The sequence below is a fragment of the Grampus griseus genome, assembly GCF_964374135.1.
Source record: "Grampus griseus genome assembly, chromosome: 16".
In the NCBI taxonomy this organism is placed as follows: Eukaryota; Metazoa; Chordata; class Mammalia; order Artiodactyla; family Delphinidae; genus Grampus; species Grampus griseus.
The window spans coordinates 86,397,481-86,541,659 of record NC_139010.1 but is presented as its reverse complement, the minus strand read 5'-3'; positions in this window follow the sequence as shown (position 1 = coordinate 86,541,659).

Sequence of the window (144,179 nt, the reverse complement as noted above, 5' to 3'; positions counted from 1 at the left end):
TACGCTGACACTAACCCACGCCCTCACACGTACGCTCCCCCTAAAGCGTTGTCGAACCCTCACCTGGGCCCTAAACCGTCCCCGTCCCCTAACCCTAACCCTAGCCCGAACCCTAACCCTAACCCTTCCCCGAAGCCTGACCCTCACCCGACCCCTAATCCTAACCCGTACGCTGACACTAACCCGCGCCCTCACCCGTACGCTCCCCCTAAAGAGTTGTCGTACCCTCACCTGGACCCTCAACCGTCCCCGTCCCCTAACCCTAACCCTAGCCCGAACCCTAACCCTAACCCTTCCCCGAAGCCTGACCCTCACCCGTCCCCTAATCCTAACCCGTACGCTGACACTAACCCGCGCCCTCACACGTACGCTCCCCCTAAAGCGTTGTCGTACCCTCACCTGGACCCTAAACCGTCCCCGTCCCCTAACCCTAACCCTAGCCCGAACCCTAACCCTAACCCTTCCCCGAAGCCTGACCCTCACCCGTCCCCTAATCCTAACCCGTACGCTGACACTAACCCGCGCCCTCACACGTAAGCTCCCCCTAAAGCGTTGTCGTACCCTCACCTGGACCCTAAACCGTCCCCGTCCCCTAACCCGAACCCTAGCCCGAACCCTAACCCTAACCCTTCCCCGAAGCCTGACCCGCACCCGTCCCCTAATCCTAACCAGTACGCTGACACTAACCCGCGCCCTCACACGTACGCTCCCCCTAAAGCGTTGTCGTACACTCACCTGGACCCTAAACCGTCCCTGTCCCCTAACCCTAACCCTAGCCCGAACCCTAACCCTAACACTTCGCCGAAGCCTGACCCTCACCCGTCCCCTACTCCTAACCCGTAGGCTGACACTAACCCGCGCCCTCAAACCTACGCTCCCCCTAAAGCGTTGTCGTACCCTCACCTGGACCCTAAACCGTCCCCGTCCCCTAACCCTAACCCTAGCCCGAACCCTAACCCTAACCCTTCCCCGAAGCCTGACCCTCACCCGTCCCCTAATCCTAACCCGTACGCTGACATTAACCCGCGCCCTCACAGGTACGCTCCCCCTAAAGCGTTGTCGTACCCTCACCTGGACCCTAAACCGTCCCCATCCCCTAACACTAACCCTAGCAGGAACCCTAACCCTAACCCTTCCCCGAAGCCTGACCCTCACCCGTCCCCTAATCCTAACCCGTACGCTGACACTAACCCACGCCCTCACACGTACGCATCCCCTAAAGCGTTGTCGTACCCTCACCTGGACCCTAAACCGTCCCCTTCCCCTAACCCTAACCCTAGCCCGAAATCTAACCCTAACCCTTCCCCGAAGCCTGACCCTCACCCGTCCCCTAATCCTAACCCGTACGCTGACACTAACCCGCGCCCTCACACGTACGCTCCCCCTAAAGCGTTGTCGTACCCTCACCTGGACCCTAAACCGTCCCCGTCCCCTAACCCTAACCCTAGCCCGAACCCTAACCCTAACCCTTCCCCGAAGCCTGACCCTCACCCGTCCCCTAATCCTAACCCATACGCTGACACTAACCCGCGCCCTCACACGTACACTCCCCCTAAAGCGTTGTCGTACCCTCACCTGGACCTTAAACCGTCCCCGTCCCCTAACCCTAACCCTAGCCCGAACCCTAACCCTAACCCTTCCCCGAAGTCTGACCCTCAACCGTCCCCTAATCCTAACCCGTACGCTGACACTAACCCACGCCCTCACACGTACGCTCCCCCTAAAGCGTTGTCGAACCCTCACCTGGGCCCTAAACCGTCCCCGTCCCCTAACCCTAACCCTAGCCCGAACCCTAACCCTAACCCTTCCCCGAAGCCTCACCCTCACCCGACCCCTAATCCTAACCCGTACGCTGACACTAACCCGCGCCCTCACCCGTACGCTCCCCCTAAAGAGTTGTCGTACCCTCACCTGGACCCTCAACCGTCCCCGTCCCCTAACCCTAACCCTAGCCCGAACCCTAACCCTAACCCTTCCCCGAAGCCTGACCCTCACCCGTCCCCTAATCCTAACCCGTACGCTGACACTAACCCGCGCCCTCACACGTACGCTCCCCCTAAAGCGTTGTCGTACCCTCACCTGGACCCTAAACCGTCCCCGTCCCCTAACCCTAACCCTAGCCCGAACCCTAACCCTAACCCTTCCCCGAAGCCTGACCCTCACCCGTCCCCTAATCCTAACCCGTACGCTGACACTAACCCGCGCCCTCACACGTAAGCTCCCCCTAAAGCGTTGTCGTACCCTCACCTGGACCCTAAACCGTCCCCGTCCCCTAACCCGAACCCTAGCCCGAACCCTAACCCTAACCCTTCCCCGAAGCCTGACCCGCACCCGTCCCCTAATCCTAACCAGTACGCTGACACTAACCCGCGCCCTCACACGTACGCTCCCCCTAAAGCGTTGTCGTACACTCACCTGGACCCTAAACCGTCCCTGTCCCCTAACCCTAACCCTAGCCCGAACCCTAACCCTAACACTTCGCCGAAGCCTGACCCTCACCCGTCCCCTACTCCTAACCCGTAGGCTGACACTAACCCGCGCCCTCAAACCTACGCTCCCCCTAAAGCGTTGTCGTACCCTCACCTGGACCCTAAACCGTCCCCGTCCCCTAACCCTAACCCTAGCCCGAACCCTAACCCTAACCCTTCCCCGAAGCCTGACCCTCACCCGTCCCCTAATCCTAACCCGTAGGCTGACACTAACCCGCGCCCTCACACGTACGCTCCCCCTAAAGCGTTGTCGTACCCTCACCTGGACCCTAAACCGTCCCCGTCTCCTAACCCTAACCCTAGCCCGAACCATAACCCTAACCCTTCCCCGAAGCCTGACCCTCACCCGTCCCCTAATCCTAACCCGTACGCTGACATTAACCCGCGCCCTCACAGGTACGCTCCCCCAAAGCGTTGTAGTACCCTCACCTGGACCCTAAACCGTCCCCGTCCCCTAACACTAACCCTAGCAGCAACCCTAACCCTAACCCTTCCCCGAAGCCTGACCCTCACCCGTCCCCTAATCCGAACCCGTAGGCTGACACTAACCCGCGCCCTCACCCGTACGCTCCCCCTAAAGCGTTGTCGTACCCTCACCTGGACCCTAAACCGTACCCGTCCCCTAACCCTAACCCTAGCCCGAACCCTAACCCTAACCCTTCCCCGAAGCCTGACCCTCACCCGTCCCCTAATCCTAACCCGTAGGCTGTCACTAACCCGCGCCCTCACACGTACGCTCCCCCTAAAGCGTTGTCGTACCCTCACCTGGACCCTAAACCGTCCCCGTCCCCTAACCCTAACCCTAGCCCGAACCCTAACCCTAACCCTTCCCCGAAGCCTGACCCTCACCCGTCCCCTAATCCTAACCCGTACGCTGACATTAACCCACGCCCTCACAGGTACGCTCCCCCTAAAGCGTTGTCGTACCCTCACCTGGACCCTAAACCGTCCCCGTCCCCTAACACTAACCCTAGCAGGAACCCTAACCCTAACCCTTCCCCGAAGCCTGACCCTCACCCGTCCCCTAATCCTAACCCGTACGCTGACACTAACCCACGCCCTCACACGTACGCATCCCCTAAAGCGTTGTCGTACCCTCACCTGGACCCTAAACCGTCCCCGTCCCCTAACCCTAACCCTAGCCCGAAATCTAACCCTAACCCTTCCCCGAAGCCTGACCCTCACCCGTCCCCTAATCCTAACCCGTACGCTGACACTAACCCGCACCCTCACACGTACGCTCCCCCTAAAGCGTTGTCGTACCCTCACCTGGACCCTAAACCGTCTCGTCCCCTAACCCTAGCCCAAACCCTAACCCTAACCCTTCCCCGAAGCCTGACCCTCACCCGTCCCCTAATCCTAACCCGTACGCTGACACTAACCCGCGCCCTCACACGTACGCTCCCCCTAAAGCGTTGTCGTACCCTCACCTGGACCCTAAACCGTCCCCGTCCCCTAACCCTAACCCTAGCCCGAACCCTAACCCTAACCCTTCCCCAAAGCCTGACCCTCACCCGTCCCCTAATCCTAACCCGTACGCTGACACTAACCCGCGCCCTCACACGTACGCTCCCCCTAAAGCGTTGTCGTACCCTCACCTGGACCCTAAACCGTCCCCGTCCCCTAACCCTAACCCTAGCCCGAACCCTAACCCTAGCCCTTCCCCGAAGCCTGACCCTCACCCGTCCCCTAATCCTAACCCGTACGCTGACACTAACCCGCGCCCTCACACGTACGCTCCCCCTAAAGCGTTGTCGTACCCTCACCTGGACCCTAAACCGTCCCCGTACCCTAACCCTAACCCTAGCCCGAACCCTAACCCTAACCCTTCCCCGAAGCCTGACCCTCACCCGTCCCCTAATCCTAACCCGTACGCTGACACTAACCCGCGCCCTCACACGTACACTCCCCCTAAAGCGTTGTCGTAGCCTCACCTGGACCTTAAACCGTCCCCGTCCCCTAACCCTAACCCTAGCCCGAACCCTAACCCTAACCCTTCCCCGAAGTCTGACCCTCAACCGTCCCCTAATCCTAACCCGTACGCTGACACTAACCCACGCCCTCACATGTACGCTCCCCCTAAAGCGTTGTCGAACCCTCACCTGGGCCCTAAACCGTCCCCGTCCCCTAACCCTAACCCTAGCCCGAACCCTAACCCTAACCCTTCCCCGAAGCCTGACCCTCACCCGACCCCTAATCCTAACCCGTACGCTGACACTAACCCGCGCCCTCACCCGTACGCTCCCCCTAAAGAGTTGTCGTACCCTCACCTGGACCCTAAACCGTCCCCGTCCCCTAACCCTAACCCTAGCCCGAACCCTAACCCTAACCCTTCCCCGAAGCCTGACCCTCACCCGTCCCCTAATCCTAACCCGTACGCTGACACTAACCCGCGCCCTCACACGTACGCTCCCCCTAAAGCGTTGTCGTACCCTCACCTGGACCCTAAACCGTCCCCGTCCCCTAACCCTAACCCTAGCCCGAACCCTAACCCTAACCCTTCCCCGAAGCCTGACCCTCACCCGTCCCCTAATCCTAACCCGTACGCTGACACTAACCCGCGCCCTCACACGTACGCTCCCCCTAAAGCGTTGTCGTACCCTCACCTGGACCCTAAACCGTCCCCGTCCCCTAACCCGAACCCTAGCCCGAACCCTAACCCTAACCCTTCCCCGAAGCCTGACCCGCACCCGTCCCCTAATCCTAACCAGTACGCTGACACTAACCCGCGCCCTCACACGTACGCTCCCCCTAAAGCGTTGTCGTACCCTCACCTGGACCCTAAACCGTCCCCGTCCCCTAACCCTAACCCTAGCCCGAACCCTAACCCTAACCCTTCCCCGAAGCCTGACCCTCACCCGTCCCCTAATCCTAACCCGTACGCTGACACTAACCCGCGCCCTCACACGTACGCTCCCCCTAAAGCGTTGTCGTACCCTCACCTGGACCCTAAACCGTCCCCGTCCCCTAACCCGAACCCTAGCCCGAACCCTAACCCTAACCCTTCCCCGAAGCCTGACCCGCACCCGTCCCCTAATCCTAACCAGTACGCTGACACTAACCCGCGCCCTCACACGTACGCTCCCCCTAAAGCGTTGTCGTACACTCACCTGGACCCTAAACCGTCCCTGTCCCCTAACCCTAACCCTAGCCCGAACCCTAACCCTAACACTTCGCCGAAGCCTGACCCTCACCCGTCCCCTACTCCTAACCCGTAGGCTGACACTAACCCGCGCCCTCAAACCTACGCTCCCCCTAAAGCGTTGTCGTACCCTCACCTGGACCCTAAACCGTCCCCGTCCCCTAACCCTAACCATAGCCCGAACCCTAACCCTAACCCTTCCCCGAAGCCTGACCCTCACCCGTCCCCTAATCCTAACCCGTTGGCTGACACTAACCCGCGCCCTCACACGTACGCTCCCCCTAAAGCGTTGTCGTACCCTCACCTGGACCCTAAACCGTCCCCGTCTCCTAACCCTAACCCTAGCCCGAACCCTAACCCTAACCCTTCCCCGAAGCCTGACCCTCACCCGTCCCCTAATCCTAACCCGTACGCTGACATTAACCCGCGCCCTCACAGGTACGCTCCCCCAAAGCGTTGTAGTACCCTCACCTGGACCCTAAACCGTCCCCGTCCCCTAACACTAACCCTAGCAGCAACCCTAACCCTAACCCTTCCCCGAAGCCTGACCCTCACCCGTCCCCTAATCCTAACCCGTAGGCTGACACTAACCCGCGCCCTCACCCGTACGCTCCCCCTAAAGCGTTGTCGTACCCTCACCTGGACCCTAAACCGTACCCGTCCCCTAACCCTAACCCTAGCCCGAACCCTAACCCTAACACTTCCCCGAAGCCTGACCCTCACCCGTCCCCTAATCCTAACCCGTAGGCTGTCACTAACCCGCGCCCTCACACGTACGCTCCCCCTAAAGCGTTGTCGTACCCTCACCTGGACCCTAAACCGTCCCCGTCCCCTAACCCTAACCCTAGCCCGAACCCTAACCCTAACCCTTCCCCGAAGCCTGACGCTCACCCGTCCCCTAATCCTAACCCGTACACTGACATTAACCCACGCCCTCACAGGTACGCTCCCCCTAAAGCGTTGTCGTACCCTCACCTGGACCCTAAACCGTCCCCGTCCCCTAAAACTAACCCTAGCAGGAACCCTAACCCTAACCCTTCCCCGAAGCCTGACCCTCACCCGTCCCCTAATCCTAACCCGTACGCTGACACTAACCCACGCCCTCACACGTACGCATCCCCTAAAGCGTTGTCGTACCCTCACCTGGACCCTAAACCGTCCCCGTCCCCTAACCCTAACCCTAGCCCGAAATCTAACCCTAACCCTTCCCCGAAGCCTGACCCTCACCCGTCCCCTAATCCTAACCCGTACGCTGACACTAACCCGCACCCTCACACGTACGCTCCCCCTAAAGCGTTGTCGTACCCTCACCTGGACCCTAAACCGTCTCGTCCCCTAACCCTAGCCCAAACCCTAACCCTAACCCTTCCCCGAAGCCTGACCCTCACCCGTCCCCTAATCCTAACCCGTACGCTGACACTAACCCGCGCCCTCACACGTACGCTCCCCCTAAAGCGTTGTCGTACCCTCACCTGGACCCTAAACCGTCCCCGTCCCCTAACCCTAACCCTAGCCCGAACCCTAACCCTAACCCTTCCCCAAAGCCTGACCCTCACCCGTCCCCTAATCCTAACCCGTACGCTGACACTAACCCGCGCCCTCACACGTACGCTCCCCCTAAAGCGTTGTCGTACCCTCACCTGGACCCTAAACCGTCCCCGTCCCCTAACCCTAACCCTAGCCCGAACCCTAACCCTAGCCCTTCCCCGAAGCCTGACCCTCACCCGTCCCCTAATCCTAACCCGTACGCTGACACTAACCCGCGCCCTCACACGTACGCTCCCCCTAAAGCGTTGTCGTACCCTCACCTGGACCCTAAACCGTCCCCGTACCCTAACCCTAACCCTAGCCCGAACCCTAACCCTAACCCTTCCCCGAAGCCTGACCCTCACCCGTCCCCTAATCCTAACCCGTACGCTGACACTAACCCGCGCCCTCACACGTACACTCCCCCTAAAGCGTTGTCGTAGCCTCACCTGGACCTTAAACCGTCCCCGTCCCCTAACCCTAACCCTAGCCCGAACCCTAACCCTAACCCTTCCCCGAAGTCTGACCCTCAACCGTCCCCTAATCCTAACCCGTACGCTGACACTAACCCACGCCCTCACATGTACGCTCCCCCTAAAGCGTTGTCGAACCCTCACCTGGGCCCTAAACCGTCCCCGTCCCCTAACCCTAACCCTAGCCCGAACCCTAACCCTAACCCTTCCCCGAAGCCTGACCCTCACCCGACCCCTAATCCTAACCCGTACGCTGACACTAACCCGCGCCCTCACCCGTACGCTCCCCCTAAAGAGTTGTCGTACCCTCACCTGGACCCTAAACCGTCCCCGTCCCCTAACCCTAACCCTAGCCCGAACCCTAACCCTAACCCTTCCCCGAAGCCTGACCCTCACCCGTCCCCTAATCCTAACCCGTACGCTGACACTAACCCGCGCCCTCACACGTACGCTCCCCCTAAAGCGTTGTCGTACCCTCACCTGGACCCTAAACCGTCCCCGTCCCCTAACCCTAACCCTAGCCCGAACCCTAACCCTAGCCCTTCCCCGAAGCCTGACCCTCACCCGTCCCCTAATCCTAACCCGTACGCTGACACTAACCCGCGCCCTCACACGTACGCTCCCCCTAAAGCGTTGTCGTACCCTCACCTGGACCCTAAACCGTCCCCGTACCCTAACCCTAACCCTAGCCCGAACCCTAACCCTAACCCTTCCCCGAAGCCTGACCCTCACCCGTCCCCTAATCCTAACCCGTACGCTGACACTAACCCGCGCCCTCACACGTACACTCCCCCTAAAGCGTTGTCGTAGCCTCACCTGGACCTTAAACCGTCCCCGTCCCCTAACCCTAACCCTAGCCCGAACCCTAACCCTAACCCTTCCCCGAAGTCTGACCCTCAACCGTCCCCTAATCCTAACCCGTACGCTGACACTAACCCACGCCCTCACATGTACGCTCCCCCTAAAGCGTTGTCGAACCCTCACCTGGGCCCTAAACCGTCCCCGTCCCCTAACCCTAACCCTAGCCCGAACCCTAACCCTAACCCTTCCCCGAAGCCTGACCCTCACCCGACCCCTAATCCTAACCCGTACGCTGACACTAACCCGCGCCCTCACCCGTACGCTCCCCCTAAAGAGTTGTCGTACCCTCACCTGGACCCTAAACCGTCCCCGTCCCCTAACCCTAACCCTAGCCCGAACCCTAACCCTAACCCTTCCCCGAAGCCTGACCCTCACCCGTCCCCTAATCCTAACCCGTACGCTGACACTAACCCGCGCCCTCACACGTACGCTCCCCCTAAAGCGTTGTCGTACCCTCACCTGGACCCTAAACCGTCCCCGTCCCCTAACCCTAACCCTAGCCCGAACCCTAACCCTAACCCTTCCCCGAAGCCTGACCCTCACCCGTCCCCTAATCCTAACCCGTACGCTGACACTAACCCGCGCCCTCACACGTACGCTCCCCCTAAAGCGTTGTCGTACCCTCACCTGGACCCTAAACCGTCCCCGTCCCCTAACCCGAACCCTAGCCCGAACCCTAACCCTAACCCTTCCCCGAAGCCTGACCCGCACCCGTCCCCTAATCCTAACCAGTACGCTGACACTAACCCGCGCCCTCACACGTACGCTCCCCCTAAAGCGTTGTCGTACCCTCACCTGGACCCTAAACCGTCCCCGTCCCCTAACCCTAACCCTAGCCCGAACCCTAACCCTAACCCTTCCCCGAAGCCTGACCCTCACCCGTCCCCTAATCCTAACCCGTACGCTGACACTAACCCGCGCCCTCACACGTACGCTCCCCCTAAAGCGTTGTCGTACCCTCACCTGGACCCTAAACCGTCCCCGTCCCCTAACCCGAACCCTAGCCCGAACCCTAACCCTAACCCTTCCCCGAAGCCTGACCCGCACCCGTCCCCTAATCCTAACCAGTACGCTGACACTAACCCGCGCCCTCACACGTACGCTCCCCCTAAAGCGTTGTCGTACACTCACCTGGACCCTAAACCGTCCCTGTCCCCTAACCCTAACCCTAGCCCGAACCCTAACCCTAACACTTCGCCGAAGCCTGACCCTCACCCGTCCCCTACTCCTAACCCGTAGGCTGACACTAACCCGCGCCCTCAAACCTACGCTCCCCCTAAAGCGTTGTCGTACCCTCACCTGGACCCTAAACCGTCCCCGTCCCCTAACCCTAACCATAGCCCGAACCCTAACCCTAACCCTTCCCCGAAGCCTGACCCTCACCCGTCCCCTAATCCTAACCCGTAGGCTGACACTAACCCGCGCCCTCACACGTACGCTCCCCCTAAAGCGTTGTCGTACCCTCACCTGGACCCTAAACCGTCCCCGTCTGCTAACCCTAACCCTAGCCCGAACCCTAACCCTAACCCTTCCCCGAAGCCTGACCCTCACCCGTCCCCTAATCCTAACCCGTACGCTGACATTAACCCGCGCCCTCACAGGTACGCTCCCCCAAAGCGTTGTAGTACCCTCACCTGGACCCTAAACCGTCCCCGTCCCCTAACACTAACCCTAGCAGCAACCCTAACCCTAACCCTTCCCCGAAGCCTGACCCTCACCCGTCCCCTAATCCTAACCCGTAGGCTGACACTAACCCGCGCCCTCACCCGTACGCTCCCCCTAAAGCGTTGTCGTACCCTCACCTGGACCCTAAACCGTACCCGTCCCCTAACCCTAACCCTAGCCCGAACCCTAACCCTAACACTTCCCCGAAGCCTGACCCTCACCCGTCCCCTAATCCTAACCCGTACGCTGTCACTAACCCGCGCCCTCACACGTACGCTCCCCCTAAAGCGTTGTCGTACCCTCACCTGGACCCTAAACCGTCCCCGTCCCCTAACCCTAACCCTAGCCCGAACCCTAACCCTAACCCTTCCCCGAAGCCTGACGCTCACCCGTCCCCTAATCCTAACCCGTACGCTGACATTAACCCACGCCCTCACAGGTACGCTCCCCCTAAAGCGTTGTCGTACCCTCACCTGGACCCTAAACCGTCCCCGTCCCCTAAAACTAACCGTAGCAGGAACCCTAACCCTAACCCTTCCCCGAAGCCTGACCCTCACCCGTCCCCTAATCCTAACCCGTACGCTGACACTAACCCACGCCCTCACACGTACGCATCCCCTAAAGCGTTGTCGTACCCTCACCTGGACCCTAAACCGTCCCCGTCCCCTAACCCTAACCCTAGCCCGAAATCTAACCCTAACCCTTCCCCGAAGCCTGAACCTCACCCGTCCCCTAATCCTAACCCGTACGCTGACACTAACCCGCACCCTCACACGTACGCTCCCCTTAAAGCGTTGTCGTACCCTCACCTGGACCCTAAACCGTCTCGTCCCCTAACCCTAGCCCGAACCCTAACCCTAACCCTTCCCCGAAGCCTGACCCTCACCCGTCCCCTAATCCTAACCCGTACGCTGACACTAACCCGCGCCCTCACACGTACGCTCCCCCTAAAGCGTTGTCGTACCCTCACCTGGACCCTAAACCGTCCCCGTCCCCTAACCCTAACCCTAGCCCGAACCCTAACCCTAACCCTTCCCCAAAGCCTGACCCTCACCCGTCCCCTAATCCTAACCCGTACGCTGACACTAACCCGCGCCCTCACAGGTACGCTCCGCCTAAAGCGTTGTCGTACCCTCACCTGGACCCTAAACCGTCCCCGTCCCCTAACCCTAACCCTAGCCCGAACCCTAACCCTAGCCCTTCCCCGAAGCCTGACCCTCACCCGTCCCCTAATCCTAACCCGTACGCTGACACTAACCCGCGCCCTCACACGTACGCTCCCCCTAAAGCGTTGTCGTACCCTCACCTGGACCCTAAACCGTCCCCGTCCCCTAACCCTAACCCTAGCCCGAACCCTAACCCTAACCCTTCCCCGAAGCCTGACCCTCACCCGTCCCCTAATCCTAACCCGTACGCTGACACTAACCCGCGCCCTCACACGTACACTCCCCCTAAAGCGTTGTCGTAGCCTCACCTGGACCTTAAACCGTCCCCGTCCCCTAACCCTAACCCTAGCCCGAACCCTAACCCTAACCCTTCCCCGAAGTCTGACCCTCAACCGTCCCCTAATCCTAACCCGTACGCTGACACTAACCCACGCCCTCACACGTACGCTCCCCCTAAAGCGTTGTCGAACCCTCACCTGGGCCCTAAACCGTCCCCGTCCCCTAACCCTAACCCTAGCCCGAACCCTAACCCTAACCCTTCCCCGAAGCCTGACCCTCACCCGTCCCCTAATCCTAACCCGTAGGCTGACACTAACCCGCGCCCTCACACGTACGCTCCCCCTAAAGCGTTGTCGTACCCTCACCTGGACCCTAAACCGTCCCCGTCCCCTAACCCGAACCCTAGCCCGAACCCTAACCCTAACCCTTCCCCGAAGCCTGACCCGCACCCGTCCCCTAATCCTAACCAGTACGCTGACACTAACCCGCGCCCTCACACGTACGCTCCCCCTAAAGCGTTGTCGTACCCTCACCTGGACCCTAAACCGTCCCCGTCCCCTAACCCTAACCCTAGCCCGAACCCTAACCCTAACCCTTCCCCGAAGCCTGACCCTCACCCGTCCCCTAATCCTAACCCGTACGCTGACACTAACCCGCGCCCTCACACGTACGCTCCCCCTAAAGCGTTGTCGTACCCTCACCTGGACCCTAAACCGTCCCCGTCCCCTAACCCGAACCCTAGCCCGAAACCTAACCCTAACCCTAACCCTTCCCCGAAGCCTGACCCGCACCCGTCCCCTAATCCTAACCAGTACGCTGACACTAACCCGCGCCCTCACACGTACGCTCCCCCTAAAGCGTTGTCGTACACTCACCTGGACCCTAAACCGTCCCTGTCCCCTAACCCTAACCCTAGCCCGAACCCTAACCCTAACACTTCGCCGAAGCCTGACCCTCACCCGTCCCCTACTCCTAACCCGTAGGCTGACACTAACCCGCGCCCTCAAACCTACGCTCCCCCTAAAGCGTTGTCGTACCCTCACCTGGACCCTAAACCGTCCCCGTCCCCTAACCCTAACCATAGCCCGAACCCTAACCCTAACCCTTCCCCGAAGCCTGACCCTCACCCGTCCCCTAATCCTAACCCGTAGGCTGACACTAACCCGCGCCCTCACACGTACGCTCCCCCTAAAGCGTTGTCGTACCCTCACCTGGACCCTAAACCGTCCCCGTCTCCTAACCCTAACCCTAGCCCGAACCCTAACCCTAACCCTTCCCCGAAGCCTGACCCTCACCCGTCCCCTAATCCTAACCCGTACGCTGACATTAACCCGCGCCCTCACAGGTACGCTCCCCCAAAGCGTTGTAGTACCCTCACCTGGACCCTAAACCGTCCCCGTCCCCTAACACTAACCCTAGCAGCAACCCTAACCCTAACCCTTCCCCGAAGCCTGACCCTCACCCGTCCCCTAATCCTAACCCGTAGGCTGACACTAACCCGCGCCCTCACCCGTACGCTCCCCCTAAAGCGTTGTCGTACCCTCACCTGGACCCTAAACCGTACCCGTCCCCTAACCCTAACCCTAGCCCGAACCCTAACCCTAACACTTCCCCGAAGCCTGACCCTCACCCGTCCCCTAATCCTAACCCGTAGGCTGTCACTAACCCGCGCCCTCACACGTACGCTCCCCCTAAAGCGTTGTCGTACCCTCACCTGGACCCTAAACCGTCCCCGTCCCCTAACCCTAACCCTAGCCCGAACCCTAACCCTAACCCTTCCCCGAAGCCTGACCCTCACCCGTCCCCTAATCCTAACCCGTACGCTGACATTAACCCACGCCCTCACAGGTACGCTCCCCCTAAAGCGTTGTCGTACCCTCACCTGGACCCTAAACCGTCCCCGTCCCCTAAAACTAACCCTAGCAGGAACCCTAACCCTAACCCTTCCCCGAAGCCTGACCCTCACCCGTCCCCTAATCCTAACCCGTACGCTGACACTAACCCACGCCCTCACACGTACGCATCCCCTAAAGCGTTGTCGTACCCTCACCTGGACCCTAAACCGTCCCCGTCCCCTAACCCTAACCCTAGCCCGAAATCTAACCCTAACCCTTCCCCGAAGCCTGAACCTCACCCGTCCCCTAATCCTAACCCGTACGCTGACACTAACCCGCACCCTCACACGTACGCTCCCCCTAAAGCGTTGTCGTACCCTCACCTGGACCCTAAACCGTCTCGTCCCCTAACCCTAGCCCGAACCCTAACCCTAACCCTTCCCCGAAGCCTGACCCTCACCCGTCCCCTAATCCTAACCCGTACGCTGACACTAACCCGCGCCCTCACACGTACGCTCCCCCTAAAGCGTTGTCGTACCCTCACCTGGACCCTAAACCGTCCCCGTCCCCTAACCCTAACCCTAGCCCGAACCCTAACCCTAACCCTTCCCCAAAGCCTGACCCTCACCCGTCCCCTAATCCTAACCCGTACGCTGACACTAACCCGCGCCCTCACAGGTACGCTCCCCCTAAAGCGTTGTCGTACCCTCACCTGGACCCTAAACCGTCCCCGTCCCCTAACCCTAACCCTAGCCCGAACCCTAACCCTAGCCCTTCCCCGAAGCCTGACCCTCACCCGTCCCCTAATCCTAACCCGTACGCTGACACTAACCCGCGCCCTCACACGTACGCTCCCCCTAAAGCGTTGTCGTACCCTCACCTGGACCCTAAACCGTCCCCGTCCCCTAACCCTAACCCTAGCCCGAACCCTAACCCTAACCCTTCCCCGAAGCCTGACCCTCACCCGTCCCCTAATCCTAACCCGTACGCTGACACTAACCCGCGCCCTCACACGTACACTCCCCCTAAAGCGTTGTCGTAGCCTCACCTGGACCTTAAACCGTCCCCGTCCCCTAACCCTAACCCTAGCCCGAACCCTAACCCTAACCCTTCCCCGAAGTCTGACCCTCAACCGTCCCCTAATCCTAACCCGTACGCTGACACTAACCCACGCCCTCACACGTACGCTCCCCCTAAAGCGTTGTCGAACCCTCACCTGGGCCCTAAACCGTCCCCGTCCCCTAACCCTAACCCTAGCCCGAACCCTAACCCTAACCCTTCCCCGAAGCCTGACCCTCACCCGTCCCCTAATCCTAACCCGTAGGCTGACACTAACCCGCGCCCTCACACGTACGCTCCCCCTAAAGCGTTGTCGTACCCTCACCTGGACCCTAAACCGTCCCCGTCCCCTAACCCTAACCCTAGCCCGAACCCTAACCCTAACCCTTCCCCGAAGCCTGACCCTCACCCGTCCCCTAATCCTAACCCGTACGCTGACATTAACCCGCGCCCTCACAGGTACGCTCCCCCAAAGCGTTGTCGTACCCTCACCTGGACCCTAAACCGTCCCCGTCCCCTAACACTAACCCTAGCAGGAACCCTAACCCTAACCCTTCCCCGAAGCCTGACCCTCACCCGTCCCCTAATCCTAACCCGTACGCTGACACTAACCCACGCCCTCACACGTACGCATCCCCTAAAGCGTTTTCGTACCCTCACCTGGACCCTAAACCGTCCCCGTCCCCTAACCCTAACCCTAGCCCGAAATCTAACCCTAACCCTTCCCCGAAGCCTGACCCTCACCCGTCCCCTAATACTAACCCGTACGCTGACACTAACCCGCGCCCTCACACGTACGCTCCCCCTAAAGTGTTGTCGTACCCTCACCTGGACCCTAAACCGTCCCCGTCCCCTAACCCTAACCCTAGCCCGAACCCTAACCCTAACCCTTCCCCGAAGCCTGACCCTCACCCGTCCCCTAATCCTAACCCGTACGCTGACACTAACCCGCGCCCTCACACGTACGCTCCCCCTAAAGCGTTGTCGTACCCTCACCTGGACCCTAAACCGTCCCCGTCCCCTAACCCTAACCCTAGCCCGAACCCTAACCCTAACCCTTCCCCGAAGCCTGACCCTCACCCGTCCCCTAATCCTAACCCGTAGGCTGACACTAACCCGCGCCCTCACACGTACGCTCCCCCTAAAGCGTTGTCGTACACTCACCTGGACCCTAAACCGTCCCCGTCCCCTAACCCTAACCCTAGCCCGAACCCTAACCCTAGCCCTTCCCCGAAGCCTGACCCTCACCCGTCCCCTAATCCTAACCCGTACGCTGACACTAACCCGCGCCCTCACACGTACGCTCCCCCTAAAGCGTTGTCGTACCCTCACCTGGACCCTAAACCGTCCCCGTCCCCTAACCCTAACCCTAGCCCAAACCCTAACCCTAACCCTTCCCCGAAGCCTGACCCTCACCCGTCCCCTAATCCTAACCCGTACGCTGACACTAACCCGCGCCCTCACACGTACACTCCGCCTAAAGCGTTGTCGTACCCTCACCTGGACCCTAAACCGTCCCCGTCCCCTAACCCTAACCCTAGCCCGAACCCTAACCCTAACCCTTCCCCAAAGCCTGACCCTCACCCGTCCCCTAATCCTAACCCGTACGCTGACACTAACCCGCGCCCTCACACGTACGCTCCCCCTAAAGCGTTGTCGTACCCTCACCTGGACCCTAAACCGTCCCCGTCCCCTAACCCTAACCCTAGCCCGAACCCTAACCCTAACCCTTCCCCGAAGCCTGACCCTCACCCGTCCCCTAATCCTAACCCGTACGCTGACATTAACCCGCGCCCTCACAGGTACGCTCCCCCTAAAGCGTTGTCGTACCCTCACCTGGACCCTAAACCGTGCCCGTCCCCTAACACTAACCCTAGCAGGAACCCTAACCCTAACCCTTCCCCGAAGCCTGACCCTCACCCGTCCCCTAATCCTAACCCGTACGCTGACACTAACCCGCGCCCTCACACGTACGCACCCCCTAAAGCGTTGTCGTACCCTCACCTGGACCCTAAACCGTCCCCGTCCCCTAACCCTAACCCTAGCCCGAACCCTAACCCTAACCCTTCCCCAAAGCCTGACCCTCACTCGTCCCCTAATCCTAACCCGTACGCTGACACTAACCCGCGCCCTCACACGTACGCTTCCCCTAAAGCGTTGTCGTACACTCACCTGGTCCCTAAACCGTCCCCGTCCCCTAACCCTAACCCTTGCCCGAACCCTAACCCTAACCCTTCCCCGAAGCCTGACCCTCACCCGTCCCCTAATCCTAACCCGTACGCTGACACTAACCCGCGCCCTCACACGTACGCTCCCCCTAAAGCGTTGTCGTACCCTCACCTGGACCCTAAACCGTCCCCGTCCCCTAACCCTAACCCTAGCCCGAACCCTAACCCTAACCCTTCCCCGAAGCCTGACCCTCACCCGTCCCCTAATCCTAACCCGTACGCTGACACTAACCCGCGCCCTCACACGTACGCTCCCCCTAAAGCGTTGTCGTACCCTCACCTGGACCCTAAACCGTCCCCGTCCCCTAACCCTAACCCTAGCCCGAACCCTAACCCTAGCCCTTCCCCGAAGCCTGACCCTCACCCGTCCCCTAATCCTAACCCGTACGCTGACACTAACCCGCGCCCTCACACGTACGCTCCCCCTAAAGCGTTGTCGTACCCTCACTTGGACCCTAAACCGTCCCCGTCCCCTAACCCTAACCCTAGCCCGAACCCTAACCCTAACCCTTCCCCGAAGCCTGACCCTCACCCGTCCCCTAATCCTAACCCGTACGCTGACACTAACCCGCGCTCTCACACGTACGCTCCCCCTAAAGCATTGTCGTACCCTCACCTGGACCCTAAACCGTCCCCGTCCCCTAACCCTAACCCTAGCCCGAACCCTAACCCTAACACTTCCCCGAAGCCTGACCCTCACCCGTCCCCTAATCCTAACCCGTACGCTGACACTAAACCGCGCCCTCACACGTACGCTCCCCCTAAAGCGTTGTCGTACCCTCACCTGGACGCTAAACCGTCCCCGTCCCCTAACCCTAACCCTAGCCCGAACCCTAACCCTAACCCTTCCCCGAAGCCTGACCCTCACCCGTCCCCTAATCCTAACCCATACGCTGACACTAACCCACGCCCTCACACGTACGCTCCCCCTAAAGCGTTGTCGTACCCTCACCTGGACCCTAAACCCTCCCCGTCCCCTAACCCTAACCCTAGCCCGAACCCGAACAGTAACCCTTCCCCGAAGCCTGACCCTCACCCGTCCCATAATCCTAACCCGTACGCTGACACTAACCCGCGCCCTCACACGTACGCTCCCCCTAAAGCGTTGTCGTACCCTCACCTGGACCCTAAACCGTCCCCGTCCCCTAACCCTAACCCTAGCCCGAACCCTAACCCTAACCCTTCCCCGAAGCCTGACCCTCACCCGTCCCCTAATCCTAACCCGTACGCTGACACTAACCCGCGCCCTCACACGTACGCTCCCCCTAAAGCGTTGTCGTACCCTCACCTGGACCCTAAACCGTCCCCGTCCCCTAACCCTAACCCTAGCCCGAACCCTAACCCTAACCCTTCCCCGAAGCCTGACCCTCACCCGTCCCCTAATCCTAACCCGTACGCTGACACTAACCCGTGCCCTCACACGTACGCTCCCCCTAAAGCGTTGTCGTACCCTAACCTGGACCCTAAACCGTCCCCGTCCCCTAACCCTAACCCTAGCCCGAACCCTAACCCTAACCCTTCCCCGAAGCCTGACCCTCACCCGTCCCCTAATCCTAACCTGTACGCTGACACTAACCCGCGCCCTCACACGTACGCTCCCCCTAAAGCGTTGTCATACCCTCACCTGGACCCTAAACCGTCCCCGTCCCCTAACCCTAACCCTAGCCCGAACCCTAACCCTAACCCTTCCCCGAAGCCTGACCCTCACCCGTCCCCTAATCCTAACCCGTACGCTGACACTAACCCGCGCCCTCACACGTACGCTCCCCCTAAAGCGTTGTCGTACCCTCACCTGGACCCTAAACCGTCCCCGTCCCCTAACCCTAACCCTAGCCCGAACCCTAACCCTAACCCTTCCCCGAAGCCTGACCCTCACCCGTCCCCTAATCCTAACCCGTACGCTGACACTAACCCGCGCCCTCACACGTACGCTCCCCCTAAAGCGTTGTCGTACCCTCACCTGGACCCTAAACCGTCCCCGTCCCCTAACCCGAACCCTAGCCCGAACCCTAACCCTAACCCTTCCCCGAAGCCTGACCCGCACCCGTCCCCTAATCCTAACCAGTACGCTGACACTACCCCGCGCCCTCACACGTACGCTCCCCCTAAAGCGTTGTCGTACACTCACCTGGACCCTAAACCGTCCCCGTCCCCTAACCCTAACCCTAGCCCGAACCCTAACCCTAACACTTCGCCGAAGCCTGACCCTCACCCGTCCCCTACTCCTAACCCGTAGGCTGACACTAACCCGCGCCCTCAAACCTACGCTCCCCCTAAAGCGTGGTCGTACCCTCACCTGGACCCTAAACCGTCCCCGTCCCCTAACCCTAATCCTAGCCCGAACCCTAACCCTAACCCTTCCCCGAAGCCTGACCCTCACCCGTCCCCTAATCCTAACCCGTAGGCTGACACTAACCCGCGCCCTCACACGTACGCTCCCCCTAAAGCGTTGTCGTACCCTCACCTGGACCCTAAACCGTCCCCGTCCCCTAACCCTAACCCTAGCCCGAACCCTAACCCTAACCCTTCCCCGAAGCCTGACCCTCACCCGTCCCCTAATCCTAACCCGTACGCTGACATTAACCCGCGCCCTCACAGGTACGCTCCCCCAAAGCGTTGTCGTACCCTCACCTGGACCCTAAACCGTCCCCGTCCCCTAACACTAACCCTAGCAGGAACCCTAACCCTAACCCTTCCCCGAAGCCTGACCCTCACCCGTCCCCTAATCCTAACCCGTACGCTGACACTAACCCGCGCCCTCACACGTACGCTCCCCCTAAAGCGTTGTCGTACCCTCACCTGGACCCTAAACCGTCCCCGTCCCCTAACCCTAACCCTAGCCCGAACCCTAACCCTAACCCTTCCCCGAAGCCTGACCCTCACCCGTCCCCTAATCCTAACCCGTAGGCTGACACTAACCCGCGCCCTCACACGTACGCTCCCCCTAAAGCGTTGTCGTACCCTCACCTGGACCCTAAACCGTCCCCGTCCCCTAACCCTAACCCTAGCCCGAACCCTAACCCTAACCCTTCCCCGAAGCCTGACCCTCACCCGTCCCCTAATCCTAACCCGTACGCTGACACTAACACGCACCCTCAAACGTACGCTCCCCCAAAGCGTTGTCGTACCCTCACCTGGACCCTAAACCGTCCCCGTCCCCTAACCCTAACCCTAGCCCGAACCCTAACCCTTCCCCGAAGGCTGACCCTCACCCGTCCCCTAATCCTAACCCTTACGCTGACACTAACCCGCGCCCTCACACGTACGCTCCCCCTAAAGCGTTGTCGTACCCTCACCTGGACCCTAAACCGTCCCCGTCCCCTAACCCTAACCCTAGCCCGAAACCTAACCCTAACCCTTCCCCGAAGCCTGACCCTCACCCGTCCCCTAATCCTAACCCGTACGCTGACACTAACCCGCGCCCTCACACGTACGCTCCCCCTAAAGCGTTGTCGTACCCTCACCTGGACCCTAAACCGTCCCCGTCCCCTAACCCTAACCCTAGCCCGAACCCTAACCCTAACCCTTCAACCGAAGCCTGACCCTCACCCGTCCCCTAATCCTAACCCGTACGCTGACACTAACCCGCGCCCTCACACGTACGCTTCCACTAAAGCGTTGTCGTACCCTAACCTGGACCCTAAACCGTCCCCGTCCCCTAACCCGAACCCTAGCCCGAACCCTAACCCTAACCCTTCCCCGAAGCCTGACCCTCACCCGTCCCCTAATCCTAACCCGTACGCGGACACTAACCCGCGCCCTCACACATACACTCCCCCTAAAGCGTTGTCGTACACTCACCTGGACCCTAAACCGTCCCCGTCCCCTAACCCTAACCCTAGCCCGAACCCTAACCCTAACCCTTCCCCGAAGCCTGACCCTCACCCGTCCCCTAATCCTAACCCGTACGCTGCCACTAACCCACGCTCTCACACATACACTCCCCCTAAAGCGTTGTCGTACACTCACCTGGACCCTAAACCGTCCCCGTCCCCTAACCCTAACCCTAGCCCGAACCCTAACCCTAACCCTTCCCCGAAGCCTGACCCTCAACCGTCCCCTAATCCTAACCCGTACGCTGACACTAACCCACGCCCTCACACGTACGCTCCCCCTAAAGCGTTGTCGAACCCTCACCTGGGCCCTAAACCGTCCCCGTCCCCTAACCCTAACCCTAGCCCGAACCCTAACCCTAACCCTTCCCCGAAGCCTGACACTCACCCGACCCCTAATCCTAAACCGTACGCTGACACTAACCCGCGCCCACACCCGTACGCTCCCCCTAAAGAGTTGTCGTACCCTCACCTGGACCCTAAACCGTCCCCGTCCCCTAACCCTAACCCTAGCCCGAACCCTAACCCTAACCCTTCCCCGAAGCCTGACACTCACCCGTCCCCTAATCCTAACCCGTACGCTGACACTAACCCGCGCCCTCACACGTACGCTCCCCCTAAAGCGTTGTCGTACCCTCACCTGGACCCTCAACCGTCCCCGTCCCCTAACCCTAACCCTAGCCCGAACTCTAACCCTAAACCTTCCCCGAAGCCTGACCCTCACCCGTCCCCTAATCCTAACCCGTACGCTGACACTAACCCGCGCCCTCACACGTACGCTCCCCCTAAAGCGTTGTCGTACCCTCACCTGGACCCTAAACCGTCCCCGTCCCCTAACCCGAACCCTAGCCCGAACCCTAACCCTAACCCTTCCCCGAAGCCTGACCCTCACCCGTCCCCTAATCCTAACCCGTACGCTGACACTAACCCGCGCCCTCACACGTACGCTCCCCCTAAAGCGTTGTCGTACACTCACCTGGACCCTAAACCGTCCCCGTCCCCTAACCCTAACCCTAGCCCGAACCCTAACCCTAACCCTTCCCCGAAGCCTGACACTCACCCGTCCCCTACTCCTAACCCGTAGGCTGACACTAACCCGCGCCCTCAAACCTACGCTCCCCCTAAAGCGTTGTCGTACCCTCACCTGGACCCTAAACCGTCCCCGTCCCCTAACCCTAACCCTAGCCCGAACCCTAACCCTAACCCTTCCCCGAAGCCTGACCCTCACCCGTCCCCTAATCCTAACCCGTAGGCTGACACTAACCAGCGCCCTCACACGTACGCTCCCCCTAAAGCGTTGTCGTACCCTCACCTGGACCCTAAACCGTCCCCGTCCCCTAACCCTAACCCTAGCCCGAACCCTAACCCTAACACTTCCCCGAAGCCTGACCCTCACCCGTCCCATAATCCTAACTCGTACGCTGACATTAACCCGCGCCCTCACAGGTACGCTCCCCCTAAAGCGTTGTCATACCCTCACCTGGACCCTAAACCGTCCCCGTCCCCTAACAATAACCCTAGAAGGAACCCTAACCCTAACCCTTCCCCGAAGCCTGACCCTCACCCGTCCCCTAATCCTAACCCGTACGCTGACACTAAACCGTGACCTCACACGTACGCTCCCCCTAAAGCGTTGTCGTACCCTCACCTGGACCCTAAACCGTCCCCGTCCCCTAACCCTAACCCTAGCCCGAACCCTAACCCTAAACCTTCCCCGAAGCCTGACCCGCACCCGTCCCCTAATCCTAACCAGTACGCTGAAACTAACCCGCGCCCTCACACGTACGCTCCCCCTAAAGCGCTGTCGTACACTCACCTGGACCCTAAACCGTCCCCGTCCCCTAACCCTAACCCTAGCCCGAACCCTAACCCTAACCCTTCCCCGAAGCCTGACCCTCACCCGTCCCCTACTCCTAACCCGTAGGCTGACACTAACCCGCACCCTCAAACCTACGCTCCCCCTAAAGCGTTGTCGTACCCTCACCTGGACCCTAAACCGTCCCCGTCCCCTAACCCTAACCCTAGCCCGAACCCTAACCCTAACCCTTCCCCGAAGCCTGACCCTCACCCGTCCCCTAATCCTAACCCGTAGGCTGACACTAACCCGCGCCCTCACACGTACGCTCCCCCTAAAGCGTTGTCGTACCCTCACCTGGACCCTAAACCGTCCCCGTCCCCTAACCCTAACCCTAGCCCGAACCCTAACCCTAAGCCTTCAATCGAAGCCTGACCCTCACCCGTCCCCTAATCCTAACCCGTACGCTGACACTAACCCGCGCCCTCACACGTACGCTTCCCCTAAAGCGTTGTCGTACCCTAACCTGGACCCTAAACCGTCCCCGTCCCCTAACCCGAACCCTAGCCCGAACCCTAACCCTAACCCTTCCCCGAAGCCTGACCCTCACCCGTCCCCTAATCCTAACCCGTACGCTGACACTAACCCGCGCCCTCACACGTACGCTCCCTCTAAAGCGTTGTCGTACCCTCACCTGGACCCTAAACCGTCCCCGTCCCCTAACCCTGACCCTAGCCCGAACCCTAACCCTAACCCTTCCCCGAAGCCTGACCCTCACCCGTCCCCTAATCCTAACCCGTACGCTGACACTAACCCGCGCCCTCACACGTACACTCCCCCTAAAGCGTTGTCATACCCTCACCTGGACCCTAAACCGTCCCCTTCCCCTAACCCTAACCCTAGCCCGAACCCTAACCCTAACCCTTCCCCGAAGCCTGACCCTCAACCGTCCCCTAATCCTAACCCGTACGCTGACACTAACCCACGCCCTCACACGTACGCTCCCCCTAAAGCGTTGTCGAACCCTCACCTGGGCCCTAAACCGTCCCCGTCCCCTAACCCTAACCCTAGCCCGAACCCTAACCCTAACCCTTCCCCGAAGCCTGACACTCACCCGACCCCTAATCCTAAACCGTACGCTGACACTAACGCGCACCCTCACCCGTACGCTCCCCCTAAAGAGTTGTCGTACCCTCACCTGGACCCTAAACCGTCCCCGTCCCCTAACCCTAACCCTAGCCCGAACCCTAACCCTAACCCTTCCCCGAAGCCTGACACTCACCCGTCCCCTAATCCTAACCCGTACGCTGACACTAACCCGCGCCCTCACACGTACGCTCCCCCTAAAGCGTTGTCGTACCCTCACCTGGACCCTCAACCGTCCCCGTCCCCTAACCCTAACCCTAGCCCGAACCCTAACCCTAAACCTTCCCCGAAGCCTGACCCTCACCCGTCCCCTAATCCTAACCCGTACGCTGACACTAACCCGCGCCCTCACACGTACGCTCCCCCTAAAGCGTTGTCGTACCCTCACCTGGACCCTAAACCGTCCCCGTCCCCTAACCCGAACCCTAGCCCGAACCCTAACCCTAACCCTTCCCCGAAGCCTGACCCTCACCCGTCCCCTAATCCTAACCCGTACGCTGACACTAACCCGCGCCCTCACACGTACGCTCCCCCTAAAGCGTTGTCGTACACTCACCTGGACCCTAAACCGTCCCCGTCCCCTAACCCTAACCCTAGCCCGAACCCTAACCCTAACCCTTCCCCGAAGCCTGACCCTCACCCGTCCCCTACTCCTAACCCGTAGGCTGACACTAACCCGCGCCCTCAAACCTACGCTCCCCCTAAAGCGTTGTCGTACCCTCACCTGGACCCTAAACCGTCCCCGTCCCCTAACCCTAACCCTAGCCCGAACCCTAACCCTAACCCTTCCCCGAAGCCTGACCCTCACCCGTCCCCTAATCCTAACCCGTAGGCTGACACTAACCCGCGCCCTCACACGTACGCTCCCCCTAAAGCGTTGTCGTACCCGCACCTGGACCCTAAACCGTCCCCGTCCCCTAACCCTAACCCTAGCCCGAACCCTAACCCTAACACTTCCCCGAAGCCTGACCCTCACCCGTCCCATAATCCTAACTCGTACGCTGACATTAACCCGCGCCCTCACAGGTACGCTCCCCCTAAAGCGTTGTCATACCCTCACCTGGACCCTAAACCGTCCCCGTCCCCTAACAATAACCCTAGAAGGAACCCTAACCCTAACCCTTCCCCGAAGCCTGACCCTCATCCGTCCCCTAATCCTAACCCGTACGCTGACACTAAACCGTGACCTCACACGTACGCTCCCCCTAAAGCGTTGTCGTACCCTCACCTGGACCCTAAACCGTCCCCGTCCCCTAACCCTAACCCTAGCCCGAACCCTAACCCTAACCCTTCCCCGAAGCCTGACCCGCACCCGTCCCCTAATCCTAACCAGTACGCTGAAACTAACCCGCGCCCTCACACGTACGCTCCCCCTAAAGCGCTGTCGTACACTCACCTGGACCCTAAACCGTCCCCGTCCCCTAACCCTAACCCTAGCCCGAACCCTAACCCTAACCCTTCCCCGAAGCCTGACCCTCACCCGTCCCCTACTCCTAACCCGTAGGCTGACACTAACCCGCGCCCTCAAACCTACGCTCCCCCTAAAGCGTTGTCGTACCCTCACCTGGACCCTAAACCGTCCCCGTCCCCTAACCCTAACCCTAGCCCGAACCCTAACCCTAACCCTTCCCCGAAGCCTGACCCTCACCCGTCCCCTAATCCTAACCCGTACGCTGACATTAACCCGCGCCCTCACAGGTACGCTCCCCCTAAAGCGTTGTCGTACCCTCACCTGGACCCTAAACCGTTCCCGTCCCCTAACACTAACCCTAGCAGGAACCCTAACCCTAACCCTTCCCCAAAGCCTGACCCTCACCCGTCCCCTAATCTTAACCCGTACGCTGACACCAACCCACGCCCTCACACGTACGCATCCCCTAAAGCGTTGTCGTACCCTGACCTGGACCCTAAACCGTCCCCGTCCCCTAACCCTAACCCTAGCCCGAAATCTAACCCTAACCCTTCCCCGAAGCCTGACCCTCACCCGTCCCCTAATCCTAACCCGTACGCTGACACTAACCCGCGCCCTCACACGTACGCTCCCCCTAAAGCGTTGTCGTACCCTCACCTGGACCCTAAACCGTCCCCGTCACCTAACCCTAACCCTAGCCCGAACCCTAACCCTAACCCTTCCCCGAAGCCTGACCCTCACCCGTCCCCTAATCCTAACACGTACGCTGACACTAACCCGCGCCCTCACACGTACGCTCCCCCTAAAGCGTTGTCGTACCCTCACCTGGACCCTAAACCGTCCCCGTCCCCTAACCCTAACCCTAGCCCGAACCCTAACCCTAGCCCTTCCCCGAAGCCTGACCCTCACCCGTCCCCTAATCCTAACCCGTACGCTGACACTAACCCGCGCCCTCACACGTACGCTCCCCCTAAAGCGTTGTCGTACCCTCACCTGGACCCTAAACCGTCCCCGTCCCCTAACCCTAACCCTAGCCCAAACCCTAACCCTAACCCTTCCCCGAAGCCTGACCCTCACCCGTCCCCTAATCCTAACCCGTACGCTGACACTAACCCGCGCCCTCACACGTACACTCCCCCTAAAGCGTTGTCGTACCCTCACCTGGACCCTAAACCGTCCCCGTCCCCTAACCCTAACCCTAGCCCGAACCCTAACCCTAACCCTTCCCCGAAGCCTGACCCTCACCCGTCCCCTAATCCTAACCCGTACGCTGACACTAACCCGCGCCCTCACACGTACGCTCCCCCTAAAGCGTTGTCGTACCCTCACCTGGACCCTAAACCGTCCCCGTCCCCTAACCCTAAAACTAGCCCGAACCCTAACCCTAACCCTTCCACGAAGCCTGACCCTCACCCGTCCCCTAATCCTAACCCGTACGCTGACACTAACCCGCGCCCTCACACGTACGCTCCCCCTAAAGCGTTGTCGTACCCTCACCTGGACCCTAAACCGTCCCCGTCACCTAACCCTAACCCTAGCCCGAACCCTAACCCTAACCCTTCCCCGAAGCCTGACCCTCACCCGTCCCCTAATCCTAACCCATACGCTGACACTAACCCGCGCCCTCACACGTACACTCCCCCTAAAGCGTTGTCGTACCCTCACCTGGACCTTAAACCGTCCCCGTCCCCTAACCCTAACCCTAGCCCGAACCCTAACCCTAACCCTTCCCCGAAGCCTGACCCTCACCCGTCCCCTAATCCTAACCCGTACGCTGACACTAACCCGCGCCCTCACACGTACGCTCCCCCTAAAGCGTTGTCGTACCCTCACCTGGACCCTAAACCGTCCCCGTCCCCTAACCCTAAAACTAGCCCGAACCCTAACCCTAACCCTTCCACGAAGCCTGACCCTCACCCGTCCCCTAATCCTAACCCGTACGCTGACACTAACCCACGCCCTCACACGTACGCTCCCCCTAAAGCGTTGTCGAACCCTCACCTGGGCCCTAAACCGTCCCCGTCCCCTAACCCTAACCCTAGCCCGAACCCTAACCCTAACCCTTCCCCGAAGCCTGACCCTCACCCGACCCCTAATCCTAACCCGTACGCTGACACTAACACGCGCCCTCACCCGTACGCTCCCCCTAAAGAGTTGTCGTACCCTCACCTGGACCCTAAACCGTCCCCGTCCCCTAACCCTAACCCTAGCCCGAACCCTAACCCTAACCCTTCCCCGAAGCCTGACCCTCACCCGTCCCCTAATCCTAACCCGTAGGCTGACACTAACCCGCGCCCTCACACGTACGCTCCCCCTAAAGCGTTGTCGTACCCTCACCTGGACCCTAAACCGTCCCCGTCCCCTAACCCTAACCCTAGCCCGAACCCTAACCCTAACCCTTCCCCGAAGCCTGACCCTCCCCCGTCCCCTAATCCTAACCCGTACGCTGACACTAACCCGCGCCCTCACACGTACGCTCCCCCTAAAGCGTTGTCGTACCCTCACCTGGACCCTAAACCGTCCCCGTCCCCTAACCCGAACCCTAGCCCGAACCCTAACCCTAACCCTTCCCCGAAGCCTGACCCGCACCCGTCCCCTAATCCTAACCCGTAGGCTGACACTAACCCGCGCCCTCAAACCTACGCTCCCCCTAAAGCGTTGTCGTACCCTCACCTGGACCCTAAACCGTCCCCGTCCCCTAACACTAACCCTAGCCCGAACCCTAACCCTAACCCTTCCCCGAAGCCTGACCCTCACCCGTCCCCTAATCCTAACCCGTACGCTGACACTAACCCGCGCCCTCACACGTACACTCCCCCTAAAGCGTTGTCGTACCCTCACCTGGACCCTAAACCGTCCCCGTCCCCTAACCCTAACCCTAGCCCGAACCCTAACCCTAACCCTTCCCCGAAGCCTGACCCTCACCCGTCCCCTAATCCTAACCCGTACGCTGACACTAACCCGCGCCCTCACACGTACGCTCCCCCTAAAGCGTTGTCGTACCCTCACCTGGACCCTAAACCGTCCCCGTCCCCTAACCCTAAAACTAGCCCGAACCCTAACCCTAACCCTTCCCCGAAGCCTGACCCTCACCCGTCCCCTAATCCTAACCCGTACGCTGACACTAACCCGCGCCCTCACACGTACGCTCCCCCTAAAGCGTTGTCGTACCCTCACCTGGACCCTAAACCGTCCCCGTCCCCTAACCCTAACCCTAGCCCGAACCCTAACCCTAACCATTCCCCGAAGCCTGACCCTCACCCGTCCCCTAATCCTAACCCATACGCTGACACTAACCCGCGCCCTCACACGTACACTCCCCCTAAAGCGTTGTCGTACCCTCACCTGGACCTTAAACCGTCCCCGTCCCCTAACCCTAACCCTAGCCCGAACCCTAACCCTAACCCTTCCCTGAAGTCTGACCCTCAACCGTCCCCTAATCCTAACCCGTACGCTGACACTAACCCACGCCCTCACACGTACGCTCCCCCTAAAGCGTTGTCGAACCCTCACCTGGGCCCTAAACCGTCCCCGTCCCCTAACCCTAACCCTAGCCCGAACCCTAACCCTAACCCTTCCCCGAAGCCTGAACCTCACCCGACCCCTAATCCTAACCCGTACGCTGACACTAACACGCGCCCTCACCCGTACGCTCCCCCTAAAGAGTTGTCGTACCCTCACCTGGACCCTAAACCGTCCCCGTCCCCTAACCCTAACCCTAGCCCGAACCCTAACCCTAACCCTTCCCCGAAGCCTGACCCTCACCCGTCCCCTAATCCTAACCCGTAGGCTGACACTAACCCGCGCCCTCACACGTACGCTCCCCCTAAAGCGTTGTCGTACCCTCATCTGGACCCTAAACCGTCCCCGTCCCCTAACCCTAACCCTAGCCCGAACCCTAACCCTAACCCTTCCCCGAAGCCTGACCCTCCCCCGTCCCCTAATCCTAACCCGTACGCTGACACTAACCCGCGCCCTCACACGTACGCTCCCCCTAAAGCGTTGTCGTACCCTCACCTGGACCCTAAACCGTCCCCGTCCCCTAACCCGAACCCTAGCCCGAACCCTAACCCTAACCCTTCCCCGAAGCCTGACCCGCACCCGTCCCCTAATCCTAACCCGTAGGCTGACACTAACCCGCGCCCTCAAACCTACGCTCCCCCTAAAGCGTTGTCGTACCCTCACCTGGACCCTAAACCGTCCCCGTCCCCTAACACTAACCCTAGGCCGAACCCTAACCCTAACCCTTCCCCGAAGCCTGACCCTCACCCGTCCCCTAATCCTAACCCGTACGCTGACACTAACCCGCGCCCTCACACGTACGCTCCCCCTAAAGCGTTGTCGTACCCTCACCTGGACCCTAAACCGTCCCCGTCCCCTAACCCTAACCCTAGCCCGAACCCTAACCCTAACCCTTGCCCGAAGCCTGACCCTCACCCGTCCCCTAATCCTAACCCGTACGCTGACATTAACCCGCGCCCTCACAGGTACGCTCCCCCTAAAGCGTTGTCGTACCCTCACTTGGACCCTAAACCGTGCCCGTCCCCTAACACTAACCCTAGCCCGAACCCGAACAGTAACCCTTCCCCGAAGCCTGACCCTCACCCGTCCCCTAATCCTAACCCGTACGCTGACACTAACCCGCGCCCTCACACGTACGCACCCCCTAAAGCGTTGTCGTACCCTCACCTGGACCCTAAACCGTCCCCGTCCCCTAACCCTAACCCTAGGCCGAACCCTAACCCTAACCCTTCCCCGAAGCCTGACCCTCACCCGTCCCCTAATCCTAACCCGTACGCTGACACTAACCCGCGCCCTCACACGTACGCTCCCCCTAAAGCGTTGTCGTACCCTCACCTGGACCCTAAACCGTCCCCGTCCCCTAACCCTAACCTTAGCCCGAACCCTAACCCTAACCCTTCCCCGAAGCCTGACCCTCACCCGTCCCCTAATCCTAACCCGTACGCTGACACTAACACGCGCCCTCACACGTACGCTCCCCCAAAGCGTTGTCGTACCCTCACCTGGACCCTAAACCGTCCCCGTCCCCTAACCCTGACCCTAGCCCGAACCCTAACCCTAACCCTTCCCCGAAGCCTGACCCTCACCCGTCCCCTAATCCTAACCCGTACGCTGACACTAACCCGCACCCTCACACGTACACTCCCCCTAAAGCGTTGTCGTACCCTCACCTGGACCCTAAACCGTCCCCGTCCCCTAACCCTAACCCTAGCCCGAACCTTAACCCTAACCCTTCCCCGAAGCCTGACCCTCAACCGTCCCCTAATCCTAACCCGTACGCTGACACTAACCCACGCCCTCACACGTACGCTCCCCCTAAAGCGTTGTCGAACCCTCACCTGGGCCCTAAACCGTCCCCGTCCCCTAACCCTAACCCTAGCCCGAACCCTAACCCTAACCCTTCCCCGAAGCCTGACACTCACCCGACCCCTAATCCTAAACCGTACGCTGACACTAACCCGCGCCCTCACCCGTACGCTCCCCCTAAAGAGTTGTCGTACCCTCACCTGGACCCTAAACCGTCCCCGTCCCCTAACCCTAACCCTAGCCCGAACCCTAACCCTAACCCTTCCCCGAAGCCTGACACTCACCCGTCCCCTAATCCTAACCCGTACGCTGACACTAACCCGCGCCCTCACACGTACGCTCCCCCTAAAGCGTTGTCGTACCCTCACCTGGACCCTAAACCGTCCCCGTCCCCTAACCCTAACCCTAGCCCGAACCCTAACCCTAAACCTTCCCCGAAGCCTGACCCTCACCCGTCCCCTAATCCTAACCCGTACGCTGACACTAACCCGCGCCCTCACACGTACGCTCCCCCTAAAGCGTTGTCGTACCCTCACCTGGACCCTAAACCGTCCCCGTCCCCTAACCCGAACCCTAGCCCGAACCCTAACCCTAACCCTTCCCCGAAGCCTGACCCTCACCCGTCCCCTAATCCTAACCCGTACGCTGACACTAACCCGCGCCCTCACACGTACGCTCCCCCTAAAGCGTTGTCGTACACTCACCTGGACCCTAAACCGTCCCCGTACCCTAACCCTAACCCTAGCCCGAACCCTAACCCTAACCCTTCCCCGAAGCCTGACCCTCACCCGTCCCCTACTCCTAACCCGTAGGCTGACACTAACCCGCGCCCTCAAACCTACGCTCCCCCTAAAGCGTGTCGTACCCTCACCTGGACCCTAAACCGTCCCCGTCCCCTAACCCTAACCCTAGCCCGAACCCTAACCCTAACCCTTCCCCGAAGCCTGACCCTCACCCGTCCCCTAATCCTAACCCATAGGCTGACACTAACCCGCGCCCTCACACGTACGCTCCCCCTAAAGCGTTGTCGTACCCTCACCTGGACCCTAAACCGTCCCCGTCCCCTAACCCTAACCCTAGCCCGAACCCTAACCCTAACACTTCCCCGAAGCCTGACACTCACCCGTCCCATAATCCTAACTCGTACGCTGACATTAACCCGCGCCCTCACAGGTACGCTCCCCCTAAAGCGTTGTCATACCCTCACCTGGACCCTAAACCGTCCCCGTCCCCTAACAGTAACCCTAGAAGGAACCCTAACCCTAACCCTTCCCCGAAGCCTGACCCTCACCCGTCCCCTAATCCTAACCCGTACGCTGACACTAAACCGCGACCTCACACGTACGCTCCCCCTAAAGCGTTGTCGTACCCTCACCTGGACCCTAAACCGTCCCCGTCCCCTAACCCTAAGCCTAGCCCACACCCTAACCCTAACCCTTCCCCGAAGCCTGACCCGCACCCGTCCCCTATTCCTAACCAGTACGCTGAAACTAACCCGCGCCCTCACACGTACACTCCCCCTAAAGCGCTGTCGTACACTCACCTGGACCCTAAACCGTCCCCGTCCCCTAACCCTAACCCTAGCCCGAACCCTAACCCTAACCCTTCCCCGAAGCCTGACCCTCACCCGTCCCCTACTCCTAACCCGTAGGCTGACACTAACCCGCGCCCTCAAACCTACGCTCCCCCTAAAGCGTTGTCGTACCCTCACCTGGACCCTAAACCGTCCCCGTCCCCTAACCCTAACCCTAGCCCGAACCCTAACCCTAACCCTTCCCCGAAGCCTGACCCTCACCCGTCCCCTAATCCTAACCCGTAGGCTGACACTAACCCGCGCCCTCACACGTACGCTCCCCCTAAAGCGTTGTCGTACCCTCACCTGGACCCTAAACCGTCCCCGTCCCCCAACCCTAACCCTAGCCCGAACCCTAACCCTAACCCTTCCCCGAAGCCTGACCCTCACCCGTCCCCTAATCCTAACCCGTACGCTGACATTAACCCGCGCCCTCACAGGTACGCTCCCCCTAAAGCGTTGTCGTACCCTCACCTGGACCCTAAACCGTCCCCTCCCCTAACACTAACCCTAGCAGGAACCCTAACCCTAACCCTTCCCCGAAGCCTGACCCTCACCCGTCCCCTAATCCTAACCCGTACGCTGACACCAACCCACGCCCTCACACGTACGCATCCCCTAAAGCGTTGTCGTACCCTCACCTGGACCCTAAACGGTCCCCGTCCCCTAACCCTAACCCTAGCCCGAAATCTAACCCTAACCCTTCCCCGAAGCCTGACCCTGACCCGTCCCCTAATCCTAACCCGTACGCTGACACTAACCCGCGCCCTCACACGTACGCTCCCCCTAAAGCGTTGTCGTACCCTCACCTGGACCCTAAACCGTCCCCGTCCCCTAACCCTAACCCTAGCCCGAACCCTAACCCTAACCCTTCCCCGAAGCCTGACCCTCACCCGTCCCCTAATCCTAACCCGTACGCTGACACTAACCCGCGCCCTCACACGTACGCTCCCCCTAAAGCGTTGTCGTACCCTCACCTGGACCCTAAACCGTCCCCGTCCCCTAACCCTAAAACTAGCCCGAACCCTAACCCTAACCCCTCCACGAAGCCTGACCCTCACCCGTCCCCTAATCCTAACCCGTACGCTGACACTAACCCGCGCCCTCACACGTACGCTCCCCCTAAAGCGTTGTCGTACCCTCACCTGGACCCTAAACCGTCCCCGTCCCCTAACCCTAACCCTAGCCCGAACCCTAACCCTAACCCTTCCCCGAAGCCTGACCCTCACCCGTCCCCTAATCCTAACCCATACGCTGACACTAACCCGCGCCCTCACACGTACACTCCCCCTAAAGCGTTGTCGTACCCTCACCTGGACCTTAAACCGTCCCCGTCCCCTAACCCTAACCCTAGCCCGAACCCTAACCCTAACCCTTCCCCGAAGTCTGACCCTCAACCGTCCCCTAATCCTAACCCGTACGCTGACACTAACCCACGCCCTCACACGTACGCTCCCCCTAAAGCGTTGTCGAACCCTCACCTGGGCCCTAAACCGTCCCCGTCCCCTAACCCTAACCCTAGCCCGAACCCTAACCCTAACCCTTCCCCGAAGCCTGACCCTCACCCGACCCCTAATCCTAACCCGTACGCTGACACTAACCCGCGCCCTCACCCGTACGCTCCCCCTAAAGAGTTGTCGTACCCTCACCTGGACCCTAAACCGTCCCCGTCCCCTAACCCTAACCCTAGCCCGAACCCTAACCCTAACCCTTCCCCGAAGCCTGACCCTCACCCGTCCCCTAATCCTAACCCGTAGGCTGACACTAACCCGCTCCCTCACACGTACGCTCCCCCTAAAGCGTTGTCGTACCCTCACCTGGACCCTAAACCGTCCCCGTCCCCTAACCCGAACCCTAGCCCGAACCCTAACCCTAACCCTTCCCCGAAGCCTGACCCGCACCCGTCCCCTAATCCTAAACAGTACGCTGACACTAACCCGCGCCCTCACCCGTACGCTCCCCCTAAAGAGTTGTCGTACCCTCACCTGGACCCTAAACCGTCCCCGTCCCCTAACCCTAACCCTAGCCCGAACCATAACCCTAACCCTTCCCCGAAGCCTGACCCTCACCCGTCCCCTAATCCTAACCCGTAGGCTGACACTAACCAGCGCCCTCACACGTACGCTCCCCCTAAAGCGTTGTCGTACCCTCACCTGGACCCTAAACCGTCCCCGTCCCCTAACCCTAACCCTAGCCCGAACCCTAACCCTAACCCTTCCCCGAAGCCTGACCCTCACCCGTCCCCTAATCCTAACCCGTACGCTGACATTAACCCGCGCCCTCACAGGTACGCTCCCCCTAAAGCGTTGTCGTACCCTCACCTGAACCCTAAACCGTCCCCGTCCCCTAACACTAACCCTAGCAGGAACCCTAACCCTAACCCTTCCCCGAAGCCTGACCCTCACCCGTCCCCTAATCCTAACCCGTACACTGACACTAACCCACGCCCTCACACGTACGCATCCCCTAAAGCGTTGTCGTACCCTCACCTGGACCCTAAACCGTCCCCGTCCCCTAACCCTAACCCTAGCCCGAAATCTAACCCTAACCCTTCCCCGAAGCCTGACCCTCACCCGTCCCCTAATCCTAACCCGTACGCTGACACTAACCCGCGCCCTCACACGTACGCTCCCCCTAAAGCGTTGTCGTACCCTCACCTGGACCCTAAACCGTCCCCGTCCCCTAACCCTAACCCTAGCCCGAACCCTAACCCTAACCCTTCCCAGAAGCCTGACCCTCACCCGTCCCCTAATCCTAACCCGTACGCTGACACTAACCCGCGCCCTCACACGTACGCTCCCCCTAAAGCGTTGTCGTACCCTCACCTGGACCCTAAACCGGCCCCGTCCCCTAACCCTAACCCTAGCCCGAACCCTAACCCTAACCCTTCCCCGAAGCCTGACCCTCACCCGTCCCCTAATCCTAACCCGTACGCTGACACTAACCCGCGCCCTCACACGTACGCTCCCCCTAAAGCGTTGTCGTACCCTCACCTGGACCCTAAACCGTCCCCGTCCCCTAACCCTAACCCTAGCCCGAACCCTAACCCTAACCCTTCCCCGAAGCCTGACCCTCACCCGTCCCCTAATCCTAACCCGTACGCTGACACTAACCCGCGCCCTCACACGTACGCTCCCCCTAAAGCGTTGTCGTACCCTCACCTGGACCCTAAACCGTCCCCGTCCCCTAACCCTAACCCTAGCCCGAACCCTAACCCTAACCCTTCCCCGAAGCCTGACCCTCACCCGTCCCCTAATCCTAACCCGTACGCTGACACTAACCCGCGCCCTCACACGTACGCTCCCCCTAAAGCGTTGTCTTACCCTCACCTGGACCCTAAACCGTCCCCGTCCCCTAACCCTAAAACTAGCCCGAACCCTAACCCTAACCCTTCCACGAAGCCTGACCCTCACCCGTCCCCTAATCCTAACCCGTACGCTGACACTAACCCGCGCCCTCACACGTACGCTCCCCCTAAAGCGTTGTCGTACCCTCACCTGGACCGTAAACCGTCCCCGTCCCCTAACCCTAACCCTAGCCCGAACCCTAACCCTAACCCTTCCCCGAAGCCTGACCCTCACCCGTCCCCTAATCCTAACCCGTACGCTGACACTAACCCGCGCCCTCACACGTACGCTCCCCCTAAAGCGTTGTCGTACCCTCACCTGGACCCTAAACCGTCCCCGTCCCCTAACCCTAACCCTAGCCCGAACCCTAACCCTAACCCTTCCCCGAAATCTGACCCTCAACCGTCCCCTAATCCTAACCCGTACGCTGACACTAACCCACGCCCTCACACGTACGCTCCCCCTAAAGCGTTGTCGAACCCTCACCTGGGCCCTAAACCGTCCCCGTCCCCTAACCCTAACCCTAGCCCGAACCCTAACCCTAACCCTTCCCCGAAGCCTGACCCTCACCCGACCCCTAATCCTAACCCGTACGCTGACACTAACCCGCGCCCTCACCCGTACGCTCCCCCTAAAGAGTTGTCGTACCCTCACCTGGACCCTAAACCGTCCCCGTCCCCTAACCCTAACCCTAGCCCGAACCCTAACCCTAACCGTTCCCCGAAGCCTGACCCTCACCCGTCCCCTAATCCTAACCCGTAGGCTGACACTAACCCGCGCCCTCACACGTACGCTCCCCCTAAAGCGTTGTCGTACCCTCACCTGGACCCTAAACCGTCCCCGTCCCCTAACCCTAACCCTAGCCCGAACCCTAACCCTAACCCTTCCCCGAAGCCTGACCCTCACCCGTCCCCTAATCCTAATCCGTACGCTGACACTAACCCGCGCCCTCACACGTACGCTCCCCCTAAAGCGTTGTCGTACCCTCACCTGGACCCTAAACCGTCCCCGTCCCCTAACCCGAACCCTAGCCCGAACCCTAACCCTAACCCTTCCCCGAAGCCTGACCCGCACCCGTCCCCTAATCCTAAACAGTACGCGGACACTAACCCGCGCCCTCACACGTACGCTCCCCCTAAAGCGTTGTCGTACACTCACCTGGACCCTAAACCGTCCCCGTCCCCTAACCCTAACCCTAGCCCGAACCCTAACCCTAACCCTTCCCCGAAGCCTGACCCTCACCCGTCCCCTACTCCTAACCCGTAGGCTGACACTAACCCGCGCCCTCAAACCTACGCTCCCCCTAAAGCGTTGTCGTACCCTCACCTGGACCCTAAACCGTCCCCGTCCCCTAACCCTAACCCTAGCCCGAACCCTAACCCTAACCCTTCCCCGAAGCCTGACCCTCACCCGTCCCCTAATCCTAACCCGTACGCTGACACTAACCCGCGCCCTCACACGTACGCTCCCCCTAAAGCGTTGTCGTACCCTCACCTGGACCCTAAACCGTCCCCGTCCCCTAACCCTAACCCTAGCCCGAACCCTAACCCTAACCCTTCCCCGAAGCCTGACCCTCACCCGTCCCCTAATCATAACCCGTACGCTGACACTAACCCGCGCCCTCACACGTACGCTCCCCCTAAAGCGTTGTCGTACCCTCACCTGGACCCTAAACCGTCCCCGTCCCCTAACCCTAACCCTAGCCCGAACCCTAACCCTAGCCCTTCCCCGAAGCCTGACCCTCACCCGTCCCCTAATCCTAACCCGTACGCTGACACTAACCCGCGCCCTCACACGTACGCTCCCCCTAAAGCGTTGTCGTACCCTCACCTGGACCCTAAACCGTCCCCTTCCCCTAACCCTAACCCTAGCCCGAACCCTAACCCTAACCCTTCCCCGAAGCCTGACCCTCACCCGTCCCCTAATCCTAACCCGTACGCTGACACTAACCCACGCCCTCACACGTACGCTCCCCCTAAAGCGTTGTCGTACCCTCACCTGGACCCTAAACCGTCCCCGTCCCCTTACCCTAACCCTAGCCCGAACCCTAACCCTAACCCTTCCCCGAAGCCTGACCCTCACCCGTCCCCTAATCCTAACCCGTACGCTGACACTAACCCGCGCCCTCACACGTACGCTCCCCCTAAAGCGTTGTCGTACCCTCACCTGGACCCTAAACTGTCCCCGTCCCCTAACCCTAACCCTAGCCCGAACCCTAACCCTAACCCTTCCCCGAAGCCTGACCCTCACCCGTCCCCTTATACTAACCCGTACGCTGACACTAACCCGCGCCCTCACACGTACGCTCCCCCTAAAGCGTTGTCGTACCCTCACCTGGACGCTAAACCGTCCCCGTCCCCTAACCCTAACCCTAGCCCAAACCCTAACCCTAACCCTTCCCCGAAGCCTGACCCTCACCCGTCCCCTAATCCTAACCCGTACACTGACACTAACCCACGCCCTCACACGTACGCATCCCCTAAAGCGTTGTCGTACCCTCACCTGGACCCTAAACCGTCCCCGTCCCCTAACCCTAACCCTAGCCCGAAATCTAACCCTAACCCTTCCCCGAAGCCTGACCCTCACCCGTCCCCTAATCCTAACCCGTACGCTGACACTAACCCGCGCCCTCACACGTACGCTCCCCCTAAAGCGTTGTCGTACCCTCACCTGGACCCTAAACCGTCCCCGTCCCCTAACCCTAACCCTAGCCCGAACCCTAACCCTAACCCTTCCCAGAAGCCTGACCCTCACCCGTCCCCTAATCCTAACCCGTACGCTGACACTAACCCGCGCCCTCACACGTACGCTCCCCCTAAAGCGTTGTCGTACCCTCACCTGGACCCTAAACCGGCCCCGTCCCCTAACCCTAACCCTAGCCCGAACCCTAACCCTAACCCTTCCCCGAAGCCTGACCCTCACCCGTCCCCTAATCCTAACCCGTACGCTGACACTAACCCGCGCCCTCACACGTACGCTCCCCCTAAAGCGTTGTCGTACCCTCACCTGGACCCTAAACCGTCCCCGTCCCCTAACCCTAACCCTAGCCCGAACCCTAACCCTAACCCTTCCCCGAAGCCTGACCCTCACCCGTCCCCTAATCCTAACCCGTACGCTGACACTAACCCGCGCCCTCACACGTACGCTCCCCCTAAAGCGTTGTCTTACCCTCACCTGGACCCTAAACCGTCCCCGTCCCCTAACCCTAAAACTAGCCCGAACCCTAACCCTAACCCTTCCACGAAGCCTGACCCTCACCCGTCCCCTAATCCTAACCCGTACGCTGACACTAACCCGCGCCCTCACACGTACGCTCCCCCTAAAGCGTTGTCGTACCCTCACCTGGACCGTAAACCGTCCCCGTCCCCTAACCCTAACCCTAGCCCGAACCCTAACCCTAACCCTTCCCCGAAGCCTGACCCTCACCCGTCCCCTAATCCTAACCCGTACGCTGACACTAACCCGCGCCCTCACACGTACGCTCCCCCTAAAGCGTTGTCGTACCCTCACCTGGACCCTAAACCGTCCCCGTCCCCTAACCCTAACCCTAGCCCGAACCCTAACCCTAACCCTTCCCCGAAATCTGACCCTCAACCGTCCCCTAATCCTAACCCGTACGCTGACACTAACCCACGCCCTCACACGTACGCTCCCCCTAAAGCGTTGTCGAACCCTCACCTGGGCCCTAAACCGTCCCCGTCCCCTAACCCTAACCCTAGCCCGAACCCTAACCCTAACCCTTCCCCGAAGCCTGACCCTCACCCGACCCCTAATCCTAACCCGTACGCTGACACTAACCCGCGCCCTCACCCGTACGCTCCCCCTAAAGAGTTGTCGTACCCTCACCTGGACCCTAAACCGTCCCCGTCCCCTAACCCTAACCCTAGCCCGAACCCTAACCCTAACCGTTCCCCGAAGCCTGACCCTCACCCGTCCCCTAATCCTAACCCGTAGGCTGACACTAACCCGCGCCCTCACACGTACGCTCCCCCTAAAGCGTTGTCGTACCCTCACCTGGACCCTAAACCGTCCCCGTCCCCTAACCCTAACCCTAGCCCGAACCCTAACCCTAACCCTTCCCCGAAGCCTGACCCTCACCCGTCCCCTAATCCTAATCCGTACGCTGACACTAACCCGCGCCCTCACACGTACGCTCCCCCTAAAGCGTTGTCGTACCCTCACCTGGACCCTAAACCGTCCCCGTCCCCTAACCCGAACCCTAGCCCGAACCCTAACCCTAACCCTTCCCCGAAGCCTGACCCGCACCCGTCCCCTAATCCTAAACAGTACGCGGACACTAACCCGCGCCCTCACACGTACGCTCCCCCTAAAGCGTTGTCGTACACTCACCTGGACCCTAAACCGTCCCCGTCCCCTAACCCTAACCCTAGCCCGAACCCTAACCCTAACCCTTCCCCGAAGCCTGACCCTCACCCGTCCCCTACTCCTAACCCGTAGGCTGACACTAACCCGCGCCCTCAAACCTACGCTCCCCCTAAAGCGTTGTCGTACCCTCACCTGGACCCTAAACCGTCCCCGTCCCCTAACCCTAACCCTAGCCCGAACCCTAACCCTAACCCTTCCCCGAAGCCTGACCCTCACCCGTCCCCTAATCCTAACCCGTACGCTGACACTAACCCGCGCCCTCACACGTACGCTCCCCCTAAAGCGTTGTCGTACCCTCACCTGGACCCTAAACCGTCCCCGTCCCCTAACCCTAACCCTAGCCCGAACCCTAACCCTAACCCTTCCCCGAAGCCTGACCCTCACCCGTCCCCTAATCATAACCCGTACGCTGACACTAACCCGCGCCCTCACACGTACGCTCCCCCTAAAGCGTTGTCGTACCCTCACCTGGACCCTAAACCGTCCCCGTCCCCTAACCCTAACCCTAGCCCGAACCCTAACCCTAGCCCTTCCCCGAAGCCTGACCCTCACCCGTCCCCTAATCCTAACCCGTACGCTGACACTAACCCGCGCCCTCACACGTACGCTCCCCCTAAAGCGTTGTCGTACCCTCACCTGGACCCTAAACCGTCCCCGTCCCCTAACCCTAACCCTAGCCCGAACCCTAACCCTAACCCTTCCCCGAAGCCTGACCCTCACCCGTCCCCTAATCCTAACCCGTACGCTGACACTAACCCACGCCCTCACACGTACGCTCCCCCTAAAGCGTTGTCGTACCCTCACCTGGACCCTAAACCGTCCCCGTCCCCTTACCCTAACCCTAGCCCGAACCCTAACCCTAACCCTTCCCCGAAGCCTGACCCTCACCCGTCCCCTAATCCTAACCCGTACGCTGACACTAACCCGCGCCCTCACACGTACGCTCCCCCTAAAGCGTTGTCGTACCCTCACCTGGACCCTAAACTGTCCCCGTCCCCTAACCCTAACCCTAGCCCGAACCCTAACCCTAACCCTTCCCCGAAGCCTGACCCTCACCCGTCCCCTTATACTAACCCGTACGCTGACACTAACCCGCGCCCTCACACGTACGCTCCCCCTAAAGCGTTGTCGTACCCTCACCTGGACGCTAAACCGTCCCCGTCCCCTAACCCTAACCCTAGCCCAAACCCTAACCCTAACCCTTCCCCGAAGCCTGACCCTCACCCGTCCCCTAATCCTAACCCATACGCTGACACTAACCCACGCCCTCACACTTACGCTCCCCCTAAAGCGTTGTCGTACCCTCACCTGGACCCTAAACCGTCCCCGTCCCCTAACCCTAACCCTAGCCCGAACCCTAACCCTAACCCTTCCCCGAAGCCTGACCCTCACCCGTCCCCTAATCCTAACCCATACGCTGACACTAACCCACGCCCTCACACGTACGCTCCCCCTAAAGCGTTGTCGTACCCTCACCTGGACCCTAAACCGTCCCCGTCCCCTAACCCTAACCCTAGCCCGAACCCTAACCCTAACCCTTCCCCGAAGCCTGACCCTCACCCGTCCCCTAATCCTAACCCGTACGCTGACACTAACCCGCGCCCTCACACGTACGCTCCCCCTAAAGCGTTGTCGTACCCTCACCTGGACCCTAAACCGTCCCCGTCCCCTAACCCTAACCCTAGCCCGAACCCTAACCCTAACCCTTCCCAGAAGCCTGACCCTCACCCGTCCCCTAATCCTAACCCGTACGCTGACACTAACCCGCGCCCTCACACGTACGCTCCCCCTAAAGCGTTGTCGTACCCTCACCTGGACCCTAAACCGTCCCCGTCCCCTAACCCTAACCCTAGCCCGAACCCTAACCCTAACCCTTCCCCGAAGCCTGACCCTCACCCGTCCCCTAATCCTAACCCGTACGCTGACACTAACCCGTGCCCTCACACGTACGCTCCCCCTAAAGCGTTGTCGTACCCTCACCTGGACCCTAAACCGTCCCCGTCCCCTAACCCTAACCCTAGCCCGAACCCTAACCCTAACCCTTCCCCGAAGCCTGACCCTCACCCGTCCCCTAATCCTAACCTGTACGCTGACACTAACCCGCGCCCTCACACGTACGCTCCCCCTAAAGCGTTGTCGTACCCTCACCTGGACCCTAAACCGTCCCCGTCCCCTTACCCTAACCCTATCCCGAACCATAACCCTAACCCTTCCCCGAAGCCTGACCCTCACCCGTCCCCTAATCCTAACCCGTACTCTGACACTAACACGCGCCCTCACACGTACGCTCCCCCAAAGCGGTGTCGTACCCTCACCTGGACCCTAATCCGTCCCCGTCCCCTAACCCTAACTCTAGCCCGAACCCTAACCCTAACACTTCCCCGAAGCCTGACCCTCACCCGTCCCCTAATCCTAACCCGTACGCTGACACTAAACCGCGCCCTCACACGTACGCTCCCCCTAAAGCGTTGTCGTACCCTCACCTGGACGCTAAACCGTCCCCGTCCCCTAACCCTAACCCTAGCCCGAACCCTAACCCTAACCCTTCCCCGAAGCCTGACCCTCACCCGTCCCCTAATCCTAACCCATACGCTGACACTAACCCACGCCCTCACACGTACGCTCCCCCTAAAGCGTTGTCGTACCCTCACCTGGACCCTAAACCGTCCCCGTCCCCTAACCCTAACCCTAGCCCGAACCCTAACCCTAACCCTTCCCCGAAGCCTGACCCTCACCCGTCCCCTAATCCTAACCCGTACGCTGACACTAACCCGCGCCCTGACACGTACGCTCCCCCAAAGCGTTGTCGTACCCTCACCTGGACCCTAAACCGTCCCCGTCCCCTAACCCTAACCCTAGCCCGAACCCTAACCCTAACACTTCCCCGAAGCCTGACCCTCACCCGTCCCCTAATCCTAACCCGTACGCTGACACTAAACCGCGCCCTCACACGTACGCTCCCCCTAAAGCGTTGTCGTACCCTCACCTGGACGCTAAACCGTCCCCGTCTCCTAACCCTAACCCTAGCCCGAACCCTAACCCTAACCCTTCCCCGAAGCCTGACCCTCACCCGTCCCCTAATCCTAAACCATACGCTGACACTAACCCATGCCCTCACACGTACGCTCCCACTAAAGCGTTGTCGTACCCTCATCTGGACCCTAAACCGTCCCCGTCCCCTAACCCTAACCCTAGCCCGAACCCTAACCCTAACCCTTCCCCGAAGCCTGACCCTCACCCGTCCCCTAATCCTAACCCGTACGCTGACACTAACCCGCGCCCTCACACGTACGCTCCCCCTAAAGCGTTGTCGTACCCTCACCTGGACCCTAAACCGTCCCCATCCCCTAACCCTAACCCTAGCCCGAGCCCTAACCCTAACCCTTCCCCGAAGCCTGACCCTCACCCGTCCCCTAATCCTAACCCGTACGCTGACACTAACCCGCGCCCTCACACGTACGCTCCCCCTAAAGCGTTGTCGTACCCTCACCTGGACCCTAAACCGTCCCCGTCCCCTAACCCTAACCCTAGCCCGAACCCTAACCCTAACCCTTCCCCGAAGCCTGACCCTCACCCGTCCCCTAATCCTAACCCGTACGCTGACACTAACCCGCGCCCTCACACGTACGCTCCCCCTAAAGCGTTGTCGTACCCTCATCTGGACCCTAAACCGTCCCCATCCCCTAACCCTAACCCTAGCCCGAACCCTAACCCTAACCCTTCCCCGAAGCCTGACCCTCACCCGTCCCCTAATCCTAACCCGTACGCTGACACTAACCCGCGCCCTCACACGTACGCTCCCCCTAAAGCGTTGTCGTACCCTCACCTGGACCCTAAACCGTCCCCGTCCCCTAACCCTAACCCTAGCCCGAACCCTAACCCTAACCCTTCCCCGAAGCCTGACCCTCACCCGTCCCCTAATCCTAACCCGTACGCTGACACTAACCCGCGCCCTCACACGTACACTCCCCCTAAAGCGTTGTCGTACCCTCACCTGGACCCTAAACCGTCCCCGTCCCCTAACCCTAACCCTAGCCCGAACCCTAACCCTAATCCTTCCCCGAAGCCTGACCCTCACCCGTCCCCTAATCCTAAGCCGTACGCTGACACTAACCCGCGCCCTCACACGTACGCTCCCCCTAAAGCGTTGTCGTACCCTCACCTGGACCCTAAACCGTCCCCATCCCCTAACCCTAACCCTAGCCCGAACCCTAACCCTAACCCTTCCCCGAAGCCTGACCCTCACCCGTCCCCTAATCCTAACCCGTACGCTGACACTAACCCGCGCCCTCACACGTACGCTCCCCCTAAAGCGTTGTCGTACCCTCACCTGGACCCTAAACCGTCCCCGTCCCCTAACCCTAACCCTAGCCCGAACCCTAACCCTAACCCTTCCCCGAAGCCTGACCCTCACCCGTCCCCTAATCCTAACCCGTACGCTGGCACTAACCCGCGCCCTCACACGTACGCTCCCCCTAAAGCGTTGTCGTACCCTCACCTGGACCCTAAACCGTCCCCGTCCCCTAACCCTAACCCTAGCCCGAACCCTAACCCTAACCCTTCCCCGAAGCCTGACCCTCACCCGTCCCCTAATCCTAACCCGTACGCTGACACTAACCCGCGCCCTCACACGTACGCTCCCCCTAAAGCGTTGTCGTACCCTCACCTGGACCCTAAACCGTCCCCGTCCCCTAACCCGAACCCTAGCCTGAACCCTAACCCTAACCCTTCCCCGAAGCCTGACCCGCACCCGTCCCCTAATCCTAACCAGTACGCTGACACTAACCCGCGCCCTCACACGTACGCTCCCCCTAAAGCGTTGTCGTACACTCACCTGGACCCTAAACCGTCCCCGTCCCCTAACCCTAACCCTAGCCCGAACCCTAAACCTAACCCTTCCCCGAAGCCTGACCCTCACCCGTCCCCTACTCCTAACCCGTAGGCTGACACTAACCCGCGCCCTCAAACCTACGCTCCCCCTACAGCGTTGTCGTACCCTCACCTGGACCCTAAACCGTCCCCGTCCCCTAACCCTAACCCTAGCCCGAACCCTAACCCTAACCCTTCCCCGAAGCCTGACCCTCACCCGTCCCCTAATCCTAACCCGTACGCTGACACTAACCCACGCCCTCACACGTACGCATCCCCTAAAGTGTTGTCGTACCCTCACCTGGACCCTAAACCGTCCCCGTCCCCTAACCCTAACCCTAGCCCGAAATCTATCCCTAACCCTTCCCCGAAGCCTGACCCTCACCCGTCCCCTAATCCTAACCCGTACGCTGACACTAACCCGCGCCCTCACACGTACGCTCCCCCTAAAGCGTTGTCGTACCCTCACCTGGACCCTAAACCGTCCCCGTCCCCTAACCCTAACCCTAGCCCGAACCCTAACCCTAACCCTTCCCCGAAGCCTGACCCTCACCCGTCCCCTAATCCTAACCCGTACGCTGACACTAACCCGCGCCCTCACACGTACGCTCCCCCTAAAGCGTTGTCGTACCCTCACCTGGACCCTAAACCGTCCCCGTCCCCTAACCCTAACCCTAGCCCGAACCCTAACCCTAACCCTTCCCCGAAGCCTGACCCTCACCCGTCCCCTAATCCTAACCCATACGCTGACACTAACCCGCGCCCTCACACGTACGCTCCCCCTAAAGCGTTGTCGTACCCTCACCTGGACCCTAAACCGTCCCCGTCCCCTAACCCTAACCCTAGCCCGAACCCTAACCCTAACCCTTCCCCGAAGCCTGACCCTCACCCGTCCCCTAATCCTAACCCGTACGCTGACACTAACCCGCGCCCTCACACGTACACTCCCCCTAAAGCGTTGTCGTACCCTCACCTGGACCCTAAACCGTCCCCGTCCCCTAACCCTAACCCTAGCCCGAAACCTAACCCTAACCCTTCCCCGAAGCCTGACCCTCACCCGTCCCCTAATCCTAACCCGAACGCTGACACTAACCCACGCCCTCACACGTACGCTCCCCCTAAAGCGTTGTCGTACACTCACCTGGACCCTAAACCGTCCCCGTCCCTTAACCCTAACCGTAGCCGGAACCCTAACCCTAACCCTTCCCCGAAGCCTGACCCTCACCCGTCCCCTAATCCTAACCCGTACGCTGACAGTAACCCGCGCCCTCACACGTACGCTCCCCCTAAAGCGTTGTCGTACCCTCACCTGGACCCTAAACCGTCCCCGTACCCTAACCCTAACCCTAGCCCGAACCCTAACCCTAACCCTTCCCCGAAGCCTGACCCTCACCCGTCCCCTAATCCTAACCCGTACGCTGACACTAACCCGCGCCCTCACACGTACGCTCCCCCTAAAGCGTTGTCGTACCCTCACCTGGACCCTAAACCGTCCCCGTCCCCTAACCCTAACCCTAGCCCGAACCCTAACCCTAACCCTTCCCCGAAGCCTGACCCTCACCCGTCTCCTAATCTTAACCCGTACGCTGACACTAACCCGCGCCCTCACACGTACGCTCCCCCTAAAGCGTTGTCGTACCCTCACCTGGACCCTAAACCGTCCCCGTCCCCTATCCCTAACCATAGCCCGAAACCTAACCCTAACCCTTCCCCGAAGCCTGACCCTCACCCGTCCCCTAATCCTAACCCGTACGCTGACACTAACCCGCGCCCTCACACGTATACTCCCCCTAAAGCGTTGTCGTACCCTCACCTGGACCCTAAACCGTCCCCGTCCCCTAACCCTAACCCTAGCCCGAACCCTAACCCTAACCCTTCCCCGAAGCCTGACCCTCAACCGTCCCCTAATCCTAACCCGTACGCTGACACTAACCCACGCCCTCACACGTACGCTCCCCCTAAAGCGTTGTCGAACCCTCACCTGGGCCCTAAACCGTCCCCGTCCCCTAACCCTAACCCTAGCCCGAACCCTAACCCTAACCCTTCCCCGAAGCCTGACACTCACCCGACCCCTAATCCTAAACCGTACGCTGACACTAACCCGCGCCCTCACCCGTACGCTCCCCCTAAAGAGTTGTCGTACCCTCACCTGGACCCTAAACCGTCCCCGTCCCCTAACCCTAACCCTAGCCCGAACCCTAACCCTAACCCTTCCCTGAAGCCTGACCCTCACCCGTCCCCTAATCCTAACCCGTACGCTGACACTAACCCGCGCCCTCACACGTACGCTCCCCCTAAAGCGTTGTCGTACCCTCACCTGGACCCTAAACCGTCCCCGTCCCCTAACCCTAACCCTAGCCCGAACCCTAACCCTAACCCTTCCCCGAAGCCTGACCCTCACCCGTCCCCTAATCCTAACCCGTACGCTGACACTAACCCGCGCCCTCCCACGTACGCTCCCCCTAAAGCGTTGTCGTACCCTCACCTGGACCCTAAACCGTCCCCGTCCCCTAACCCGAACCCTAGCCCGAACCCTAACCCTAACCCTTCCCCGAAGCCTGACCCGCACCCGTCCCCTAATCCTAACCCGTACGCTGACACTAACCCGCGCCCTCACACGTACGCTCCCCCTAAAGCGTTGTCGCACACTCACCTGGACCCTAAACCGTCCCCGTCCCCTAACCCTAACCCTAGCCCGAACCCTAACCCTAACCCTTCCCCGAAGCCTGACCCTCACCCGTCCCCTACTCCTAACCCGTAGGCTGACACTAACCCGCGCCCTCAAACCTACGCTCCCCCTAAAGCGTTGTCGTACCCTCACCTGGACCCTAAACCGTCCCCGTCCCCTAACCCTAACCCTAGCCCGAACCCTAACCCTAACCCTTCCCCGAAGCCTGACCCTCACCCGTCCCCTAATCCTAACCCGTAGGCTGACACTAACACGCGCCCTCACACGTACGCTCCCCCTAAAGCGTTGTCGTACCCTCACCTGGACCCTAAACCGTCCCCGTCCCCTAACCCTAACCCTAGCCCGAACCCTAACCCTAACACTTCCCCGAAGTCTGACCCTCACCCGTCCCATAATACTAACTCGTACGCTGACATTAACCCGCGCCCTCACAGGTACGCTCCCCCTAAAGCGTTGTCATACCCTCACCTGGACCCTAAACCGTCCCCGTCCCCTAACACTAACCCTAGCAGGAACCCTAACCCTAACCCTTCCCCGAAGCCTGACCCTCACCCGTCCCCTAATCCTAACCCGTACGCTGACACTAACCCGCGCCCTCACACGTACGCACCCCCTAAAGAGTTGTCGTACCCTCACCTGGACCCTAAACCGTCCCCGTCCCCTAACCCTAACCCTAGCCCGAACCCTAACCCTAACCCTTCCCCGAAGCCTGACCCTCACCCGTCCCCTAATCCTAACCCGTACGCTGACACTAACCCGCGCCCTCACACGTACGCTCCCCCTAAAGCGTTGTCGTACCCTCACCTGGACCCTAAACCGTCCCCGTCCCCTAACCCTAACCCTAGCCCGAACCCTAACCCTAACACTTCCCCGAAGCCTGACCCTCACCCGTCCCCTAATCCTAACCCGTACGCTGACACTAAACCGCGACCTCACACGTACGCTCCTCCTAAAGCGTTGTCGTACCCTCACCTGGACGCTAAACCGTCCCCGTCCCCTAACCCTAACCCTAGCCCAAACCCTAACCCTAACCCTTCCCCGAAGCCTGACACTCATCCGTCCCCTAATCCTAACCCATACGCTGACACTAACCCACGCCCTCACACGTACGCTCCCCCTAAAGCGTTGTCGTACCCTCACCTGGACCCTAAACCGTCCCCGTCCCCTAACCCTAACCCTAGCCCGAACCCTAACCCTAACACTTCCCCGAAGCCTGACCCTCACCCGTCCCCTAATCCTAACCCGTACGCTGACACTAACCCGCGCCCTCACACGTACGCTCCCCCTAAAGCGTTGTCGTACCCTCACCTGGACCCTAAACCGTCCCCGTCCCCTAACCCTAACCCTAGCCCGAACCCTAACCCTAACCCTTCCCCGAAGCCTGACCCTCACCCGTCCCCTAATCCTAACCCGTACGCTGACACTAATCCGCGCCCTCACACGTACGCTCCCCCTAAAGCGTTGTCGTACCCTCACCTGGACCCTAAACCGTCCCCGTGCCCTAACCCTAACCCTAGCCCGAACCCTAACCCTAACCCTTCCCCGAAGCCTGACCCTCACCCGTCCCCTAATCCTAACCCGTACGCTGACACTAACCCGCGCCCTCACATGTACGCTCCCCCTAAAGCGTTGTCGTACCCTCACCTGGACCCTAAACCGTCCCCATCCCCTAACCCGAACCCTAGCCCGAACCCTAACCCTAACCCTTCCCCGAAGCCTGACCCGCACCCGTCCCCTAATCCTAACCAGTACGCTGACACTAACCCGTGCCCTCACACGTACGCTCCCCCTAAAGCGTTGTCGTACACTCACCTGGACCCTAAACCGTCCCCGTTCCCTAACCCTAACCCTAGCCCGAACCCTAACCCTAACCCTTCCCCGAAGCCTGACCCTCACCCGTCCCCTAATCCTAACCCGTACGCTGACATTAACCCGCGCCCTCACAGGTACGCTCCCCCTAAAGCGTTGTCGTACCCTCACCTGGACCATAAACCGTCCCCGTCCCCTAACACTAACCCTAGCAGGAACCCTAACCCTAACCCTTCCCCGAAGCCTGACCCTCACCCGTCCCCTAATCCTAACCCGTACGCTGACACTAACCCACGCCCTCACACGTACGCATCCCCTAAAGCGTTGTCGTACCCTCACCTGGACCCTAAACCGTCCCCGTCCCCTAACCCTAACCCTAGCCCGAAATCTAACCCTAACCCTTCCCCGAAGCCTGACCCTCACCCGTCCCCTAATCCTAACCCGTACGCTGACACTAACCCGCGCCCTCACACGTACGCTCCCCCTAAAGCGTTGTCGTACCCTCACCTGGACCCTAAACCGTCCCCGTCCCCTAACCCTAACCCTAGCCCGAACCCTAACCCTAACCCTTCCCCGAAGCCTGACCCTCACCCGTCCCCTAATCCTAACCCGTACGCTGACACTAACCCGCGCCCTCACACGTACGCTCCCCCTAAAGCGTTGTCGTACCCTCACCTGGACCCTAAACCGTCCCCGTCCCCTAACCCTAACCCTAGCCCGAACCCTAACCCTAGCCCTTCCCCGAAGCCTGACCCTCACCCGTCCCCTAATCCTAACCCGTACGCTGACACTAACCCGCGCCCTCACACGTACGCTCCCCCTAAAGCGTTGTCGTACCCTCACCTGGACCCTAAACCGTCCCCATCCCCTAACCCTAACCCTAGCCCGAACCCTAACCCTAACCCTTCCCCGAAGCCTGACCCTCACCCGTCCCCTAATCCTAACCCGTACGCTGACACTAACCCGCGCCCTCACACGTACACTCCCCCTAAAGCATTGTCGTACCCTCACCTGGACCCTAAACCGTCCCCGTCCCCTAACCCTAACCCTAGCCCGAACCCTAACCCTAACCCTTCCCCGAAGCCTGACCCTCACCCGTCCCCTAATCCTAACCCGTACGCTGACACTAACCCGCGCCCTCACACGTACGCTCCCCCTAAAGCGTTGTCGTACGCTCACCTGGACCCTAAACCGTCCCCATCCCCTAACCCTAACCCTAGCACGAACCCTAACCCTAGCCCTTCCCCGAAGCCTGACCCTCACCCGTCCCCTAATCCTAACCCGTACGCTGACACTAACCCGCGCCCTCACACGTACGCTCCCCCTAAAGCGTTGTCGTACCCTCACCTGGACCCTAAACCGTCCCCGTCCCCTAACCCTAACCCTAGCCCGAACCCTAACCCTAACCCTTCCCCGAAGCCTGACCCTCATCCGTCCCCTAATCCTAACCCGTACGCTGACACTAACCCGCGCCCTCACACGTACGCTCCCCCTAAAGCGTTGTCGTACCCTCACCTGGACCCTAAACCGTCCCCGTCCCCTAACCCTAACCCTAGCCCGAACCCTAACCCTAACACTTCCCCGAAGCCTGACCCTCACCCGTCCCCTAATCCTAACCCGTACGCTGACACTAAACCGCGACCTCACACGTACGCTCCCCCTAAAGCGTTGTCGTACCCTCACCTGGACCCTAAACCGTCCCCGTCCCCTAACCCTAACCCTAGCCCAAACCCTAACCCTAACCCTTCCCCGAAGCCTGACACTCATCCGTCCCCTAATCCTAACCCATACGCTGACACTAACCCACGCCCTCACACGTACGCTCCCCCTAAAGCGTTGTCGTACCCTCACCTGGACCCTAAACCGTCCCCGTCCCCTAACCCTAACCCTAGCCCGAACCCTAACCCTAACCCTTCCCCGAAGCCTGACCCTCACCCGTCCCCTAATCCTAACCCGTACGCTGACACTAAGCCGCGCCCTCACACGTACGATCCCCCTAAAGCGTTGTCGTACCCTCACCTGGACCCTAAACCGTCCCCGTCCCCTAACCCTAACCCTAGCCCGAACCCTAACCCTAACCCTTCCCCGAAGCCTGACCCTCACCCGTCCCCTAATCCTAACCCGTACGCTGACACTAATCCGCGCCCTCACACGTACGCTCCCCCTAAAGCGTTGTCGTACCCTCACCTGGACCCTAAACCGTCCCCGTCCCCTAACCCTAACCCTAGCCCGAACCCTAACCCTAACCCTTCCCCGAAGCCTGACCCTCACCCGTCCCCTAATCCTAACCCGTACGCTGACACTAACCCGCGCCCTCACACGTACGCTCCCCATAAAGCGTTGTCGTACCCTCACCTGGACCCTAAACCGTCCCCATCCCCTAACCCGAACCCTAGCCCGAACCCTAACCCTAACCCTTCCCCGAAGCCTGACCCGCACCCGTCCCCTAATCCTAACCAGTACGCTGACACTAACCCGCGCCCTCACACGTACGCTCCCTCTAAAGCGTTGTCGTACACTCACCTGGACCCTAAACCGTCCCCGTCCCCTAACCCTAACCCTAGCCCGAACCCTAACCCTAACCCTTCCCCGAAGCCTGACCCTCACCCGTCCCCTACTCCTAACCCGTAGGCTGACACTAACCCGCACCCTCAAACCTACGCTCCCCCTAAAGCGTTGTCGTACCCTCACCTGGACCCTAAACCGTCCCCGTCCCCTAACCCTAACCCTAGCCCGAACCCTAACCCTAACCCTTCCCCGAAGCCTGACCCTCACCCGTCCCCTAATCCTAACCCGTAGGCTGACACTAACCCGCGCCCTCACACGTACGCTCCCCCTAAAGCGTTGTCGTACCCTCACCTGGACCCTAAACCGTCCCCGTCCCCTAACCCTAACCCTAGCCCGAACCCTAACCCTAACCCTTCCCCGAAGCCTGACCCTCACCCGTCCCCTAATCCTAACCCGTACGCTGACATTAACCCGCGCCCTCACAGGTACGCTCCCCCTAAAGCGTTGTCGTACCCTCACCTGGACCCTAAACCGTCCCCGTCCCCTAACACTAACCCTAGCAGGAACCCTAACCCTAACCCTTCCCCGAAGCCTGACCCTCACCCGTCCCCTAATCCTAACCCGTACGCTGACACTAACCCACGCCCTCACACGTACGCATCCCCTAAAGCGTTGTCGTACCCTCACCTGGACCCTAAACCGTCCCCGTCCCCTAACCCTAACCCTAGCCCGAAATCTAACCCTAACCCTTCCCCGAAGCCTGACCCTCACCCGTCCCCTAATCCTAACCCGTACGCTGACACTAACCCGCGCCCTCACACGTACGCTCCGCCTAAAGCGTTGTCGTACCCTCACCTGGACCCTAAACCGTCCCCGTCCCCTAACCCTAACCCTAGCCCGAACCCTAACCCTAACCCTTCCCCGAAGCCTGACCCTCACCCGTCCCCTAATCCTAACCCGTACGCTGACACTAACCCGCGCCCTCACACGTACGCTCCCCCTAAAGCGTTGTCGTACCCTCACCTGGACCCTAAACCGTCCCCGTCCCCTAACCCTAACCCTAGCCCGAACCCTAACCCTAGCCCTTCCCCGAAGCCTGACCCTCACCCGTCCCCTAATCCTAACCCGTACGCTGACACTAACCCGCGCCCTCACACGTACGCTCCCCCTAAAGCGTTGTCGTACCCTCACCTGGACCCTAAACCGTCCCCGTCCCCTAACCCTAACCCTAGCCCGAACCCTAACCCTAACACTTCCCCGAAGCCTGACCCTCACCCGTCCCCTAATCCTAACCCGTACGCTGACACTAACCCGCGCCCTCACACGTACACTCCCCCTAATGCGTTGTCGTACCCTCACCTGGACCCTAAACCGTCCCCGTCCCCTAACCCTAACCCTAGCCCGAACCCTAACCCTAACCCTTCCCCGAAGCCTGACCCTCACCCGTCCCCTAATCCTAACCCGTACGCTGACACTAACCCACGCCCTCACACGTACGCTCCCCCTAAAGCGTTGTCGTACCCTCACCTGGACCCTAAACCGTCCCCGTCCCCTAAACCTAACCCTAGCCCGAACCCTAACCCTAACCCTTCCACGAAGCCTGACCCTCACCCGTCCCCTAATCCTAACCCGTACGCTGACACTAACCAGCGCCCTCACACGTACGCTCCCCCTAAAGCGTTGTCGTACCCTCACCTGGACCCTAAACCGTCCCCGTCCCCTAACCCTAACCCTAGCCCGAACCCTAACCCTAACCCTTCCCCGAAGCCTGACCCTCACCCGTCCCCTAATCCTAACCCGTACGCTGACATTAACCCGCGCCCTCACAGGTACGCTCCCCCTAAAGCGTTGTTGTACCCTCACCTGGACCCTAAACCGTCCCCGTCCCCTGACACTAACCCTAGCAGGAACCCTAACCCTAACCCTTCCCCGAAGCCTGACCCTCACCCGTCCCCTAATCCTAACCCGTACGCTGACACTAACCCGCGCCCTCACACGTACGCACCCCCTAAAGCGTTGTCGTACCCTCACGTGGACCCTAAACCGTCCCCGTCCCCTAACCCTAACCCTAGCCCGAACCCTAACCCTAACCCTTCCCCGAAGCCTGACCCTCACTCGTCCCCTAATCCTAACCCGTACGCTGACACTAACCCGCGCCCTCACACGTACGCTCCCCCTAAAGCGTTGTCGTACACTCACCTGGACCCTAAACCGTCCCCGTCCCCTAACCCTAACCCTAGCCCGAACCCTAACCCTAACCCTTCCCCGAAGCCTGACCCTCACCCGTCCCCTAATCCTAACCCGTACGCTGACACTAACCCGCGCCCTCACACGTACGCTCCCCCTAAAGCGTTGTCGTACCCTCACCTGGACCCTAAACCGTCCCCGTCCCCTAACCCTAACCCTAGCCCGAACCCTAACCCTAACCCTTCCCCGAAGCCTGACCCTCACCCGTCCCCTAATCCTAACCCGTACGCTGACACTAACCCGCGCCCTCACACGTACGCTCCCCCTAAAGCGTTGTCGTACGCTCACCTGGACCCTAAACCGTCCCCATCCCCTAACCCTAACCCTAGCCCGAACCCTAACCCTAGCCCTTCCCCGAAGCCTGACCCTCACCCGTCCCCTAATCCTAACCCGTACGCTGACACTAACCCGCGCCCTCACACGTACGATCCCCCTAAAGCGTTGTCGTACCCTCACCTGGACCCTAAACCGTCCCCGTCCCCTAACCCTAACCCTAGCCCGAACCCTAACCCTAACCCTTCCCCGAAGCCTGACCCTCACCCGTCCCCTAATCCTAACCCGTACACTGACACTAACCCGCGCCCTCACACGTACGCTCCCCCTAAAGCGTTGTCGTACCCTCACCTGGACCCTAAACCGTCCCCGTCCCCTAACCCTAACCCTAGCCCGAACCCTAACCCTAACCCTTCCCCGAAGCCTGACCCGCACCCGTCCCCTAATCCTAACACGTACGCTGACACTAACCCGCGCCCTCACACGTACGCTCCCCCTAAAGCGTTGTCGTACACTCACCTGGACCCTAAACTGTCCCCGTCCCCTAACCCTAGCCCGAACCCTAACCCTAACCCTTCCCCGAAGCCTGACCCTTACCCGTCCCGTACTCCTAACACGTAGGCTGACACTAACCCGCGCCCTCAAACGTACGCTCCCCCTAAAGCGTTGTCGTACCCTCACCTGGACCCTAAACCGTCCCCGTCCCCTAACCCTAACCCTAGCCCGAACCCTAACCCTAACACTTCCCCGAAGCCTTACCCTCACCCGTCCCCTAATCCTAACACGTACGCTGACACTAAGCCGCGCCCTCACATGTACGCTCCCCCTAAAGCGTTGTCATACCCTCACCTGGACCCTAAACCGTCCCCGTCCCCTAACACTAACCCTAGCAGGAACCCAAACCCTAACCCTTCCCCGAAGCCTGACCCTCACCCGTCCCCTAATCCTAACCCGTACGCTGACACTAACCCGCGCCCTCACACGTACGCACCCCCTAAAGCGTTGTCGTACCCTCACCTGGACCCTAAACCGTCCCCGTCCCCTAACCCTAACCCTAGCCCGAAATCTAACCCTAACGCTTCCCCGAAGCCTGACCCTCACCCGTCCCCTAATCCTAACCCGTACTCTGACACTAAGCCGCGCCCTCACACGTACGCTCCCCCTAAAGCGTTGTCGTACCCTCACCTGGACCCTAAACCGTCCCCATCCCCTAACCCTAACCCTAGCCCGAACCCTAACCCTAACCCTTCCCCGAAGCCTGACCCTCACCCGTCCCCTAATCCTAACCCGTACGCTGACACTAAGCCGCACCCTCACACGTACGCTCCCCCTAAAGCGTTGTCGTACCCTTACCTGGACCCTAAACCGTCCCCGTCCCCTAACCCTAACCCTAGCCCGAACCCTAACGCTAACCCTTCCCCGAAGCCTGACCCTCACCCGTCCCCTAATCCTAACGCGTACGTTGACACTAACCCGCGCCCTCACACGAACGCTCCCCCTAAAGCGTTGTCGTACCCTCACCTGGACCCTAAACCGTCCCCGTCCCCTAACCCTAACCCTAGCCCGAACCCTAACCCTAACCCTTCCCCGAAGCTTGACCCTCACCCGTCCCCTAATCCTAACCCGTACGCTGACACTAACCCACGCCCTCACACGTACACTCCCCCTAAAGCGTTGTCGTACCCTCACCTGGACCCTAAACCGTCCCCGTCCCCTAACCCTAACCCTAGCCCGAACCCTAACCCTAACCCTTCCCCGAAGCCTGGCCCTCAACCGTCCCCTAATCCTAACCCGTACGCTGACACTAACCCGCGCCCTCACACGTACGCTCCCCCTAAAGCGTTGTCGTACCCTCACCTGGGCCCTAAACCGTCCCCGTCCCCTAACCCTAACCCTAGCCCGAACCCTAACCCTAACCCTTCCCCGAAGCGTGACCCTCACCCGTCCCCTAATCCTAACCCGTACGCTGACACTAACCCGCGCCCTCACACGTACGCTCCCCCTAAAGCGTTGTCGTACCCTCACCTGGACCCTAAACCGTCCCCGTCCCCTAACCCTAACCCTAGCCCGAAATCTAACCCTAACGCTTCCCCGAAGCCTGACCCTCACCCGTCCCCTAATCCTAACCCGTACTCTGACACTAAGCCGCGCCCTCACACGTACGCTCCCCCTAAAGGGTTGTCGTACCCTCACCTGGACCCTAAACCGTCCCCATCCCCTAACCCTAACCCTAGCCCGAACCCTAACCCTAACCCTTCCCCGAAGCCTGACCCTCACCCGTCCCCTAATCCTAACCCGTACGCTGACACTAAGCCGCACCCTCACACGTACGCTCCCCCTAAAGCGTTGTCGTACCCTTACCTGGACCCTAAACCGTCCCCGTCCCCTAACCCTAACCCTAGCCCGAACCCTAACGCTAACCCTTCCCCGAAGCCTGACCCTCACCCGTCCCCTAATCCTAACGCGTACGCTGACACTAACCCGCGCCCTCACACGAACGCTCCCCCTAAAGCGTTGTCGTACCCTCACCTGGACCCTAAACCGTCCCCGTCCACTAACCCTAACCCTAGCCCGAACCCTAACCCTAACCCTTCCCCGAAGCCTGACCCTCACCCGTCCCCTAAACCTAACCCGTACGCTGACACTAACCCGCGCCCTCACACGTACGCTCCCCCTAAAGCGTTGTCGTATCCTCACCTGGACCCTAAACCGTCCCCGTCCCCTAACCCTAACCCTAGCCCGAACCCAAACCCTAACCCTTCCCCGAAACCTGACCCTCACCCGTCCCCTAATCCTAACCCGTACGCTGACACTAACCCACGCCCTCACACGTACGCTCCCCCTAAAGCGTTGTCATACCCTCACCTGGACCCTAAACCGTCCCTGTCCCCTAACCCTAACCCTAGCCCGAACCCTAACCCTAGCCCTTCCCCGAAGCCTGACCCTCACCCGTCCCCTAATCCTAACCCGTACGCTGACACTAACCCGCGCCCTCACACGTACGCTCCCCCTAAAGCGTTGTCGTACCCTCACCTGGACCCTAAACCGTCCCTGTCCCCTAACCCTAACCCTAGCCCGAACCCTAACCCTAACCCTTCCCCGAAGCCTGACCCTCACCCGTCCCCTAATCCTAACCCGTACGCTGACACTAACCCGCGCCCTCACTCGTACGCTCCCCCTAAAGCGTTGTCGTACCCTCACCTGGACCCTAAACCGTCCCCGTCCCCTAACCCTAACCCTAGCCCGAACCCTAACCCTAACCCTTCCCCGAAGCCTGACCCTCACCCGTCCCCTAATCCTAATGCGTACGCTGACACTAACCCGCGCCCTCACACGTACGCTCCCCCTAAAGTGTTGTCGTACCCTCACCTGGACCCTAAACCGTCCCCGTCCCCTAACACTAACCCTAGCAGGAACCCTAACCCTAACCCTTCCCCGAAGCCTGACCCTCTCCCGTCCCCTAATCCTAACCCGTACGCTCACACTAACCCGCACCCTCACACGTACGCACCCCCTAAAGCGTTGTCGTACCCTCACCTGGACCCTAAACCGTCCCCGTCCCCTAACCCTAACCCTAGCCCGAAATCTAACCCTAACCCTTCCCCGAAGCCTGACCCTCACCCGTCCCCTAATCCTAACCCGTACGCTGACACTAAGCCGCGCCCTCACACGTACGCTCCCCCTAAAGCGTTGTCGTACCCTCACCTGGACCCTAAACCGTCCCCGTCCCCTAACCCTAACCCTAGCCCGAACCCTAACCCTAACCCTTCCCCGAAGCCTGACCCTCACCCGTCCCCTAATCCTAACCCGTACGCTGACACTAAGCCGCGCCCTCACACGTACGCTCCCCCTAAAGCGTTGTCGTACCCTTACCTGGACCCTAAACCGTCCCCGTCCCCTAACCCTAACCCTAGCCCTAACCCTAACCCTAACCCTTCCCCGAAGCCTGACCCTCACCCGTCCCCTAATCCTAACCCGTACGCTGACACTAACCCGCGCCCTCACTCGTACGCTCCCCCTAAAGCGTTGTCGTACCCTCACCTGGACCCTAAACCGTCCCCGTCCCCTAACCCTAACCCTAGCCCGAACCCTAACCCTAACCCTTCCCCGAAGCCTGACCCTCACCCGTCCCCTAATCCTAACCCGTACGCTGACACTAACCCGCGCCCTCTCACGTACGCTCCCCGTAAAGCGTTGTCGTACACTCACCTGGACCCTAAACCGTTCCCGTCCCCTAACCCGAACCCTAGCCCGAACCCTAACCCTAACCCTTCCCCGAAGCCTGACCCTCACCCGTCCCCTACTCCTAACCCGTAGGCTGACACTAACCCGCGCCCTCAAACGTACGCTCCCCCTAAAGCGTTGTCGTACCCTCACCTGGACCCTAAACCGTCCCCATACCCTAACCCTAACCCTAGCCCGAACCCTAACCCTAACCCTTCCCCGAAGCCTGACCCTCACCCGTCCCCTAATCCTAACCCGTAGGCTGACACTAACCCGCGCCCTCACACGTACGCTCCCCCTAAAGCGTTGTCGTACCCTCACCTGGACGCTAAACGGTCACCGTCCCCTAACCCTAACCCTAGACTGAACCCTAACCCTAACACTTCCCCGAAGCCTGACCCTCACCCGTCCCCAAATCCTAACCCGTACGCTGACACTAACCCGCGCCCTCACAAGTACGCACCCCCTAAAGCCTTGTCGTACCCTCACCTGGACCCTAAACCTTCCCCGTCCCCTAACACTAACCCTAGCAGGAACCCTAACCCTAACCCTTCCCCGAAGCCTGACCCTAACCCGTCCCCTAATCCTAACCCGAACGCTGACACTAACCCACGCCCTCACACGTACGCACCCCCTAAAGCGTTGTCGTAGCCTCACCTGGACCCTAAACCATCCACGTCCCCTAACCCTAACCCTAGCCCGAAATCTAACCCTAACCCTTCCCCGAAGCCTGACCCTCACCCGTCCCCTAATCCTAACCCGTACGCTGACACTAAGCCACGCCCTCACACGTACGCTCCCCCTAAAGCGTTTTCGTACCCTCACCTGGACCCTAAAACGTCCCCGTCCCCTAACCCTAACCCTAGCCCGAACCCTAACCCTAACCCTTCCCCGAAGCCTGACCCTCACCCGTCCCCTAATCCTAACCCGTACGCTGACACTAAGCCGCGCCCTCACACCTACGCTCCCCCTAAAGCGTTGTCGTACCCTTACCTGGACCATAAACCATCCCCGTCCCCTAACCCTAACCCTAACCCTAACCCTTCCCCGAAGCCTGACCCTCACCCGTCCCCTAATCCTAACCCGTACGCTGACACTAACCCGCGCCCTCACACGTACGCTCCCCCTAAAGCGTGGTCGTACCCTCACCTGGACCCTAAACCTTCCCCGTCCCCTAACCCTAACCCTAGCCCGAACCCTAACCCTAACACTTCCCCGAAGCCTGACCTTTACCCGTCCCCTAATCCTAACCCGTACGCTGACACTAACCCGCGCCATCACACGTACGCTCCCCCTAAAGCGTTGTCGTACCCTCAACTGGACCCTAAACCGTCCCCGTCCCCTAACCCTAACCCTAGCCCGAACCCTAACCCTGACACTTCCCCGAAGCCTGACCCTCACCCGTCCCCTAATCCTAACCCGTACGCTGACACTAACCCACGCCCTCACACGTACGCTCCCCCCAAAGCGTGGTCGTACCCTCACCTGGACCCTAAACGGTCCCCATCCTCTAACCCTAACCCTAGACCGAACCCTAACCGAACCCTTCCCCGAAGCCTGACCCTCACCCGTCCCCTAATCCTAAACCCTACGCTGACACTAACCCGCGCCCTCACACGTACGCTCCCCCTAAAGCGTGGTCGTACCCTCACCTGGACCCTAAACCGTCCCCGTCCCCTAACCCTAACCCTAGCCCGAACCCTAACCCTAGCCCTTCCCCGAAGCCTGACCCTCACCCGTCCCCTAATCCTAACCCGTACGCTGACACTAACCCGCGCCCTCACACGTACGCTCCCCCTAAAGCGTTGTCGTACACTCACCCGAACCCTAAACCGTCCCCGTCACCTAACCCTAACCCTAGCCCGAACCCTAACCCTAACCCTTCCCCGAAGCCTGACCTTCACCCGTCCCCTAATCCTAACCCGTACGCTGACACTAACCCGCGCCCTCACACGTACGCTCCCCCTAAAGCGTTGTCGTACCTTCACCTGGACCCTAAACCGTCCCCGTCCCCTAACCCTAACCCTAGCCCGAACCCTAACCCTAACCCTTCCCCGAAGCCTGACCCGCACCCGTCCCCTAATCCTAACCCGTACGCTGACACTAACCCGCGCCCTCACACGTACGCTCCCCCTAAAGCGTTGTCGTACCCTCACCTGGACCCTAAACCGTCCCCGTCCCCTAACACTAACCCTAGCCCGAACCCTAACCCTAACCCTTCCCCGAAGCCTGACCCTCTCCCGTCCCCTAATCCTAACCCGTACGCTCACACTAACCCGCGCCCTCACACGTACGCACCCCCTAAAGCGTTGTCGTACCCTCACCTGGACCCTAAACCGTCCCCGTCCCCTAACCCTAACCCTAGCCCGAACCCTAACCCTAACCCTTCCCCGAAGCCTGACCCTCACCCGTCCCCTAATCCTAACCCGTACGCTGACACTAACCGGCGCCCTCACACGTACGCTCCCCCTAAAGCGTTGTCGTACCCTCACCTGGACCCTAAACCGTCCCCGTCCCCTAACCCTAACCCTAGCCCGAACCCTAACCCTAACCCTTCCCCGAAGCCTGACCCTCACCCGTCCCCTAATCCTAACCCGTACGCTGACACTAACCTGCGCCCTCACACGTACGCTCCCCCTAAAGCATTGTCGTACCCTCACCTGGACCCTAAACCGTCCCCGTCCCCTAACCCTAACCCTAGCCCGAACCCTAACCCTAACCCTTCCCCGAAGCCTGACCCTCACCCGTCCCCAATCCTAACCCGTACGCTGACACTAACCCGCGCCCTCACCCGTACGCTCCCCCTAAAGCGTTGTCGTACCCTCACCTGGACCCTAAACCGTCCCCGTCCCCTAACCCGAACCCTAGCCCGAACCCTAACCCTAACCCTTCCCCGAAGCCTGACCCGCACCCGTCCCCTAATCCTAACCCGTACGCTGACACTAACCCGCGCCCTCACACGTACGCTCCCCCTAAAGCGTTGTCGTACACTCACCTGGACCCTAAACCGTCCCCGTCCCCTAACCCGAACCCTAGCCCAAACCCTAACCCTAACCCTTCCCCGAAGCCTGACCCTCACCCGTCCCCTACTCCTAACCCGTAGGCTGACACTAACCCGCGCCCTCAAACGTACGCTCCCCCTAAAGCGTTGTCGTACCCTCACCTGGACCCTAAACCGTCCCCATACCCTAACCCTAACCCTAGACCGAACCCTAACCCTAACCCTTCCCCGAAGCCTGACCCTCACCCGTCCCCTAATCCTAACCCGTAGGCTGACACTAACCCGCGCCCTCACACGTACGCTCCCCCTAAAGCGTTGTCGTACCCTCACCTGGACGCTAAACCGTCACCGTCCCCTAACCCTAACCCTAGACTGAACCATAACCCTAACACTTCCCCGAAGCCTGACCCTAACCCGTCCCCTAATCCTAACCCGTACGCTGACACTAACCCACGCCCTCACACGTACGCACCCCCTAAAGCGTTGTCGTACACTCACCTGGACCCTAAACCATCCCCGTCCCCTAACCCTAACCCTAGCCCGAAATCTAACCCTAACCCTTCCCCGAAGCCTGACCCTCACCCGTCCCCTAATCCTAACCCGTACGCTGACACTAACCCGCGCCCTCACACGTACGCTCCCCCTAAAGCGTTTTCGTACCCTCACCTGGACCCTAAACCGTCCCCGTCCCCTAACCCTAACCCTAGCCCGAACCCTAACCCTAACCCTTCCCCGAAGCCTGACCCTCACCCGTCCCCTAATCCTAACCCGTACGCTGACACTAAGCTGCGCCCTCACACGTACGCTCCCCCTAAAGCGTTGTCGTACCCTTACCTGGACCATAAACCATCCCCATCCCCTAACCCTAACCCTAACCCTAACCCTTCCCCGAAGCCTGACCCTCACCCGTCCCCTCATCCTAACCCGTACGCTGACACTAACCCGCGCCCTCACACGTACGCTCCCCCTAAAGCGTTGTCGAACCCTCACCTGGACCCTAAACCGTCCCCGTCCCCTAACCCTAACCCTAGCCCGAACCCTAACCCTAACCCTTCCCCGAAGCCTGACCCTCACCCGTCCCCTAATCCTAACCCGTACGCTGACACTAACCCGCGCCCTCACACGTACGCTCCCCCTAAAGCGTTGTCGTACCCTCACCTGGACCCTAAACCGTCCCTGTCCCCTAACCCTAACCCTAGCCCGAACCCTAACCCTAACCCTTCCCCGAAGCCTGACCCTCACCCGTCCCCTAATCCTAACCCGTACGCTGACACTAACCCGCGCCCTCACACGTACGCTCCCCCTAAAGCGTTGTCGTACCCTCACCTGGACCCTAAACCGTCCCCGTCCCCTAACCCTAACCCTAGCCCGAACCCTAACCCTAACCCTTCCCCGAAGCCTGACCCTCACCCGTCCCCTAATCCTAACCCGTACGCTGACACTAAACCGTGCCCTCACACGTACGCTCCCCCTAAAGCGTTGTCGTACCCTCACCTGGACCCTAAACCGTCCCCGTCCCCTAATCCTAACCCTAGCCCGAACCCTAACCCTAAACTTTCCCCGAAGCCTGACCCTCACCCGTCCCCTAATCCTAACCCGTACGCTGACACTAACCCGCGCCCTCACACGTACGCTCCCCCTAAAGCGTTGTCGTATCCTCACCTGGACCCTAAACCTTCCCCGTCCTCTAACCCTAACCCTAGCACGAACCCTAACCGAACCCTTCCCCGAAGCCTGACCCTCACCCGTCCCCTAATCCTAACCCGTACGCTGACACTAACCCGCGCCCTCACACGTACGCTCCCCCTAAAGCGTGGTCGTACCCTCACCTGGACCCTAAACCGTCCCCGTCCCCTAACCCTAACCCTAGCCCGAACCCTAACCCTAACACTTCCCCGAAGCCTGACCCTCATCCGCCCCCTAATCCTAACGCGTACGCTGACACTAACCTGCGCCCTCACACGTACGCTCCCCCTAAAGCATTGTCGTACCCTCACCTGGACCCTAAACCGTCCCCGTCCCCTAACCCTAACCCTAGCCCGAACCCTAACCCTAACCCTTCCCCGAAGCCTGACCCACACCCGTCCCCTAATCCTAACCCGTACGCTGACACTAACCCGCGCCCTCACACGTACGCACCCCCTAAAGCGTTGTCGTACCCTCACCTGGACCCTAAACCGTCCCCGTCCCCTAACCCGAACCCTAGCCCGAACCCTAACCCTAACCCTTCCCCGAAGCCTGACCCGCACCCGTCCCCTAATCCTAACCCGTACGCTGACACTAGCCCGCGCCCTCACACGTACGCTCCCCCTAAAGCGTTGTCGTACACTCACCTGGACCCTAAAACGTCCCCGTCCCCTAACCCGAACCCTAGCCCGAACCCTAACCCTAACCCTTCCCCGAAGCCTGACCCTCACCCGTCCCCTACTCCTAACCCGTAGGCTGACACTAACCCGCGCCCTCAAACGTACGCTCCCCCTAAAGCATTGTCGTACCCTCACCTGGACCCTAAACCGTCCCCATACCCTAACCCTAACACTAGCCCGAACCCTAACCCTAACCCTTCCCCGAAGCCTGACCCTCACCCGTCCCCTAATCCTAACCCGTAGGCTGACACTAACCCGCGCCCTCACACGTACGCTCCCCCTAAAGCGTTGTCGTACCCTCACCTGGACGCTAAACCGTCACCGTCCCCTAACCCTAACCCAAGACTGAACCCTAACCCTAACACTTCCCCGAAGCCTGACCCTCACCCGTCCCCAAATCCTAACCCGTACGCTGACACTAACCCGCGCCCTCACACGTACGCACCCCCTAAAGCGTTGTCGTACCCTCACCTGGACCCTCAACCTTCCACGTCCCCTAACACTAACCCTAGCAGGAACCCTAACCCTAACCCTTCCCCGAAGCCTGACCCTAACCCGTCCCCTAATCCTAACCCGTACGCTGACACTAACCCACGCCCTCACACGTACGCACCCCCTAAAGCGTTGTCGTACCCTCACCTGGACCCTAAACCATCCCCGTCCCCTAACCCTAACCCTAGCCCGAAATCTAACCCTAACCCTTCCCCGAAGCCTGACCCTCACCCGTCCCCTAATCCTAACCCGTACGCTGACACTAAGCCGCGCCCTCACACGTACGCTCCCCCTAAAGCGTTTTCGTACCCTCACGTGGACCCTAAACCGTCCCAGTCCCCTAACCCTAACCCTAGCCCGAACCCAAACCCTAACCCTTCCCCGAAGCCTGACCCTCACCCGTCCCCTAATCCTAACCCGTACGCTGACACTAAGCCGCGCCCTCACACGTACGCTCCCCCTAAAGCGTTGTCGTACCCTTACCTGGACCATAAACCATCCCCGTCCCCTAACCCTAACCCTAACCCTAACCCTTCCCCGAAGCCTGACCCTCACCCGTCCCCTCATCCTAACCCGTACGCTGACACTAACCCGCGCCCTCACACGTACGCTCCCCCTAAAGCGTTGTCGTACCCTCACCTGGACCCTAAACCGTCCCCGTCCCGTAACCCGAACCCTAGCCCGAACCATAACCCTAACCCTTCCCCGAAGCCTGACCCTCACCCGTCCCCTAATCCTAACCCGTACGCTGACACTAACCCGCGCCCTCACACATACGCTCCCCCTAAAGCGTTGTCGTACCCTCACCTGGACCCTAAACCGTCCCCGTCCCCTAACCCTAACCCTAGCCCGAACCCTAACCCTAACCCTTCCCCGAAGCCTGACCCTCACCCGTCCCCTAATCCTAACCCGTACGCTGACACTAACCCGTGCCCTCACACGTACGCTCCCCCTAAAGCGTTGTCGTACCCTCACCTGGACCCTAAACCGTCCCCGTCCCCTAACCCTACCCCTAGCCCGAACCCTAACCCTAACCCTTCCCCGAAGCCTGACCCTCACCCTTCCCCTAATCCTAACCCGTACGCTGACACTAAACCGTGCCCTCACACGTACGCTCCCCCTAAAGCGTTGTCGTACCCTCACCTGGACCCTAAACCGTCCCCGTCCCCTAATCCTAACCCTAGCCCGAACCCTAACCCTAACCTTTCCCCGAAGCCTGACCCTCACCCGTCCCGTAATCCTAACCCGTACGCTGACACTAACCCGCGCCCTCACACGTACGCTCCCCCTAAAGCGTTGTCGTATCCTCACCTGGACCCTAAACCTTCCCCGTCCTCTAACCCTAACCCTAGCCCGAACCCTAACCGAACCCTTCCCCGAAGCCTGACCCTCACCCGTCCCCTAATCCTAACCCGTACGCTGACACTAACCCGCGCCCTCACACGTACGCTCCCCCTAAAGCGTGGTCGTACCCTCACCTGGACCCTAAACCTTCCCCGTCCCCTAACCCTAACCCTAGCCCGAACCCTAACCCTAACCCTTCCCCGAAGCCTGACCTTTACCCGTCCCCTAATCCTAACCCGTACGCTGACACTAACCCGCGCCCTCACACGTACGCTCCCCCTAAAGCGTTGTCGTACCCTCACCTGGACCCTAAACCGTCCCCGTTCCCTAACCCTAACCCTAGCCCGAACCCTAACCCTGACACTTCCCCGAAGCCTGACCCTCACCCGTCCCCTAATCCTAACCCGTACGCTGACACTAACCCGCGCCCTCACACGTACGCTCCCCCCAAAGCGTGGTCGTACCCTCACCTGGACCCTAAACCGTCCCCATCCTCTAACCCTAACCCTAGCCCGAACCCTAACCGAACCCTTCCCCGAAGCCTGACCCTCACCCGTCCCCTAATCCTAAACCCTAGGCTGACACTAACCCGCGCCCTCACACGTACGCTCCCCCTAAAGCGTGGTCGTACCCTCACCTGGACCCTAAACCGTCCCCGTCCCCTAACCCTAACCCTAGCCCGAACCCGAACCCTAACCCTTCCCCGAAGCCTGACCCTCACCCGTCCCCTAATCCTAACCCGTACGCTGACACTAACCCGCGCCCTCACACGTACGCTCCCCCTAAAGCGTTGTCGTACCCTCACCTGGACCCTAAACCGTCCCCGTCCCCTAACCCTAACCCTAGCCCGAACCCTAACCCTAACCCTTCCCCGAAGCCTGACCCTCACCCGTCCCCTAATCCTAACCCGTACGCTGACACTAACCCGCGCCCTCACACGTACGCTCCCCCTAAAGCGTTGTCGTACACTCACCCGGACCCTAAACCGTCCCCGTCCCCTAACCCTAACCCTAGCCCGAACCCTAACCCTAACCCTTCCCCGAAGCCTGACCCTCACCCTTCCCCTAATCCTAACCCGTACGCTGACACTAACCCGCGCCCTCACACGTACGCTCCCCCTAAAGCGTTGTCGTACCTTCACCTGGACCCTAAACCGTCCCCGTCCCCTAACCCTAACCCTAGCCCGAACCTAACCCTAACCCTTCCCCGAAGCCTGACCCGCACCCGTCCCCTAATCCTAACCCGTACGCTGACACTAAGCCGCGCCCTCACACGTACGCTCCCCCTAAAGCGTTGTCGTACCCTCACCTGGACCCTAAACCGTCCCCGTCCCCTAACCCTAACCCTAGCCCGAACCCAAACCCTAACCCTTCCCCGAAGCCTGACCCTCACCCGTCCCCTAATCCTAACCCGTACGCTGACACTAAGCCGCGCCCTCACACGTACGCTCCCCCTAAAGCGTTGTCGTACCCTTACCTGGACCATAAACCATCCCCGTCCCCTAACCCTAACCCTAACCCTAACCCTTCCCCGAAGCCTGACCCTCACCCGTCCCCTCATCCTAACCCGTACGCTGACACTAACCCGCGCCCTCACACGTACGCTCCCCCTAAAGCGTTGTCGTACCCTCACCTGGACCCTAAACCGTCCCCGTCCCGTAACCCGAACCCTAGCCCGAACCATAACCCTAACCCTTCCCCGAAGCCTGACCCTCACCCGTCCCCTAATCCTAACCCGTACGCTGACACTAACCCGCGCCCTCACACATACGCTCCCCCTAAAGCGTTGTCGTACCCTCACCTGGACCCTAAACCGTCCCCGTCCCCTAACCCTAACCCTAGCCCGAACCCTAACCCTAACCCTTCCCCGAAGCCTGACCCTCACCCGTCCTCTAATCCTAACCCGTACGCTGACACTAACCCGCGCCCTCACACGTACGCTCCCCCTAAAGCGTTGTCGTACCCTCACCTGGACCCTAAACCGTCCCCGTCCCCTAACCCTAACCCTAGCCCGAACCCTAACCCTAACCCTTCCCCGAAGCCTGACCCTCACCCGTCCCCTAATCCTAACCCGTACGCTGACACTAAACCGTGCCCTCACACGTACGCTCCCCCTAAAGCGTTGTCGTACCCTCACCTGGACCCTAAACCGTCCCCGTCCCCTAATCCTAACCCTAGCCCGAACCCTAACCCTAACCTTTCCCCGAAGCCTGACCCTCACCCGTCCCGTAATCCTAACCCGTACGCTGACACTAACCCGCGCCCTCACACGTACGCTCCCCCTAAAGCGTTGTCGTATCCTCACCTGGACCCTAAACCTTCCCCGTCCTCTAACCCTAACCCTAGCCCGAACCCTAACCGAACCCTTCCCCGAAGCCTGACCCTCACCCGTCCCCTAATCCTAACCCGTACGCTGACACTAACCCGCGCCCTCACACGTACGCTCCCCCTAAAGCGTTGTCGTACCCTCACCTGGACCCTAAACCTTCCCCGTCCCCTAACCCTAACCCTAGCCCGAACCCTAACCCTAACCCTTCCCCGAAGCCTGACCTTTACCCGTCCCCTAATCCTAACCCGTACGCTGACACTAACCCGCGCCCTCACACGTACGCTCCCCCTAAAGCGTTGTCGTACCCTCACCTGGACCCTAAACCGTCCCCGTCCCCTAACCCTAACCCTAGCCCGAACCCTAACCCTGACACTTCCCCGAAGCCTGACCCTCACCCGTCCCCTAATCCTAACCCGTACGCTGACACTAACCCGCGCCCTCACACGTACGCTCCCCCCAAAGCGTGGTCGTACCCTCACCTGGACCCTAAACCGTCCTCATCCTCTAACCCTAACCCTAGCCCGAACCCTAACCGAACCCTTCCCCGAAGCCTGACCCTCACACGTCCCCTAATCCTAAACCCTAGGCTGACACTAACCCGCGCCCTCACACGTACGCTCCCCCTAAAGCGTGGTCGTACCCTCACCTGGACCCTAAACCGTCCCCGTCCCCTAACCCTAACCCTAGCCCGAACCCGAACCCTAACCCTTCCCCGAAGCCTGACCCTCACCCGTCCCCTAATCCTAACCCGTACGCTGACACTAACCCGCGCCCTCACACGTACGCTCCCCCTAAAGCGTTGTCGTACCCTCACCTGGACCCTAAACCGTCCCCGTCCCCTAACCCTAACCCTAGCCCGAACCCTAACCCTATCCCTTCCCCGAAGCCTGACCCTCACCCGTCCCCTAATCCTAACCCGTACGCTGACACTAACCCGCGCCCTCACACGTACGCTCCCCCTAAAGCGTTGTCGTACCCTCACCTGGACCCTAAACCGTCCCCGTCCCCTAACCCTAACCCTAGCCCGAACCCTAACCCTATCCCTTCCCCGAAGCCTGACCCTCACCCGTCCCCTAATCCTAACCCGTACGCTGACACTAACCCGCGCCCCCACACGTACACTCCCCCTAAAGCGTTGTCGTACCCTCACCTGGACCCTAAACCGTCCCTGTCCCCTAACCCTAACCCTAGCCCGAACCCTAACCCTAACCCTTCCCCGAAGCCTGACCCTCACCCGTCCCCTAATCCTAACCCGTACGCTGACACTAACCCGCGCCCTCACTCGTACGCTCCCCCTAAAGCGTTGTCGTACCCTCACCTGGACCCTAAACCGTCCCCGTCCCCTAACCCTAACCCTAGCCCGAACCCTAACCCTAACCCTTCCCCGAAGCCTGACCCTCACCCGTCCCCTAATCCTAACGCGTACGCTGACACTAACCCGCGCCCTCACACGTACGCTCCCCCTAAAGCGTTGTCGTACCCTCACCTGGACCCTAAACCGTCCCCGTCCCCTAACACTAACCCTAGCCCGAACTCTAACCCTAACCCTTCCCCGAAGCCTGACCCTCTCCCGTCCCCTAATCCTAACCCGTACGCTCACACTAACCCGCGCCCTCACACGTACGCACCCCCTAAAGCGTTGTCGTACCCTCACCTGGACCCTAAACCGTCCCCGTCCCCTAACCCTAACCCTAGCCCGAACCCTAACCCTAACCCTTCCCCGAAGCCTGACCCTCACCCGTCCCCTAATCCTAACCCGTACGCTGACACTAAGCCGCGCCCTCACACGTACGCTCCCCCTAAAGCGTTGTCGTACCCTCACCTGGACCCTAAACCGTCCCCGTACCCTAACCCTAACCCTAGCCCGAACCCTAACCCTAACCCTTCCCCGAAGCCTGACCCTCACCCGTCCCCTAATCCTAACCCGTACGCTGACACTAACCCGCGCTCTCACACGTACGCTCCCCCTAAAGCGTTTTCGTACCCTCACCTGGACCCTAAACCGTCCCCGTCCCCTAACCCTAACCCTAGCCCGAACCCTAAACCTAACCCTTCCCCGAAGCCTGACCCTCACCCGTCCCCTAATCCTAACCCGTACGCTGACACTAACCCGCGCCCTCACACGTACGCTCCCCCTAAAGCGTGGTCGTACCCTCACCTGGACCCTAAACCGTCCCCGTCCCCTAACCCGAACCCTAGCCCGAACCCTAACCCTAACCCTTCCCCGAAGCCTGACCCGCACCCGTCCCCTAATCCTAACCCGTACGCTGACACTAACCCGCGCCCTCACACGTACGCTCCCCCTAAAGCGTTGTCGTACACTCACCTGGACCCTAAACCGTCCCCGTCCCCTAACCCGAACCCTAGCCCGAACCCTAACCCTAACCCTTCCCCGAAGCCTGACCCTCACCCGTCCCCTACTCCTAACCCGTAGGCTGACACTAACCCGCGCCCTCAAACGTACGCTCCCCCTAAAGCGTTGTCGTACCCTCACCTGGACCCTAAACCGTCCCCATACCCTAACCCTAACCCTAGACCGAACCCTAACCCTAACCCTTCCCCGAAGCCTGACCCTCACCCGTCCCCTAATCCTAACCCGTAGGCTGACACTAACCCGCGCCCTCACACGTACGCTCCCCCTAAAGCGTTGTCGTACCCTCACCTGGACGCTAAACCGTCACCGTCCCCTAACCCTAACCCTAGACTGAACCCTAACCCTAACACTTCCCCGAAGCCTGACCCTCACCCGTCCCCAAATCCTAACCCGTACGCTGACACTAACCCGCGCCCTCACACGTACGCACCCCCTAAAGCGTTGTCGTACCCTCACCTGGACCCTAAACCTTCCCCGTCCCCTAACACTAACCCTAGCAGGAACCCTAACCCTAACCCTTCCCCGAAGCCTGACCCTAACCCGTCCCCTAATCCTAACCCGTACGCTGACACTAACCCACGCCCTCACACGTACGCACCCCCTAAAGCGTTGTCGTACCCTCACCTGGACCCTAAACCATCCGCGTCCCCTAACCCTAACCCTAGCCCGAAATCTAACCCTAACCCTTCCCCGAAGCCTGACCCTCACCCGTCCCCTAATCCTAACCCGTACGCTGACACTAACCCGCGCCCTCACACGTACGCTCCCCCTAAAGCGTTTTCGTACCCTCACCTGGACCCTAAACCGTCCCCGTCCCCTAACCCTAACCCTAGCCCGAACCCTAACCCTAACCCTTCCCCGAAGCCTGACCCTCACCCGTCCCCTAATCCTAACCCGTACGCTGACACTAAGCCGCGCCCTCACACGTACGCTCCCCCTAAAGCGTTGTCGTACCCTTACCTGGACCATAAACCATCCCCATCCCCTAACCCTAACCCTAACCCTAACCCATCCCCGAAGCCTGACCCTCACCCGTCCCCTCATCCTAACCCGTACGCTGACACTAACCCGCGCCCTCACACGTACGCTCCCCCTAAAGCGTTGTCGTACCCTCACCTGGACCCTAAACCGTCCCCGTCCCTTAACCCTAACCCTAGCCCGAACCCTAACCCTAACCCTTCCCCGAAGCCTGATCCTCACCCGTCCCCTAATCCTAACCCGTACGCTGACACTAACCCGCGCCCTCACACGTACGCTCCCCCTAAAGCGTTGTCGTACCCTCACCTGGACCCTAAACCGTCCCCGTCCCCTAAACCTAACCCTAGCCCGAACCCTAACCCTAACCCTTCCCCGAAGCCTGACCCTCACCCGTCCCCTAATCCTAACCCGTACGCTGACACTAACCCGCGCCCTCACACGTACGCTCCCCCTAAAGCGTTGTCGTACCCTCACCTGGACCCTAAACCGTCCCCGTCCCCTAACCCTAACCCTAGCCCGAACCCTAACCCTAACCCTTCCCCGAAGCCTGACCCTCACCCGTCCCCTAATCCTAACCCGTATGCTGACACTAAACCGTGCCCTCACACGTACGCTCCCCCTAAAGCGTTGTCGTACCCTCACCTGGACCCTAAACCGTCCCCGTCCCCTAATCCTAACCCTAGCCCGAACCCTAACCCTAACCTTTCCCCGAAGCCTGACCCTCACCCGTCCCCTAATCCTAACCCGTACGCTGACACTAACCCGCGCCCTCACACGTACGCTCCCCCTAAAGCGTTGTCGTATCCTCACCTGGACCCTAAACCTTCCTCGTCCTCTAACCCTAACCCTAGCACGAACCCTAACCGAACCCTTCCCCGAAGCCTGACCCTCACCCGTCCCCTAATCCTAACCCGTACGCTGACACTAACCCGCGCCCTCACACGTACGCTCCCCCTAAAGCGTGGTCGTACCCTCACCTGGACCCTAAACCGTCCCCGTCCCCTAACCCTAACCCTAGCCCGAACCCTAACCCTAACACTTCCCCGAAGCCTGACCCTCATCCGCCCCCTAATCCTAACGCGTACGCTGACACTAACCTGCGCCCTCACACGTACGCTCCCCCTAAAGCATTGTCGTACCCTCACCTGGACCCTAAACCGTCCCCGTCCCCTAACCCTAACCCTAGCCCGAACCCTAACCCTAACCCTTCCCCGAAGCCTGACCCTCACCCGTCCCCTAATCCTAACCCGTACGCTGACACTAACCCGCGCCCTCACACGTACGCTCCCCCTAAAGCGTTGTCGTACCCTCTCCTGGACCCTAAACCGTCCCCGTCCCCTAACCCGAACCCTAGCCCGAACCCTAACCCTAACCCTTCCCCGAATCCTGACCCGCACCCGTCCCCTAATCCTAACACGTACGCTGACACTAACCCGCGCCCTCACACGTACGCTCCCCCTAAAGCGTTGTCGTACACTCACCTGGACCCTAAACCGTCCCCGTCCCCTAACCCGAACCCTAGCCCGAACCCTAACCCTAACCCTTCCCCGAAGCCTGACGCTCACCCGTCCCCTAATCCTAACCCGTAGGCTGACACTAACCCGCGCCCTCACACGTACGCTCCCCCTAAAGCGTTGTCGTACCCTCACCTGGACGCTAAACCGTCACCGTCCCGTAACCCTAACCCTAGACTGAACCCTAACCCTAACACTTCCCCGAAGCCTGACCCTCACCCGTCCCCAAATCCTAACCCGTACGCTGACACTAACCCGCGCCCTAACACGTACGCACCCCCTAAAGCGTTGTCGTACCCTCACCTGGACCCTAAACCTTCCCCGTCCCCTAACACTAACCCTAGCAGGAACCCTAACCCTAACCCTTCCCCGAAGCCTGACCCTAACCCGTCCCCTAATCCTAACCCGTACGCTGACACTAACCCACGCCCTCACACGTACGCACCCCCTAAAGCGTTGTCGTACCCTCACCTGGACCCTAAACCATCCCCGTCCCCTAACCCTAACCCTAGCCCGAAATCTAACCCTAACCCTTCCCCGAAGCCTGACCCTCTCCCGTCCCCTAATCCTAACCCGTACGCTGACACTAAGCCGCGCCCTCACACGTACGCTCCCCCTGAAGCGTTTTCGTACCCTCACCTGGACCCTAAACTGTCCCCGTCCCCTAACCCTAACCCTAGCCCGAACCCTAACCCTAACCCTTCCCCGAAGCCTGACCCTCACCCGTCCCCTAATCCTAACCCGTACGCTGACACTAAGCCGCGCCCTCACACGTAGCTCCCCCTAAAGCGTTGTCGTACCCTTACCTGGACCATAAACCATCCCCGTCCCCTAACCCTAACCCTAACCCTAACCCTTCCCCGAAGCCTGACCCTCACCCGTCCCCTCATCCTAACCCGTACGCTGACACTAACCCGCGCCCTCACACGTACGCTCCCCCTAAAGCGTTGTCGTACCCTCACCTGGACCCTAAACCGTCCCCATCCCCTAACCCTAACCCTAGCCCGAACCCTAACCCTAACCCTTCCCCGAAGCCTGACCCTCACCCGTCCCCTAATCCTAACCCGTACGCTGACACTAACCCGCGCCCTCACACGTACGCTCCCCATAAAGCGTTGTCGTACCCTCACCTGGACCCTAAACCGTCCCCGTCCCCTAACCCTAACCCTAGCCCGAACCCTAACCCTAACCCTTCCCCGAAGCCTGACCCTCACCCGTCCCCTAATCCTAACCCGTACGCTGACACTAACCCGCGCCCTCACACGTACGCTCCCCCTAAAGCGTTGTCGTACCCTCACCTGGACCCTAAACCGTCCCCGTCCCCTAACCCTACCCCTAGCCCGAACCCTATCCCTAACCCTTCCCCGAAGCCTGACCCTCACCCGTCCCCTAATCCTAACCCGTACGCTGACACTAAACCGTGCCCTCACACGTACGCTGCCCCTAAAGCGTTGTCGTACCCTCACCTGGACCCTAAACCGTCCCCGTCCCCTAATCCTAACCCTAGCCCGAACCCTAAACCTAACCCTTCCCCGAAGCCTGACCCTCTCCCGTCCCGTAATCCTAACCCGTACGCTGACACTAACCCGCGCCCTCACACGTACGCTCCCCCTAAAGCGTTGTCGTACCCTCACCTGGACCCTAAACCGTCCCCGTCCCCTAACCCTAACCCTAGCCCGAACCCTAACCCTGACACTTCCCCGAAGCCTGACCCTCACCCGTCCCCTAATCCTAACCCGTACGCTGACACTAACCCGCGCCCTCACACGTACGCTCCCCCCAAAGCGTGGTCGTACCCTCACCTGGACCCTAAACCGTCCCCATCCTCTAACCCTAACCCTAGCCCGAACCCTAACCGAACCCTTCCCCGAAGCCTGACCCTCACCCGTCCCCTAATCCTAAACCCTACGCTGACACTAACCCGCGCCCTCACACGTACGCTCCCCCTAAAGCGTGGTCGTACCCTCACCTGGACCCTAAACCGTCCCCGTCCCCTAACCCTAACCCTAGCCCGAACCCGAACCCGAACCCTTCCCCAAAGCCTGACCCTCACCCGTCCCCTAATCCTAACCCGTACGCTGACACTAACCCGCGCCCTCACACGTACGCTGCCCCTAAAGCGTTGTCGTACACTCACCCGGACCCTAAACCGTCCCCGTCACCTAGCCCTAACCCTAGCCCGAACCCTAACCCTAACCCTTCCCCGAAGCCTGACCCTCACCCGTCCCCTAATCCTAACCCGTACGCTGACACTAACCCGCGCCCTCACACGTACGCTCCCCCTAAAGCGTTGTCGTACCTTCACCTGGACACTAAACCGTCCCCGTCCCCTAACCCTAACCCTAGCCCGAACCCTAACCCTAACCCTTCCCCGAAGCCTGACCCGCACCCGTCCCCTAATCCTAACCCGTACGCTGACACTAACCCGCGCCCTCACACGTACGCTCCCCCTAAAGCGTTGTCGTACCCTCACCTGGACCCTAAACCGTCCCCGTCCCCTAACCCTAACCCTAGCCCGAACCCTAACCCTAACCCTTCCCCGAAGCCTGACCCTCACCCGTCCCCTAATCCTAACCCGTACGCTGACAATAACCCGCGCCCTCACACGTACGCTCCCCCTAAAGCGTTGTCGTAACCTCACCTGGACCCTAAACCGTCCCCGTCCCCTAACCCTAACCCTAGCCCGAACCCTAACCCTAACCCTTCCCCGAAGCCTGACCCTCACCCGTCCCCTAATCCTAACCCGTACGCTGACACTAACCCGCGCCCTCACACGTACGCTCCCCCTAAAGCGTTGTCGTACCCTCACCTGGACCCTAAACCGTCCCCGTCCCCTAACCCTAACCCTAGCCCGAACCCTAACCCTAACCCTTCCCCGAAGCCTGACCCTCACCCGTCCCCTAATCCTAACCCGTACGCTGACACTAACCCGCGCCCTTACACGTACGCTCCCCCTAAAGCGTTGTCGTACCCTCACCTGGACCCTAAACCGTCCCCGTCCCCTAACCCTACCCTAGCCCGAACCCTAACCCTAACCCTTCCCCGAAGCCTGACCCTCACCCGTCCCCTAATCCTAACCCGTACGCTGACACTAACCCGCGCCCTCATACGTACGCTCCCCCTAAAGCGTTGTCGTACCCTCACCTGGACCCTAAACCGTCCCCGTCCCATAACCCTAACCCTAGCCCGAACCCTAACCCTAACCCTTCCCCGAAGCCTGGCCCTCAACCGTCCCCTAATCCTAACCCGTACGCTGACTCTAACCCGCGCCCTCACACGTACGCTCCCCCTACAGCGTTGTCATACCCTCACCTGGACCCTAAACCGTCCCTGTCCCCTAACCCTACCCCTAGCCCGAACCCTAACCCTAGCCCTTCCCCGAAGCCTGACCCTCACCCGTCCCCTAATCCTAACCCGTACGCTGACACTAACCCGCGCCCCCACACGTACACTCCCCCTAAAGCGTTGTCGTACCCTCACCTGGACCCTAAACCGTCCCTGTCCCCTAACCCTAACCCTAGCCCGAACCCTAACCCTAACACTTCCCCGAAGCCTGACCCTCACCCGTCCCCTAATCCTAACCCGTACGCTGACACTAACCCGCGCCCTCACTCGTACGCACCCCCTAAAGCGTTGTCGTACCCTCACCTGGACCCTAAACCGTCCCCGTCCCCTAACCCTAACCCTAGCCCGAACCCTAACCCTAACCCTTCCCCGAAGCCTTACCCTCACCCGTCCCCTAATCCTAACGCGTACGCTGACACTAACCCGCGCCCTCACACGTACGCTCCCCCTAAAGCGTTGTCGTACCCTCACCTGGACCCTAAACCGTCCCCGTCCCCTAACACTAACCCTAGCCCGAACCCTAACCCTAACCCTTCCCCGAAGCCTGACCCTCTCCCGTCCCCTAATCCTAACCCGTACGCTCACACTAACCTGCGCCCTCATACGTACGCACCCCCTAAAGCGTTGTCGTACCCTCACCTGGACCCTAAACCGTCCCCGTCCCCTAACCCTAACCCTAGCCCGAAACCTAACCCTAACCCTTCCCCGAAGCCTGACCCTCACCCGTCCCCTAATCCTAACCCGTACGCTGACACTAAGCCGCGCCCTCACACGTACGCTCCCCCTAAAGCGTTGTCGTACCCTCACATGGACCCTAAACCGTCCCCGTCCCCGAACCCTAACCCTAGCCCGAACCCTAACCCTAACCCTTCCCCGAAGCCTGACCCTCACCCGTCCCCTAATCCTAACCCGTACGCTGACACTAACCCGCGCCCTCACACGTACGCTCCCCCTAAAGCGTTGTCGTACCCTCACCTGGACCCTAAACCGTCCCCGTCCCCTAACCCTAACCCTAGCCCGAACCCTAAACCTAACCCTTCCCCGAAGCCTGACCCTCACCCGTCCCCTAATCCTAACCCGTACGCTGACACTAACCCGCGCCCTCACACGTACGCTCCCCCTAAAGCGTGGTCGTACCCTCACCTGGACCCTAAACCGTCCCCGTCCCCTAACCCTAACCCTAGCCCGAACCCTAACCCTAACCCTTCCCCGAAGCCTGACCCTCACCCGTCCCCTAATCCTAACCCGTACGCTGACACTAAGCCACGCCCTCACACGTACGCTCCCCCTAAAGCGTTGTCGTACCCTTACCTGGACCATAAACCATCCCCATCCCCTAACCCTAACCCTAACCCTAACCCTTCCCCGAAGCCTGACCCTCACCCGTCCCCTCATCCTAACCCGTACGCTGACACTAACCCGCGCCCTCACACGTACGCTCCCCCTAAAGCGTTGTCGTACCCTCACCTGGACCCTAAACCGTCCCCGTCCCCTAACCCTAACCCTAGCCCGAACCCTAACCCAAACCCTTCCCCGAAGCCTGACCCTCACCCGTCCCCTAATCCTAACCCGTACGCTGACACTAACCCGCGCCCTCACACGTACGCTCCCCCTAAAGCGTTGTCGTACCCTCACCTGGACCCTAAACCGTCCCCGTCCCCTAACCCTAACCCTAGCCCGAACCCTAACCCTAACCCTTCCCCGAAGCCTGACCCTCACCCGTCCCCTAATCCTAACCCGTACGCTGACACTAAACCGTGCCCTCACACGTACGCTCCCCCTAAAGCGTGGTCGTACCCTCACCTGGACCCTAAACCGTCCCCGTCCCCTAACCCTAACCCTAGCCCGAACCCTAACCCTAACACTTCCCCGAAGCCTGACCCTCATCCGCCCCCTAATCCTAACGCGTACGCTGACACTAACCTGCGCCCTCACACGTACGCTCCCCCTAAAGCATTGTCGTACCCTCACCTGGACCCTAAACCGTCCCCGTCCCCTAACCCTAACCCTAGCCCGAAACCTAACCCTAACCCTAACCCTTCCCCGAAGCCTGACCCTCACCCGTCCCCTAATCCTAACCCGTACGCTGACACTAACCCGCGCCCTCACACGTACGCTCCCCCTAAAGCGTTGTCATACCCTCACCTGGACCCTAAACCGTCCCCGTCCCCTAACCCGAACCCTAGCCCGAACCCTAACCCTAACCCTTCCCCGAAGCCTGACCCGCACTCGTCCCCTAATCCTAACCCGTACACTGACACTAACCCGCGCCCTCACACGTACGCTCCCCCTAAAGCGTTGTCGTACACTCACCTGGACCCTAAACCGTCCCAGTCCCATAACTCGAACCCTAGCCCGAACCCTAACCCTAACCCTTCCCCGAAGCCTGACCCTCACCCGTCCCCTACTCCTAACCCGTAGGCTGATACTAACCCGCGCCCTCAAACGTACGCTCCCCCTAAAGCGTTGTCGTACCCTCACCTGGACCCTAAACCGTCCCCATACCCTAACCCTAACCCTAGCCCGAACCCTAACCCTAACCCTTCCCCGAAGCCTGACCCTCACCCGTCCCCTAATCCTAACCCGTAGGCTGACACTAACCCGCGCCCTCACACGTACGCTCCCCCTAAAGCGTTGTCGTACCCTCACCTGGACGCTAAACCGTCACCGTCCCCTAACCCTAACCCTAGACTGAACCCTAACCCTAACACTTCCCCGAAGCCTGACCCTCACCCGTCCCCAAATCCTAACCCCTACGCTGACACTAACCCGCGCCCTCACACATACGCACCCCCTAAAGCGTTGTCGTACCCTCACCTGAACCCTAAACCTTCCCCGTCCCCTAACACTAACCCTAGCAGGAACCCTAACCCTAACCCTTCCCCGAAGCCTGACCCTAACCCGTCCCCTAATCCTAACCCGTACGCTGACACTAACCCACGCCCTCACACGTACGCTCCCCCTAAAGCGTTGTCGTACCCTCACCTGGACCCTAAACCGTCCCCGTCCCCTAACCCTAACCCTAGCCCGAACCCTAACCCTAACCCTTCCCCGAAGCCTGACCCTCACCCGTCCCCTAATCCTAACCCGTACGCTGACACTAACCCGCGCCCTCACACGTACGCTCCCCCTAAAGCGTTGTCGTACCCTCACCTGGACCCTAAACCGTCCCCGTCCCCTAACCCTAACCCTAGCCCGAACCCTAATCCTAACCCTTCCCCGAAGCCTGACCCTCACCCGTCCCCTAATCCTAACCCGTACGCTGACACTAAACCGTGCCCTCACACGTACGCTCCCCCTAAAGCGTTGTCATACACTCACCCGGACCCTAAACCCTCCCCGTCACCTAACCCTAACCCTAGCCCGAACCCTAACCCTAACCCTTCCCCGAAGCCTGACCCTCACCCGTCCCCTAATCCTAACCCGTACGCTGACACTAACCCGCGCCCTCACACGTACGCTCCCCCTAAAGCGTTGTCGTACCTTCACCTGGACCCTAAACCGTCCCCGTCCCCTAACCCTAACCCTAGCCCGAACCCTAACCCTAACCCTTCCCCGAAGCCTGACCCGCACCCGTCCCCTAATCCTAACCCGTACGCTGACACTAACCCGCGCCCTCACACGTACGCTCCCCCTAAAGCGTTGTCGTACCCTCACCTGGACCCTAAACCGTCCCCGTCCCCTAACCCTAACCCTAGCCCGAACCCTAACCCTAACCCTTCCCCGAAGCCTGACCCTCACCCGTCCCCTAATCCTAACCCGTACGCTGACACTAACCCGCGCCCTCACACGTACGCTCCCCCTAAAGCGTTGTCGTATCCTCACCTGGACCCTAAACCGTCCCCGTCCCCTAACCCTAACCCTAGACCGAACCCGAACCCTAACCCGAACCCGAACCCTAACCCTTCCCCGAAGCCTGACCCTAACCCGTCCCCTAATCCTAACCCGTACGCTGACACTAACCCACGCCCTCACACGTACGCACCCCCTAAAGCGTTGTCGTACCCTCACCTGGACCCTAAACCATCCCCGTCCCCTAACCCTAACCCTAGCCCGAAATCTAACCCTAACCCTTCCCCGAAGCCTGACCCTCACCCGTCCCCTAATCCTAACCCGTACGCTGACACTAAGCCGCGCCCTCACACGTACGCTCCCCCTAAAGCGTTTTCGTACCCTCACCTGGACCCTAAACCGTCCCCGTCCCCTAATCCTAACCCTAGCCCAAACCCTAACCCTAACCCTTCCCCGAAGCCTGACCCTCACCCGTCCCCTAATCCTAACCCGTACGCTGACACTAAGCCGCGCCCTCACACGTACGCTCCCCCTAAAGCGTTGTCGTACCCTCACCTGGACCATAAACCATCCCCATCCCCTAACCCTAACCCTAACCCTAACCCTTCCCCGAAGCCTGACCCTCACCCGTCCCCTCATCCTAACCCGTACGCTGATACTAACCCGCGCCTTCACACGTACGCTCCCCCTAAAGCGTTGTCGTACCCTCACCTGGACCCTAAACCGTCCCCGTCCCCTAACCCTAACCCTAGCCCGAACCCTAACCCTAACCCTTCCCCGAAGCCTGACCCTCACCCGTCCCCTAATCCTAACCCGTACGCTGACACTAACCCGCGCCCTCACACGTACGCTCCCCCAAAAGCGTTGTCGTACCCTCACCTGGACCCTAAACCGTCCCCGTCCCCTAACCCTAACCCTAGCCCGAACCCTAACCCTAACCCTTCCCCGAAGCCTGACCCTCACCCGTCCCCTAATCCTAACCCGTACGCTGACACTAAACCGTGCCCTCACACGTACGCTCCCCTAAAGCGTTGTCGTACCCTCACCTGGACCCTAAACCGTCCCCGTCCCCTAATCCTAACCCTAGCCCGAACCCTAACCCTAACCTTTCCCCGAAGCCTGACCCTCACCCGTCCCCTAATCCTAACCCGTACGCTGACACTAACCCGCGCCCTCACACGTACGCTCCCCCTAAAGCGTTGTCGTATCCTCACCTGGACCCTAAACCTTCCCCGTCCTCTAACCCTAACCCTAGCACGAACCCTAACCGAAACCTTCCCCGAAGCCTGACCCTCACCCGTCCCCTAATCCTAACCCTTACGCTGACACTAACCCGCGCCCTCACACGTACGCTCCCCCTAAAGCGTTGTCGTATCCTCACCTGGACCCTAAACCGTCCCCGTCCCCTAACCCTAACCCTAGCCCGAACCCGAACCCTAACCCTTCCCCAAAGCCTGACCCTCACCCGTCCCCTAATCCTAACCCGTACGCTGACACTAACCCGCGCCCTCACACGTACGCTGCCCCTAAAGCGTTGTCGTACCCTCACCTGGACCCTAAACCGTCCCCGTCCCCTAACCCTAACCCTAGCCCGAACCCTAATCCTAACCCTTCCCCGAAGCCTGACCCTCACCCGTCCCCTAATCCTAACCCGTACGCTGACACTAACCCGCGCCCTCACACGTACGCTCCCCCTAAAGCGTTGTCATACACTCACCCGGACCCTAAACCGTCCCCGTCACCTAACCCTAACCCTAGCCCGAACCCTAACCCTAACCCTTCCCCGAAGCCTGACCCTCACCCGTCCCCTAATCCTAACCCGTACGCTGACACTAACCCGCGCCCTCACACGTACGCTCCCCCTAAAGCGTTGTCGTACCTTCACCTGGACCCTAAACCGTCCCCGTCCCCTAACCCTAACCCTAGCCCGAACCCTAACCCTAACCCTTACCCGAAGCCTGACCCGCACCCGTCCCCTAATCCTAACCCGTACGCTGACACTAACCCGCGCCCTCACACGTACGCTCCCCCTAAAGCGTTGTCGTACCCTCACCTGGACCCTAAACCGTCCCCGTCCCCTAACCCTAACCCTAGCCCGAACCCTAACCCTAACCCTTCCCCGAAGCCTGACCCTCACCCGTCCCCTAATCCTAACCCGTACGCTGACACTAACCCGCGCCCTCACACGTACGCTCCCCCTAAAGCGTTGTCGTACCCTCACCTGGACCCTAAACCGTCCCCGTCCCCTAACCCTAACCCTAGCCCGAACCCGAACCCTAACCCTTCCCCAAAGCCTGACCCTCACCCGTCCCCTAATCCTAACCCGTACGCTGACACTAACCCGCGCCCTCACACGTACGCTCCCCCTAAAGCGTTGTCGTACCCTCACCTGGACCCTAAACCGTCCCCGTCCCCTAACCCTAACCCTAGCCCGAACCCTAATCCTAACCCTTCCCCGAAGCCTGACCCTCACCCGTCCCCTAATCCTAACCCGTACGCTGACACTAACCCGCGCCCTCACACGTACGCTGCCCCTAAAGCGTTGTCGTACCCTCACCTGGACCCTAAACCGTCCCCGTCCCCTAACCCTAACCCTAGCCCGAACCCTAATCCTAACCCTTCCCCGAAGCCTGACCCTCACCCGTCCCCTAATCCTAACCCGTACGCTGACACTAACCCGCGCCCTCACACGTACGCTCCCCCTAAAGCGTTGTCATACACTCACCCGGACCCTAAACCGTCCCCGTCCCCTAACCCTAACCCTAGCCCGAACCCTAACCCTAACCCTTCCCCGAAGCCTGACCCTCACCCGTCCCCTAATCCTAACCCGTACGCTGACACTAACCCGCGCCCTCACACGTACGCTCCCCCTAAAGCGTTGTCGTACCTTCACCTGGACCCTAAACCGTCCCCGTCCCCTAACCCTAACCCTAGCCCGAACTCTAACCCTAACCCTTCCCCGAAGCCTGACCCGCACCCGTCCCCTAATCCTAACCCGTACGCTGACACTAACCCGCGCCCTCACACGTACGCTCCCCCTAAAGCGTTGTCGTACCCTCACCTGGACCCTAAACCGTCCCCGTCCCCTAACCCTAACCCTAGCCCGAACCCTAACCCTAACCCTTCCCAGAAGCCTGACCCTCACCCGTCCCCTAATCCTAACCCGTACGCTGACACTAACCCGCGCCCTCACACGTACGCTCCCCCTAAAGCGTTGTCGTAACCTCACCTGGACCCTAAACCGTCCCCGTCCCCTAACCCTAACCCTAGCCCGAACCCTAACCCTAACCCTTCCCCGAAGCCTGACCCTCACCCGTCCCCTAATCCTAACCCGTACGCTGACACTAACCCGCGCCCTCACACGTACGCTCCCCCTAAAGCGTTGTCGTACCCTCACCTGGACCCTAAACCGTCCCCGTCCCCTAACCCTAACCCTAGCCCGAACCCTAAACCTAACCCTTCCCCGAAGCCTGACCCTCACACGTCCCCTAATCCTAACCCGTACGCTGACACTAACCCGCGCCCTCACACGTACGCTCCCCCTAAAGCGTTGTCGTACCCTCACCTGGACCCTAAACCGTCCCCGTCCCCTAACCCTAACCCTAGCCCGAACCCTAACCCTAACCCTTCCCCGAAGCCTGACCCTCACCCGTCCCCTAACCCTAACCCGTACGCTGACACTAACCCGCGCCCTCACACGTACGCTCCCCCTAAAGCGTTGTCGTACCCTCACCTGGACCCTAAACCGTCCCCGTCCCCTAACCCTAACCCTAGCCCGAACCCTAACCCTAACCCTTCCCCGAAGCCTGACCCTCACCCGTCCCCTAATCCTAACCCGTACGCTGACACTAACCCGCGCCCTCACACGTACGCTCCCCCTAAAGCGTTCTCGTACCCTCACCTGGACCCTAAACGGTCCCCGTCCCCTAACCCTAACCCTAGCCCGAACCCTAACCCTAACCCTTCCCCGAAGCCTGGCCCTCAACCGTCCCCTAATCCTAACCCGTACGCTGACTCTAACCCGCGCCCTCACACGTACGCTCCCCCTAAAGCGTTGTCGTACCCTCACCTGGGCCCTAAACCGTCCCCGTCCCCTAACCCTAACCCTAGCCCGAACCCTAACCCTAACCCTTCCCCGAAGCCTGACACTCACCCGTCCCCTAATCCTAACCCGTACGCTGACACTAACCCGCGCCCTCACACGTACGCTCCCCCTAAAGCGTTGTCGTACCCTCACCTGGACCCTAAACCGTCCCCGTCCCCTAACCCTAACCCTAGCCCGAACCCTAACCCTAACCCTTCCCCGAAGCCTGACCCTCACCCGTCCCCTAATCCTAACCCGTACGCTGACACTAACCCGCGCCCTCACACGTACGCTCCCCCTAAAGCGTTGTCGTACCCTCACCTGGACCCTAAACCGTCCCCGTCCCCTAACCCTAACCCTAGCCCGAACCCTAACCCTAACCCTTCCCCGAAGCCTGACCCTCACCCGTCCCCTAATCCTAACCCGTACGCTAACACTAACCCGCGCCCTCACACGTACGCTCCCCCTAAAGCGTTGTCGTACCCTCACCTGGACCCTAAACCGTCCCCGTCCCCTAACCCTAACCCTAGCCCGAACCCTAACCCTAGCCCTTCCCCGAAGCCTGACCCTCAACCGTTCCCTAATCCTAACCCGTACGCTGACACTAACCCGCGCCCTCACACGTACGCTCCCCCTAAAGCGTTGTCGTACCCTCACCTGGACCCTAAACCGTCCCCGTCCCCTAACCCTAACCCTAGCCCGAACCCTAACCCTAACCCTTCCCCGGAGCCTGACCCTCACCCGTCCCCTAATCCTAACCCGTACGCTGACACTAACCCGCGCCCTCACACGTACGCTCCCCCTAAAGCGTTGTCGTACCCTCACCTGGACCCTAAACCGTCCCCGTCCCCTAACCCTAACCCTAGCCCGAACCCTAACCCTAACCCTTCCCCGAAGCCTGACCCACACCCGTCCCCTAATCCTAACCCGTACGCTGACACTAACCCGCGCCCTCACACGTACGCTCCCCCTAAAGCGTTGTCGTACCCTCACCTGGACCCTAAACCGTCCCCATCCCCTAACCCTAACCCTAGCCCGAACCCTAACCCTAACCCTTCCCCGAAGCCTGACCCTCACCCGTCCCCTAATCCTAACCCGTACGCTGACACTAACCCGCGCCCTCACACGTACGCTCCCCCTAAAGCGTTGTCGTACCCTCACCTGGACCCTAAACCGTCCCCGTCCCCTAACCCTAACCCTAGCCCGAACCCTAACCCTAACCCTTCCCCGAAGCCTGACCCTCACCCGTCCCCTAATCCTAACCCGTACGCTGACACTAACCCGCGCCCTCACACGTATGCTGCCCCTAAAGCATTGTCGTACCCTCAACTGGACCATAAACCGTCCCCGTCCCCTAACCCTAACCCTAGCCCGAAACCTAACCCTAAACCTTCCCCGAAGCCTGACCCTCACCCGTCCCCTAATCCTAACCCGTACGCTGACACTAACCCGCACCCTCACACGTACGCTCCCCCTAAAGCGTTGTCGTACCCTCACCTGGACCCTAAACCGTCCCCGTCCCCTAACCCTAACCCTAGCCCGAACCCTAACCCTAACCCTTCCCCGAAGCCTGACCCTCACCCGTCCCCTAATCCTAACCCGTACGCTGACACTAACCCGCGCCCTCACACGTACGCTCCCCCTAAAGCGTTGTCGTATCCTCACCTGGACCCTAAACCGTCCCCGTCCCCTAACCCTAACCCTAGACCGAACCCGAACCCTAACCCGAACCCGAACCCTAACCCTTCCCCGAAGCCTGACCCTAACCCGTCCCCTAATCCTAACCCGTACGCTGACACTAACCCACGCCCTCACACGTACGCACCCCCTAAAGCGTTGTCGTACCCTCACCTGGACCCTAAACCATCCCCGTCCCCTAACCCTAACCCTAGCCCGAAATCTAACCCTAACCCTTCCCCGAAGCCTGACCCTCACCCGTCCCCTAATCCTAACCCGTACGCTGACACTAAGCCGCGCCCTCACACGTACGCTCCCCCTAAAGCGTTTTCGTACCCTCACCTGGACCCTAAACCGTCCCCGTCCCCTAATCCTAACCCTAGCCCGAACCCTAACCCTAACCCTTCCCCGAAGCCTGACCCTCACCCGTCCCCTAATCCTAACCCGTACGCTGACACTAAGCCGCGCCCTCACACGTACGCTCCCCCTAAAGCGTTGTCGTACCCTTACCTGGACCATAAACCATCCCCATCCCCTACCCCTAACCCTAACCCTAACCCTTCCCCGAAGCCTGACCCTCACCCGTCCCCTCATCCTAACCCGTACGCTGATACTAACCCGCGCCTTCACACGTACGCTCCCCCTAAAGCGTTGTCGTACCCTCACCTGGACCCTAAACCGTCCCCGTCCCCTAACCCTAACCCTAGCCCGAACCCTAACCCTAACCCTTCCCGAAGCCTGACCCTCACCCGTCCCCTAATCCTAACCCGTACGCTGACACTAACCCGCGCCCTCACACGTACGCTCCCCCTAAAGCGTTGTCGTACCCTCACCTGGACCCTAAACCGTCCCCGTCCCCTAACCCTAACCCTAGCCCGAACCCTAACCCTAACCCTTCCCCGAAGCCTGACCCTCACCCGTCCCCTAATCCTAACCCGTACGCTGACACTAAACCGTGCCCTCACACGTACGCTCCCCCTAAAGCGTTGTCGTACCCTCACCTGGACCCTAAACCGTCCCCGTCCCCTAATCCTAACCCTAGCCCGAACCCTACCCCTAACCTTTCCCCGAAGCCTGACCCTCACCCGTCCCCTAATCCTAACCCGTACGCTGACACTAACCCGCGCCCTCACACGTACGCTCCCCCTAAAGCGTTGTCGTATCCTCACCTGGACCCTAAACCTTCCCCGTCCTCTAACCCTAACCCTAGCACGAACCCTAACCGAACCCTTCCCCGAAGCCTGACCCTCACCCGTCCCCTAATCCTAACCCGTACGCTGACACTAACCCGCGCCCTCACACGTACGCTCCCCCTAAAGCGTTGTCGTATCCTCACCTGGACCCTAAACCGTCCCCGTCCCCTAACCCTAACCCTAGCCCGAACCCGAACCCTAACCCTTCCCCAAAGCCTGACCCTCACCCGTCCCCTAATCCTAACCCGTACGCTGACACTAACCCGCGCCCTCACACGTACGCTGCCCCTAAAGCGTTGTCGTACCCTCACCTGGACCCTAAACCGTCCCCGTCCCCTAACCCTAACCCTAGCCCGAACCCTAATCCTAACCCTTCCCCGAAGCCTGACCCTCACCCGTCCCCTAATCCTAACCCGTACGCTGACACTAACCCGCGCCCTCACACGTACGCTCCCCCTAAAGCGTTGTCATACACTCACCCGGACCCTAAACCGTCCCCGTCACCTAACCCTAACCCTAGCCCGAACCCTAACCCTAACCCTTCCCCGAAGCCTGACCCTCACCCGTCCCCTAATCCTAACCCGTACGCTGACACTAACCCGCGCCCTCACACGTACGCTCCCCCTAAAGCGTTGTCGTACCTTCACCTGGACCCTAAACCGTCCCCGTCCCCTAACCCTAACCCTAGCCCGAACCCTAACCCTAACCCTTACCCGAAGCCTGACCCGCACCCGTCCCCTAATCCTAACCCGTACGCGGACACTAACCCGCGCCCTCACACGTACGCTCCCCCTAAAGCGTTGTCGTACCCTCACCTGGACCCTAAACCGTCCCCGTCCCCTAACCCTAACCCTAGCCCGAACCCTAACCCTAACCCTTCCCCGAAGCCTGACCCTCACCCGTCCCCTAATCCTAACCCGTACGCTGACACTAACCCGCGCCCTCACACGTACGCTCCCCCTAAAGCGTTGTCGTACCCTCACCTGGACCCTAAACCGTCCCCGTCCCCTAACCCTAACCCTAGCCCGAACCCGAACCCTAACCCTTCCCCAAAGCCTGACACTCACCCGTCCCCTAATCCTAACCCGTACGCTGACACTAACCCGCGCCCTCACACGTACGCTCCCCCTAAAGCGTTGTCGTACCCTCACCTGGACCCTAAACCGTCCCCGTCCCCTAACCCTAACCCTAGCCCGAACCCTAACCCTAACCCTTCCCAGAAGCCTGACCCTCACCCGTCCCCTAATCCTAACCCGTACGCTGACACTAACCCGCGCCCTCACACGTACGCTCCCCCTAAAGCGTTGTCGTAACATCACCTGGACCCTAAACCGTCCCCGTCCCCTAACCCTAACCCTAGCCCGAACCCTAACCCTAACCCTTCCCCGAAGCCTGACCCTCACCCGTCCCCTAATCCTAACCCGTACGCTGACACTAACCCGCGCCCTCACACGTACGCTCCCCCTAAAGCGTTGTCGTACCCTCACCTGGACCCTAAACCGTCCCCGTCCCCTAACCCTAACCCTAGCCCGAACCCTAAACCTAACCCTTCCCCGAAGCCTGACCCTCACACGTCCCCTAATCCTAACCCGTACGCTGACACTAACCCGCGCCCTCACACGTACGCTCCCCCTAAAGCGTTGTCGTACCCTCACCTGGACCCTAAACCGTCCCCGTCCCCTAACCCTAACCCTAGCCCGAACCCTAACCCTAACCCTTCCCCGAAGCCTGACCCTCACCCGTCCCCTAACCCTAACCCGTACGCTGACACTAACCCGCGCCCTCACACGTACGCTCCCCCTAAAGCGTTGTCGTACCCTCACCTGGACCCTAAACCGTCCCCGTCCCCTAACCCTAACCCTAGCCCGAACCCTAACCCTAACCCTTCCCCGAAGCCTGACCCTCACCCGTCCCCTAATCCTAACCCGTACGCTGACACTAACCCGCGCCCTCACACGTACGCTCCCCCTAAAGCGTTCTCGTACCCTCACCTGGACCCTAAACGGTCCCCGTCCCCTAACCCTAACCCTAGCCCGAACCCTAACCCTAACCCTTCCCCGAAGCCTGGCCCTCAACCGTCCCCTAATCCTAACCCGTACGCTGACTCTAACCCGCGCCCTCACACGTACGCTCCCCCTAAAGCGTTGTCGTACCCTCACCTGGGCCCTAAACCGTCCCCGTCCCCTAACCCTAACCCTAGCCCGAACCCTAACCCTAACCCTTCCCCGAAGCCTGACACTCACCCGTCCCCTAATCCTAACCCGTACGCTGACACTAACCCGCGCCCTCACACGTACACTCCCCCTAAAGCGTTGTCGTACCCTCACCTGGACCCTAAACCGTCCCCGTCCCCTAACCCTAACCCTAGCCCGAACCCTAACCCTAACCCTTCCCCGAAGCCTGACCCTCACCCGTCCCCTAATCCTAACCCGTACGCTGACACTAACCCGCGCCCTCACACGTACGCTCCCCCTAAAGCGTTGTCGTACCCTCACCTGGACCCTAAACCGTCCCCGTCCCCTAACCCTAACCCTAGCCCGAACCCTAACCCTAACCCTTCCCCGAAGCCTGACCCTCACCCGTCCCCTAATCCTAACCCGTACGCTAACACTAACCCGCGCCCTCACACGTACGCTCCCCCTAAAGCGTTGTCGTACCCTCACCTGGACCCTAAACCGTCCCCGTCCCCTAACCCTAACCCTAGCCCGAACCCTAACCCTAGCCCTTCCCCGAAGCCTGACCCTCAACCGTTCCCTAATCCTAACCCGTACGCTGACACTAACCCGCGCCCTCACACGTACGCTCCCCCTAAAGCGTTGTCGTACCCTCACCTGGACCCTAAACCGTCCCCGTCCCCTAACCCTAACCCTAGCCCGAACCCTAACCCTAACCCTTCCCCGAAGCCTGACCCTCACCCGTCCCCTAATCCTAACCCGTACGCTGACACTAACCCGCGCCCTCACACGTACGCTCCCCCTAAAGCGTTGTCGTACCCTCACCTGGACCCTAAACCGTCCCCGTCCCCTAACCCTAACCCTAGCCCGAACCCTAACCCTAACCCTTCCCCGAAGCCTGACCCACACCCGTCCCCTAATCCTAACCCGTACGCTGACACTAACCCGCGCCCTCACACGTACGCTCCCCCTAAAGCGTTGTCGTACCCTCACCTGGACCCTAAACCGTCCCCATCCCCTAACCCTAACCCTAGCCCGAACCCTAACCCTAACCCTTCCCCGAAGCCTGACCCTCACCCGTCCCCTAATCCTAACCCTTACGCTGACACTAACCCGCGCCCTCACACGTACGCTCCCCCTAAAGCGTTGTCGTACCCTCACCTGGACCCTAAACCGTGTCCGTCCCCTAACCCTAACCCTAGCCCGAACCCTAACCCTAACCCTTCCCCGAAGCCTGACCCTCACCCGTCCCCTAATCCTAACCCGTACGCTGACACTAACCCGCGCCCTCACACGTATGCTGCCCCTAAAGCATTGTCGTACCCTCAACTGGACCATAAACCGTCCCCGTCCCCTAACCCTAACCCTAGCCCGAAACCTAACCCTAAACCTTCCCCGAAGCCTGACCCTCACCCGTCCCCTAATCCTAACCCGTACGCTGACACTAACCCGCACCCTCACACGTACGCTCCCCCTAAAGCGTTGTCGTACCCTCACCTGGACCCTAAACCGTCCCCGTCCCCTAACCCTAACCCTAGCCCGAACCCTAACCCTAACCCTTCCCCGAAGCCTGACCCTCACCCGTCCCCTAATCCTAACCCGTACGCTGACACTAACCCGCGCCCTCACACGTACGCTCCCCCTAAAGCGTTGTCGTACCCTCACCCGGACCCTAAACCGTCCCCGTCACCTAACCCTAACCCTAGCCCGAACCCTAACCCTAACCCTTCCCCGAAGCCTGACCCTCACCCGTCCCCTAATCCTAACCCGTACGCTGACACTAACCCGTGCCCTCACACGTACGCTCCCCCTAAAGCGTTGTCGTACCCTCACCTGGACCCTAAACCGTCCCCGTCCCCTAACCCTAACCCTAGCCCGAACCCTAACCCTAACCCTTCCCCGAAGCCTGACCCTCACCCGTCCCCTAATCCTAACCCGTACGCTGACACTAACCCGCGCCCTCACACGTACGCTCCCCCTAAAGCGTTGTCGTACCCTCACCTGGACCCTAAACCGTCACCGTCCCCTAACCCTAACCCTAGCCCGAACCCTAACCCTAACCCTTCCCCGAAGCCTGACTTTTACCCGTCCCCTAATCCTAACCCGTACGCTGACACTAACCCGCGCCCTCACACGTACGCTCCCCCTAAAGCGTTGTCGTACCCTCACCTGGACCCTAAACCGTCCCCGTCCCCTAACCCTAACCCTAGCCCGAACCCTAACCCTAACCCTTCCCCGAAGCCTGACCCTCACCCGTCCCCTAATCCTAACCCGTACGCTGACACTAACCCGCGCCCTCACACGTACGCTCCCCCTAAAGCGTGGTCGTACCCTCACTTGGACCCTAAACCGTCCCCGTCCTCTAACCCTAACCCTAGCCCGAACCCTAACCGAACCCTTCCCCGAAGCCTGACCCTCACCCGTCCCCTAATCCTAACCCCTACGCTGACACTAAGCCGCGCCCTCACACGTACGCTCCCCCTAAAGCGTTATCGTACCCTCACCTGGACCCTAAACCGTCCCCGTCCCCTAACCCTAACACTAGCCCGAACCCTAACCCTAACCCTTCCCCGAAGCCTGACCCTCACCCGTCCCCTAATCCTAACCAGTACGCTGACACTAACCCGCGCCCTCACACGTACGCTCCCCCTAAAGCGTTGTCGTACCCTCACCTGGACCCTAAACCGTCCCCGTCCCCTAACCCTAACCCTAGCCCGAACCCTAACCCTAACCCTTCCCCGAAGCCTGACCCTGACCCGTCCCCTAATCCTAACCCGTACGCTGACACTAACCCGCGCCCTCACACGTATGCTCCCCCTAAAGCGTTGTCGTACCCTCACCTGGACCCTAAACCGTCCCCGTCCCCTAACCCTAACCCTAGCTCGAACCCTAACTCTAACCCTTCCACGAAGCCTGACCCTCACCCGTCCCCTAATCCTAACCCGTACGCTGACACTAACCCGCGCCCTCACACGTACGCTCCCCCTAAAGCGTGGTCGTACCCTCACCTGGACCCTAAACCGTCCCCATCCCCTAACCCTAACCCTAGCCCGAACCCTAACCCTAACCCTTCCCCGAAGCCTGACCCTCACCCGTCCCATAATCCTAACCCGTACGCTGACACTAACCTGCGCCCTCACACGTACGCTCCCCCTAAAGCGTTGTCGGACCCTCGCCTTGACCCTAAACCGTCCCCGTCCCCTAACCCTAACCCTAGCCCGAACCCTAACCCTAACCCTTCCCCGAAGCCTGACCCTCACCCGTCCCCTAATCCTAACCCGTACGCTGACACTAACCCGCGCCCTCACACGTACGCTCCCCCTAAAGCTTTGTCGTACCCTCACCTGGACCCTAAACCGTCCCCGTCCCCTAACCCTAATCCTAGCCCGAACCCTAACCCTAACCCTTCCCCGAAGGCTGACCCTCACACGTCCCCTAATCCTAACCCGTACGCTGACACTAAACCGCGCCCTCACACGTACGCTCCCCCTAAAGCGTTGTCGTACCCTCACCTGGACCCTAAACCGTCCCCGTCCCCTAACACTAACCCTAACCCGAACCCTAACCCTAACACTTTCCCGAAGCCTGACCCTCACCCGTCCCCTAATCCTAACCCGTACGCTGACACTAACCCGCGCCCTCACACGTACGCTCCCCCTAAAGCGTTGTCGTACCCTCACCTGGACCCTAAACTGTCCCCGTCCCCTAACCCTAACCCTAGCCCGAACCCTAACCCTAACCCTTCCCCGAAGCCTGACCCTCACCCGTCCCCTAATCCTAACCCGTACGCTGACACTAACCCGCGCTCTCACACGTACGCTGCCCCTAAAGCATTGTCGTACCCTCACCTGGACCATAAACCGTCCCCGTCCCCTAACCCTAACCCTAGCCCGAACCCTAACCCTAACCCTTCCCCGAAGCCTGACCCTCACCCGTCCCCTAATCCTAACCCGTACGCTGACACTAACCCGCGCCCTCACACGTACGCTCCCCCTAAAGCGTTGTCGTACCCTCACCTGGACCCTAAACCGTCCCCGTCCCCTAACCCTAACCCTAGCCCGAACCCTAACCCTAACCCTTCCCCGAAGCCTGACCCTCACCCGTCCCCTAATCCTAACCCGTACGCTGACACTAACCCGCGCCCTCACACGTACGCTCCCCCTAAAGCGTTGTCGTACCCTCACCCGGACCCTAAACCGTCCCCGTCACCTAACCCTAACCCTAGCCCGAACCCTAACCCTAACCCTTCCCCGAAGCCTGACCCTCACCCGTCCCCTAATCCTAACCCGTACGCTGACACTAACCCGCGCCCTCACACGTACGCTCCCCCTAAAGCGTTGTCGTACCCTCACCTGGACCCTAAACCGTCCCCGTCCCCTAACCCTAACCCTAGCCCGAACCCTAACCCTAACCCTTCCCCGAAGCCTGACCCTCACCCGTCCCCTAATCCTAACCCGTACGCTGACACTAACCCGCGCCCTCACACGTACGCTCCCCCTAAAGCGTTGTCGTACCCTCACCTGGATCCTAAACCGTCCCCGTCCCCTAACCCTAACCCTAGCCCGAACCCTAACCCTAACCCTTCCCTGAAGCCTGACCCTCACCCGTCCCCTAATCCTAACCCGTACGCTGACACTAACCCGCGCCCTCACACGTACGCTCCCCCTAAAGCGTTGTCGTACCCTCACCTGGACCCTAAACTGTCCCCGTCCCCTAACCCTAACCCTAGCCCGAACCCTAACCCTAACCCTTCCCCGAAGCCTGACCCTCACCCGTCCCCTAATCCTTACCCGTACGCTGACACTAACCCGCGCCCTCACACGTACGCTCCCCCTAAAGCGTTGTCGTACCCTCACCTGGACCCTAAACCGTCCCCGTTCCCTAACCCTAACCCTAGCCCGAACCCTAACCCTAACCCTTCCCCGAAGCCTGACCCTCACCCGTCCCCTAATCCTAACCCGTACGCTGACACTAACCCGCGCCCTCACACGTACGCTCCCCCTAAAGCGTTGTCGTACCCTCACCTGGACCCTAAACCGTCCCCGTCCCCTAACCCTAACCCTAGCCCGAACCCTAACCCTAACCCTTCCCCGAAGCCTGACCCTCACCCGTCCCTTAATCCTAACCCGTACGCTGACACTAACCCGCGCCCTCACACGTACGCTCCCCCTAAAGCGTTGTCGTACCCTCACCTGGACCCTAAACCGTCCCCGTCCCCAACCCTAACCCTAGCCCGAACCCTAACCCTAACCCTTCCCCGAAGCCTGACCCTCACCCGTCCCCTAATCCTAACCCGTACGCTGACACTAACCCGCGCCCTCACACGTACGCTCCCCCTAAAGCGTGGTCGTACCCTCACCTGGACCCTAAACCGTCCCCGTCCTCTAACCCTAACCCTAGCCCGAACCCTAACCGAACCCTTCCCCGAAGCCTGATCCTCACCCGTCTCCTAATCCTAACCCCTACGCTGACACTAACCCGCGCCCTCACACGTACGCTCCCCCTAAAGCGTTGTCGTACCCTCACCTGGACCCTAAACCGTCCCCGTCCCCTAACCCTAACCCTAGCCCGAACCCTAAGCCTAACCCTTCCCCGAAGCCTGACCCTCACCCGTCCCCTAATCCTAACCCGTACGCTGACACTAACCCGCGCCCTCGCACGTACGCTCACCCTAAAGCGTTGTCGTACCCTCACCTGGACCATAAACCGTCCCCGTCCCCTAACCCTAACCCTAGCCCGAACCCTAACCCTAACCCTTCCCCGAAGCCTGACCCTCACCCGTCCCCTAATCCTAACCCGTACGCTGACACTAACCCGCGCCCTCACACGTACGCTCCCCCTAAACCGTTGTCGTACACTCAACTGGACCCTAAACCGTCCCCGTCCCCTAACCCTAACCCTAGCCCGAACCCTAACCCTAACCGTTCCACGAAGCCTGACCCTCACCCGTCCCCTAATCCTAACCCGTACGCTGACACTAACCCGCGCCCTCACACGTACGCTCCCCCTAAAGCGTGGTCGTACCCTCACCTGGACCCTAAACCGTCCCCGTCCCCTAACCCTAACCCTAGCCCGAACCCTAACCCTAACCCTTCCCCGCAGCCTGACCCTCACCCGTCCCCTAATCCTAACGCGTACGCTGACACTAACCTGCGCCCTCACACGTACGCTCCCCCTAAAGCGTTGTCGTACCCTCACCTGGACCCTAAACCGTCCCCGTCCCCTAACCCTAACCCTAGCCCGAACCCTAACCCTAACCCTTCCCCGAAGCCTGACCCTCACCCGTCCCCTAATCCTAACCCGTACGCTGACACTAACCCACGCCCTCACACGTACGCTCCCCCTAAAGCGTTGTCGTACCCTCACCTGGACCCTAAACCGTCCCCGTCCCCTAACCCTAACCCTAGCCCGAACCCTAACCCTAACCCTTCCCCGAAGCCTAACCCTCACCCGTCCCCTAATCCTAACCCGTACGCTGACACTAACCCGCGCCCTCACACGTACGCTCCCCCTAAAGCGTTGTCGTACCCTCACCTGGACCCTAAACCGTCCCCGTCCCCTAACACTAACCCTAACCCGAACCCTATCCCTAACACTTTCCCGAAACCTGACCCTCACCCGTACCCTAATCCTAACCCGTACGCTGACACTAACCCGCGCCCTCACACGTACGCTCCCCCTAAAGCGTTGTCGTACCCTCACCTGGACCCTAAACTGTCCCTGTCCCCTAACCCTAACCCTAGCCCGAACCCTAACCCTAACCCTTCCCCGAAGCCTGACCCTCACCCGTCCCCTAATCCTAACCCGTACGCTGACACTAACCCGCGCCCTCACACGTACGCTGCCCCTAAAGCATTGTCGTACCCTCACCTGGACCCTAAACCGTCCCCGTCCCCTAACCCTAACCCTAGCCCGAACCCTAACCCTAACCCTTCCCCGAAGCCTGACCCTCACCCGTCCCCTAATCCTAACCCGTACGCTGACACTAACCCGCGCCCTCACACGTACGCTCCCCCTAAAGCGTTGTCGTACCCTCACCTGGACCCTAAACCGTCCCCGTCCCCTAACCCTAACCCTAGCCCGAACCCTAACCCTAACCCTTCCCCGAAGCCTGACCCTCACCCGTCCCCTAATCCTAACCCGTACGCTGACACTAACCCGCGCCCTCACACGTACGCTCCCCCTAAAGCGTTGTCGTACCCTCACCTGGACCCTAAACCGTCCCCGTCCCCTAACCCTAACCCTAGCCGGAACCCTAACCCTAACCCTTCCCCGAAGCCTGACCCTCACCCGTCCCCTAATCCTAACCCGTACGCTGACACTAACCCGTGCCCTCACACGTACGCTCCCCCTAAAGCGTTGTCGTACCCTCACCTGGACCCTAAACCGTCCCCGTCCCCTAACCCTAACCCTAGCCCGAACCCTAACCCTAACCCTTCCCCGAAGCCTGACCCTCAACCGTCCCCTAATCCTAACCCGTACGCTGACACTAACCCGCGCCCTCACACGTACGCTGCCCCTAAAGCATTGTCGTACCCTCACCTGGACCATAAACCGTCCCCGTCCCCTAACCCTAACCCTAGCCCGAACCCTAACCCTAACCCTTCCCCGAAGCCTGACCCTCACCCGTCCCCTAATCCTAACCCGTACGCTGACACTAACCCGCGCCCTCACACGTACGCTCCCCCTAAAGCGTTGTCGTACCCTCACCTGGACCCTAAACCGTCCCCGTCCCCTAATCCTAACCCTAGCCCGAACCCTAACCCTAACCCTTCCCCGAAGCCTGACCCTCACCCGTCCCCGAATCCTAACCCGTACGCTGACATTAACCCGCGCCCTCACACGTACGCTCCCCCGAAAGCGTTGTCGTACCCTCACCCGGACCCTAAGCCGTCCCCATCACCTAACCCTAACCCTAGCCCGAACCCTAACCCTAACCCTTCCCCGAAGCCTGACCCTCACCCGTCCCCTAATCCTAACCCGTACGCTGACACTAACCCACGCCCTCACACGTACGCTCCCCCTAAAGCGTTGTCGTACCCTCACCTGAACCCTAAACCGTCCCCGTCCCATAACCCTAACCCTAGCCCGAACCCTAACCCTAACCCTTCCCCGAAGCCTGACCCTCACCCGTCCCCTAATCCTAACCCGTACGCTGACACTAACCCGCACCCTCACACGTACGCTCCCCCTAAAGCGTTGTCGTACCCTCACCTGGATCCTAAACCGTCCCCGTCCCCTAACCCTAACCCTAGCCCGAACCCTAACCCTAACCCTTCCCCGAAGCCTGACCCTCACCCGTCCCCTAATCCTAACCCGTACGCTGACACTAACCCGCGCCCTCACACGTACGCTCCCCCTAATGCGTTGTCGTACCCTCACCTGGACCCTAAACCGTCCCCGTCCCCTAACCCTAACCCTAGCCTGAAACCTAACCCTAACCCTTCCCGGAAGCCTGACCCTCACCCGTCCCCTAATCCTAACCCGTACGCTGACACTAACCCGCGCCCTCACACGTACGCTCCCCCTAAAGCGTTGTCGTACCCTCACCTGGACCCTAAACCGTCCCCGTCCCCTAACCTTAACCCTAGCCCGAACCCTAACCCTAACCCTTCCCCGAAGCCTGACCCTCACCCGTCCCCTAATCCTAACCCGTACGCTGACACTAACCCGCGCCCTCACACGTACGCTCCCCCTAAAGCGTTGTCGTACCCTCACCTGGACCCTAAACCGTCCCCGTCCCCTAACACTAACCCTAGCCTGAACCCTAACCCTAACCCTTCCCCGAAGCCTAACCCTCACCCGTCACTTAATCCTAACCCGTACGCTGACACTAACCCGCGCCCTCACACGTACGCTCCCCCTAAAGCGTTGTCGTACCCTCACCTGGATCCTAAACCGTCCCCGTCCCCAACCCTAACCCTAGCCCGAACCCTAACCCTAACCCTTCCCCGAAGCCTGACCCTCACCCGTCCCCTAATCCTAACCCGTACGCTGACACTAACCCGCGCCCTCACACGTACGCTCCCCCTAAAGCGTGGTCGTACCCTCACCTGGACCCTAAACGGTCCCCGTCCCCTAACCCTAACCCTAGCCAGAACCCTAACCCTAACCCTTCCCCGAAGCCTGACCCTCACCCGTCCCCTAATCCTAACCCATACGCTGACACTAACCCGCGCCCTCACACGTACGCTCCCCCTAAAGCGTTGTCGTACCCTCACCTGGACCCTAAACCATCCCCATCCCCTAAACCTAACCCTAGCCCGAACACTAACCCTAACACTTCCCCGAAGCCTGACCCTCACCCGTCCCCTAATCCTAACCCGTACGCTGACACTAACCCGCGCCCTCACAGGTACGCTCCCCCTAAAGCGTTGTCGTACCCTCACCTGGACGCTAAACCGTCACCGTCCCCTAACCCTAACCCTAGCCCGAACCCTAACCCTAACCCTTCCCCGAAGCCTGACCTTTACCCGTCCCCTAATCCTAACTCGTACGCTGACACTAACCCGCGCCCTCACACATACGCTTCCCCTAAAGCGTTGTCGTACCCTCACATGGACCCTAAACCGTCCCCGTCCCCTAACCCTAACCCTAGCCCGAACCCTAACCCTAACACTTCCCCGAAGCCTGACCCTCACCCGTCCCCTAATCCTAACCCGTACGCTGACACTAACCCGCGCCCTCACACGTACGCTCCCCCTAAAGCGTTGTCGTACCCTCACCTGGACCCTAAACCGTCCCCGTCCCCTAACCCTAACCCTAGCCCGAACCCTAACCCTAACCCTTCCCCGAAGCCTGACCCTCACCCGTCCCCTAATCCTAACGCGTACGCTGACACTAACCTGCGCCCTCACACGTACGCTCCCCCTAAAGCGTTGTCGTACCCTCACCTGGACCCTAAACCGTCCCCGTCCCCTAACCCTAACACTAGCCCGAACCCTAACCCTAACCCTTCCCCGAAGCCTGACACTCACCCGTCCCCTAATCCTAACCCGTACGCTGACACTAACCCACGCCCTCACACGTACGCTCCCCCTAAAGAGTTGTCGTACCCTCACCCGGACCCTAAACCGTCCCCGTCCCCTAACCCTAATCCTAACCCGAACCCTAACCCTAACCCTTCCCCGAAGCCTGACCTTTACCCGTCCCCTAATCCTAACCCGTACGCTGACACTAACCCGCGCCCTCACACGTACGCTCCCCCTAAAGCGTTGTCGTACCCTCACCTGGACCCTAAACCGTCCCCGTCCCCTAACACTAACCCTAGCCCGAACCTTAACCCTAACCCTTCGCCGAAGCCTGACCCTCACCCGTCCCCTAATCCTAACCCGTACGCTGACACTAACCCGCGCCCTCACACGTACGCTCCCCCTAAAGCGTTGTCGTACCCTCACCTGGACCCTAAACCGTCCCCGTCCCCTAACCCTAACCCTAGCCCGAACCCTAACCCTAACCCTTCCCTGAAGCCTGACCCTCACCCGTCCCCTAATCCTAACCCGTACGCTGACACTAACCCGTGCCGTCACACGTACGCTCCCCCTAAAGCGTTGTCGTACCCTCACCTGGACCCTAAACCGTCCCCGTCCCCTAACCCTAACCCTAGCCTGAACCCTAACCCTAACCCTTCCCCGAAGCCTGACCCTCACCCGTCCCCTAATCCTAACCCGTACGCTGACACTAACCCGCGCCCTCACACGTACGCTCCCCCTAAAGCGTTGTCGTACCCTCACCTGGACCCTAAACCGTCCCCGTCCCCTAACCCTAACCCTAGCCCGAACCCTAACCCTAACCCTTCCCCGAAGCCTGACCCTCAACCGTCCCCTAATCCTAACCCGTACGCTGACACTAAACCGCGCCCTCACACGTACGCTCCCCCTAAAGCGTTGTCGTACCCTCACCTGGACCCTAAACCGTCCCCGTCCCCTAATCCTAACCCTAGCCCGAACCCTAACCCTAACCTTTCCCCGAAACCTGACCCTCACCCGTCCCCTAATCCTAACCCGTACGCTGACACTAACCCGCGCCCTCACACGTACGCTCCCCCTAAAGCGTTGTCGTATCGTCACCTGGACCCTAAACCTTCCCCGTCCTCTAACCCTAACCCTAGCCCGAACCTTAACCGAACCCTTCCCCGAAGCCTGACCCTCACCCGTCCCCTAATCCTAACCCGTACGCTGACACTAACCCGCGCCCTCACACGTACGCTGCCCCTAAAGCGTTGTCGTACCCTCACCTGGACCCTAAACGGTCCCCGTCCCCTAACCCTAACCCTAGCCAGAACCCTAACCCTAACCCTTCCCCGAAGCCTGACCCTCACCCGTCCCCTAATCCTAACCCGTACGCTGACACTAACCCGTGCCCTCACACGTACGCTCCCGCTAAAGCGTGGTCGAATCCTGACCTGGACCCTAAACCGTCCCCGTCCCCTAAACCTAACCCTAGCCCGAACCCTAACCCTAACACTTCCCCGAAGCCTGACCCTCACCCGTCCCCTAATCCTAACCCGTACGCTGACACTAACCCGCGGCCTCACACGTACGCTCTCCCTAAAGCGTTGTCGTACCCTCACCTGGAGCCTAAACCGTCACCGTCCCCTAACCCTAACCCTAGCCCGAACCCTAACCCTAACCCTTCCCCGAAGCCTGACCTTTACCCGTCCCCTAATCCTAACCCGTACGCTGACACTAACCCGCGCCCTCACACGTACGCTCCCCCTAAAGCGTGGTCGTACCCTCACCTGGACCCTAAACCGTCCCCGTCCTCTAACCCTAACCCTAGCCCGAACCCTAACCGAACACTTCCCCGAAGCCTGACCCTCACCCGTCCCCTAATCCTAACCCCTACGCTGACACTACCCCGCGCCCTCACACGTACGCTCCCCCTAAAGCGTGGTCGTACCCTCACCTGGACCCTAAACCGTCCCCGTCCCCTAACCCTAACCCTAGCCCGAACCCGAACCCTAACCCTTCCCCGAAACCTGACCCTCACCCGTCCCCTAATCCTAACCCATACGCTGACACTAACCCGCGCCCTCACACGTACGCTCCCCCTAAAGCGTTGTCGTATCGTCACCTGGACCCTAAACCTTCCCCGTCCTCTAACCCTAACCCTAGCCCGAACCTTAACCGAACCCTTCCCCGAAGCCTGACCCTCACCCGTCCCCTAATCCAACCCGTACGCTGACACTAACCCGCGCCCTCACACGTACGCTCCCCCTAAAGCGTGGTCGTACCCTCACCTGGACCCTAAACGGTCCCCGTCCCCTAACCCTAACCCTAGCCAGAACCCTAACCCTAACCCTTCCCCGAAGCCTGACCCTCACCCGTCCCCTAATCCTAACCCGTACGCTGACACTAACCCGCGCCCTCACACGTACGCTCCCCCTAAAGCGTGGTCGAATCCTGACCTGGACCCTAAACCGTCCCCGTCCCCTAAACCTAACCCTAGCCCGAACCCTAACCCTAACACTTCCCCGAAGCCTGACCCTCACCCGTCCCCTAATCCTAACCCGTACGCTGACACTAACCCGCGGCCTCACACGTACGCTCTCCCTAAAGCGTTGTCGTACCCTCACCTGAACCCTAAACCGTCACCGTCCCCTAACCCTAACCCTAGCCCGAACCCTAAACCTAACACTTCCCCGAAGCCTGACCTTTACCCGTCCCCTAATCCTAACCCGTACGCTGACAATAACCCGCGCCCTCACACGTACGCTCCCCCTAAAGCGTTGTCGTACCCTCACCTGGACCCTAAACCGTCCCCGTCCTCTAACCCTAACCCTAGCCCGAACCCTAACCGAACACTTCCCCGAAGCCTGACCCTCACCCGTCCCCTAATCCTAACCCCTACGCTGACACTACCCCGCGCCCTCACACGTACGCTCCCCCTAAAGCGTGGTCGTACCCTCACCTGGACCCTAAACCGTCCCCGTCCCCTAACCCTAACCCTAGCCCGAACCCGAACCCTAACCCTTCCCCGAAGCCTGACCCTCACCCGTCCCCTAATCCTAACCCATACGCTGACACTAACCCGCGCCCTCACACGTACGCTGCCCCTAAAGCGTTGTCGTACCCTCACCTGGACCCTAAACCGTCCCCGTCCCCTAACCCTAAACCTAGCCCGAACCCTAACCCTAACCCTTCCCCGAAGCCTGACCCTCACCCGTCCCCTAATCCTAACCCGTACGCTGACACTACCCCGCGCCCTCACACGTACGCTCCCCCTAAAGCGTTGTCGTACCCTCACCTGGACCCTAAACCGTCCCCGTCCCCTAACCCTAACCCTAGCCCGAACACTAACCCTAACACTTCCCCGAAGCCTGACCCTCACCCGTCCCCAAATCCTAACCCGTACGCTGACACTAACCCGCGCCCTCACACGTACGCTCCCCCTAAAGCGTTGTCGTACCCTCACCCGGACCCTAAACCGTCCCCGTCCCCTAACCATAACCCTAGCCCGAACCCTAACCCTAACCCTTCCCCGAAGCCTGACCCTCACCCGTCCCCTAATCCTAACCCGTACGCTGACACTAACCCGCGCCCTCACACGTCCGCTCCCCCTAAAGCGTTGTCGTACCCTCACCTGGACCCTAAACCGTCCCCGTCCCCTAACACTAACCCTAGCCCGAACCCTAACCCTAACCCTTCCCCGAAGCCTGACCCTCACCCGTCCCCTAATCCTAACCCGTACGCTGACACTAACCCGCGCCCTCACACGTACGCTCCCCCTAAAGCGTTGTCGTACCCTCACCTGGACCCTAAACCGTCCCCATCCCCTAACCCTAACCCTAGCCCGAACCCTAACCCTAACCCTTCCCCGAAGCCTGACCCTCACCCGTCCCCTAATCCTAACCCGTACGCTGACACTAACCCGCGCCCTCACACGTACGCTGCCCCTAAAGTGTTGTCGTACCCTCACCTGGACCCTAAACCGTCCCCGTCCCCTAACCCTAACCCTAGCCCGAACCCTAACCCTAACCCTTCCCCGAAGCCTGACCCTCACCCGTCTCTTAATCCTAACCCGTACGCTGACACTAACCCGCGCCCTCACACGTACGCTCCCCCTAAAGCGTTGCCGTACCCTCACATGGACCCTAAACCGTCCCCGTCCCCTAATCCTAACCCTAGCCCGAACCCTAACCCTAACCTTTCCCCGAAGCCTGACCCTCACCCGTCCCCTAATCCTAACCCGTACGCTGACACTAACCCGCGCCCTCACACGTACGCTCCCCCTAAAGCGTTGTCGTATCCTCACCTGGACCCTAAACCTTCCCCATCCTCTAACCCTAACCCTAGCCCGAACCCTAACCGAACCCTTCCCCGAAGCCTGACCCTCACCCGTCCCCTAATCCTAACCCGTACGCTGACACTAACCCGCGCCCTCACACGTACGCTCCCCCTAAAGCGTGGTCGTACCCTCACCTGGACCCTAAACCGTCCCCGTCCCCTAACCCTAACCCTAGCCAGAACCCTAACCCTAACCCTTCCCCGAAGCCTGACCCTCACCCGTCCCCTAATCCTAACCCGTACGCTGACACTAACCCGCGCCCTCACACGTACGCTCCCCCTAAAGCGTGGTCGAACCCTCACCTGGACCCTAAACCGTCCCCGTCCCCTAAACCTAACATTAGCCCGAACCCTAACCCTAACACTTCCCCGAAGCCTGACCCTCACGGGTCCCCTAATCCTAACCCGTACGCTGACACTAACCCGCGCCCTCACACGTACGCTCCCCCTAAAGCGTTGTCGTACCCTCACCTGGACCCTAAACCGTCACCGTCCCCTAACCCTAAACCTAACCCTAGCCCGAACCCTAACCCTAACCCTTCCCCGAAGCCTGACCTTTACCCGTCCCCTAATCCTAACCCGTACGCTGACACTAACCCGCGCCCTCACACGTACGCTCCCCCTAAAGCGTTGTCGCACCCTCACCTGGACCCTAAACCGTCCCCGTCCCCTAACCCTAACCCTAACCCGAACCCTAACCCTAACCCTTCCCCGAAGCCTGACCCTCACCTGTCCCCTAATCCTAACCCGTACGCTGACACTAACACGCGCCCTCACACGTACGCTCCCCCTAAAGCGTGGTCGTACCCTCACCTGGACCCTAAACCGTCCCCGTCCTCTAACCCTAACCCTAGCCCGAAACCTAACCGAACCCTTCCCCGAAGCCTGACCCTCACCCGTCCCCTAATCCTAACCCCTATGCTGACACTAACCCGCGCCCTCACACGTACGCTCCCCCTAAAGCGTGGTCGTACACTCACCTGGACCCTAAACCATCCCCGTCCCCTAACCCTAACCCTAGCCCGAACCCGAACCCTAACCCTTCCCCGAAGCCTGACCCTCACCCGTCCCCTAATCCTAACCCGTACGCTGACACTAACCCGCGCCCTCACACGTACGCTGCCCCTAAAGCGTTGTCGTACCCTCACCTGGACCCTAAACCGTCCCCGTCCCCTAACCCTAACCCTAGCCTGAACCCTAACCCTAACCCTTCCCCGAAGCCTGACCCTCACCCGTCCCCAAATCCTAACCCGTACGCTGACACTAACCCGTGCCCTCACACGTACGCTCCCCCTAAAGCGTTGTCGTACCCTCACCTGGACCCTAAACCGTCCCTGTCCCCGAACCCTAACCCTAGCCCGAACCCTAACCCTTCCCCGAAGCCTGACCCTCACCCGTCCCCTAATCCTAACCCGTACGCTGACACTAACCCGCGCCCTCACACGTACGCTCCCCCTAAAGCGTTGTCGTACCCTCACCTGGACCCTAAACCGTCCCCGTCCCCTAACCCTAACCCTAGCCCGAACCCTAACCCTAACCCTTCCCCGAAGCCTTACCCTCACCCGTCCCCTAATCCTAACCCGTACGCTGACACTAACCCGCGCCCTCACACGTACGCTCCCCCTAAAGCGTTGTCGTACCCTCACCTGGACCCTAAACCGTCCCCGTCCCCTAATCCTAACCCTAGCCCGAACCCTAACCCTAAACTTTCCCCGAAGCCTGACCCTCACCCGTCCCCTAATCCTAACCCGTACGCTGACACTAACCCGCGCCCTCACACGTACGCTCCCCCTAAAGCGTTGTTGTACCCTCACCTGGACCCTAAACCGTCCCCGTCCCCTAACCCTAACCCTAGCCCGAACACTAACCCTAACACTTCCCCGAAGCCTGACCCTCACCCGTCCCCAAATCCTAACCCGTACGCTGACACTAACCCGCGCCCTCACACGTACGCTCCCCCTAAAGCGTTGTCGTACCCTCACCCGGACCCTAAACCGTCCCCGTCACCTAACCCTAACCCTAGCCCGAACCCTAACCCTAACCCTTCCCCGAAGCCTGACCCTCACCCGTCCCCTAATCCTAACCCGTACGCTGACACTAACCCGCGCCCTCACACGTACGCTCCCCCTAAAGCGTTGTCGTACCCTCACCTGGACCCTAAACCGTCCCCGTCCCTTAACCCTAACCCTAGCCCGAACCCTAACCCTAACCCTTCCCCGAAGCCTGACCCTCACCCGTCCCCTAATCCTAACCCGTACGCTGACACTAACCCGCGCCCTCACACGTACGCTCCCCCTACAGCGTTGTCGTACCCTCACCTGGACCCTAAACCGTCCCCGTCCCCTAACCCTAACCCTAGCCCGAACCCTAACCCTAACCCATCCCCGAAGCCTGACCCTCACCCGTCCCCTAATCCTAACCCGTACGCTGACACTAACCCGCGCCCTCACACGTACGCTGCCCCTAAAGCGTTGTCGTACCCTCACCTGGACCCTAAACCGTCCCCGTCCCCTAACCCTAACCCTAGCCCGAACCCTAACCCTAACCCTTCCCCGAAGCCTGACCCTCACCCGTCCCCTAATCCTAACCCGTACGCTGACACTAACCCGCGCCCTCACACGTACGCTCCCCCTAAAGCGTGGTCGAACCCTCACCTGGACCCTAAACCGTCCCCGTCCGCTAAACCTAACATTAGCCCGAACCCTAACCCTAACACTTCCCCGAAGCCTGACCCTCACGGGTCCCATAATCCTAACCCGTACGCTGACACTAACCCGCGCCCTCACACGTACGCTCCCCCTAAAGCGTTGTCGTACCCTCACCTGGACCCTAAACCGTCACCGTCCCCTAACCCTAACCCTAACCCTAGCCCGAACCCTAACCCTAACCCTTCCCCGAAGCCTGACCTTTACCCGTCCCCTAATCCTAACCCGTACACTGACACTAACCCGCGCCCTCACACGTACGCTCCCCCTAAAGCGTTGTCGTACCCTCACCTGGACCCTAAACCGTCCCCGTCCCCTAACCCTAACCCTAGCCCGAACCCTAACCCTAAACCTTCCCCGAAGCCTGACCCTCACCGGTCCCCTAATCCTAACCCGTACGCTGACACTAACCCGCGCCCTCACACGTACGCTCCCCCTAAAGCGTGGTCGTACCCTCACCTGGACCCTAAACCGTCCCCGTCCTCTAACCCTAACCCTAGCCCGAAACCTAACCGAACCCTTCCCCGAAGCCTGACCCTCACCCGTCCCCTAATCCTAACCCCTACGCTGACACTAACCCGCGCCCTCACACGTACGCTCCCCCTAAAGCGTGGTCGTACACTCACCTGGACCCTAAACCATCCCCGTCCCCTAACCCTAACCCTAGCCCGAACCCGAACCCTAACCCTTCCCCGAAGCCTGACCCTCACCCGTCCCCTAATCCTAACCCGTACGCTGACACTAACCCGCGCCCTCACACGTACGCTGCCCCTAAAGCGTTGTCGTACCCTCACCTGGACCCTAAACCGTCCCCGTACCCTAACCCTAACCCTAGCCCGAACCCTAACCCTAACCCTTCCCCGAAGCCTGACCCTCACCCGTCCCCAAATCCTAACCCGTACGCTGACACTAACCCGTGCCCTCACACGTACGCTCCCCCTAAAGCGTTGTCATACCCTCACCTGGACCCTAAACCGTCCCTGTCCCCGAACCCTAACCCTAGCCCGAACCCTAACCCTTCCCCGAAGCCTGACCCTCACCCGTCCCCTAATCCTAACCCGTACGCTGACACTAACCCGCGCCCTCACACGTACGCTCCCCCTAAAGCGTTGTCGTACCCTCACCTGGACCCTAAACCGTCCCCGTCCCCTAACCCTAACCCTAGCCCGAACCCTAACCCTAACCCTTCCCCGAAGCCTGACCCTCACCCGTCCCCTAATCCTAACCCGTACGCTGACACTAACCCGCACCCTCACACGTACGCTCCCCCTAAAGCGTTGTCGTACCCTCACCTGGACCCTAAACCGTCCCCATCCCCTAACCCTAACCCTAGCCCGAACCCTAACCCTAACAATTCCCCGAAGCCTGACCCTCACCCGTCCCCTAATCTTAACCCGTACGCTGACACTAACCCGCGCCCTCACACGTACGCTCCCCCTAAAGCGTTGCCGTACCCTCACCTGGACCCTAAACCGTCCCCGTCCCCTAACCCTAACCCTAGCCCGAACCCTAACCCTATCCCTTCCCCGAAGCCTGATCCTCACCCGTCCCCTAATCCTAACCCGTACGCTGACACTAACCCGCGCCCTCACACGCACGCTCCCCCTAAAGCGTTATCGTACCCTCACCTGGACCGTAAACCTTCCCCGTCCTCTAACCCTAACCCTAGCCCGAACCCTAACCGAACCCTTCCCCGAAGCCTGATCCTCACCCGTCCCCTAATCCTAACCCCTACGCTGACACTAACCCGCGCCCTCACACGTACGCTCCCCCTAAAGCGTTGTCGTACACTCACCTGGACCCTAAAGCATCCCCGTCCCCTAACCCTAACCCTAGCCCGAACCCTAACCCTAACACTTCCCCGAAGCCTGACCCTCACCCGTCCCCTAATCCTAACTCGTACGCTGACACTAACCCGCGCCCTCAAACGTATGCTCCCCCTAAAGCGTTGTCGTACCCTCACCCGGACCCTAAACCGTCCCCGTCACCTAACCCTAACCCTAGCCCGAACCCTAACCCTAACCCTTCCCCGAAGCCTGACCCTCAACCGTCCCCTAATCCTAACCCGTACGCTGACACTAACCCACGCCCTCACACGTACGCTCCCCCTAAAGCGTTGTCGTACCCTCACCTGGACCCTAAACCGTCCCCGTCCCCTAACCCTAACCCTAGCCCGAACCCTAACCCTAACCCTTCCCCGAAGCCTGACCCTCACCCGTCCCCTAATCCTAACCCGTACGCTGACACTAACCCGCGCCCTCACACGTACGCTCCCCCTAAAGGGTTGTCGTACCCTCACCTGGACCCTAAACCGTCCCCGTCCCCTAACCCTAACCCTAGCCCGAACCCTAACCCTAACCCTTCCCCGAAGCCTGACCCTCACCCGTCCCCTAATCCTAACCCGTACGCTGACACTAACCCGTGCCCTCACACGTACGCTCCCCCTAAAGCGTTGTCGTACCCTCACCTGGACCCTAAACCGTCCCCGTCCCCTAACCCTAACCCTAGCCCGTACCCTAACCCTAACCCTTCCCCGAAGCCTGACCCTCACCCGTCCCCTAATCCTAACCCGTACGCTGACACTAACCCGCGCCCTCACACGTACGCTCCCCCTAAAGCGTTGTCGTACCCTCACCTGGACCCTAAACCGTCCCCGTCCCCTAACCCTAAACCTAGCCCGAACCCTAACCCTAACCCTTCCCCGAAGCCTGACCCTCACCCGTCCCCTAATCCTAACCCGTACGCTGACACTAACCCGCGCCCTCACACGTACGCTCCCCCTAAAGCGTGGTCATACCCTCACCTGGACCCTAAACCGTCCCCGTCCTCTAACCCTAACCCTAGCCCGAACCCTAACCGAACCCTTCCCCGAAGCCTGACCCTCACCCGTCCCCTAATCCTAACCCCTACGCTGACACTACCCCGCGTCCTCACACGTACGCTCCCCCTAAAGCGTGGTCGTACCCTCACCTGGACCCTAAACCGTCCCCGTCCCCTAACCCTAACCCTAGCCCGAACGCGAACCCTAACCCTTCCCCGAAGCCTGACCCTCACCCGTCCCCTAATCCTAACCCGTACGCTGACACTAAGCCGCGCCCTCACACGTACGCTCCTCCTAAAGCGTTGTCGTACCCTCACCTGGACCCTAAACCGTCCCCGTCCCCTAACCCTAACCCTAGCCCGAACCCTAACCCTAACCCTTCCCCGAAGCCTGACCCTCACCCGTCCCCTAATCCTAACCCATACGCTGACACTAACCCGCGCCCTCACACGTACGCTCCCCCTAAAGCGTTGTCGTACCCTCACCTGGACCCTAAACCGTCCCCATCCCCTAACCCTAACCCTAGCCCGAACCCTAACCCTAACACTTCCCCGAAGCCTGACCCTCACCCGTCCACTAATCCTAACCCGTACGCTGACACGAACCCGCGCCCTCACACGTACGCTCCCCCTAAAGCGTTGTCGTACCCTCACCCGGACCCTAACCCTAACCCTAGCCCAAACCCTAACCCTAACCCTTCCCCGAAGCCTGACCCTCACCCGTCCCCTAATCCTAACCCGTACGCTGACACGAACCCGCGCCCTCACACGTACGCTCCCCCTAAAGCGTTGTTGTACGCTCACCTGGACCCTAAACCGTCCCCGTCCCCTAACCCTAAGCCTAGCCCGAATCGAAACCCTAACACTTCCCCGAAGCCTGACCCTCACCCGTCCCCTAATCCTAACCCGTACGCTGACACTAACACGCGCCCTCACACGTACGCTCCCCCTAAAACGTTGTCGTACCCTCACCTGGACCCTAAACCGTCCCCGTCCCCTAACCCTAACCCTAGCCCGAACCCTAACCCTAACCCTTCCCCGAAGCCTGACCCTCACCCGTCCCCTAATCCTAACCCGTACGCTGACACTAACCCGCGCCCTAACACGTACGCTCCCCCTAAAGCGTTGTCGTACCCTCACCTGGACCCTAAACCGTCCCCCTCCCCTAACCCTAACCCTAGCCCGAAACCTAACCCTAACCCTTCCCCGAAGCCTGACCCTCACCCGTCCCCTAATCCTAACCCGTACGCTGACACTAACCCGCGCCCTCACACGTACGCTCCTCCTAAAGCGTTGTCGTACCCTCACCTGGACCCTAAACCGTCCCCGTCCCCTAACCCTAACCCTAGCCCGAACCCTAACCCTAACCCTTCCCCGAAGCCTGACCCTCACCCGTCCCCTAATCCTAACCCGTACGCTGACACTAACCCGCGCCCTCACACGTACGCTCCCCCTAAAGCGTTGTCGTACCCTCACCTGGACCCTAAACCGTCCCCGTACCCTAACCCTAACCCTAGCCCGAACCCTAACCCTAACCCTTCCCCGAAGCCTGACCCTCACCCGTCCCCTAATCCTAACCCGTACGCTGACACTAACCCGCGCCCTCACACGTACGCTCCCCCTAAAGCGTTGTCGTACCCTCACCTGGACCCTAAACCGTCCCCGTCCCCTAACCCTAACCCTAGCCCGAACCCTAACCCTAACCCTTCCCCGAAGCCTGACCCTCACCCGTCCCCTAATCCTAACCCGTACGCTGACACTAACCCGCGCCCTCACACGTACGCTCCCCCTAAAGCGTTGTCGTACCCTCACCTGGACCCTAAACCGTCCCCGTCCCCTAACCCTAACCCTAGCCCGAACCCTAACCCTAACCCTTCCCCGAAGCCTGACCCTCACCCGTCCCCTAATCCTAACCCGTACGCTGACACTAACCCGCGCCCTCACACGTACGCTCCCCCTAAAGCGTTGTCGTACCCTAACCTGGACCCTAAACCGTCCCCGTCCCCTAATCCTAACCCTAGCCCGAACCCTAACCCTAACCTTTCCCCGAAGCCTGACCCTCACCCGTCCCCTAATCCTAACCCGTACGCTGACACTAACCCGCGCCCTCACACGTACGCTCCCCCTAAAGCGTTGTCGTATCCTCACCTGGACCCTAAACCTTCCCCGTCCTCTAACCCTAACCCTAGCCCGAACCCTAACCGAACACTTCCCCGAAGCCTGACCCTGACCCGTCCCCTAATCCTAACCCGTAGGCTGACACTAACCCGCGCCCTCACACGTACGCTCCCCCTAAAGCGTGGTCGAACCCTCACCTGGACCCTAAACCGTCCCCGTCCCCTAAACCTAACCTTAGCCCGAACCCTAACCCTAACACTTCCCCGAAGCCTGACCCTCACCCGTCCCCTAATCCTAACCCGTACGCTGACACTAACCCGCGCCCTCACACGTACGCTCCCCCTAAAGCGTTGTCGTACCCTCACCTGGACCCTAAACCGTCACCGTCCCCTAACCCTAACCCTAGCCCGAACCCTAACCCTAACCCTTCCCCGAAGCCTGACCTTTACCCGTCCCCTAATCCTAACCCGTACGCTGACACTAACCCGCGCCCTCACACGTACGCTCCCCCTAAAGCGTTGTCGTATCCTCACCTGGACCCTAAACCTTCCCCGTCCTCTAACCCTAACCCTAGCCCGAACCCTAACCGAACACTTCCCCGAAGCCTGACCCTCACCCGTCCCCTAATCCTAACCCGTAGGCTGACACTAACCCGCGCCCTCACACGTACGCTCCCCCTAAAGCGTGGTCGAACCCTCACCTGGACCCTAAACCGTCCCCGTCCCCTAAACCTAACCTTAGCCCGAACCCTAACCCTAACACTTCCCCGAAGCCTGACCCTCACCCGTCCCCTAATCCTAACCCGTACGCTGACACTAACCCGCGCCCTCACACGTACGCTCCCCCTAAAGCGTTGTCGTACCCTCACCTGGACCCTAAACCGTCCCCGTCCCCTAACCCTAACCCTAGCCCGAACCCTAACCCTAACACTTCCCCGAAGCCTGACCCTCACCCGTCCCCTAATCCTAACCCGTACGCTGACACTAACCCGCGCCCTCACACGTACGCTCCCCCTAAAGCGTTGTCGTACCCTCACCCGGACCCTAAACCGTCCCCGTCACCTAACCCTAACCCTAGCCCGAACCCTAACCCTAACCCTTCCCCGAAGCCTGACCCTCACCTGTCCCCTAATCCTAACCCGTACGCTGACACTAACCCGCGCCCTCACACGTACGCTCCCCCTAAAGCGTTGTCGTACCCTCACCTGGACCCTAAACCGTCCCCGTCCCCTAATCCTAACCCTAGCCCGAACCCTAACCCTAACCTTTCCCCGAAGCCTGACCCTCACCCGTCCCCTAATCCTAACCCGTACGCTGACACTAACCCGCGCCCTCACACGTACGCTCCCCCTAAAGCGTTGTCGTATCCTCACCTGGACCCTAAACCGTCCCCGTCCTCTAACCCTAACCCTAGCCCGAACCCTAACCGAACACTTCCCCGAAGCCTGACCCTCACCCGTCCCCTAATCCTAACCCGTACGCTGACACTAACCCGCGCCGTCACACGTACGCTCCCCATAAAGCGTGGTCGAACCCTCAACTGGACCCTAAACCGTCCCCGTCCCCTAAACCTAACCTTAGCCCGAACCCTAACCCTAACACTTCCCCGAAGCCTGACCCTCACCCGTCCCCTAATCCTAACCCGTACGCTGACACTAACCCGCGCCCTCACACGTACGCTCCCCCTAAAGCGTTGTCGTACCCTCACCTGGACCCTAAACCGTCACCGTCCCCTAACCCTAACCCTAGCCCGAACCCTAACCCTAACCCTTCCCCGAAGCCTGACCTTTACCCGTCCCGCGCCCTCACACGTACGCTCCCCCTAAAGCGTGGTCGAACCCTCACCTGGACCCTAAAACGTCCCCGTCCCCTAAACCTAACCTTAGCCCGAACCCTAACCCTAACACTTCCCCGAAGCCTGACCCTCACCCGTCCCCTAATCCTAACCCGTACGCTGACACTAACCCGCGCCCTCACACGTACGCTCCCCCTAAAGCGTTGTCGTACCCTCACCTGGACCCTAAACCGTCACCGTCCCCTAACCCTAACCCTAGCCCGAACCCTAACCCTAACCCTTCCCCGAAGCCTGACCTTTACCCGTCCCCTAATCCTAACCCGTACGCTGACACTAACCCGCGCCCTCACACGTACGCTCCCCCTAAAGCGTTGTCGTACCCTCACCTGGACCCTAAACCGTCCCCGTCCTCTAACCCTAACCCTAGCCCGAAACCTAACCGAACCCTTCCCCGAAGCCTGACCCTCACCCGTCCCCTAATCCTAAACCCTACGCTGACACTAACCCGCGCCCTCACACGTACGCTCCCCCTAAAGCGTGGTCGTACACTCACCTGGACCCTAAACCGTCCCCGTCCCCTAACCCTAACCCTAGCCCGAACCCGAACCCTAACCCTTCCCCGAAGCCTGACCCTCACCCGTCCCCTAATCCTAACCCGTACGCTGACACTAACCCGCGCCCTCACACGTACGCTGCCCCTAAAGTGTTGTCGTACCCTCACCTGGACCCTAAACCGTCCCCGTCCCCTAACCCTAACCCTAGCCCGAACCCTAACCCTAACCCTTCCCCGAAGCCTGACCCTCACCCGTCCCCTAATCCTAACCCGTACGCTGACACTAAACCGCGCCCTCACATGTACGCTCCCCCTAAAGCGTTGTCGTACCCTCACCTGGACCCTAAACCATCCCCGTCCCCTAACCCTAACCCTAGCCCGAACCCTAACCCTAACACTTCCCCGAAGCCTGACCCTCAACCGTCCCCTAATCCTAACCCGTACGCTGACACTAACCCGCGCCCTCACACGTACGCTCCCCCTAAAGCGTTGTCGTACCCTCACCCGGACCCTAAACCGTCCCCGTCCCCTAACCCTAACCCTAGCCCGAACCCTAACCCTAACCCTTCCCCGAAGCCTGACCCTCACCCGTCCCCTAATCCTAACCCGTACGCTGACACTAACCCGCGCCCTCACACGTACGCTCCCCCTAAAGCGTTGTCGTACCCTCACCTGGACCCTAAACCGTCCCCGTCCCCTAACCCTAACCCTAGCCCGAACCCTAACCCTAACCCTTCCCCAAAGCCTGACCCTCACCTGTCCCCTAATCCTAACCCGTACGCTGACACTAACCCGCGCCCTCACACGTACGCTCCCCCTAAAGCGTTGTCGTACCCTCACCTGGACCCTAAACCGTCCCCGTCCCCTAACCCTAACCCTAGCCCGAACCCTAACCCTAACCCTTCCCCGAAGCCTGACCCTCACCCGTCCCCTAATCCTAACCCGTACGCTGACACTAACCCGCGCCCTCACACGTACGCTCCCCCTAAAGTGTTGTCGTACCCTCACCTGGACCCTAAACCGTCCCCGTCCCCTAACCCTAACCCTAGCCCGAACCCTAACCCTAACACTTCCCCGAAGCCTGACCCTCACCCGTCCCCTAATCCTAACCCGTACGCTGACACTAACCCGCGCCCTCACACGTACGCTCCCCCTAAAGCGTTGTCGTACCCTCACCCGGACCCTAAACCGTCCCCGTCACCTAACCCTAACCCTAGCCCGAACCCTAACCCTAACCCTTCCCCGAAGCCTGACCCTCACCTGTCCCCTAATCCTAACCCGTACGCTGACACTAACCCGCGCCCTCACACGTACGCTCCCCCTAAAGCGTTGTCGTACCCTCACCTGGACCCTAAACCGTCCCCGTCCCCTAATCCTAACCCTAGCCCGAACCCTAACCCTAACCTTTCCCCGAAGCCTGACCCTCACCCGTCCCCTAATCCTAACCCGTACGCTGACACTAACCCGCGCCCTCACACGTACGCTCCCCCTAAAGCGTTGTCGTATCCTCACCTGGACCCTAAACCGTCCCCGTCCTCTAACCCTAACCCTAGCCCGAACCCTAACCGAACCCTTCCCCGAAGCCTGACCCTCACCCGTCCCCTAATCCTAACCCGTACGCTGACACTAACCCGCGCCGTCACACGTACGCTCCCCCTAAAGCGTGGTCGAACCCTCAACTGGACCCTAAACCGTCCCCGTCCCCTAAACCTAACCTTAGCCCGAACCCTAACCCTAACACTTCCCCGAAGCCTGACCCTCACCCGTCCCCTAATCCTAACCCGTACGCTGACACTAACCCGCGCCCTCACACGTACGCTCCCCCTAAAGCGTTGTCGTACCCTCACCTGGACCCTAAACCGTCACCGTCCCCTAACCCTAACCCTAGCCCGAACCCTAACCCTAACCCTTCCCCGAAGCCTGACCTTTACCCGTCCCGCGCCCTCACACGTACGCTCCCCCTAAAGCGTGGTCGAACCCTCACCTGGACCCTAAACCGTCCCCGTCCCCTAAACCTAACCTTAGCCCGAACCCTAACCCTAACACTTCCCCGAAGCCTGACCCTCACCCGTCCCCTAATCCTAACCCGTACGCTGACACTAACCCGCGCCCTCACACGTACGCTCCCCCTAAAGCGTTGTCGTACCCTCACCTGGACCCTAAGCCGTCACCGTCCCCTAACCCTAACCCTAGCCCGAACCCTAACCCTAACCCTTCCCCGAAGCCTGACCTTTACCCGTCCCCTAATCCTAACCCGTACGCTGACACTAACCCGCGACCTCACACGTACGCTCCCCCTAAAGCGTTGTCGTACCCTCACCTGGACCCTAAACCGTCCCCGTCCTCTAACCCTAACCCTAGCCCGAAACCTAACCGAACCCTTCCCCGAAGCCTGACCCTCACCCGTCCCCTAATCCTAAACCCTACGCTGACACTAACCCGCGCCCTCACACGTACGCTCCCCCTAAAGCGTGGTCGTACACTCACCTGGACCCTAAACCGTCCCCGTCCCCTAACCCTAACCCTAGCCCGAACCCGAACCCTAACCCTTCCCCGAAGCCTGACCCTCACCCGTCCCCTAATCCTAACCCGTACGCTGACACTAACCCGCGCCCTCACACGTACGCTGCCCCTAAAGTGTTGTCGTACCCTCACCTGGACCCTAAACCGTCCCCGTCCCCTAACCCTAACCCTAGCCCGAACCCTAACCCTAACCCTTCCCCGAAGCCTGACCCTCACCCGTCCCCTAATCCTAACCCGTACGCTGACACTAAACCGCGCCCTCACATGTACGCTCCCCCTAAAGCGTTGTCGTACCCTCACCTGGACCCTAAACCATCCCCGTCCCCTAACCCTAACCCTAGCCCGAACCCTAACCCTAACACTTCCCCGAAGCCTGACCCTCAACCGTCCCCTAATCCTAACCCGTACGCTGACACTAACCCGCGCCCTCACACGTACGCTCCCCCTAAAGCGTTGTCGTACCCTCACCCGGACCCTAAACCGTCCCCGTCCCCTAACCCTAACCCTAGCCCAAACCCTAACCCTAACCCTTCCCCGAAGCCTGACCCTCACCCGTCCCCTAATCCTAACCCGTACGCTGACACTAACCCGCGCCCTCACACGTACGCTCCCCCTAAAGCGTTGTCGTACCCTCACCTGGACCCTAAACCGTCCCCGTCCCCTAACCCTAACCCTAGCCCGAACCCTAACCCTAACCCTTCCCCGAAGCCTGACCCTCACCCGTCCCCTAATCCTAACCCGTACGCTGACACTAAACCGCGCCCTCACATGTACGCTCCCCCTAAAGCGTTGTCGTACCCTCACCTGGACCCTAAACCGTCCCCGTCCCCTAACCCTAACCCTAGCCCGAACCCTAACCCTAACACTTCCCCGAAGCCTGACCCTCAAACGTCCCCTAATCCTAACCCGTACGCTGACACTAACCCGCGCCCTCACACGTACGCTCCCCCTAAAGCGTTGTCGTACCCTCACCCGGACCCTAAACCGTCCCCGTCCCCTAACCCTAACCCTAGCCCGAACCCTAACCCTAACCCTTCCCCGAAGCCTGACCCTCACCCGTCCCCTAATCCTAACCCGTACGCTGACACTAACCCGCGCCCTCACACGTACGCTCCCCCTAAAGCGTTGTCGTACCCTCACCTGGACCCTAAACCGTCCCCGTCCCCTAACCCTAACCCTAGCCCGAACCCTAACCCTAACCCTTCCCCAAAGCCTGACCCTCACCCGTCCCCTAATCCTAACCCGTACGCTGACACTAACCCGCGCCCTCACACGTACGCTCCCCCTAAAGCGTTGTCGTACCCTCACCTGGACCCTAAACCGTCCCCGTCCCCTAACCCTAACCCTAGCCCGAACCCTAACCCTAACCCTTCCCCGAAGCCTGACCCTCACCCGTCCCCTAATCCTAACCCGTACGCTGACACTAACCCGCGCCCTCACACGTACGCTCCCCCTAAAGCGTTGTCGTACCCTCACCTGGACCCTAAACCGTCCCCGTCCCCTAACCCTAACCCTAGCCCGAACCCTAACCCTAACACTTCCCCGAAGCCTGACCCTCACCCGTCCCCTAATCCTAACCCGTACGCTGACACTAACCCGCGCCCTCACACGTACGCTCCCCCTAAAGCGTTGTCGTACCCTCACCCGGACCCTAAACCGTCCCCGTCACCTAACCCTAACCCTAGCCCGAACCCTAACCCTAACACTTCCCCGAAGCCTGACCCTCACCTGTCCCCTAATCCTAACCCGTACGCTGACACTAACCCGCGCCCTCACACGTACGCTCCCCCTAAAGCGTTGTCGTACCCTCACCTGGACCCTAAACCGTCCCCGTCCCCTAATCCTAACCCTAGCCCGAACCCTAACCCTAACCTTTCCCCGAAGCCTGACCCTCACCCGTCCCCTAATCCTAACCCGTACGCTGACACTAACCCGCGCCCTCACACGTACGCTCCCCCTAAAGCGTTGTCGTATCCTCACCTGGACCCTAAACCGTCCCCGTCCTCTAACCCTAACCCTAGCCCGAACCCTAACCGAACCCTTCCCCGAAGCCTGACCCTCACCCGTCCCCTAATCCTAACCCGTACGCTGACACTAACCCGCGCCGTCACACGTACGCTCCCCCTAAAGCGTGGTCGAACCCTCAACTGGACCCTAAACCGTCCCCGTCCCCTAAACCTAACCTTAGCCCGAACCCTAACCCTAACACTTCCCCGAAGCCTGACCCTCACCCGTCCCCTAATCCTAACCCGTACGCTGACACTAACCCGCGCCCTCACACGTACGCTCCCCCTAAAGCGTTGTCGTACCCTCACCTGGACCCTAAACCGTCACCTTCCCCTAACCCTAACCCTAGCCCGAACCCTAACCCTAACCCTTCCCCGAAGCCTGACCTTTACCCGTCCCGCGCCCTCACACGTACGCTCCCCCTAAAGCGTGGCCGAACCCTCACCTGGACCCTAAACCGTCCCCGTCCCCTAAACCTAACCTTAGCCCGAACCCTAACCCTAACACTTCCCCGAAGCCTGACCCTCACCCGTCCCCTAATCCTAACCCGTACGCTGACACTAACCCACGCCCTCACACGTACGCTCCCCCTAAAGCGTTGTCGTACCCTCACCTGGACCCTAAACCGTCACCGTCCCCTAACCCTAACCCTAGCCCGAACCCTAACCCTAACCCTTCCCCGAAGCCTGACCTTTACCCGTCCCCTAATCCTAACCCGTACGCTGACACTAACCCGCGCCCTCACACGTACGCTCCCCCTAAAGCGTTGTCGTACCCTCACCTGGACCCTAAACCGTCCCCGTCCTCTAACCCTAACCCTAGCCCGAAACCTAACCGAACCCTTCCCCGAAGCCTGACCCTCACCCGTCCCCTAATCCTAAACCCTACGCTGACACTAACCCGCGCCCTCACACGTACGCTCCCCCTAAAGCGTGGTCGTACACTCACCTGGACCCTAAACCGTCCCCGTCCCCTAACCCTAACCCTAGCCCGAACCCGAACCCTAAACCTTCCCCGAAGCCTGACCCTCACCCGTCCCCTAATCCTAACCCGTACGCTGACACTAACCCGCGCCCTCACACGTACGCTGCCCCTAAAGTGTTGTCGTACCCTCACCTGGACCCTAAACCGTCCCCGTCCCCTAACCCTAACCCTAGCCCGAACCCTAACCCTAACCCTTCCCCGAAGCCTGACCCTCACCCGTCCCCTAATCCTAACCCGTACGCTGACACTAAACCGCGCCCTCACATGTACGCTCCCCCTAAAGCGTTGTCGTACCCTCACCTGGACCCTAAACCATCCCCGTCCCCTAACCCTAACCCTAGCCCGAACCCTAACCCTAACACTTCCCCGAAGCCTGACCCTCACCCGTCCCCTAATCCTAACCCGTACGCTGACACTAACCCGCGCCCTCACACGTACGCTCCCCCTAAAGCGTTGTCGTACCCTCACCCGGACCCTAAACCGTCCCCGTCCCCTAACCCTAACCCTAGCCCAAACCCTAACCCTAACCCTTCCCCGAAGCCTGACCCTCACCCGTCCCCTAATCCTAACCCGTACGCTGACACTAACCCGCGCCCTCACACGTACGCTCCCCCTAAAGCGTTGTCGTACCCTCACCTGGACCCTAAACCGTCCCCGTCCCCTAACCCTAACCCTAGCCCGAACCCTAACCCTAACCCTTCCCCAAAGCCTGACCCTCACCCGTCCCCTAATCCTAACCCGTACGCTGACACTAACCCGCGCCCTCACACGTACGCTCCCCCTAAAGCGTTGTCGTACCCTCACCTGGACCCTAAACCGTCCCCGTCCCCTAACCCTAACCCTAGCCCGAACCCTAACCCTAACCCTTCCCCGAAGCCTGACCCTCACCCGTCCCCTAATCCTAACCCGTACGCTGACACTAACCCGCGCCCTCACACGTACGCTCCCCCTAAAGCGTTGTCGTACCCTCACCTGGACCCTAAACCATCCCCGTCCCCTAACCCTAACCCTAGCCCGAACCCTAACCCTAAACTTTCCCCGAAGCCTGACCCTCACCCGTCCCCTAATCCTAACCCGTACGCTGACACTAACCCGCGCCCTCACACGTACGCTCCCCCTAAAGCGTTGTCGTATCCTCACCTGGACCCTAAACCTTCCCCGTCCTCTAACCCTAACCCTAGCCCGAACCCTAACCGAACCCTTCCCCGAAGCCTGACCCTCACCCGTCCCCTAATCCTAACCCGTACGCTGACACTAACCCGCGCCCTCACACGTACGCTCCCCCTAAAGCGTGGTCGAACCCTCACCTGGACCCTAAACCGTCCCCGTCCCCTAAACCTAACCTTAGCCCGAACCCTAACCCTAACACTTCCCCGAAGCCTGACCCTCACCCGTCCCCTAATCCTAACCCGTACGCTGACACTAACCCGCGCCCTCACACGTACGCTCCCCCTAAAGCGTTGTCGTACCCTCACTTGGACCCTAAACGGTCACCGTCCCCTAACCCTAACCCTAGCCCGAACCCTAACCCTAACCCTTCCCCGAAGCCTGACCTTTACCCGTCCCCTAATCCTAACCCGTACGCTGACACTAACCCGCGCCCTCACACGTACGCTCCCCCTAAAGCGTTGTCGTACCCTCACCTGGACCCTAAACCGTCCCCGTCCTCTAACCCTAACCCTAGCCCGAAACCTAACCGAACCCTTCCCCGAAGCCTGACCCTCACCCGTCCCCTAATCCTAACCCCTACGCTGACACTAACCCGCGCCCTCACACGTACGCTCCCCCTAAAGCGTGGTCGTACACTCACCTGGACCCTAAACCGTCCCCGTCCCCTAACCCTAACCCTAGCCCGAACCCGAACCCTAACCCTTCCCCGAAGCCTGACCCTCACCCGTCCCCTAATCCTAACCCGTACGCTGACACTAACCCGCGCCCTCACACGTACGCTGCCCCTAAAGTGTTGTCGTACCCTCACCTGGACCCTAAACCGTCCCCGTCCCCTAACCCTAACCCTAGCCCGAACCCTAACCCTAACCCTTCCCCGAAGCCTGACCCTCACCTGTCCCCTAATCCTAACCCGTACACTGACACTAAACTGCGCCCTCACACGTACGCTCCCCCTAAAGCGTTGTCGTACCCTCACCCGGACCCTAAACCGTCCCCGTCACCTAACCCTAACCCTAGCCCGAACCCTAACCCTAACCCTTCCCCGAAGCCTGACCCTCACCCGTCCCCTAATCCTAACCCGTACGCTGACACTAACCCGCGCCCTCACACGTACGCTCCCCCTAAAGCGTTGTCGTACCCTCACCTGGACCCTAAACCGTCCCCCTCCCCTAACCCTAACCCGAGCCCGAACCCTAACCCTAACCCTTCCCCGAAGCCTGACCCTCAGCCGTCCCCTAATCCTAACCCGTACGCTGACACTAACCCGCGCCCTCACACGTACGCTCCCCCTAAAGCGTTGTCGTACCCTCACCTGGACCCTAAACCGTCCCCGTCCCCTAACCCTAACCCTAGCCCGAACCCTAACCCTAACCCTTCCCCGAAGCCTGACCCTCACCCGTCCCCTAATCCTAACCCGTACGCTGACACTAACCCGCGCCCTCACACGTACGCTCCCCCTAAAGCGTTGTCGTACCCTCACCTGGACCCTAAACCATCCCCGTCCCCTAACCCTAACCCTAGCCCGAACCCTAACCCTAACCCTTCCCCGAAGCCTGACTCTCACCCGTCCCCTAATCCTAACCCGTACGCTGACACTAACCCGCGCCCTCACACGTACGCTCCCCCTAAAGCGTTGTCGTACCCTCACCTGGACCCTAAACCGTCCCCGTCCCCTAACCCTAACCCTAACCCGAACCCTAACCCTAACCCTTCCCCGAAGCCTGACCCTCACCCGTCCCCTAATCCTAACCCGTACGCTGACACTAACCCGCGCCCTCACACGTACGCTCCCCCTAAAGCGTTGTCGTACCCTCACCTGGACCCTAAACCGTCCCCGTCCCCTAACCCTAACCCTAGCCCGAACCCTAACCCTAACCCTTCCCCGAAGCCTGACCCTCACCCGTCCCCTAATCCTAACCCGTACGCTGACACTAACCCGCGCCCTCACACGTACGCTCCCCCTAAAGCGTTGTCGTACCCTCACCTGGACCCTAAACCGTCCCCGTCCCCTAATCCTAACCCTAGCCCGAACCCTAACCCTAACACTTCCCCGAAGCCTGACCCTCACCCGTCCCCTAATCCTAACCCGTACGCTGACACTAACCCGCGCCCTCACACGTACGCTCCCCCTAAAGCGTTGTCGTACCCTCACCTGGACCCTAAACCGTCACCGTCCCCTAACCCTAACCCTAGCCCGAACCCTAACCCTAACCCTTCCCCGAAGCCTGACCTTTACCCGTCCCCTAATCCTAACCCGTACGCTGACACTAACCCGCGCCCTCACACGTACGCTCCCCCTAAAGCGTTGTCGTATCCTCACCTGGACCCTAAACCTTCCCCGTCCTCTAACCCTAACCCTAGCCCGAACCCTAACCGAACACTTCCCCGAAGCCTGACCCTCACCCGTCCCCTAATCCTAACCCGTAGGCTGACACTAACCCGCGCCCTCACACGTACGCTCCCCCTAAAGCGTGGTCGAACCCTCACCTGGACCCTAAACCGTCCCCGTCCCCTAAACCTAACCTTAGCCCGAACCCTAACCCTAACACTTCCCCGAAGCCTGACCCTCACCCGTCCCCTAATCCTAACCCGTACGCTGACACTAACCCGCGCCCTCACACGTACGCTCCCCCTAAAGCGTTGTCGTACCCTCACCTGGACCCTAAACCGTCCCCGTCCCCTAACCCTAACCCTAGCCCGAACCCTAACCCTAACACTTCCCCGAAGCCTGACCCTCACCCGTCCCCTAATCCTAACCCGTACGCTGACACTAACCCGCGCCCTCACACGTACGCTCCCCCTAAAGCGTTGTCGTACCCTCACCCGGACCCTAAACCGTCCCCGTCACCTAACCCTAACCCTAGCCCGAACCCTAACCCTAACCCTTCCCAGAAGCCTGACCCTCACCCGTCCCCTAATCCTAACCCGTACGCTGACACTAACCCGCGCCCTCACACGTACGCTCCCCCTAAAGCGTGGTCGAACCCTCAACTGGACCCTAAACCGTCCCCGTCCCCTAAACCTAACCTTAGCCCGAACCCTAACCCTAACACTTCCCCGAAGCCTGACCCTCACCCGTCCCCTAATCCTAACCCGTACGCTGACACTAACCCGCGCCCTCACACGTACGCTCCCCCTAAAGCGTTGTCGTACCCTCACCTGGACCCTAAACCGTCACCGTCCCCTAACCCTAACCCTAGCCCGAACCCTAACCCTAACCCTTCCCCGAAGCCTGACCTTTACCCGTCCCGCGCCCTCACACGTACGCTCCCCCTAAAGCGTGGTCGAACCCTCACCTGGACCCTAAACCGTCCCCGTCCCCTAAACCTAACCTTAGCCCGAACCCTAACCCTAACACTTCCCCGAAGCCTGACCCTCACCCGTCCCCTAATCCTAACCCGTACGCTGACACTAACCCGCGCCCTCACACGTACGCTCCCCCTAAAGCGTTGTCGTACCCTCACCTGGACCCTAAACCGTCACCGTCCCCTAACCCTAACCCTAGCCCGAACCCTAACCCTAACCCTTCCCCGAAGCCTGACCTTTACCCGTCCCCTAATCCTAACCCGTACGCTGACACTAACCCGCGCCCTCACACGTACGCTCCCCCTAAAGCGTTGTCGTACCCTCACCTGGACCCTAAACCGTCCCCGTCCTCTAACCCTAACCCTAGCCCGAAACCTAACCGAACCCTTCCCCGAAGCCTGACCCTCACCCGTCCCCTAATCCTAAACCCTACGCTGACACTAACCCGCGCCCTCACACGTACGCTCCCCCTAAAGCGTGGTCGTACACTCACCTGGACCCTAAACCGTCCCCGTCCCCTAACCCTAACCCTAGCCCGAACCCGAACCCTAACCCTTCCCCGAAGCCTGACCCTCACCCGTCCCCTAATCCTAACCCGTACGCTGACACTAACCCGCGCCCTCACACGTACGCTGCCCCTAAAGCGTTGTCGTACCCTCACCTGGACCCTAAACCGTCCCCGTCCCCTAACCCTAACCCTAGCCCGAACCCTAACCCTAACCCTTCCCCGAAGCCTGACCCTCACCCGTCCCCTAATCCTAACCCGTACGCTGACACTAAACCGCGCCCTCACATGTACGCTCCCCCTAAAGCGTTGTCGTACCCTCACCTGGACCCTAAACCATCCCCGTCCCCTAACCCTAACCCTAGCCCGAACCCTAACCCTAACACTTCCCCGAAGCCTGACCCTCACCCGTCCCCTAATCCTAACCCGTACACTGACACTAACCCGCGCCCTCACACGTACGCTCCCCCTAAAGCGTTGTCGTACCCTCACCCGGACCCTAAACCGTCCCCGTCCCCTAACCCTAACCCTAGCCCGAACCCTAACCCTAACCCTTCCCCGAAGCCTGACCCTCACCCGTCCCCTAATCCTAACCCGTACGCTGACACTAACCCGCGCCCTCACACGTACGCTCCCCCTAAAGCGTTGTCGTACCCTCACCTGGACCCTAAACCGTCCCCGTCCCCTAACCCTAACCCTAGCCCGAACCCTAACCCTAACCCTTCCCCAAAGCCTGACCCTCACCCGTCCCCTAATCCTAACCCGTACGCTGACACTAACCCGCGCCCTCACACGTACGCTCCCCCTAAAGCGTTGTCGTACCCTCACCTGGACCCTAAACCGTCCCTGTCCCCTAACCCTAACCCTAGCCCGAACCATAACCCTAAACTTTCCCCGAAGCCTGACCCTCACCCGTCCCCTAATCCTAACACGTACGCTGACACTAACCCGCGCCCTCACACGTACGCTCCCCCTAAAGCGTTGTCGTATCCTCACCTGGACCCTAAACCTTCCCCGTCCTCTAACCCTAACCCTAGCCCGAACCCTAACCGAACCCTTCCCCGAAGCCTGACCCTCACCCGTCCCCTAATCCTAACCCGTACGCTGACAGTAACCCGCGCCCTCACACGTACGCTCCCCCTAAAGCGTGGTCGAACCCTCACCTGGACCCTAAACCGTCCCCGTCCCCTAAACCTAACCTTAGCCCGAACCCTAACCCTAACACTTCCCCGAAGCCTGACCCTCACCCGTCCCCTAATCCTAACCCGTACGCTGACACTAACCCGCGCCCTCACACGTACGCTCCCCCTAAAGCGTTGTCGTACCCTCACTTGGACCCTAAACCGTCACCGTCCCCTAACCCTAACCCTAGCCCGAACCCTAACCCTAACCCTTCCCCGAAGCCTGACCTTTACCCGTCCCCTAATCCTAACCCGTACGCTGACACTAACCCGCGCCCTCACACGTACGCTCCCCCTAAAGCGTTGTCGTACCCTCACCTGGACCCTAAACCGTCCCCGTCCTCTAACCCTAACCCTAGCCCGAAACCTAACCGAACCCTTCCCCGAAGCCTGACCCTCACCCGTCCCCTAATCCTAACCCCTACGCTGACACTAACCCGCGCCCTCACACGTACGCTCCCCCTAAAGCGTGGTCGTACACTCACCTGGACCCTAAACCGTCCCCGTCCCCTAACCCTAACCCTAGCCCGAACCCGAACCCTAACCCTTCCCCGAACCCTGACCCTCACCCGTCCCCTAATCCTAACCCGTACGCTGACACTAACCCGCGCCCTCACACGTACGCTGCCCCTAAAGTGTTGTCGTACCCTCACCTGGACCCTAAACCGTCCCCGTCCCCTAACCCTAACCCTAGCCCGAACCCTAACCCTAACCCTTCCCCGAAGCCTGACCCTCACCCGTCCCCTAATCCTAACCCGTACACTGACACTAAACCGCGCCCTCACACGTACGCTCCCCCTAAAGCGTTGTCGTACCCTCACCTGGACCCTAAACCATCCCCGTCCCCTAACCCTAACCCTAGCCCGAACCCTAACCCTAACACTTCCCCGAAGCCTGACCCTCACCCGTCCCCTAATCCTAACCCGTACGCTGACACTAACCCGCGCCCTCACACGTACGCTCCCCCTAAAGCGTTGTCGTACCCTCACCCGGACCCTAAACCGTCCCCGTCACCTAACCCTAACCCTAGCCCGAACCCTAACCCTAACCCTTCCCCGAAGCCTGACCCTCACCCGTCCCCTAATCCTAACCCGTACGCTGACACTAACCCGCGCCCTCACACGTACGCTCCCCCTAAAGCGTTGTCGTACCCTCACCTGGACCGTAAACCGTCCCCGTCCCCTAACCCTAACCCTAGCCCGATCCCTAACTCTAACCCTTCCCCGAAGCCTGACCCTCACCCGTCCCCTAATCCTAACCCGTACGCTGACACTAACCCGCGCCCTCACACGTACGATCCCCCTAAAGCGTTGTCGTACCCTCACCTGGACCCTAAACCGTCCCCGTCCCCTAACCCTAACCCTAGCCCGAACCCTAACCCTAACCCTTCCCCGAAGCCTGACCCTCACCCGTCCCCTAATCCTAACCCGTACGCTGACACTAACCCGCGCCCTCACACGTACGCTCCCCATAAAGCGTTGTCGTACCCTCACCTGGACCCTAAACCGTCCCCGTCCCCTAACCCTAACCCTAGCCCGAACCCTAACCCTAACCCTTCCCCGAAGCCTGACCCTCACCCGTCCCCTAATCCTAACCCGTACGCTGACACTAACCCGCGCCCTCACACGTACGCTCCCCCTAAAGCGTTGTCGTACCCTCACCTGGACCCTAAACCGTCCCCGTCCCCTAACCCTAACCCTAGCCCGAACCCTAACCCTAACCCTTCCCCGAAGCCTGACCCTCACCCGTCCCCTAATCCTAACCCGTACGCTGACACTAACACGCGCCCTCACACGTACGCTCCCCCTAAAGCGTTGTCGTACCCTCACCTGGACCCTAAACCGTCCCCGTCCCCTAACCCTATCCCTAGCCCGAACCCTAACCCTAACCCTTCCCCGAAGACTGACACTCACCCGTCCCCTAATCCTAACCCGTACGCTGACACTAACCCGCGCCCTCACACGTACGCTCCCCCTAAAGCGTTGTCGTACCCTCACCTGGACCCTAAACCGTCCCCGTCCCCTAACCCTAACCCTAGCCCGAACCCTAACCCTAACCCTTCCCCGAAGCCTGACCCTCACTCGTCCCCTAATCCTAACCCGTACGCTGACACTAACCCGCGCCCTCACACGTACGCTCCCCCTAAAGCGTTGTCGTACCCTCACCCGGACCCTAAACCGTCCCCGTCCCCTAACCCTAACCCTAGCCCGAACCCTAACCCTAACCCTTCCCCAAAGCCTGACCCTCACCCGTCCCCTAATCCTAACCCGTACGCTGACACTAACCCGCGCCCTCACACGTACGCTCCCCCTAAAGCGTTGTCGTACCCTCACCTGGACCCTAAACCGTCCCCGTCCCCTAACCCTAACCCTAGCCCGAACCCTAACCCTAACCCTTCCCAGAAGCCTGACCCTCACCCGTCCCCTAATCCTAACCCGTACGCTGACACTAACCCGCGCCCTCACACGTACGCTCCCCCTAAAGCGTTGTCGTACCCTCACCCGGACCCTAAACCGTCCCCGTCCCCTAACCCTAACCCTAGCCCGAACCCTAACCCTAACCCTTCCCCGAAGCCTGACCCTCACCCGTCCCCTAATCCTAACCCGTACGCTGACACTAACCCGCGCCCTCACACGTACGCTCCCCCTAAAGCGTTGTCGTATCCTCACCTGGACCCTAAACCTTCCCCGTCCTCTAACCCTAACCCTAGCCCGAACCCTAACCGAACCCTTCCCCGAAGCCTGACCCTCACCCGTCCCCTAATCCTAACCCGTACGCTGACACTAACCCGCGCCCTCACACGTACGCTCCCCCTAAAGCGTGGTCGAACCCTCACCTGGACCCTAAACCGTCCCCGTCCCCTAAACCTAACCTTAGCCCGAACCCTAACCCTAACACTTCCCCGAAGCCTGACCCTCACCCGTCCCCTAATCCTAACCCGTACGCTGACACTAACCCGCGCCCTCACACGTACGCTCCCCCTAAAGCGTTGTCGTACCCTCACTTGGACCCTAAACCGTCACCGTCCCCTAACCCTAACCCTAGCCCGAACCCTAACTCTAACCCTTCCCCGAAGCCTGACCTTTACCCGTCCCCTAATCCTAACCCGTACGCTGACACTAACCCGCGCCCTCACACGTACGCTCCCCCTAAAGCGTTGTCGTACCCTCACCTGGACCCTAAACCGTCCCCGTCCTCTAACCCTAACCCTAGCCCGAAACCTAACCGAACCCTTCCCCGAAGCCTGACCCTCACCCGTCCCCTAATCCTAACCACTACGCTGACACTAACCCGCGCCCTCACACGTACGCTCCCCCTAAAGCGTGGTCGTACACTCACCTGGACCCTAAACCGTCCCCGTCCCCTAACCCTAACCCTAGCCCGAACCCGAACCCTAACCCTTCCCCGAAGCCTGACCCTCACCCGTCCCCTAATCCTAACCCGTACGCTGACACTAACCCGCGCCCTCACACGTACGCTGCCCCTAAAGTGTTGTCGTACCCTCACCTGGACCCTAAACCGTCCCCGTCCCCTAACCCTAACCCTAGCCCGAACCCTAACCCTAACCCTTCCCCGAAGCCTGACCCTCACCCGTCCCCTAATCCTAACCCGTACACTGACACTAAACCGCGCCCTCACACGTACGCTCCCCCTAAAGCGTTATCGTACCCTCACCCGGACCCTAAAACATCCCCGTCCCCTAACCCTAACCCTAGCCCGAACCCTAACCCTAACACTTCCCCGAAGCCTGACCCTCACCCGTCCCCTAATCCTAACCCGTACGCTGACACTAACCCGCACCCTCACACGTACGCTCCCCCTAAAGCGTTGTCGTACCCTCACCCGGACCGTAAACCGTCCCCGTCACCTAACCCTAACCCTAGCCCGAACCCTAACCCTAACCCTTCCCCGAAGCCTGACCCTCACCCGTCCCCTAATCCTAACCCGTACACTGACACTAAACCGCGCCCTCACACGTACGCTCCCCCTAAAGCGTTATCGTACCCTCACCCGGACCCTAAAACATCCCCGTCCCCTAACCCTAACCCTAGCCCGAACCCTAACCCTAACACTTCCCCGAAGCCTGACCCTCACCCGTCCCCTAATCCTAACCCGTACGCTGACACTAACCCGCACCCTCACACGTACGCTCCCCCTAAAGCGTTGTCGTACCCTCACCCGGACCGTAAACCGTCCCCGTCACCTAACCCTAACCCTAGCCCGAACCCTAACCCTAACCCTTCCCCGAAGCCTGACCCTCACCCGTCCCCTAATCCTAACCCGTACACTGACACTAAACCGCGCCCTCACACGTACGCTCCCCCTAAAGCGTTATCGTACCCTCACCCGGACCCTAAAACATCCCCGTCCCCTAACCCTAACCCTAGCCCGAACCCTAACCCTAACACTTCCCCGAAGCCTGACCCTCACCCGTCCCCTAATCCTAACCCGTACGCTGACACTAACCCGCACCCTCACACGTACGCTCCCCCTAAAGCGTTGTCGTACCCTCACCCGGACCCTAAACCGTCCCCGTCACCTAACCCTAACCCTAGCCCGAACCCTAACCCTAACCCTTCCCCGAAGCCTGACCCTCACCCGTCCCCTAATCCTAACCCGTACGCTGACACTAACCCGCGCCCTCACACGTACGCTCCCCCTAAAGCGTTGTCGTACCCTCACCTGGACCCTAAACCGTCCCCGTCCCCTAACCCTAACCCTAGCCCGAACCCTAACCCTAACCCTTCCCCGAAGCCTGACCCTCACTCGTCCCCTAATCCTAACCCGTACGCTGACACTAACCCGCGCCCTCACACGTACGCTCCCCCTAAAGCGTTGTCGTACCCTCACCCGGACCCTAAACCGTCCCCGTCCCCTAACCCTAACCCTAGCCCGAACCCTAACCCTAACCCTTCCCCAAAGCCTGACCCTCACCCGTCCCCTAATCCTAACCCGTACGCTGACACTAACCCGCGCCCTCACACGTACGCTCCCCCTAAAGCGTTGTCGTACCCTCACCTGGACCCTAAACCGTCCCCGTCCCCTAACCCTAACCCTAGCCCGAACCCTAACCCTAACCCTTCCCAGAAGCCTGACCCTCACCCGTCCCCTAATCCTAACCCGTACGCTGACACTAACCCGCGCCCTCACACGTACGCTCCCCCTAAAGCGTTGTCGTACCCTCACCCGGACCCTAAACCGTCCCCGTCCCCTAACCCTAACCCTAGCCCGAACCCTAACCCTAACCCTTCCCCAAAGCCTGACCCTCACCCGTCCCCTAATCCTAACCCGTACGCTGACACTAACCCGCGCCCTCACACGTACGCTCCCCCTAAAGCGTTGTCGTACCCTCACCTGGACCCTAAACCGTCCCCGTCCCCTAACCCTAACCCTAGCCCGAACCCTAACCCTAACCCTTCCCAGAAGCCTGACCCTCACCCGTCCCCTAATCCTAACCCGTACGCTGACACTAACCCGCGCCCTCACACGTACGCTCCCCCTAAAGCGTTGTCGTACCCTCACCCGGACCCTAAACCGTCCCCGTCCCCTAACCCTAACCCTAGCCCGAACCCTAACCCTAACCCTTCCCCGAAGCCTGACCCTCACCCGTCCCCTAATCCTAACCCGTACGCTGACACTAACCCGCGCCCTCACACGTACGCTCCCCCTAAAGCGTTGTCGTACCCTCACCCGGACCCTAAACCGTCCCCGTCCCCTAACCCTAACCCTAGCCCGAACCCTAACCCTAACCCTTCCCCGAAGCCTGACCCTCACCCGTCCCCTAATCCTAACCCGTACGCTGACACTAACCCGCGCCCTCACACGTACGCTCCCCCTAAAGCGTTGTCGTATCCTCACCTGGACCCTAAACCTTCCCCGTCCTCTAACCCTAACCCTAGCCCGAACCCTAACCGAACCCTTCCCCGAAGCCTGACCCTCACCCGTCCCCTAATCCTAACCCGTACGCTGACACTAACCCGCGCCCTCACACGTACGCTCCCCCTAAAGCGTGGTCGAACCCTCACCTGGACCCTAAACCGTCCCCGTCCCCTAAACCTAACCTTAGCCCGAACCCTAACCCTAACACTTCCCCGAAGCCTGACCCTCACCCGTCCCCTAATCCTAACCCGTACGCTGACACTAACCCGCGCCCTCACACGTACGCTCCCCCTAAAGCGTTGTCGTACCCTCACTTGGACCCTAAACCGTCACCGTCCCCTAACCCTAACCCTAGCCCGAACCCTAACTCTAACCCTTCCCCGAAGCCTGACCTTTACCCGTCCCCTAATCCTAACCCGTACGCTGACACTAACCCGCGCCCTCACACGTACGCTCCCCCTAAAGCGTTGTCGTACCCTCACCTGGACCCTAAACCGTCCCCGTCCTCTAACCCTAACCCTAGCCCGAAACCTAACCGAACCCTTCCCCGAAGCCTGACCCTCACCCGTCCCCTAATCCTAACCACTACGCTGACACTAACCCGCGCCCTCACACGTACGCTCCCCCTAAAGCGTGGTCGTACACTCACCTGGACCCTAAACCGTCCCCGTCCCCTAACCCTAACCCTAGCCCGAACCCGAACCCTAACCCTTCCCCGAAGCCTGACCCTCACCCGTCCCCTAATCCTAACCCGTACGCTGACACTAACCCGCGCCCTCACACGTACGCTGCCCCTAAAGTGTTGTCGTACCCTCACCTGGACCCTAAACCGTCCCCGTCCCCTAACCCTAACCCTAGCCCGAACCCTAACCCTAACCCTTCCCCGAAGCCTGACCCTCACCCGTCCCCTAATCCTAACCCGTACACTGACACTAAACCGCGCCCTCACACGTACGCTCCCCCTAAAGCGTTATCGTACCCTCACCCGGACCCTAAAACATCCCCGTCCCCTAACCCTAACCCTAGCCCGAACCCTAACCCTAACACTTCCCCGAAGCCTGACCCTCACCCGTCCCCTAATCCTAACCCGTACGCTGACACTAACCCGCACCCTCACACGTACGCTCCCCCTAAAGCGTTGTCGTACCCTCACCCGGACCCTAAACCGTCCCCGTCACCTAACCCTAACCCTAGCCCGAACCCTAACCCTAACCCTTCCCCGAAGCCTGACCCTCACCCGTCCCCTAATCCTAACCCGTACGCTGACACTAACCCGCGCCCTCACACGTACGCTCCCCCTAAAGCGTTGTCGTACCCTCACCTGGACCCTAAACCGTCCCCGTCCCCTAACCCTAACCCTAGCCCGAACCCTAACCCTAACCCTTCCCCGAAGCCTGACCCTCACCCGTCCCCTAATCCTAACCCGTACGCTGACACTAACCCGCGCCCTCACACGTACGCTCCCCCTAAAGCGTTGTCGTACCCTCACTTGGACCCTAAACCGTCACCGTCCCCTAACCCTAACCCTAGCCCGAACCCTAACTCTAACCCTTCCCCGAAGCCTGACCTTTACCCGTCCCCTAATCCTAACCCGTACGCTGACACTAAACCGCGCCCTCACACGTACGCTCCCCCTAAAGCGTTGTCGTACCCTCACCTGGACCCTAAACCGTCCCCGTCCTCTAACCCTAACCCTAGCCCGAAACCTAACCGAACCCTTCCCCGAAGCCTGACCCTCACCCGTCCCCTAATCCTAACCACTACGCTGACACTAACCCGCGCCCTCACACGTACGCTCCCCCTAAAGCGTGGTCGTACACTCACCTGGACCCTAAACCGTCCCCGTCCCCTAACCCTAACCCTAGCCCGAACCCGAACCCTAACCCTTCCCCGAAGCCTGACCCTCACCCGTCCCCTAATCCTAACCCGTACGCTGACACTAACCCGCGCCCTCACACGTACGCTGCCCCTAAAGTGTTGTCGTACCCTCACCTGGACCCTAAACCGTCCCCGTCCCCTAACCCTAACCCTAGCCCGAACCCTAACCCTAACCCTTCCCCGAAGCCTGACCCTCACCCGTCCCCTAATCCTAACCCGTACACTGACACTAAACCGCGCCCTCACACGTACGCTCCCCCTAAAGCGTTATCGTACCCTCACCCGGACCCTAAAACATCCCCGTCCCCTAACCCTAACCCTAGCCCGAACCCTAACCCTAACACTTCCCCGAAGCCTGACCCTCACCCGTCCCCTAATCCTAACCCGTACGCTGACACTAACCCGCACCCTCACACGTACGCTCCCCCTAAAGCGTTGTCGTACCCTCACCCGGACCCTAAACCGTCCCCGTCACCTAACCCTAACCCTAGCCCGAACCCTAACCCTAACCCTTCCCCGAAGCCTGACCCTCACCCGTCCCCTAATCCTAACCCGTACGCTGACACTAACCCGCGCCCTCACACGTACGCTCCCCCTAAAGCGTTGTCGTACCCTCACCTGGACCCTAAACCGTCCCCGTCCCCTAACCCTAACCCTAGCCCGAACCCTAACCCTAACCCTTCCCCGAAGCCTGACCCTCACCCGTCCCCTAATCCTAACCCGTACGCTGACACTAACCCGCGCCCTCACACGTACGCTCCCCCTAAAGCGTTGTCGTACCCTCACCTGGACCCTAAACCGTCCCCGTCCCCTAACCCTAACCCTAGCCCGAACCCTAACCCTAACCCTTCCCCGAAGCCTGACCCTCACCCGTCCCCTAATCCTAACCCGTACGCTGACACTAACCCGCGCCCTCACACGTACGCTCCCCCTAAAGCGTTGTCGTACCCTCACCTGGACCCTAAACCGTCCCCGTCCCCTAACCCTAACCCTAGCCCGAACCCTAACCCTAACCCTTCCCCGAAGCCTGACCCTCACCCGTCCCCTAATCCTAACCCGTACGCTGACACTAACCCGCGCCCTCACACGTACGCTCCCCCTAAAGCGTTGTCGTACCCTCACCTGGACCCTAAACCGTCCCCGTCCCCTAACCCTAACCCTAGCCCGAACCCTAACCCTAACCCTTCCCCGAAGACTGACACTCACCCGTCCCCTAATCCTAACCCGTACGCTGACACTAACCCGCGCCCTCACACGTACGCTCCCCCTAAAGCGTTGTCGTACCCTCACCTGGACCCTAAACCGTCCCCGTCCCCTAACCCTAACCCTAGCCCAAACCCTAACCCTAACCCTTCCCCGAAGCCTGACCCTCACCCGTCCCCTAATCCTAACCCGTACGCTGACACTAACCCGCGCCCTCACACGTACGCTCCCCCTAAAGCGTTGTCGTACCCTCACCTGGACCCTAAACCGTCCCCGTCCCCTAACCCTAACCCTAGCCCGAACCCTAACCCTAACCCTTCCCCGAAGCCTGACCCTCACCCGTCCCCTAATCCTAACCCGTACGCTAACACTAACCCGCGCCCTCACACGTACGCTCCCCCTAAAGCGTTGTCGTACCCTCACCTGGACCCTAAACGGTCCCCGTCCCCTAACCCTAACCCTAGCCCGAACCCTAACCCTAACCCTTCCCCGAAGCCTGACCCTCAACCGTCCCCTAATCCTAACCCGTAGGCTGACACTAACCCGCGCCCTCACACGTACGCTCCCCCTAAAGCGTTGTCGTACCCTCACCTGGACCCTAAACCGTCCCCGTCCCCTAACCCTAACCCTAGCCCGAACCCTAACCCTAACCCTTCCCCGAAGCCTGACCCTCACCCGTCCCCTAATCCTAACCCGTACGCTGACACTAACCCGCGCCCTCACACGTACGCTCCCCCTAAAGCGTTGTCGTACCCTCACCTGGACCCTAAACCGTCCCCGTCCCCTAACCCTAACCCTAGCCCGAACCCTAACCCTAACTCTTCCCCGAAGCCTGACCCTCACCCGTCCCCTAATCCTAACCTGTACGCTGACACTAACCCGCGGCCTCACACGTACGCACCCCCTAAAGCGTTGTCGTACCCTCACCAGGACCCTAAACCGTCCCCGTCCCCTAACCCTAACCCTAGCCCGAACCCTAACCCTAACCCTTCCCCGAAGCCTGACCCTCACCCGTCCCCTAATCCTAACCCGTACGCTGACACTAACCCGCGCCCTCACACGTACGCTCCCCCTAAAGCGTTGTCGTACCCTCACCTGGACCCTAAACCGTCCCCGTCCCCTAACCCTAACCCTAGCCCGAACCCTAACCCTAACCCTTCCCCAAAGCCTGACCCTCACCCGTCCCCTAATCCTAACCCGTACGCTGACACTAACCCGCGCCCTCACACATACCCTCCCCCTAAAGCGTTGTCGTACCCTCACCTGGACCCTAAACCGTCCCCGTACCCTAACCCTAACCCTAGCCCGAACCCTAACCCTAACCCTTCCCCGAAGCCTGACCCTCACCCGTCCCCTAATCCTAACCCGTACGCTGACACTAACCCGCGCCCTCACACGTACGCTCCCCCTAAAGCGTTGTCGTACCCTTACCTGGACCCTAAACCGTCCCCGTCCCCTAACCCTAACCCTAGCCCGAACCCTAACCCTAACCCTTCCCCGAAGCCTGACCCTCACCCGTCCCCTAATCCTAACCCGTACGCTGACACTAACCCGCGCCCTCACACGTACGCTCCCCCTAAAGCATTGTCGTACCCTCACCTGGACCCTAAACCGTCCCCATCCCCTAACCCTAACCCTAGCCCGAACCATAACCCTAACCCTTCCCTGAAGCCTGACCCTCACCCGTCCCCTAATCCTAACCCGTACGCTGACACTAACCCGCGCCCTCACACGTACGCTCCCCCTAAAGTGTTGTCGTACCCTCACCTGGACCCTAAACCGTCCCCGTCCCCTAACCCTAACCCTAGCCCGAACCCTAACCCTAAGCCTTCCCCGAAGCCTGACCCTCACCCGTCCCCTAATCCTAACCCGTACGCTGACACTAACCCGCGCCCTCACACGTACGCTCCCCCTAAAGCGTTGTCGTACCCTCACCTGGACCCTAAACCGTCCCCGTCCCCTAACCCTAACCCTAGCCCGAACCCTAACCCTAACCCTTCCCCGAAGCCTGACCCTCACCCGTCCCCTAATCCTAACCCGTACGCTGACACTAACCCGCGCCCTCACACGTACGCTCCCCCTAAAGCGTTGTCGTACCCTCACCTGGACCCTAAACCGTCCCCGTCCCCTAACCCTAACCCTAGCCCGAACCCTAACCCTAACCCTTCCCCGAAGCCTGACCCTCACCCGTCCCCTAATCCTAACCCGTACGCTGACACTAACCCGTGCCCTCACACGTACGCTCCCCCTAAAGCGTTGTCGTACCCTCACCTGGACCCTAAACCGTCCCCGTCCCCTAACCCTAACACTAGCCCGAACCCTAACCCTAACCCTTCCCCGAAGCCTGACCCTCACCCGTCCCCTAATCCTAACCCGTACGCTGACACTAACCCGCGCCCTCACACATACGCTCCCCCTAAAGCGTTGTCGTACCCTCACCTGGACCCTAAACCGTCCCCGTCCCCTAACCCTAACCCTAGCCCGAACCCTAACCCTAACCCTTCCCCGAAGCCTGACCCTCACCCGTCCCCTAATCCTAACCCGTACGCTGACACTAACCCGCGCCCTCACACGTACGCTCCCCCTAAAGCGTTGTCGTACCCTCACCTGGACCCTAAACCGTCCCCGTCCCCTAACCCTAACCCTAGCCCGAACCCTAACCCTAACCCTTCCCCGAAGCCTGACCCTCACCCGTCCCCTAATCCTAACCCGTACGCTGACACTAACCCGCGCCCTCACACGTACGCTCCCCCTAAAGCGTTGTCGTACCCTCACCTGGACCCTAAACCGTCCCCGTGCCCTAACCCTAACCCTAGCCCGAACCCTAACCCCAACCCTTCCCCGAAGCCTTACACTCACCCGTCCCCTAATCCTAACCCGTACGCTAACACTAAACCGTGCCCTCACACGTACGCTCACCTTAAACCGCTGTCGTACCCTCACCTGGACCCTAAACCGTCCCCGTCCCCTAACCCTAACCCTAGCCCGAACCCTAACCCTAACCCTTCCCCGAAGCCTGACCCTCACCCGTCCCCTAATCCTAACCCGTACGCTAACACTAACCCGTGCCCTCACACGTACGCTCACCCTAAACCGCTGTCGTACCCTCACCTGGACCCTAAACCGTCCCCGTCCCCTAACCCTAACCCTAGCCCGAACCCTAACCCTAACCCTTCCCCGAAGCCTTACCCTCACACGTCCCCTAATCCTAACCCGTACGCTAACACTAACCCATGCCCTCACACGTACGCTCACCCTAAAACGTTGTGGTACCCTCACCTGGACCCTAAACCGTCCCCGTCCCCTAACCCTAACCCTAGCCCGAACCCTAACACTAACCCTTCCCCAAAGCCTTACCCTCACACGTCCCCTAATCCTAACCCATACGCTAACACTAACCCGTGCCCTCACACGTACGCTCACCCTGAAGCGTTGTCCTACCCTCATCTGGACCCTAAACCTTCCCCGTGCTCTAACCCTAACCCTAGCCCGAACCCTCACCCTAACCCTTCCCCGAAGCCTTACCCTCACCCGTCCCCTAATCCTAACCCGTACGCTAACACTAACCCGTGCCCTCACACGTACGCTCACCCTAAAGCGTTGTCGTACCCTCACCTGGACCCTAAACCGTCCCCGTCCCCTAACCCTAACCCTAGCCCCAACCCTAACCCTAACCCTTCCCCGAAGCCTTACCCTCACCCGTCCCCTAATCCTAACCCGTACGCTAACACTAACCCGTGCCCTCACACGTTCGCTAACCCTAAAGCTTTGTCGTACCCTCACCTGGACCCTAAACCTTCCCCATCCCCTAACCCTAACCCTAACCTTAACATTAACCCCTAACACTAACCCTAACCCTAACCCTAACCCCTAACCCTTACCCTAACCCTAACCCCTAACCCTAACCCTAACCCTAACCCCCTAACACCCTTACCCTAACCCCTAACCCCTAACACTAACCCTAACCCTCTAACCCTAACCCTAACCCTAACCCTAACCCATACCCTAACCCTCACCCTAACCTCTACCCTAATCCTAACCTCTATCCTAACCCTAACATGTACCCTAACCTGTAGCCGTACCCTATCCTGTACCCTAACCCATACCCGAACCCTATCCTTTACCCGTACCTGTACCCTAACCCTGCCCCATTCCCTAACCCTAACCCGTAACCTAACTCTAACACGTACCCTAACCCTAACCCGTAGCCATACCCTAACCTGTACCCTAACTCGTACCCGAACCCATACCCTAACCCTATCACATAGCTGTACCCAATCCCTACCCCATTCCCTAACCCTAACATGTACCCTAACCCTGACACATATCCTAACATATACCCTATTCCTAAACCGTAGCTGTATCCTAACCTGTTCCCTAACCCCACCCGAACCCTAACCCTAACCCTAACCCGTACCCTAACCCATACCCTAACTGTAACCCATACCATAACCCTAACCTGTACATTAACCCATACCCTAACCCATACCCATACCGTAACCTGTACCTTAACCCATACCCTAACCCTATTGCTAACCCTAACCTGTACCCTAATCCTAACCTGTACCCTAAACCTAACCCGTACCCTAAACCCTAATCCTTACCCTTAACTTAATTTTTTTTGTGTGTTTTAAAAAATATTTTTCTGGGGTGAAAACAAATTGCAGAACAATAAAATAAGACAGAAAGTAACCTGAGTGCCCCTCCAAAAGCGAAGTCTGAAATACTTGATACTTCTGTTATATGGACTTTTATGTAGCCTATAAAAGGTGTGAGAGCTCAATCTGTTTTTCTACAGTGAGAAACATGATGTTCCACATGTAAGGAACACCTGAATAAAATGAGAAAGCTTTACATTATGCTAGTCGTTTCAGGGAGTGTGGAAGGATGGCAAGTGTTCAAATATTTTCTTTTCCTTTAATCTTTTTAAATTTCCATTGTTACAAAGAACTTGAATTATAATTGTACTTTTAAAAAGTAACAATGGAAATTTAAAAGAAAAAAATGTATATTGTGTGTTTACATTTCGTAGAATTATTATCCCTGAATCATAATTCTGTTAGTACACCAGTATAGAGATTTGTTCTTAATATTTAGGTGAGAACCATTTTCTTCTGTTTTTGAGAATAATTCTGTGAACTCATTTCCAGTAATGGCACTCTTCCCCAAATCAAAGGTTTAACAAGGGAGATGCAGGCAGAATAATCATGAAAACACAAAGCAATACAACAGCAACACAAAATTTGTAACTTCCAATAACAACTCAATTTAGAAGAGGGGTTATATCTTCAGAACAAAAGCATTCCTCCTTGACTTGCTAACGACTCAAATTCTGTGTATTCCACAGAAAATCTGTGATGTTATTCCCATAAAACCGCCCTTTACTGCGTCTGCCTCCATTAGATTTCCTAAGCACTAGTGTTTTAATGTACAGGTTAAAAACAAAATCCTAATGTGATTTATTTATAATGTGTGTGCTCTTTGTCTTATCCTAGTGTCTAAAGTGTTCTCCTTGGCTGGACCCCAAATAATATTCCTTTACGTGCTAAGTGATATCTGGAGAGTGGGAGAGGTTTTATAAATACCCTAACCCTAAAGCATACGCTAACCCTAAACCGTACCTTAATCCGTACCCTGACACTAACCCTAACCCTAACCCATACACTAAACCTAACTCGTAACCCAACTCTAACCTGTACCCTAACCCTAACCCATACCCTAAACCTAAACCTAACCCATACCCGTACCCTAACCCTACCCCGTACCCTAAGCCTAACATGTACTGTATCCCTAACACGTACCCTAACACATACCCTAACCATAAGCCAAAGCCGTACCCTAACCTGTACCCTAACCCATACCCAAAACCTAACCTACCCATCACCCGTACCCTAACCCATACCCTAACCCTAACTGTACCCTAACCCTAATCCTAACCCTAACCCCTACCCTAACCCATACCCTAACACTAACCAGTAGACATACCCTAACCTGTACCCTAACCCTACCCCGTACCCTAACCGTACCCTGTACCATAACACTACCCCATACCCTAACCCTACAACATACCCTAACCCATACCCTAACCCTAACCTGTACCCTAACCCCTACCCGAACCCTAACCCTAACCCTACCCCGTACTCTAACACGTACCCTAATGCTAACCCGTATCCTAACACTAAACTGTACCCTAACACATACCCTAACCCTACCCCGTAGCCGTACACTAAACTGTACCCTAACCCTAACCCATACCCTAACCCGTATCCTAACCCGTATCCTAACCCTAAACCGTACCCTAATACATACCCTAACCCTAATCCGTAGTTGTACCCTAACCTGTGCCCTAACCTGTACCCTAACCCTAACGCTAACCCTAACCCTAATCCTAACCTGTACACTAATCCTAACCTGTACCCTAACGCTTGAACCCTAACCCTAACCCGTAACCTAACCCGTACCTTAAACCCTAATCCTTACCCCTAACTTAATTTTTGTTTTTTTGTTTTTTAAAAAATATTTTTCTGTGGTTAAAACAAATTAGCAGAAAAACAAAAGTAAACAGAAAGTAACCTGAGTGTCCCTCAAAAAGCTAAGTCTCAAATACTCGGTACTTCTGTTCTATGGACTGATATGTAGCCTATAAAAACTGTGATAGCTAAATCTGTTTTTCTACAGTGAGAAACATGATGTTCCAGATGTAAAGAACACCTGGATAAAATGAGAAAGCTACACATTATGCTGGTCGTTTCAGGGAGTGGGAAAGGATGGCAAGTGGTAAAATATTATCTTTTCATTTATCTTCTCAAATTTCACTTGTTACAAAGAACTTGAATTTTAATTGTACTTTTAAAAAGTAACAATGGAAAATTAAAAGAAAAAATATATATAGTGTGTTTAATTACATTTCATAGAATTATTATCCCTGAATCATAATTCTGTTAGTACACCAGTATAGAGATTATTTCTTCATATTTAGGTGAGAACCATTTCCTTCTGTTTTTGAGAATAATTCTGTAAACTCATTTCCAGTAACGGCACTCTTCCCCAATTCAAAGGTTTAACAAAGGAGATGCAGGCAGAAAAATCATGAAAACACAAAGCAATACAACAGCAACACAAAATTTCTAACTTCCAATAACAGCTCAATTTAGAAGAGGGTTTATATCTTCAGAACAAAAGCATTCCTCCTTGACTTGCTAACCAGTCAAAATCTGTGTATTCTACAGAAAATCTGTGATGTTATTCCCATAAAACCACCCTTTACTGCTTCTGCCTCCATTAGATTTCCTAAGCACTAGTGTTTTAATGAACAGGTTAAAATCAAAATCATAATGTGTGTGTTCTTTGTCTTATCCTAGTGTCTAAAGTCTTCTCCTTGGCTGGACCCCAAATAATATTCCTTTACGTGTTAAGTGATATCTGGAGAGTGGGAGAGGTTTAATAAATACCCTAACCCTAAAGTGTACCCTAACCCTAACCCTAAACCTAACCCATACCCTAACCCGTACCCATACCCTAACCTGTACCCGTACACTAACCCTAACCCATAGCCGTACCCTAACTTGTACCCTAACCCTAACCCGTATCCTAACCCTAACCCATACCCTAACACTAACCCGTACCCTATACCGTACCCTAACCCTAACCCATAGCCGTACCCTAAACTGTACCTTAACCCTATCTCATACCCTAAACCTAACCCTAACCCATCCCCTAACCCTAACCCGTACCCTAACCCATACCCTAACTCTAACCCGTAGCCATACCCTAAACTGTACCCTAACCCATCCCCTAACCCTAACCCTAAAACCTAAACCCTCACCCTAACCCCTAACCCCTAGCCCTAGCCCTAGCCTTCACCCTAACCGCTAACCCCTAACCCCTAATCCCTAACCCTAACCCTAAACCCAACCCTAACCCTAACCCTCTAACCCTAACCCTAAACCCTAAACCCTAACCCTAACCCTAACCCCTAAACCCTAAACCCTAACCCTAACCCTAACCCTGGAGACGTGCAGGAAGCCGGGCTGGCCCAGCTGGCCAGAGTAGGAGTTGGAGGGGTCCCAGCAGGTGAAATCACCATGCAGGATAAATTCCTTGGACTTGCCATAGGCCAAGGGAGAGTCTCAGGGCAACCCGCCCCTCTCTGGTCCTGCTTGGAGAGACCTCGCCAGGGCCACTTGGCTACTTTGGAGAAGCGCGCGGGAGTGAGCTTTACACCAGCAGACATTTTGTAAAATTTGAGAGCGTAGGCTCAGGCCTGTTCTCAAAGCCTTTACTCAAAGGCGAGCCCTTCCTGCGGCCGTCAGGTTAGGGGGCTCCGTGACTGTGCCAAACAGCTCTGCTGTGAGTCGTGCTTCCCTCCTCTACCCACCCCCACCGAGTCCCTGTCCCCTTACCAGCGGTCTGCGGCCCTCCGCTCCGCGCTCGGATGCCGCTGGGGTGCCAGGGACCCACGGGAGGGGTCGTTCCCAGCCGCCGCGCGTAAGTTTCCTAGACCCGCGCCGGCTCGCCGTGGGCCGGCGGCGAGGAGCCCCGAGGACGCCCCGCGCCAGGTGCGCTCTGGCCATGAAACCCACTTCCGGGAGAGGCACGCGGACCGCCAGCGCGCTCAGGTGAGCTGCAGCCAATGCCGAACAAAACCCGCCCCGCCGGCGCCGCGTCCGCGCGACACAGCGCCGTCTCAGCACTCCTGGCACGGGCGCCTGGGGCCGGGCGTCTCCTCTCCTAAGAGCATGAGGGAGGAAGCGGCGCCCCTGCGAGGCCGCTAGCGATGCCCCGATGCGCGGGCCCCTGCGGCGCGGAGACCGCTCCAGGCTGGACTCACCGAGACCAAGGCCGCCAGCAGGAGCGCTTGGTGGGACCCGGCTTGGGCGGGGGAGCTACAGGCCCCCGCAAACAACCCAATATCTTTAAATGGAGAAAGGACTTGAAAAGACCCTTCCCCAGATAAGACGTACAAATGGTCAACAAACAGCTGAAGAGATGTTAAACATCATGAGTCAAGATGGAAATGCACATTAATACCACAACGCCATACCCCTCCACAAACACTAGAAGGCCTATAACCAAGAAAATTAAAAATAACTAATTTTGGCAAAAATGTAGAGAAATTGATACAGAGTTTCCCATGGGGAAAATGAATCGGTCCTGGAGATGGATGGTGAGAATATTTGTACAACAATGTGAAGGTAGTTAATGCCACAGAACTGTATACTCAGAATGGTTTAAATGATAAACGTTATTTTTAATCACAATGAAAAAAATGAATGAAGCACTGATGATACATGTTAGAACATGGATGAACACTGAAAACATTCTAAGTCAAAGAGGTCATGCAGAAAAGGTCACCCAGATCATACTCATCTCATGTGCTTTAAATCCATAAAGGTTTAGAAAATGAGGGAAAGTCTCAGTGATGGTTTCAGAAAAAGAAAACTGGATCACAATGGGAAAAGATATTTCCATGCAGTTGGGGAAACAGTGAATGTTGAAGCGGGCCAGTGCATAGGATTATAAGGTGGAACCATAAAATTTCCTCTTTGGGGCTTTATGTGCTGGTTCCCTGGGAGAGGAGCCCAGTATTGGGTAAAACACAATGGAGTATTTTATGGGAGGTGGTGTGTTTTGTACTGCTACTTACAGTTTTTTTATACACTTGAAATTACTAGGAAGTAAATTACTTTTCAAATGAATCATGTCAAAACTATGCCCAAAAAAATGCAGAGAAGACATCAAACTTCATGATAGAGGCAAAGCCTTAACCAGATGCGATTCACCTAAAGCGGTGATGCTCATCTTTCTTGTAGGAATCCACGCGTTATTAACAGGCATGGTGGGAAGATTATATTGGAAGCCACTATGTGTTGGGTGCTGTGGATGACCTGCATGTAGTAGAAACAGTAGGCTATCTGAATTCTAGTTTTCCACATCAAACCACCAAAAAACTGTTAGAACTAATAAATGAATTCAGTAAAGCTGAAATCAATACACAGGGTACAAAATACAAAGGGTACAAAATCAATACACGGGCTGCCCTGGTGGCGCAGTGGTTGAGAGTCCGCCTGCCGATGCAGGGGACACGGGTTTGTGCCCCGGTCCGGGAAGATCCCACGTGCCGCGGAGCAGCTGGGCCCATGAGCCATGGCCGCTGAGCCTGCGCGTCCGGAGCCTGTGCTCCACAACGGGAGAGGCCACATCAGCGAGAGGCCCGCGTACTGCAAAAAGGGGGAAAAATCAATACACAAAAATAAGTTGTCTTTCTATACACTAATAATGTGCCATCAGAAAGAGAAATTAAGAAACAACCCCATTTACAATTGCATCCAAAAAATTCCTAGGAATAAATTTAACTGAGAAGGTGAAAGCACACCTGAAAACTGTAAGACACTGATGAAAGAAACTGAACAAACACAAATAAATGGAAAGATATCCAGT